Source organism: Chlorocebus sabaeus, chromosome 17 (genome assembly GCF_047675955.1).
Source record: "Chlorocebus sabaeus isolate Y175 chromosome 17, mChlSab1.0.hap1, whole genome shotgun sequence".
Classification (NCBI taxonomy): Eukaryota; Metazoa; Chordata; class Mammalia; order Primates; family Cercopithecidae; genus Chlorocebus; species Chlorocebus sabaeus.
In genome coordinates, this window is record NC_132920.1 from 32,370,309 (window position 1) to 32,514,487 (window position 144,179).

Sequence of the window (144,179 nt, forward strand, 5' to 3'; positions counted from 1 at the left end):
CGATCCTCCCATCTCAGCCTCCCAAGCAGCTGAGACCACAGGCTATACCACTATGTCCAGCTAATTTTTGTATGTTTTTGTAGAGATAGGGTCTTGCCATGTTGCCCAGGCTGGTCTTGAGCTCTTGGGCTCAAGTAATCCTCCTGCCTTGACCTCTCTAAGTGCTGGGATTACAGGCATGAGCCACCATGCACAGCTTCCTGGCCATCTTAACTGAACTTTTACTCATAACATTTTTCCTTGGTTTAAGTAAAGTATGAACTTTCTATTTCATTTCACCTAAAAATTGTTCCTTTAGAAATACAGATTTGGAATGGCATAGTTGACAGTTATTTAGGGCAGGGAACAGGTAGTCAAGAGAATGTCCAAAATGAGGAAGAGAAACTTTAAAAACTGGCACATGAAGACTCTTACAAATCTAGAATATCTGCTTCTCTGTGTGTGTATGTCTGTGTGTTTATACTAGGTGACATGTGTTTGTGATATTTTACTTCCAAAATATATGAAAAAGCTGTAATTAATGACTTTTAGAAAAATAAGCACTTAAACATTTTATCAGAGAAATAGTTTTGTTGTTTTTTTTTAAATACAGAGTCTCGCTCTGTCATCAGGCTGGAGTGCAGTGATGTGATCTCAACTCACCGCAACCTCCACCTCCTGGGTTCAAACGATTCTCCTGCCTCAGCCTCCTGAGTAGCTGAGACTACAGAGGCACGCCACCATGCCCAGCTAATTTTTGTATTTTTAGTAGAGCCGGGGTTTCACCACGTTGGCCAGGATGGTCTTGATCTCTTGACCTTGTGATCCGCCTACCTCGGCCTCCCAAAGTGCTGGGATTATAGGTGTAAGGCACTGTGCCAGGCTGATAAATTGAAATTTTAAGGCCTTTTAGTTCATGTGACTTCAGTGATCTTTGGTAAATAAAGATGGTTTTAAAGATTATTAATAAAATCAAATAACATCTTCAAAATGTATGCATTTGGTCTAAATTAGTCAAAGGTTTTGCAAGGCTAGACATCAAGGATGCAGTTATATTATTGGGCCTAAGCCATGGGGTGAAATATATGGCCCAGGTAGAGGGTGAGAGTGGAAAGACGATAGGTCAGAACCTTGGGGACGTCATCACTTAAGGAAGACGAGGTTCCCAGGGACAATGAGGACCACTACACAGAGAGGCAGGAGGCTTCAAGACACACAATAGTTTGAATCATAAAAGGCTTCTTACCTCCGGGAAAAGGCAAGAGCAGTGTAGTTAATATTTAGATTTACTTTGCACTGCATTTAATGGAAAATAAGGGAATCTTTATTTTCCTTTATTTTCCATTTAATGGAAAAGATACAAAATTGTATCTTGTTAGTCCTGTATCATCTGTGCTGTGGTTAGAAAGATTAAAATAAAAATGTCTTTTCAAGAAGTGGGGGGATAGTCCTAATTTCGGCAGGCCATAAGACATGTAGCGTCTTCTAGAACCAGGGAAAGAATTAAGGCCAACCAGAATCAAGAAAAATAAGCACCTTGTTTACTGGGTTTAGTACCCAAGTCATTTTGATGTTTTAGTTGGAATAGAAATCAAACTGCAAAATGCAATGGATGGTGAGGAAGTAAAGAGTATGGACATGATTCCTCTGAAAAGCTTGGTTATAAAGAAAAGGTACAGGCTGGGTGTGGTGGCTCACGTCTGTAATCCCAGCACTTTGGGAGGCCGACGCGGGTGGATTAATGAGGTCAGGAGTTCGAGACCAGCTTGACCAACATGGCGAAATCCTGTATCTACTAAAAATACAAAAAATTAGCCAGGCGTGGTAGCATGTGCCTATAATCCCAGCTACTCAGTAGGCTGAGGCAGGAGAATTGCTTGAATCCAAGAGGTGGAGGTTGCAGTGAGCTGAGCTGAGATCATGCCACTGCACTCTAGCCTGGGTGACAGAGTGAGACTGTCTCAAACAAAAAAAAGGTGGGAATAATATATTCTGGAAGGGTTTTTTTTTTTCTTTTTCTTTTTTTAAGATTGGAGAGTCTTGACTGCGTTCATATGTATTTGAGGAGTAAGGTATGGGCATGGAAAATAGGAAAGAGGTTGAAGATGAAGCAAGGGCTTCTGGGAGACAGGAGGTGATGGAATCTAGAGCAGGATACTCAAAGGATGGTCCACAAATGGATGGCACTGTCATTACCTGAAAGCTTGTCAGTAATACAAAATTGTTAGACTTCATCCCAGATACAGTGAATTAAAATCTGTGGGAGTGGGGCTTTAGCAATCACCAGGTGATTTGCATGCATGCTCAAGTTTGAAAAAAACTTGGCCAGAGCACAGGTGAAGGGAGAAACTTTGTATGGAAGCAGGAATGCCACTTCCACTGAGATATGAGAGAAGGATGTGAGGATAGATCTCTGGGGCAACTAATAGAGTTGTGAGTTGATTAGTTTAATTTTCTGTGTGCGTGTGAGAAATATTCAAAATAATAATGTCTTTTCAAGAGGTGGGGGGGATGGCCCTAATTTCAGCAGGTCATAAGACATGTAGTGTCTTCTAGAACTAGGGAAAGAATTAAGGCCAATAGCATCAAGAAAAATAAGCACCTTGTTTGCTGGGTTTAGCACTTGAGTCATAATACAAAATTGTTAGACTTTATCCCAGAGACAGTGAATCAGTATCTGTGAGAGTGGGGCTTTAGGAATGTACCGGGTGATTTTGATGCATGCTCAAGTTTAGAATCGCTTGGCTACAGCACAGAGAGAGAAAATTTGTATGGAAAATTTGTATGGAAGCAGGACTGCCACTTACACTGAGATATGAGATAAGGATGTAAGGCATGATCCTCTGCTGAAGGTCTGCAAAAGCTGCCTTGGTCAACAGAAGAAGGACATGCTTAAGTAAGCATGTTAGAGGCTCAGAGGAACATGGAGATGAAGAATTGGGAGTCCAACATGAAGACATTTTAATCTTCTGACAACTGAGAGGGCAGAGTTAATTTGATCCAGTAAGGGAATGTTTGACTTGTGGGTGCAACTGAATTGATTGATCATGGTTTAGGCCAGAAAGTTTCAGGTAATGCAGTCAGTAAGTGAAGGAAGCTGACTGACTGGAAACAAAAGGGTGAAGTGCCCGAAGGTACTAGGGAGGTCAAAGAAGAAAGGCAGTGGGAACTCTAGAGCACTACAGCTGCAAAGATGTTGGGTTTTGGTTGGAGAGTGAGATGCTGGTGTGTAAGGTTTCAGAAGGGACCTCTGAGTCTGATTAAAATGCAAAGAAAGTATCCAATAACAAAGGCAGAGTTCAAAACAAGGAGGAACTTGGAAGAACAGAGACAATTCAGAAAAGACTTTAAAACACAACTATAATCAATGTCTTCAAAGAAATAAAAGCAGGTGTCACATCTATGAAAGAACAAGATACTTAAATAAGGGAAGGATTAAAAAATAAGTAAACAGCTCCTGAAAACTTAAAATATGAGAACTCAGAATAAATATTTAATAAAGGTTTGGGAAGGTAAAGGAGAAGAAATATCCCAGCAAGTATAAAAAGATAAAAACATAGGCAATAGGAAAAGAAAAGATGTGAAAATAGAGGACTGAGTTTATATCAGTTACTTCATTAAACTGTCCTATTATTTATAGTAATTTGTCTTTAGATTCATTTGTCTTTAGATTCTATGGTGTAATCATGGCCTCTGTAAATGTTGACAGTTTTATGTCTTCCTTTCCAATCTTTCGGTTTCTTTTTCTTATCTCATTATGCTGGTAATGACCAAAATACAATGTTGAACAAAAGTGATGACAGTAGTCTCCTTGTCTTCATAATTTTAATGAGAATGCATCCCAGCTTTCTCTTTTTGGCAGATGTGTTTTCGAATAAAAAAGTAGATATGCTTTATCAGGTTAAATAAGTTCCATTCTATTCCTGGTTTGTTTGTTTGTTTGTTTATTTATTTATTTATTTATTTATTTTTTGAGATGGAGTTTTTGCCCAGGCTGGAGTGCAATGGCATGATCTCGGCTCACTGCAACCTCCGCCTCCCAGGTTCAAGAGAACCTGGCCTCGCAAATAGCTGGGATTACAGGTGGGCATCACCACACCCAGCTAATTTTCTATTTTTAGTAGAGATGGGGTTTCACCATGTCAGGCTAATCTCGAACTCCTGACCTCAGGTGATCTGCCCACCCCAGCCTCTCAAAGTGCTGGGATTGCAGGTGTGAGCCACCATGCCCGGCCTTATTCCTGGTTTATTAATTGTTTTTTTCTTTAAGCCAGGGATGGGCAAACTACCACCCAATGAGCCAAATCCAGTCTGCCACTTTTTTTTTTCCTATGGCTCATGATCAAAGAATGATTTTTACATTTCATGTAAAATGTCACATAATATTTTGTGACATGTGAAAATTATATGAAATTCAAATTTAAGTGTCCATAAATCAAGCTTTATTGGGACACAGCCATATTCTTCATTTCTTTATGTGTTGTCTCTGACTGCTTTTGTGCTATAAAGGCAGAGCTGAGTAGTTGTGATGAAGCCCATAGGGACCTACAAAGTCAAAGTAAGTATTTGGCCCTTTATAGAAAAAGTTTACTGATTCTCGTTTTAATTCAAGAATGGCATTGGGGGGACATTAGGTTCATGGATGTGCAGACCAAGAATAAGGGAAAGATCTCAGCCCTAACTCCTTCTTTCGTTTTTTTTTTTAAGATGGAGTTTTGCTCTTGTTGCCCAGGCTGGAGTGCAATGGCGCGATCTCTGCTCACCACAACCTCCGCCTCCTGGGTTCAAGCCGTTCTCCTGCCTCAGCCTCCTGAGTAGCTGGGATTACAGGCATGAGCCACTATGCCCGGCTAATGTTGTATTTTTAGTAGAGACAGGATTTCTCCATGTTGGTCAGGCTGGTCTCGAACTCCCCCCTCAAGTGATCTGCCTGTTTCGGCCTCCCAAAGTGCTGGGATTACAGGCGTGAGCCACCGCGCCTGGCCACCTAACTCCTTCTTATACAGATTTTCAATAGGTCCACCTTTTTCAGGTTTAACCTCTTACCCTAGACTTTTTTAGTTTTTAGCTTTCCATTTCTAGAGATTTAGGGCTCTGTCTCAACAGTGGTTTTCCTTCTCTGGGTGCACAATAGGTTCCACTTTCATCAGCTCTGCTTTTCACCAATTTGCCAGAAAAGCATTACAGTCTATTGCTGTTCCCTGTTCCCCTTGTCTGGCTGATTATTTCTTTTTAGAGTCATTTTAGCAGTGTTTGGGGCGGGAGTCATACCTTTTATTCCTCGGGTATAACCACTCTTCTCCCAGAGCACAGTGAAAGGGAGGAGACCGAGGGCAGGGAGAGGGAGGGGGGTGTGACGGGGTGGGGAAGTGAGGGGGAAGAGGGGGAAGAGCTACTGGGGAGGTGGAAGATGGGGGAGGAAGAGGACGATGGGGTGGGGTGGTTCAGGGAGTGAATAGGCCGGGATGGGTGAGATGAGGCTGGGTTGTATGTGCTTGAGAAGTCGGGGAGTGCAGAGGGGCAGAAAGGTAGACGGTGCGTGCGGGAAGAGGGGATGAGGGGTCGGGGCGCGGGGCGGTCAGTGGGTTGGGGGAGTGGGGAGGATTTAGGGTGAGAGAGGTGCCATCGTGCTGGGGAAGGCGGGACTAGGAGAGGTAGAAGAATGGGGAGAGAAATGGGAGGGAGAGAAGGAACCTGGGGGAGATCTGAGGGGAGAAGGCGCTTGAGGGGGAACCAGGAGGGTAGAAGGCTTGTGAGAGGGAAATGTGAGAGGAGAAGGGGAGCGAGGGGGAAAGACGAGGGGAGAAGTGGCGCGAGGGGGAACCGCGAGGAGAGAAGAGGTCCCGCCTCCCGGCCGCGCTGGCCTCGGTGTCGCCGCCTGGCGGTTACAAGGAGGCCGCCTCCTGGTTGCCGGCCTGGCGGTCCTACTCGCCACCGAAAGATTTCAAAAGGGAAATTAAATTCCTCCAGGGCTGAGTCACAAGGAAGAAAGCGATTTCCTCCGCCTCTTCCAAAGCGGTAGGTTTCCTTCCTCCGCCCGCCTCTTAAATAACGTGGTATCTCGCAGTTTGGCTGAAACCTGAGCTAAATGCAATGCTGTTTTGACTTTACTTTCTCCCAGAGCAACAGGTGTGATATAATCTGTTTTGAGGCCCTTCCTGTGCTCCTCCCTGGACCAGAGTATGGAAAGCTCGTGGGTCTCTGTGTGTGCCAGAGCAGCTGCTCTGCTTGGGTCTGTGTGTCGGACCCAAGGCCTTGGTGGCATGGGCTCATGAGGGATTCTCCTGATCCACCAGTCGCAAAGATCCATGGGAGAAGCATGGTTTCCTGAGGTCGCACAATCACTCACTGCTTCCCTTGGCTGGAACTCTGTGTCGCTCCTAGGGGGCTATCGCCCCATCCTGCTTTTCTTTGTTCTCTGTGGGTCGAGTTGTTTTCCTGATCAGTCCCAATGCAAGTACTTGGATATTTCAGTTGAAGGTGCTATATTCACTTGCCTCTTTTCCTCTCTGCGAGCGCTGTGGACTACAGCTGTTTCTAATCAGCCATCTTGGCCTGGCAATCTACAGTTGTAAATCTTAACATTGGGTAGTGTGATTCTTCCTACTTTACTATTCTTTTTTAATATTGTTTTAGCAATGTTTGTTCTTTTGACTTTCCATATAGATTTTAGGACCAGTTTGTCTGTATCTACAAAAGGAAGCTTTTGATAGGAAATATGTTAAACCTGTAGACAGATTTGAAGAGAATTGACATCTTTGTTGTCTTCCAGTTAACTGACACTGCATGTCTCTCCGTCTGTTTAGATCTATTTTTATTTTTTCATCAGCATTTTGTAGTTTTCAGCCTGCTGATGCTGTACATTTAGATTTAGATTTATACTTAAGTATTTAATTTTCTTTGGAGTGATTGTAAATAGTATTGTGCTTCAATTTTGACTTCCTATTTTTTATTGCTAGCATAGAGGAATACAATTGATTACTATTCTGTAATATTGCTAAAAATGTTTTTGAAGATTCCTTCGATTATTATCTCTGGATATAAGCTTCTGGGCTGACAGGTCTTATCTTTTAGCACTTGAAAAATGTTGTGCTACTTTCTTCCCGTTTTGTGTTTTTTGGTGAGAAATCCACTGTAATTCTAATTGTTGTTCTCCTATAAATAATGCTTTTTCTTTCTGAATGTTTTCAAGATTTTTTTAAGTTTTCAGAAATTTGATTATGATGTATCTGAGCATGGATTTCTTTGGGTTTATTATATTAGAAGTTGTTTTAGCTTTTTGAATTACACATTTATGTCTTTCATTAAGTTTGAGAAGTCTTCAATCATTATTTTGTTAAGAAGTTTTTTCAGACCAGCCTGGGCAACATGACAAAACACTGCCTCTATAAAAAAATAAAAAAAGTTAGCTGGATATGGTGGCACGTGTCAGTGGTCCCAGCCAGTTGGGAGGCTAAGGCAGGAGGATCGCCTAAGCCTGGGAGTTTGAGGCTGCAGTGAGCTGTGATCATTCCACCACACTCCAGCCTGTGTAACAGAGTGAGAGTCTGTCTCTTTTTTTTTGTTTTTTTAGCATCCTATGCCCTCTCCTTCTATAATTCCAGTCATAGGAATGTTAGAGACTTTGTTATTGTACCACAGATATTTGTTGCTCTGTTCATTTTTTCTTTTCTTTCTTTTTTTTTTTTTTAAGTATACTTTAAGTTCTGAGTTACATGTGCTGAACGTGCAGTTTTGTTACATAGGTATACATGTGCCCTGGTGGTTATCAACCTGTCACCTACATTAGGTATTTCTCCTAATGTTATCCCTCCCCTAACCCCCCACCCTCCGACAGGCCCCATGTTCCCCTCCCTGTGTCCATGTGTTCTTATTGTTCAACTCCCACTTATGAGCAAGAACATGTGGTGTTTGGTTTTCTGAACTTGTGATAGTTTGCTGAGAATGATGGTTTCCAGGTTTATCCATGTCCCTGCGAAGGACATGAACTCATCCTTTTTAATGGCTGCATAGTATTCCATGATATATATGTGCCACATTTTCTTAATCCAGTCTATCATTGATGGACATTTGGGTTAGTTCCAAGACTTTGCTACTGTAAATAGTGCTGCAATAAACATATGTGTGCCTGTGTCTTTATCATAGCATGATTTATAATCCTTTGGGTATATGCCCAGTAATGGGATTCCTGGGCCAAATGGTATTTCCAGTTCTAGATCCTTGAGGAATCACCACACTGTCTTCCACAATGGTTGAACTAATTTACACTCCCACCAACAGTGTAAAAGCATTCCTATTTTTCCACAACCTCTCCAGCATCTGTTGTTTCCTGACTTTTTAATGATTGCCATTGTAACTGGTGTGAGATGGAATCTCACTGTGGTTTTGATTTGCATTTCTCTAGTGACCAGTGATGATGAGCATTTTTTCATATGTCTGTTGGCTGCATAAATGTCTTCTTTTGAGAAGTATCTGTTCATATCCTTTGCCCACTTTTTGATGGGGTTGTTTTCTTCTTGTAAATTTGATTAAGTTCTTTGTAGATTCTGAATATTAGCCCTTTGTCAGAGGGATAGATTGCAAAAATTTTCTCCCATTCTGTAGGCTGCCTGTTAACTCTGATGATAGTTTCTTTTGCTGTGCAGAAGCTCTTTAATTAGATTCCGTTTGTCAATTTTGGCTTTTGTTGCCATTCCTTTTGGTGTTTTCGACATGAAGTCTTTGCCCATGCCTCTGTCCTGAATGGTCTTGCCCAGGCTTTTTTCTAGGAGTTTTATGGTCTAAAGTCTTACGTTTAAGTTTTTGATCCATTTTGAGTTGATTTTTTGTAAAAGGTGTAAGGAAGGGGTCCAGTTTCAGTTTTCTGCGTGTGGCTAGCTAGTTTTCCCAACACTATTTACTAAATCTGGAATCTTTTCCCCATTGCTTCTGTGTGTCATGTTTGTCAAAGATCAGATGGTTGTAGCTGTGTGGTGTTATTTCTGATGCCTCTGTTCTGTTCCATTGGTCTATATATCTTTTTTGGTACCAGTACCATGCTGTTTTGGGTACTGTAGCCTTGTAGTATAGTTTGAAATCAGGTAGCATGATACCTCCAACTTTGTTCTTCTTGCCCAAGATTGTCTTGGCTCTGCAGGCTCTTTTTTGGTTCCACATGAAGTTTAAAGTAGTTTTTTTCTAATTCTGTGAAGAAAGTCAGTGGTAGCTTCATGGGAATAGCATTGTATCTATAAATTACTTTGGGCCCTATGGCCATTTTCATGATATTGATTCTTCCTATCCATGAGCATGGAATGTTTTTCTATTTGTTTGTGTCCTCTCTGATTTCCTTGAGCAGTGGTTTGTAGTTCTCCTTGAGCAGGTCCTTCACATCCCTTGTAAGTTGTATTCCTAGGTATTTTATTATCTTAGTAGCAATTGTGAATGGGAGTTCACTCATGATTTGGCTCTCTATTATTGGTGTATAGGAATGCTTGTGATTTTTGCACATTGATTTTGTATCCTGAGACTTTGCTGAAGTTGCTTACCAGCTTAAGGAGGTTTTGGGCTGAGATGATGGGGTTTTCTAAATATACAGTCATGTCATCTGCAAACAGACAATTTGATTTTCTCTCTTCCTATTCGAATACTCTTTATTGCTTTCTCTTGCCTGATTGCCCTGGCCAGAACTTCCAATACTATGTTGAATAGGAGTGGTGAGAGAGGGTGTCTTTGTCTTGTGCTGGTTTTCAAAGGGAATGCTTCCAGTTTTTTTGCCCATTCATTATGATACTGGCTGTGGTTTTGCCATAAATAGCTCTTATTATTTTGAGATACATTCCATCAATACCTAGTTTATTGAGAGTTTTTAGCATGAAGGGGTGTTGAATTTTATCAAAGGCCTTTTCTGTATCTATTGAGATAATCATATGGTTTTTGTCATTGGTTCTGTTTATGGGATGGATTATGTTTATTAATTTGCATATGTTGATTCAGTCTTGCATCCCAAGGATGAAGCCAACTTGATCATGGTGGTTAAGCTTTTTTACGTGCTGCTGGATTCGGTTTGCCAGTATTTTATTGAGGATTTTCGCATTGATATTCATCAGGGATATTGGCCTGAAATGTTTTTGTGCGTGTCTCTGCCAGATTTTGGTATCAGGATGATGCTGGCCTCATAAAATGAGTTAGGGAGGAGTCCCTATTTTTCTATTGTTTGGAATAGTTTTAGAAGGAATGGTACCAGCTCCTCTTTGTACCTGTGGTAGAATTCGGCTGTGAATCTGTCTGGTCCTGAACTTTTTTGGTTGATAGGCTATTAATTCCTGCCTCAATTTCAGAAATTGTTATTGGTCTATTCAGGGATTCATCTTCTTCCTAGCTTAGACTTGGGAGGGTGTATGTGTCCACAAATTTATCCATTTCTTCAAGATTTTCTCTTTTATTTGTGTAGAGGTGTTTATAGTATTCTCTCATGGTGGTTTGTATTTCTGTGGGATCAGTGGTGATATCCCCTGTATTATTTTTTATTGCATCTATTTGAATCTTCTCTCTTTTCTTCTTTATTAGTCTGGCTAGTGGTCTATCTATTTTGTTGATTTTTTTCAAAAAACCAGCTCCTGGATTCATTAATTTTTTGAAGAGTTTTTTGTGTCTCTATCTCCTCCAGTTCTTCTCTTTAGTTATTTCATGTCTTCTGCTAGCTTTTGAATTTGTTTGCTGTTGCTTCTGTAGTTCTTTTAATTTTGATGTTAAGGTGTCAATTTTAGAACTTTCCTGCTTTCTCTTGTGGGCATTTAGTGCTATAAATTTCCCTCTAAACACTGCTTTAAATGTGTCCCAGAGATTCTGGTACGTTGTATCTTCATTCTCATTGATTTCAAAGAACATCTTTATTTCTGCCTTCATTCATTATTTACCTAGTAGTTATTCACAAGCAGGTTGTTCAGTTTCCATTTATTTGTGTGGTTTTGAGTGAGTTTGTTAATCCTGAATTCTAATTTGGTTGCACTATGTTCTGAGAGACTGTTTGTTATGATTTCCATTCTTTTGCATTTGCTGAGAAGTGTTTTACTTCTAATTATGTGATCAATTTTAGAATAAGTGCAGTGAGGTGCTGAGAAGAATGTATATTCTGTTGATTTGGGGTGGAGAGTTCTGTAGATGTCTATTAGGTCCGCCTGGTCCAGAGCTGAGTTCAAGTCCTGAATATCTTTGTTTATTTTCTGTCTCATTGATCTGTCTAACATTGACAGTGGGGTGTTGAAGTCTCCCACTATTGCTGTTTGGGAGTCTAGGTCTCTAAGAACTTGCTTTATGAATCTGGGTGCTCCTGTATTGGGTGCATATATATTTAGGATAATTAGCTCTTCCTGCTGCATTGTTCCCTTTACCATTATGTAAAGCCCTTCTTTGTCTCTTTTGATCTTTATTGATTTAAAGTCTGTTTTATCAGAAATTAGGATTGCAACTCCTGCTTTTTTTTTTTTTTTTTTTTGCTTTCCATTTGCTTGGTAAATATTCCTCCATCCCTTTATTTTGAGCCTATGTGTGTCTTTGCACATGAGATGGGTCTCCTGAATACAGCACACTGATGGGTCTTGACTCTTTATCCAATTTGCCAGTCTGTGTCTTTTAATTGGGGCATTTAGCCCATTTACATTTAAGGTTAATATTGTTATGTGTGAATTTGATCTTGTCATTATGATGCTAGCTGGTTGTTTTGCCCATCAGTTAATGCAGTTTCTTCATAGTGTCAGTGTTCTTTACAATTTCATATGTTTTTGCAGTGGCTGGTACTAGTTGTTCCTTTCCAAATTTAGTGCTTCCCTCAGGAGCTCTTGTACGGCAGGTCTGGTGGTGACAAAATCCAAGCATTTGCTTGTCTGTAAAGGATTTTATTTCTTCTTCCCTTATGAAGCTTAGTGTGGCTGGATATGAAATTCTGGGTTTAAAATTCTTTTCTTTCAGAATGTTGAATATTGGCCCCCACTCTGTTCTGGCTTGTAGGGTTTCTGCAGAGATCCCCTGTTAGTCTGATGGGCTTTCCTTTGTGGGTAACTTGACCTTTCTCTCTGGCTGCCCTTAATATTTTCTCCTTCATTTCAACCTTGGTGAATCTGACAATTATGTGTCTTGGGGTTGCTCTTCTTGAGGATTATCTTTGTGGTGTTCTCTGTATTTCCTGAATTTGAACGTTGGCCTGTGTTGCTAGGTTAGAGAAGTTTTCCTGGATAATATCCTGAAGAGTGTTTTCCAACTTGGTTCCATTCTCCCTGTCACTAGTTTCAGGTACACCAATCAAACATAGATTTGATCTTTTCACATAGTCCCATAGTTCTTGGAGGCTTTGTTCATTTCTTTTTATTCTTTTTTCTCTAATCTTGTCTTCTCTCTTTATTTCATTAAGTTGATCTTCAATAATTGATATCCTTTCTTCTGCTTCATCAATTTGGCTATTGATACTTGTGTATTCTTCATGAAGTTCTCGTGCTGTGTTTTTCAGCTCCATCAGGTCATTTGTGTTCTTCTCTACATTGGTTATTCTAGTTAACAATTTGACTAACCTTTTTTAAAGGTTTTTAGCTTCCTTGCATTGGGTTAGAACATACTTCTTGAGCTTGGAGTTGTTTGTTATTACCCACCTTCTGAAGCCTACTTCTGTCAGTTTGTCAAACTCATTCTCTGTCCAGTTTTGTTCCCTTGCTGGCAAGGAGTTGTGAACCTTTGGAGGAGGAGAGGCGTTCTGGTTTTTGGAATTTTCAGCCTTTTCGTACTAGTTTTTCCCCCATCTTTGTGGATTTATTTACCTTTGGTCTTTGATGTTGGTGACCTTTGGATGGGGTCTTTGAGTGGATGTGCTAATCCTTTCTGTTTGTTTCTTTTCCTTCTAACAGGTTCCTTTGGTGCTAGTCTGCTGGAGTTTGCTGGAGGTCCACTACCAACCCTATTTGCCTGGGTATCACCAGGGGAGGCTGCAGAGCAGCAAAGATTGCTGCCTGTTCTTTCCTCTGGAAACTTGACCCAGCGGGGCACCTGCCAGATGCCAGCCAGAGCTCTCCTGTATCAGGTGTCTGTCAGTCCCTACTAGGAGGTGTGTCCCAGTCAGTATACACAGGAGCCAGGGACTCATTTGAGGAGGCAGACTGATCCTTATCAGGGCTTGAATGCTGTTCTGGGAGGTCCACTGCTCCCTTCAGAGCTGTCAGGCAGGGACATTTAAGTCTGCTATAAGCCCCTGACTGGGGCTGCTGTTTTTTTTGCAGAGATGCCCTGTCCAGAGAGGAGCAATCTGGCAGTCTGGCCACAGCAGCCTTGCTGAGCTGCAGTGGGTTCTTCCCAGTTTGAACTTCCCAGCAAATTTATTTATACTCGGGCCATAAAACCGCCTACTCAAGCCTCAGCAATGGCAGACACCTCTTCCACCACCAAGCTCAACCGTCCCAGGCGGATCTCAGATTGCTGCTGTGCTGGCAGCGAGAATTTCAAGTCAGTGGATCTTAGTTTCCTGGGCTCCGTGGGGGTGGGACAGGCCAAGCCAGAACACTTGGCTCCCTGGCTTCAGCCCCACTTTCCAAGGGAGTGAACAGTTCTGTCGCGCTGGCATTCCAGGCACCACTGGGGTATGGAAAAATAAAGAAAAAAGTTCCTATAATGTAAATCTTAAACTATGAACTTTGGGTGATAATAACACATACACATAGATGAGACTATGAACAAATATTAGGAGAAGAAAATCAAACTTTTAGAAAGAATAAATATTAGTAATTGACTAAAACTCAATAGGCTACTCAGGACATTAGACACTGAAGAGAAAATCAGTGAATTGGAAGGTAGACCTGAGGAAGTTGTCTATATTGCATTGCAGAGAGACTTAAAAATACATAAAAACAAGGTTAACAGAAATAGGGACTAGAATGAGAAGATCCAAAATGCATTTGAATTCCAGAAAGAGAATATAGAAAGCATGGAGGAAAAGTAAAGTTCAAAGAAAGAATGCTTAAGAATTTTTCAAAATTAATGAAAGACATTACTCTAAAGATTTAAGATGCACACTTCTAAAGCAGGAATAATGAAAATGTACTGGACACGTAGTAGTGAAACTGTGCAACACTATGACAAAACAAAATTCTCAATGTTACCAGACAGAAAAAGACAAAATAACCTGCAAACTAGGTATTAAGTAGACTTCTTAAGAGCAAAAACAAAGGCCAAAAGGCAATGGATAACATCTTTAATTAGCTGAGAAAATACATTGAGTTCCTTATTCAGCAAAACTATTATTTTATAATTAAGGTGAAGCTAATTTTTCTGGCAAAAGTCCAAGAGTTTATTATTCACAGATCCTCATTTAAAAATGAAACCACAGGCGGGGTGCGGTGGCTTGTGCTGGTAATCTCAGCACTTTGGGAGGCCAAGGCAGGCAGATCACTTGAGGTCAGGAATTTGAGACCAGCCTGGCCAACATAGTGAAACGCTGTTTCTATTAAAAATACAAAAATTAGCTGGGCGTGGTGGCACATATCTGTAGTGCCAGATACTTGGGAGGCTGAGGTGGGAGAATTGCTTGAACTTGGGAGGTGGAGGTTGCAGTAAGCTGAGATCGCACTACTGCACTCTTATCTTGGGTGACAGAATGAGACCCTATCTCACACAAAAAAACTAAAAAACAAAAAACAAAAAACAAAAATCAAACCACAAAGCAAGGATTAAGACACAAAGAGAAATAGCAAGCAATATTGGTAAACACATGAATATATCTGAAAAACATAGACTGTAAAAATAATTTTATCATGACTAATTTTGGGGTGCATAAATGTAGCAGAATGAAAATATCAGACAACAATAGCAAAGACAGTGGAATAGTACTGTAAAAATTATGCACTATGGAAAGCACTAGGTAAGGTGTCATAAACAAAACTGAATAAATCAGTAATCGTCATAAATATAAATGGTTTAAATGTGCCACTTAAACGACCTATACTCTAAGACAGGGAAAAAGGATCCAGTTATTTTCTATTCACAAGACATATTGGAATCTGAAAAGTAAAACAATAGAGAAAGACAAAGCAGAGGAAAAATATTAACCAACGAAAGCTATTATTTAAAATAGAATTTAAATCAGAAATTATTATTTGAAATAAAGAATATCAGAGGTTCCTGGGAAATATGGCTGAATAGGAACAGCTCTGGTCTGCAGCTCCCAGTGAGACCAACGCAGAAGGCGGGTGATTTCTGCATTTCCAACTGAGGTACTGGGTTCATCTCATTGCGACTGGTTAGAAAGTATGCAGCTAGGCTGGGTGCGGTGGCTCAAACCTGTAATCCCAGCACTTTGGGAGGCCAAGACAGACGGATCACGAGGTCAGGAGATCGAGACCATCCTGGCTAACACGGTGAAACCCCATCTGTACTAAAAAATACAAAAAACTAGCCTGGCGAGGTGGCGGGCGCCTGTAGTCCCAGCTACTTGGGAGGCTGAGGCAGAAGTATGGCGTGAACCCGGGAGGCAGAGCTTGCAGTGAGCTGAGATCTGGCCACTGCACTCCAGCCTGGGCGACAGAGCGAGACTCCGTCTCAAAAAAAAAAAAAAAAAAGTAGGTGCAGCTCATGGAGGGTGAGCAGAAGCAGGGTGGGGTGCTTCACCTGGGAAGTGCGAGGGACCGGGGACTTCCCTTGCCTAGGCAAGGGAAGCTGTGAGGGACTGTGCTATCCGGACCAGGAACTATGCTATCTGGACCAGATACTATGCTTTTCCCATGGTTTTTGCAACCTACAGACCAGGAGATTCCCTTGTGTGCCTACACCACCAGGGCACTGGGTTTCAAGCACAAAACTGGGCAGTTGTTTGGGCAGACACCGAGCTAGCTGCAGGAGTTTTTTGTTTGTTTTGTTTTTTCATACGCCAGTGGCATCTGGAACCCCAGCAAGAACAATTCACTCTCCTGGAAAGGGGGCTGAAGCTAGGGAGCCAAGTGGTCTTTCTCAGCGGGTCCCACTCGCATGGCACCCAGCAAGCTAATAACCACTGGCTTGAAATTCTCGCTGCCAGCACAGCAGTCTGAAGTTGACCTGGGACGATCCAGCTTGGTGGGGGGGAGGAGCGCCCACCATTACTGAGGCTTGTGTAGGCAGTTTTCCCCTCACAGTGTTAAGGAAGCCACTGGGGAGTTCGGACTGTGTGGAATTCACTGTGGTGCAGCAAAGCAGCTGTGGCCAGACTGCCTCTCTAGATTCCTCCTCACTGGGCAGGGCATCTCCAAAAGAAAGGCAGCCCCAGTCAGGGGCTTATAGATAAAACTCCCATCTTCCTGGGATAGAACACCTGGGGGAAGGGGCAACTGTGGGAACAGCTTCAGCAGACTTAAACATTCCTGCCTGCCAGCTCTGAAGAGAGCAACAGATCTCCCAGTACAGTGCTCAAGCTCTGCTAAGGGACAGACTGCCTCCTCAGGTGGGTTCCTAACTCCCATGCCACCTGACTGGGAGACACCTCCCAGCAGTGGTCAACAGACACCTCATACAGGAGAGCTTTGGCTGGCATCAGACCGGTGCCCTCTGGGATGATGCTTCCAGAGGAAGGAGCAGGCAGCAATCTTTGCTGTTCTGCAGACTCCACTAGTGATATCCTGGCAAATAGGATGTGTAGTGGACCTCCAGCAAACTCCAGCAGATCTGCAGAAGAGGGGCCCAACTGTTAGAAGGAAAACCAACAAACAGAAAGCAATAACATCGGCTGGGCATGGTGGTTCATGCCTGTAATCCCAGAACTTTGGGAGGCTGAGGTGGGCAAATCACGAGGTCAGGAGTTTGAGATCAGCCTGGCTAATATGGTGAAACTCCGTTTCTACTAAAAATACAAAACATAGCTGGACATGGTGGTGTGCACCTGTAGTCCCAGCTACTTGGGAAGCTGAGGTGGGAAAATCACTTGAACCTGGAAGGTGGAGGTTGCAGTGAGCTGAGATCACGTGCCACTGCACTCCAGCCTGGGCAACAGAGCAAGACTGTCTCATAAAAAAAAAAAAAAAAAGAAAAGAAAACAATAACATCAACATCAACACAAAGGACGCCCACACAAAAACCGCATCCAAGGTCATCAACATCAAAGATCAAAGGTAGATAAATCCACAGAGATGAGGAAAAACCAGCAAAAAAATGCTGAAAATTCCAAAAACCAGAATGCCTCTGCTCCTCCAAATGATTGCAACTCCTCTCCAGCAAGGGCACAAAACTGGATAGAGAATGAGTTTGACGAATTGACAGAAGTAGACTTCAGAAAGTGGGTAATAACAAGCTGCTCTGAGCTAATGCAAGGAAACTAAGAACTTTGATAAAAGGTTACAGGAACTGCTAACTAGAATAACCAGTTCAGAGAAGAATATAAATGACCTGATGCAGCTGAAAAACACAGCACAAGAACTTTGTGAAGCGTACACAAGTATCAATAGCAAGATCAATCAAGCAGAAGAAAGGATATCAGAAATTGAAGATCAATTTAATGAAATAAAATGTGAAGACAAGATTAGAGAAAAAAGAATGAAAAGGAATGAACAAAGCCTCCAAGAAGTATGGGACTACGTGAAAAGACCAAACCTACGAGTGATTGGTGTACCTAAAAGTGACAGGAAGAATGGAACCAAGTTGGAAAACAAGCTTCAGGATATCCAGGAGAACTTCCCTAGCCTAGCAAGACAGGCCAGCATTCAAATTCAGGAAATACAGAGAACAACACAAAGGTATTCCCCAAGAAGTGCAACCCCAAGACACATAATCATCAGATTCTCCAAGGCTGAAATGAAGGAGAAAATGTTAAGGGCAACCAGAGAGAAAGGTCAGGTTACCTACGAAGGGAAGCCCATCAGACTTAACATTGGCTCTCTCTGCAGAAACCCCACAAGCCAGAAGAGAGTGGGGGCCAATACTTAACATTCTTAAAGAAAAGAATTTTCCACCCAGAATTTCATATCCAGCGACACTAAGCTTCATAAGGGAAAGAGAAATAAAATCCTTTACAGACAAGCAAATGCTGAGGGATTTTGTCACCACCAGGCCTACCTTAAAAGAGCTCCTGAAGGAAGCACTAAATATGGAAAGGAAAAACCAGTACCAGCCACTGCAAAAACACACCAAAATATAAAGACCAATGACACTATGAAGAAACTGCATCAACTAATGTGCAAAATAACTAGCATCATGGGGACAGGATCAAATTCACACATAACAATATATATTATTATTATTATTTTTATTATACTTTAAGTTCTTGGGTACATGTGCACAACATGCAGGTTTGTTACATATGTATACATATGCCATGTTGGTGTGCTGCACCCATTAATTGGTCATTTACTTTAGGTATTCCTCCTAAGGCTATCCCTCCCCGCTACCCCCACCCCACGACAGGCCTTAGTGTGTGATGTTCCCCACCCTGTGTCCAAGTGCACACATAACAATATTAACCTTAAATGTAAATGGGCTAAATGCCCCAATTAAAAGACACAGACTGGCAAATTGGATAAAGAGTCAAGACCCATCAGTGTGCTGTATTCAGGAGACCCATCTCACTTGCAAAGACATGCATAGGCTCAAAATAAAGGGATGGAAGAATATTTACCAAGCAAATGGAAAGAAAAAAAATGCACGGGTTGCAATCCTAGTCTCTGATAAAACAGATTTTAAACCAACAAAGATCAAAAGAGACAAAGAAGGGCATCACATAATGGTAAAGGGATCAATGCAACAAGAAGAGCTAACTATCCTAAATATATGTGCATCCAATACAAGAGCACCCAGATTAATAAAGCAGATTCTTAGAGACCTGTAAAGAGACTTAGACTCCACACAATAATAGTGGGAGATTTTAACACCCCACTGTCAATATTAGATAGATAAACGAGACAGAAAATTAACAAGGATATTCAAGGCTTGAACTCAGCTCTGGACCAAGCAGATCTAATAGACATCTACAGAACTCTCCACCTCAAATCAGCAAAATATACATTCTCCTCAGCACCACATAGCACTTATTCTAAAATGAACTACATAATTGGAAGTTAAACACTCCTCAGCAAATGCAAAAGAATGGAAATCATAACAAACAGTATCTCAGACCACAGTGCAATCAAATTAGAACTCAGGATTAAGAACTCCCTCAAAACCACACAGCTACATGGAAACTGAACAACTTGCTCCTGAATGACTACTGGGTAAATAATGAAATTAAGGCAGAAATAAGTTCTTTGAAACCAATCAGAACAAAGACCCAATGTACCACAATCTCTGAGACACCACTAAAGCAGTGTTTAGAGGGAAATTTATAGCACTAAATGCCCACATCAGAAAATGGGAAAGATCGAAAATAGACACCCTACCATCACAATGAAAAGAACTAGAGAAGCAAGAGCAAACACATTCAAAAGCCAGCAGAAGACGAGGAATAACTAAGATCAGAGCAGAACTGAAAGAGATACAGACACAAAAATCCCTTCAAAAGATCAATGAATACAGGAGCTGGATTTTTGAAAAGATTAATAGATAGACCTCTAGCCAGGCTAATGAAGAAAAGAGAGGAGAATCAAATAGACACAATAAAAAATGATATAGGGGATATCACCACTGATCCCACAGAAATACAAAATAACTAAGATCAGAGCAGAACTGAAATAGATACAGACACAAAAAACTCTTCAAAAGATCAATTAATCCAGGAGCTGGATTTTTGAAAAGATTGATAGATAGACCTCTAGCCAGGCTAATGAAGAAAAGAGAGAAGAATCAAATAGATGCAATAAAAAATGATATAGGGGATATCACCACTGATCCCACAGAAATACAAACTACCATCAGAGAATACTATAAACACCTCTATGCAAATAAACTAGAAAATCTAGAAGAAATGGATAAATTCCTGGACACATACACCCTCTCAAGACTAAATGAGGAAGAAGTTGAGTCCCTGAATAGACCAGTAACAAGTTCTGAAATTGAGGCAGTAATTAATAGCCTACCACCGCCCCCCCCCCCCCCCAACAACAACAACAAAAAGCCCAGGACCAGACGGATTCACAGCCGAATTCTACCAGAGGTACAAAGAGAAGCTGGTGCCATTCCTTCTGAAACTATTCCAAACAATAAAAAAAGAGGGACTCCTACCTAACTCATTTTATGAGGCCAGCATCATCCTGATATCAAAACCTGGCAGAGACACAACAAAAAAGAAAATTTCAGGCCAATATCTCTGATGAAGATTGATGCAAAAATCCTCAGTAAAATACATGCAAACTGAATCCAGCAGCACATCAGAAAGCTTATCCACCATGATCAAGTCGACTTCATCCCTGGGATGCAAGGCTGGTTCAATATATGCAACTCAATAAACGTAATCCATCACATGAACAGAACCAATGGCAAAAACCACATTATTATCTCAATAGATGCAGAAAAGGCCTTTGATACAATTTGATACCCCTTCATACTAAAAACACTCAATAAACTAGGTATTGTTGAAACATATCTCAAACTAATAAGAGCTATTTATGACAAACCCACAGCCAATTTCATACTGACTGGGCAAAAGCTGGAAACATTCCCTTTGAAAACTGGCACAAGACAAGGATGCTGTCTCTCACCACTCCTGTTCAACATAGTATTGGAAATTCTGGCCAGGGCAATCAGTCAAGAGAAAGCAATAAAGCATATTCAAATAGGAAGAGAGGAAGTCAAATTGTCTGTTTGCAGATGACATGATTGTATATTTAGAAAACCCCATTGTCTCAGCCCAAAACCTTCTTAAGCTGATAGGCAACTTCAGCAAAGTCTCCGGATACAAAATCAATGTGCAAAAATCACAAGCATTCTATACACCAATAATAGACAAACAGAGAGCCAAATCATGAATGAACTCCCAGTTGCTACAAAGAGAATAAAATACCTAGAAATACAACTTATAAGGGACATGAAGGAGCTGTTCAAGGAGAACTACACACCACTGTTCAAGGAATTAAGACAGGACACAAACAAATGGAAAAACATTCCATGCTCATGGATAGGAAGAATCAATATTGTGAAAATGGCCATACGGCCCAAAGTAATTTATAGATTCAATGTTATTCCCATCAGGCTACCATTGACTTTCTTCACAGAATTAGAAAAAACTACTTCAGATTTCATATGGAACAAAAAAGGGCCTGTATAGCCAAGACAATCCTAAGCAAAAAGAACAAAGCTGGAGGCATCATGCTGCCTGACTTCAAACTATACTACAAGGCTACAGTAACTAAAAGAGCATGGTACTGGTACCAAAAACTATATATAGACCAAGAGAACAGAACAGAGGCTTCAGAAATATCACCACACATCTACAACCATCTGATCTTTGACAAACCTGACAAAAACAAGCAATGGGGAAGGGATTTCCTATTTAATAAATGGTTTTGGGAAAACTGGCCTGCCATATGCAGAAAACTGAAACTAGACCCCTTCCTTACACCTTATACAAAAATTACCTGATTAAACAATTAAACAGAAAACCTAAAACCATAAAAATCCTAGAAAAAAACCTAGGCAATACCATTCAGGAAATAGGCATGGGCAAAAAAGACTTTATGACTAAAACACCAAAAGCAATGGCAACAAAAGCCAAAATTGATAAATGGGATCGAATTCAACTAAAGAGCTTCTGCTCAGCGAAATAAGCTATCATCAGAGTGAACAGGCAACCTACAGAATGGGAGAAAATTTTTGCAATCTATCCATCTGACAAAGGTCTAATATCCAGAACCTACAAGGAACTTAAACAAATGTATAAGAAAACTAAACAACCTCATCAAAACGTGGGTGAAGGATATGAACAGACAGACACTTCTCAAAAGAAGACATTTATGTGGCCAAGAAACATGAAAAAAGCTCATCATCACTGGTCATTAGAGAAATGCAAATCAAAACCACAATGAGATTCCATCTCATGCCAGTTACAATGGCAATCATTAAAAAGTCAGGAAGCAACAGATGTGGAGAGGCTATGGAGAAACAGGAACACTTTTACACTGTTGGTGGGAGTGTAAATTAGTTCAACCATTGTGGAAAACAGTGTGGTGATTCCTCAAGGATCTAGAACCAGCAATCCCATTACTGTGTATATCCCCAAAAGGATTATAAATCATCTTACCATAAAGACACATGCACATGTATGTTTATTGCAGCACTATTTACAATAGAAAAGACTTGGAACCAGCCCAAATGCCCATCAATGATAGACTGGATAAAGAAAATGTGGCACGTATATACCATGGAATACTATGCAGTCATAAAAAAGAATGAGTTCATGTTCTTTGCAGGGACATGGATGAAGCTGTAAACCATCATTCTTAGCAAACTAACACAGGAACAGAAAACTAAACACTGCATGTTCTTGCTCATAAGAGTGAGTTGAACAATGACAACACCTGGACACAGGAAGGGAGATATCACACACCGGAGCCTGTCAAGAGGAGAGAGAGCATTAGGACAAATACCTAATGCATGTGGGGCTTAAAACCTACATGACAGATTGATAGGTGCAGCAAACCACCACGGCACATGAATACCTATGTAACAAACCTGCACGTTCTGCACATGTATCCCAGAACTTAAAGTATAATAATAAAAAAAGAAAGAATATCATTAAAATTGATAAAAAATTATTCTCCTGGAAAAATCTGGATTCTATATACACAGAACACATACTAAGAATGTGTAAATGTAAATTGTATAAAGCAAAATTGTATCTCTTTCCACAGTATACTAAAAAGTCCAAGAAATGGCCAGAAAACTATTAGTAATAATATGAGAGTCTGAAAATATAAAAAATGAATTACTTTTCTCTATACTTGTTAAAATTAATTTAAAAAATGTAAAAATCCCACTTACAATGACAACAAAACATTACAGGTACGTAGGAGTAAATATAACAAGAACTAATATGAAGAAATCTAAACTTTTGAGAAAGCACTAACTGTAAAGTCTTGTGAAAGCACCAATATGAAGACCTAAACCAATGAAGACTCATACAACATTTCTGCGTGGAGTGACTTCAATAATAACAATAATGTCAAATAGCTCCAAATAGATAACTCATTTTCAGTCAGAATGCTATTTTTTTTTTTTGAGGGGAGTCAGGTAAAATTAAAGTTCATATGGCAGAACATATTCCAAAAGAGCCAAGAAAACAATGAAAAAAGAGTAGAATAAGACATGTTTAATAGATACTCAAACTTTTCATATACCCTGTATGATTGAAACAGTATGATATGACATTTTTATCCTAATTGCCTCACTTTACAAAACTGTAATATTACCAATATACTGTGTGTCTGCTTGTGTATTTTATTGTCTATATATGTGTTTATGTACTTTATACATAAGCTGATAAGCAACTTCAGCAAAGTCTCAGGTTACTGAACATCTGTGATTTATACCTAAAAGAATAAATCACAATAAATCACTGGATTTCTTGATCCACCTGGAACTCGTTTTTGACCCTTGGAGGGCAATGTTGCCCCTGTTGAGAATGCACAATTTAGTGGAAAAAGAATAGTTGATTCTACAAATGTTGCTGATATAATTTGGTATCTGTCAGGAAGGAAAAAAAGTGAAATCTCTGTTCATAACAAAATGGATTAAATATTTAATTGTAAAAAAGAAATAGAAAATAAAAATTGTAAAATAGAAAAAATTAAATGAATATAAATATGTGTACCACAGTAGTCAAGAAGACTATTTATTTATTTATTTATTTATTTATTTATTTATTCAACTTTTTTTAAGATTCAGCAAATACATGTGCGGGTTTGTTACCTGTGTATATTGTGTAATGCTGAGGTTTGGAATATGAATGATCCTGTCACCCAGGTAGTGAGCACAGTAGCCAATACGTAGATTTTCAGCCCTTGTCCTCCTCCCTTCTTCCCCTCTCTTCTTGTCTCCAGTATCTATTGTTCCCATCTTTATGTTCATGTGTACCCAATGTTTAGCTCCCACTTGTGAGAATATGCCATATTTGGTTTTGTTTCTGTGTTAATTAGCATAGGATAATGGCCTCCAGCTGCATCCGTGTGACTGTAAAGGACATTTCATTCTATTTAATGGCTGAGTAGTAGTAGTATTCCATGGTATATATGTACCACATTTCTTTATCCAGTCCACTACTGATGGGCACCTAAGTTGATTCCATGTCTTTGCTATAGTGAATAGCACTGCGATGAACATATGAATGCATGTGTCTTTTTGGTAGAATAATTTTTGAGTATACACGCATATGGTAATGGGATTCCTGGGCCAAATGGTAGTTCTACCTTTAGTTCTTTGAGAAATATCCAAACTGCTTTCCACAGTGGCTGGACTAACTTACATTCTCACTAATTGTGTATATGCATTCCAAAGAGACCCTTTAGAAAGCCCAGAAGTTACCGAGGATAAGGCAGACACATTTGACTAGATGAAATACATTTTTGTATAGTAAAATGTACCTTCATTTAATTTACTTCATTTCAGTTAACAAATCTTTGATGAGCATCTCCTATGTGTGAGGCACTTTTCTAAGCACTGGAGATTCTGCAGTGAACAAAGTCCCTTAAGAGTTTACATTCTTGTGGGGCAGAAAGTCAGTAAACAAAAATAAATATATGATGTCAGGTGATAAACGCTAGGAATAAAGATACACCAGGGCAAAGAGATAGAGAATGGGTGGTACTGTTTTAGTTAGGGTAGTCAAATTTAAGCATATTTCTTAAAATAATCGAGTAGTGCATATGTTTGAGGGGGAGTGTTCAGGCTGATTCTGAAGCAAGAACATGCTTGGCAGGCATGAGGAGAAATGAGGAGGCCAGTGTGGCTGCAGCAATGGAAGGGAGATGGAGAGTGGGTGATGAGGCTAGAGGAGAAGTCAGAAGCTAGATACTGTAAGGCCTTGAAGGCCATGATAAGAACTTTCATGAAGCTGGATGTGGTGACTCAGCCTAATCCCAGCACTTTGGGAGGCTGAGGCGGGAGGGTTGCTTGAACCCAGGAGTTTGAGATCAGCTTGGGCAACATAAGACCTCATCTCTACCAAACCTAAAAAATAAAAAATTAGTCGGGCATGGTGGCGTGCATTTGTAGTCCCAACTACTCAGGAGGCCAAATGGAAGGATTACTTGAGCCTGGGAGGTTGAGGTTGCAGTGAGCTGTGATCATGCCAGTGCACTTGAGCCTGGGCAACAGCTTGAGACCCTGTCTCAAACAAACAAACAAAAAACAATTTTCAACTTTTACACTGATGGGGGTTGGTCTTTGGAGAGTTTTGAGTACAGAAGTGACCTCATCTGATTTACATTTTGAAAGCACGATTCTGTTGGGACTGGGGAGTGAGATTGAGAAGCTCCGTTTGGAAGCAGGCACAGCAATGCAGGTGAGATATGGCAATGGTTTGGACTTCTTGATGAAGGAAATGAGTAGTAGTCAGATTCAAGATACAATTTTAGGGTACAGGTTGATGAATTGGATGTAGAGAAAGAATGAGTAGATTGGGAAAACATATTTTCAGCACAAATGGCAGATAAAAACTTAATATGCAAAAATGCATAAAACTGAGTAAGACAAAGGGCAAACCACCAGTTTGAAAAGCAATTAAATTACAGGAGAGAAAATTCAAAATACCATTAAACTTATGATACCATTAAACAAAATACCATTAAACTTATGACCACTAGTCTCACTAGTGGTCAGGAAAATACAATTAAAGGAACAGTTAGATACCACTTTTCTCAATAGACAAAGATTAAAAATAGCTACCACTTGCAGCACCAGTGCAAGTATGGGGAAGATAGGACTCTCATATATTCCTGTAGGAATGTGAATTATTACAAATTTTGGGAAAAGTAATTAGGTAATATCCATTAACGTTAAAATATACATTTCTTTTGATCTGGCAGTTCTACTTCTGGAAATCTATCCTAGAGAAATAAAATGCTGATCATATATAGAGATGTTTATTGCAGTATCATTTGGCAATGGCAGAATCATTTAGCCAAAGGCAAAAGGCTGGAAGCAAGCTAAATGTCTATCTTTAAGGAAATGGTTGAATAAGCAGCAATTCATACACACTACTGGATGCTATGCTATTCAAATGTTAGATTGATGTGTTGTTGTCCATGATGTATTGTTAGTTGAATAAAACAAGTTGCAGAATTATGTGTATAGTGTGACCCCATTTTTAGAAAAAAATTCCTACATATACTCATATTTGCATACATTTTTATATAAACATGGATTAAGATGTGGAGATATTTATAGAAAGTTAACACTGTGAGTTTTTAATTTTTGAAGAGAGAAACTTAATAAAGATTTAAATAGAAAATTTATTGAGACCTAGCTTACAATGTGTATAATCTGTAGTATGGCATCTCAAGTTTGACTTCCCGGTCTTGGCAAGTGCTCAAGCTTCTGGATGATGATAGATAAGAGTGTCTTTATTCCTGAAACACTAGAATTACAGGCTTGGATTTCTTCAAAACCACAATTGGAACTTCTCAAGTAGAGTGTAGGAACACTAATTGTGTTTTTTCTATTCCTGATTGTTTTTAAGGGGGAAAGTAAAGGAATCTCATCAAAATATAAAACTGAATATTTTGATCAGTTTTTCAGCTTATTCTTTTGTTCCTTTGGATCCTGTTTTTTCTTTCTATATCTTGTCCCCTTTCCCAGTTCCCTGTATTCACTTCCTTGATATGTCAGTTATAACCTAGGGTGAGAGATATTTAGGGGAAAATGGGAAATTGCATTTTTTAATTTTTTTTTTTTAAATTTATTTATTATTATTAAACTTCAAGTTGTAGGGTACATGTGCACAACGTGCAGGTTTGCTACATATGTATACTTGTGCCATGTTGGTGTGCTGCACCCATCAACTCGTCATTTACATCAGGTATAACTCCCAATACAATCCCTCCCCCCTCCCCCCTCCCCATGATAGGCCCCGGTGTGTGATGTTCCCCTTCCCGAGTCCAAGTGATCTCATTGTTCAGTTCCCTCCTACGAGTGAGAACATGCGGTGTTTGGTTTTCTGTTCTTGTGAGAGTTTGCTAAGAATGATGGTTTCCAGCTGCATCCATGTCCCTACAAAGGACACAAACTCATCCTTTTTTATGGCTGCATAGTATTCCATGGTGTATATGTGCCACATTTTCTTAATCCAATCTGTCACTGATGGACATTTGGGTTGATTCCAAGTCTTTGCTATTGTGAATAGTGCTGCAATAAACATACGTGTGCATGTGTCCTTATAGCAGCATAATTTATAATCCTTTGGGTATATACCCAGTAATGGGATGGCTGGGTCATATGGTACATCTAGTTCTAGATCCTTGAGGAATCGCCATACTGTTTTCCATAATGGTTGAACTAGTTTACAATCCCACCAACAGTGTAAAAGTGTTCCTATTTCTCCACATCCTCTCCAGCACCTGTTGTTTCCTGACTTTTTAATGATCGCCATTCTAACTGGTGTGAGATGGTATCTCATTGTGGTTTTGATTTGCATTTCTCTGATGGCCAGTGATGATGAGCATTTTTTCATGTGTCTGTTGGCTGTATGAATGTCTTCTTTTGAGAAATGTCTGTTCATATCCTTTGCCCACTTTTGGATGGGGTTGTTTGTTTTTTTCTTGTAAATTTGTTTGAGTTCTTTGTAGGTTCTGGATATTAGCCCTTTGTCAGATGAGTAGATTGCAAAAATTTTCTCCCATTCTGTAGGTTGCCTGCTCACTCTGATGGTAGTTTCTTTTGCTGTGCAGAAGCTCTTTAGTTTGATGAGATCCCATTTGTCAATTTTGGCTTTTGTTGCCGTTGCTTTTGGTGTTTTAGACATGAAGTCTTTGCCCATGCCTATGTCCTGAATGGTACTACCTAGGTTTTCCTCTAGGATTTTTATGGTATTAGGTCTAACATTTAAGTCTCTAATCCATCTTGAATTAATTTTCGTATAAGGAGTAAGGAAAGGATCCAGTTTCAGCTTTCTACTTATGGCTAGCCAGTTTTCCCAGCACCATTTATTAAATAGGGAATCCTTTCCCCATTTCTTGTTTCTCTCAGGTTTGTCAAAGATCAGATGGCTGTAGATGTGTGGTATTATTTCTGAGGACTCTGTTCTGTTCCATTGGTCTATATCTCTGTTTTGGTACCAGTACCATGCTGTTTTGGTTACTGTAGCCTTGTAGTATAGTTTGAAGTCAGGTAGCGTGATGCCTCCAGCTTTGTTCTTTTGACTTAGGATTGTCTTGGAGATGCGGGCTCTTTTTTGGTTCCATATGAACTTTAAAGCAGTTTTTTCCAATTCTGTGAAGAAGCTCATTGGTAGCTTGATGGGGATGGCATTGAATCTATAAATTACCTTGGGCAGAATACTATAAACACCTCTACGCAAATAAACTGGAAAATCTAGAAGAAATGGATAATTTCCTGGACACTTACACTCTTCCAAGACTAAACCAGGAAGAAGTTGAATCCCTGAATAGACCAATAGTAGGCTCTGAAATTGAGGCAATAATTAATAGCCTACCAACCAAAAAAAGTCCAGGACCAGATGGATTCACAGCTGAATTCTACCAGAGGTACAAGGAGGAGCTGGTACCATTCCTTCTGAAACTATTCCAATCAATAGAAAAAGAGGGAATCCTCCCTAACTCATTTTATGAGGCCAACATCATCCTGATACCAAAGCCTGGCAGAGACACAACAAAAAAAGAGAATTTTAGACCAATATCCCTGATGAACATCGATGCAAAAATCCTCAATAAAATACTGGCAAACCGGATTCAGCAGCACATCAAAAAGCTTATCCACCATGATCAAGTGGGCTTCATCCCTGGGATGCAAGGCTGGTTCAACATTCGCAAATCAATAAACATAATCCAGCATATAAACAGAACCAAAGACAAGAACCACATCATTATCTCAATAGATGCAGAAAAGGCTTTTGACAAAATTCAACAGCCCTTCATGCTAAAAACGCTCAATAAATTCGGTATTGATGGAACGTACCTCAAAATCATAAGAGCTATTTATGACAAACCCACAGCCAATATCATACTGAATGGGCAAAAACTGGAAAAATTCCCTTTGAAAACTGGCACAAGACAGGGATGCCCTCTCTCACCACTCCTATTCAACATAGTGTTGGAAGTTCTGGCTAGGGCAATCAGGCAAGAGAAAGAAATCAAGGGGATTCAGTTAGGAAAAGAAGAAGTCAAATTGTCCCTGTTTGCAGACGACATGATTGTATATTTAGAAAACCCCATTGTCTCAGCCCAAAATCTCCTTAAGCTGATCAGCAACTTCAGCAAAGTCTCAGGATACAAAATTAATGTGCAAAAATCACAAGCATTCTTATACACCAGTGACAGTCAAACAGAGAGCCAAATCAGGAATGAACTTCCATTCACAATTGCTTCAAAGAGAATAAAATACCTAGGAATCCAACTTACAAGGGATGTAAAGGACCTCTTCAAGGAGAACTACAAACCACTGCTCAGTGAAATCAAAGAGGACACAAACAAATGGAAGAACATACCATGCTCATGGATAGGAAGAATCAATATCGTTAATTTTTATTTTTTGAGATGGAGTCTCACTCTGTTGACCAGGCTGGAGTGCAGTGGCACAATCTCGGCTCACTGTAACCTCTGCCTCCCGGGTTCAAGCAATTCTCCTGCCTCAGCCTTCTGAGTAGCTGGGACTACAGGTGTGCGCCACCACGCCTGGCTAATTTTTGTATTTTTAGTAGAGACAGGGTTTCTCCATGTTGGCCAGGCTGGTCTTGAACTCCTGACCTCATGATCCATCTGCTTCGGCCTCTCAAAGTGCTGGGATTACAGGCATGAGCCACCACGCCTGGCCAGAAAATTGCATTTTTAATGCAATACTAACTCAGGGAGTGTTTAATTGGGATAGGAGCTGCATTAACTGATTTTACATAAATTGTTTGTTTCCTAATATTTTGTGTTTCTCATTCAGTTTCATTATCTCTAAACTCACCTTTCTGCTTTTCTTTCCTATGTTCTGCTCCTAAATGAAAAAGGACTAATTGAATTGACTTCCATTCCATTCTTGTGAACAGGACATTTGACATTTGTATTAGTTTATTTGCAAAACAAAATTTATTATTGATTTCTTAAGGTAAGTTTCACATTCCTACTTTTATGTTGCCACTATCTTAGAAGTACATATTTATGTATTTTCTTAAAATTTTCATCATTTTGTTAAACATGGTGTCATTTTGATAGCTTGTCCTTTTTCCTTTCTTTTTTTGGGGTCCTTTAAGATTTCCACATCTGTATCTTTACAGGAGGGCTAACAATTGCTTTAAATTTGTCAGTTTTTCAGTGGCCTTTAGAAAATGGCCCACGAGATTTTTTTTTTTTTTGAGACGGAGTCTCGCTCTGTCGCCCAGGCCGGAGCGCAGTGGCCGGATCTCAGCTCACTGCAAGCTCCGCCTCCCAGGTTTACGCCATTCTCCTGCCTCAGCCTCCCGAGTAGCTGGGACTACAGGCGCCCGGCACCACGCCCGGCTAGTTTTTTTGTATTTTTCAGTAGAGACGGGGTTTCACCGTGTTAGCCAGGATGGTCTCGATCTCCTGACCTCGTGATCCGCCCGTCTCGGCCTCCCAAAGTGCTGGGATTATAGGCTTGAGCCACCGCGCCTGGCCACAAAATTTTTATAGTTGGAGTATTCTATTGTATGATTTACTTGCCTTCAAAGACCTAGTGGGAGTGCAAATGTTTTGACCCCAAGTTAGAAGTTAGGGAGAAGATACAGGAAGGTTTCTATAGATCTATCTCTCTGAATTCTTGCTTCAGTGGGACATACACACAGATATGGAGTCAGCTGAGCTGGATTGCTGAAGCCTATCTATTGCTTTTTAGTAATTGCCTTGACAGGGTCCCTGCTTCTTACCAGAAATCTGAGAGAAGTTGCATTAGTCATACCCTTCTAAAACCTAGTAGTGGCCGGGCACAGTGGCTCACGCCTGTAATCCCAGCACTTTGGGAGGCTGAGGCGGTGGATCACCTGAGGTCAGGAGTTTGAGACCAGCCTAGCCAACATGGTGAAACCCCGTCTCTACTAAAAATACACAAATTAGCTGGGCTTGGTGATGCACCCCTGTGATCCCAGGTACTCAGGAGGCTGAGGCACGAGAATCGCTTGAACCCAGGAGGAGGAGGTTGCAGTGAGCCAAGATCATAGCACTGCACTCCAGCCTGGGTAAAGAGTGAGGAAAAACAAACAAACAAACAAACAAACAAACAAAACAACCTACTAGTTAGCTGTCAGATGGACCACAGAGGCTGAAAAAAATGACATGAGTATGATGAAAATCTAATACTTTTAACTATGTGAAAATCTTTCTGGTCAAAAATTTTCCCTGATAACAGCATAATGTGTGTAAAAGATATGTTGGCTAAGGCTGGTAAAATCTCTAAATGTGTATTTTCCGCAGATGACAAAAGCAATTTACAATATTAAAATCCATGTTCAATATCTGTCTTCCATCCTCTTCTCTCTCACTCCCTCTCTCTGGCAACTTGGTTTTGCTAAACCTATGCAGTTCATGAAAGACCTGAGGATTCTGTGACTTTTAAAATTAACATAGGCTTCCATACCTGTGGCAGGGCTGTGAGAACACAGTAGACAGCCATACAGTGGATTAGATTGTGCTAGAAATTGTGGAGATACTCTTTTAAGGTTGTGGTTGGGTAGCCTGAAATATTTATGAAACATTTTACACTTTGGGTAGAGACTAATGTCTGGTTTCTCTCCTTTTTTCATCAAACATCTCTAAAGAATAGCATATCAGTATGGAAAGATTCCTTGGAAGACATATAGTTAGTCCAAAGAATTCGATAACTAGAATTATAGACTCTCAGGAAGTCTATTTGGAAGGGACCATAAAGATAATTTACTCCAATTACTCAGCTGTTCCCTGCGTCTCCTCCGTGGCATTCCTACTGAATGAGCCTTAAACTCTTGCTTAAACTCTTTGGGCCTCTGCTTCTCCTTATTACAAAGATAAAATTTGTTACTTTGTACCTTCCATTCACTGATCTCATTTCTTTGGGGCTATACAAAATATTCTAATCCCTTATGAACTTTCACCTATTTGAACGTAATTCTCATTGTTTCCTCATATTTGACTTCCCAGGGGAATTCTGCAACTTCCTGCTCACTTGAGTCTCTCCTGAAGGCATTTAGTTTATCCACATCCCATGATTGAGCTGAATGTAATATTCAGGGTGTGGGCTAACCAGCACAGAATCGAACAGTATAACAGTAAAATTTCTAAAAATGATTATTTTAAAATAGACTAAAATAAATTAACTCTTTTGGATGTTTGAAAGGCACATCCCACAGCTACTTACTTGTATCTCTATATTCTTCCTGCTTACCTTCCTTCTCCTAGCTACCTTCTTTGGAAAGTGCTCTTGAGAAGTTCATTAGTCATCTCCAAATACCAACTGCAGTGTTCTTTCAGGCCTTATTTTCCTTGAAGTTTCAGCTATCCTTTAATCACTCATTTTTTCTCAAAACTCTAATCTTCCTTAATTATTGGAACATTCCACTATACAGGTTTTCCTTATATCTTCCTATCCCTTAGTTAAATTTCTTCAATATGTTACATATAACAAACTCAGTCCTTGGACTTCTGCTTTTGTTAGTCCTGTACTTTCTCTTTTGAAGAACTCACTCTTATTGCTTCAGTTGTTACCTGTACTCATCTAATTCCAGATATCTCCTGAATGACAAACGTTATTGCTTTTCCCCTTAAAACAACAATTTGTTATTCCCTCCCTGTCCCCCAAACTATTTCCTAGTTTGTTTGTTACCTAGTTTCAAAAGTTTGAAACTATTGGTTTTTTTTTTTGTTTTGTTTTTTTGTTTTTTTTTTTTTTTACTTTTCCTTACTCCTATGCAGTCATCATGAAGTAGTGATTCTTTGAATTTTCTTCTATTTATTCTCTTTCCATTACTTACTCCAAGTACTTCTTAATTAGATTTACTACCTGTAATGTTTCTTTTTTTAATCTTATTTTTCACAATCACAAGAGTAACTATTTTTAAAATGATACAACCTTATTCATTTCACTCTGTGTCTCAAACATTGTGGAATGCTTCCAGCTGCCTGAAGAGGAAAATATAAATTCCTGGCTTGTTTTTCAAATCTATTTATATTCTCCTTTTCAAACTGCCATAACAGCAAAATTGCCTACTGCACCTGGAGCATGGCATGACAGCCTTTAACCCTTTGACTTTCTTTTACTTGTAATTCACTCAGCATATCAACATCTTATCCATCTGCTGTGACATATCATATACCACTACTCCCTTCCCCATGAAGTTATCACCTCTACTTTCTCATCCCACGATGGATTATGCTGTCCATCTAAACTATTTTTTGTAACTTAGATTTTACTTAAAAAATTGCCATGTATACATATATCACTATATATATTGTAAGCTACTTGACTGCAGGAGCTCTGACTTGTGTTTTTCTGTACACCCCTTATTGCTAGACCAGCGCCTTGCAAACATTAGGCCTGCCATGAGGAGTTACTGGTTGATTGGTTGGAGAGGTTATCATAGACATACTTGTCAAAGGATATTACCATATATTTCTTTAATTAAAATGTTTTACTTCAGAAAGTATCCAATCTTTCTTGACGGAATCATATACATATTAACTTATAAAACAAATATTTGGAAACTGAGGTTTGTGACTGAGAGATTAAAAAGGGTGACACTCCTGAAGAGCAGAATCTGGGATATGAAGATGAAAGGGATTTTATAATTATTATCCTTTTAGGCAATGGCTGGGATGTGTTTTGTATCTGGAGGATGGGAATCATAATAATCACTTGTCTTATGGGCCTTTAAAAAACATATCCTTACTCTTCCACTTTTTTGTTGTACTTCTTTCCTTTACTTGCCTTTGCCCTTTTTGAGCCTTTTGGTTTTTCACCACTGATTTCTGATTCTCGCTTTCCTTTAACTTTGTCCTTTCCTTTGCCACCTTTTGTGTTTTTATCACCTTTTTCTTCTTTACCTGGATCTTTCCCTGCATCTCTCTCCTTTTCTTTATCATTATTTCCTTTATCCTCAGAACTCTCCTTCTTTTCTTGGGCTTCCTGTCCTTTTAGTATGCCTGACTCACTCTTCTTTAGTTGGGATTCCGGTGTTTCTGGTACGCTCACTTCAGTGTTCTTTACTTGGGATTCTGGTCCTTTCAGTACACCTGCCTCACTCTTCTTTTCTTGGACCTCCTGTTCCTTTGGCACATCTGCCTTACTGTTCTCTATTTGGCCTTCTTGTCCTTTTGGTACCTTCAACTCACTCTTCTCTACCTGGGCTTCCTGTCCTTTCAGTACAGCTGACTCACTCTTCTTTACCTGGACTTCTTGTCCCTTTGGGACACCCGACTCACTCTTCTTTACTTGGGATTCCTGTCTTCTTGGCACGCCCATCTCACTCTTCTCTACCTGGGCTTCCTGTCCTTTCAGTACAACCAGCCCACCCTTAGTTACCTGGGACTCCTGTCCTCTTGGTACACCTGACTCACTCTTCTTTACTTGGGACTCCTGTCCTCTTGGTACACCTGACAGACTCTTCTTTATTTGGGCTCCCTGTCCTTTTGGTACACTCATCTCACTGATTTTTAGTTGGGTTTCCTGTCTTTTTGGTATTCCAGCGTCACTGTCTATCTTGACCTCCATTCTTATCTTGTCTTTCTCTAAATCAGTGCCTTTTCCTTCTCTTTCTGGCTCCTTTATGTGTGTTGACTTCAAGGATTCAACAGAATTTGTAAATATGATATCATTCTTTAGTGCTTCCTTGTTTTCTTCTCGGCTATTCTGAGACCTTGCAGTGCCTCCACTTTTTAGAATCTGGATTTTGGAACAAGATTTTTTTGCAAGTTCTTCATCCATGTAACCTGTTAATATAACTGAGCATACAACAAAAGGGCATGATTTAGATAGCAAGTATTTTCTCTTTATTTCTATTTTTTTCCCCTTGATACTGGTTCCTTTTTTTGTCTTAAAACTGACAAACTGAAATTTTTCTGAATCTCAAGTTAGCTAAAACGATGGCTCTCTATACGTAAAATAATAAAAGTATCGATACAATTCTGGATGATTTTCTTTTCTTTTTTTTTTGAGACGGAGTCTTGCTCCATTGCCCAGGCGGGAGTGCAGTGTCCGGATCCCAGCTCACTGCAAGCTCCTCCTCCCGGGTTCACACCATTCTCCTGCCTCAGCCTCCCCAGTAGCTGGGACTACAGGCGCCCGCCACCACACCTGGCTAATTTTTTTTTTTTTCTATTTTTAGTAGAGACCGGGTTTCACCATGTTTGCCAGGATGGTCTCAATTTCCTGACCTCATGATCTGCCCACCTTGGCCTCCCAAAGTGCTGGTATTACAGGTGTGAGCCACTGCGCCCAGTCAAATTCTGGACTATTTTCAATAATTTGGAAGACTAATGAGAGAAAAGGAAATGTATTGTAAATGAACTGACATTTGTTCAGTGGATTATGGCTAATGAATAATGCTTAGTGGCTAACAGAGGATGTATTCTGAAAAGAAATAGAATTTATTTAAGGAAAAATTGTGGGAGGAAGCAATAATTATAATTTCTCAAGATAGAAAAAGGAAACTCAAATATGCTTTCCATATTGAATAAAAGCATATCTTATTATGCAGTACTAGCTGATAATTACTAAGTGCTTATCACACACCAAGTACTCACTGTTCTAAGCACTTTATGTATTAAATCATTTGATACTTACAACAACCAGGTAGGGTATTATTAACCTCATTTTACAGATGAAGAAACTGAGACACAGAATGCTTAAAGGAATGTGAATAAGGTTATGTAATCAGTAGGTGGTGAAGCTGGGATTTGAACCTGAGTGGTCAGACTCCAGAGTTCGGTTTTGGTCATTACCATAGACTGCTTCTTGCAATATCTGCAAACTCTGCAAAAATTTCAGGTCCTTTGATTGTGTTCGGGTAAATTAGCTGTTATGTCTCAATTCCTGTGTGATTTAACAAACTTGAATTTATTAGCTTCTGCTAGGTATTTTTTATTTGCTTTTTTTTTTTTTTTTAAAGTAAAATGGTTCCTTAAATTAGATAAAATAAATATCTGAGCCACCAAGGAGTTGTGTGAGTTCTTGCCATGGAGCAGAGGCATGTCTTGTTTTGAGGAAATGTAATATTTAATATTTAGTATGGTAGAAATAATACTTATTATAAAAGCTGAATCAGAAGACTTGGGCTGGGAGCGGTGGCTCACACCTGTAATCCCAGTACCTCGGAAGGCCAAAGTGGGCGGATCACTTGAGGTCAGGAGTGTTGGAGACTGGCCAGGCCAACATGGTGAAACCCTATCTCTACTAAAAATACAAAAATTAGCCAGGCATGGTGGCGCACACCTGTAACCCCAGCTACTCGGGAGGCTGAGGCAGGAGAATCACTTGAACCCGGAAGGCGCAGATTGCAGTGAGCTGGGATTGCACCACTGCACTCCAGTCTTGGTGACAGAGCGAGACTTCATCTCAAAAAGAAAAAAAAAAAGAAAAGAAAAGAAAAGAAGAAGACCTAGGTTTACTATTTCTGCTATCTGGGTTTAATGGGTTTATTAAGGTAAATCGGTTAATCCTCAAAGACTCACTGTTTTTATATTTAGTTTGATCTGCTCACTTTGTAGAGTTTTTAAATATTATAGACAAATGTTAAAGGAACATAGCCTTTGGAGACAGACTGGTTCAAATCCTGCCTCCCACACCTGCCTAGCTGGGTGACCTTTGGCAAACTTTACTTTCTGTCTGTAAAATGGGGGCAATAGTAGTAGCTATCTCAAAGAGGTGTTATGAGATTAAATAATGTTATCTAAATAAAAGCACTCAGTACAGTGCATGGGACATAATAAGCAGTCAATAAATATTGGCCATTACTACTTCCCAATGAGATAGTACAGGAAAAAACTCTCTAATTCAATCAAGACAAGGCATTCTTAGTTTCCAACAAATAATTTACAGGAGTGGTTGATTGTATTACAGGAAAATTTCTTTTTTTTCTTTCTTTTTTTGTTTTGAGACGGAGTTTCGCTCTTATTACCCACACTGGAGTGCAATGGCACGATCTTGGCTCACCACAACCTCCGCCTCCTGAATTCAAGCGATTCTCCTGCCTCAGCCTCCCCAGTAGCTGGGATTACAGGCATGCGCCACCACACCCGGCTAATTTTGTATTTTTAGTAGAGATGGGGTTTCTTCATGTTGGGCAGGCTGGTCTTGAACTCCTGACCTCAGGTGATCCACCTGCCTTGGCCTCCCAAAGTGCTGGGATTACAGGCGTGAGCCACCACCCCCGGCCAATTACAGGAAAATTTTCTTGCTTAAAAATGAATTATGGAACTTTTTCGTTTTTTACATTTAGGGTTTGACATTTGAAAAATTGGCATACACATAACTTCAGAATTTTATCAATTATAAAAATGAGGCACATCTGTATTAGGTAAGAAACTATAAATCAAAAGGGTTGTAGTAGTTCAGTGTTTTATTATTTTCAGCTGTTGACATCTAAATAAAAATAACATTAGGAAAATTGCTGTAATGTTTTCTGAACCTTTTTGTATATTTCCCCCCTTACAGTCCTTCATTAAGATATGGTACTGACATTTTATTCTAGACAATCAATTTTCAATTTCCTAATGAAAATCAGTGGTAATATATTTCAAGCATTGCTAAACTGAGAAAAAGAGTTCAGAATATTTTGATCTTCGACAGCGCTACCAGTGGACACTGTTTTGTTTTGTTTAGGGGTATGCTGGTGTGGAATGGTAAGATCATGCTTTTCCACTGAAGCTTCTAACCTTAAGAATTTCATGGAATGTAATCCTCACATAAGCTGATTTTTCTTAAGTTTTGAATATTTTTAGTTTTAGTATCTCTTGGGGGTGATTATTTGCTATTGTGTGTAATACTTCATGACTCATTTTAACCTAAATTTACCTTCTAAATTATATAGGTTTTGTAAACCAAAATTAAGTATTATAGGATTCACTGAAGCACCCAGTGTTTATTCTAGCTACACGTTTCCTAATTTCACAGAATTAAAAAAAATTATTCTTTTTCCCACTACACTGAAAAATACCTCTAGTTACTTCTAATAGAATCTTCATACCCTTATTTTAATATATTTGCTGTCATCTTTTAAATCTTGTATTTAATTAACATAGATTAGATTTACAGGATTTATTTTTGAGGAATCCAGCTATCCCATAAAGTGAGGTTCACTTTTATTTCAAGTTTGCATTGCAAAAGTAAGCCACAAATCATTATTCCACCACATTCTAAGTTCTTTTCTTCCTTCTCCCAGATTTCAAGATAGTTCATACATGTTTTCCTTCCCTTGGACCTCATAATCATCCTACACTTACAGTGTAAATCTTCATGATATAAAGACTTGGAAGCCCTGGCTGCAAGTACATTTATTGCAGGCAGTAGCCCATACTACAAAATTTTAATACAATCAAAAGATTTAAGCAAGACTTTGGGGATCATCATAATACATTCAACCTGATTAAAAAGTAATTATTACAATTTTTAAATTGGATTAATTTTTGTTAAAGCTAAAAAATATCATGAAATAGCTATCACATTAACAATTCTATCTAAATGATACTTAATGTAGAAAATAGAATGTGGGCTTTATTAGGAAACTGATCTTAGGTTCTTAATCCAGTGGTTGGCAGGGAAAGCATAATTGGATCTAGACCGTAAAAGATCTCTTCAGTATCAGAGGGATGAATCATTATAGTTCTCAGGCTATGAATTACATTTTAAAATATCATATACTTATTAGTTGAATGAGGAAGTGAGAAATAAGAGACTCAGTTTGCTGGGATGATGATGTTTGTTGGTTTAATCTGTCTTAAACCTTTCTTTGAACACTGAATTAAACCTTAACCTCTTTTTTCTAAAAATATCAATTGGGACCAGATGCAGTGGCTCACACCTGTAATCCCAGCACTTTGGGAGGCTGAAATGGGAGGATCACTTGAGGCCAGGAGTTCGAGGCCAGCCTGGGCAACATAGTGAGACCCCCATCTCTATTTTTAAAAAGAAATAGAAAAAAAAATCAATTGGGAAGAATGTGTTTGAAAGATTATATCGATAAGAATATATCTTTTACAAAAAATTTTTAAAAAAGATTAAATGGATTTTTCTCTGGCAACTTAAAAAATTAGTATTCATTAAAAATTTATTACCTCTGGGAAGAGACTTGGCCTGTGATCCCTTCTCAGAGCCCTTGTATTAGTCAGGGTTCTTCTGAGTCAAGTTGACATATAACATCAATCGTCAGAGCCCACCTTTTCCTTTTTTTTTTTTTCTTTTTTTTGGTAAAAGAAACTCACAAGATCACAGTCCTATCACTTTTTCTATGTGAGGAGAGCATTTGAGGGATGTTGACACATTATGATTATTCTGAATGCCTACTGTTTCTTGTACCATGAATCAAAAGAAATTAATTTCCCTGGCTGGGCACGGTGGCTTGCGCCTGTAATCCCAGCACTTTGGGAGGCTGAGGCGGGTGGATCACCTGAGGTCAGGAGTTCGAGACCAGCCTGACCAACACGGTGAAACCCTGTCTCTATTAAAAATACAAAATTAGCCAGGCATAGTGGCACACGCCTGTAAACCCAGCTACTTGGGAGACTGAGGCAGTGGAATCACTTGAACCCATGAGGCGGAGGTTGCAGTGAGCCAAGATCGCGCCATTGCACTCCAGCTTGGGCGACAAGAATGAAATTTGTAAAAAAAAAAAAAAAAAAAAGACATTAATTGCCCCTTTCAACTTCACCTCTCTGCCTTCCTCTCCCTCCAAACCCACTCTCTTTCTAGTGTGAACTGAGAAAGAATGAGGCTTAAACATGATTAAATATAAGGACGTATTTTGTGTTCGTGTCAGTGTTTGGAATGTTTGAAATGCTTGAAACGTGTCTCACTAGGTTTAAGTCTTATTTGCTTCTTTTGATCATATATTTACAGAATTAAAAGTTATTATTCTGCTTTGTTTTGTATGGTTTCCTTGCTTGAAGAGCTGAGCCATATATTAAGTAATCCCAATAGAGAGAAATCTGAATCCAGAAAACAGTTAAAAAAGTCAAACATTGATTTAAATGTGGTCTTCTATTTTTAAAAGGATCCTTTTGTGTACATTTAATTATCCAGCTTTTCTGTAGATGTATATTTGTATTTACAAACATTCCGTCAAGTTTCATGACTAATCACAAAAAATGCATTTATGATTCAGTGTAGGAGGCAATGTGTTAATATGGGAAGGGTGTATATTTTGGAGATAGGACATCCTGGGTTTAAATCCTGACACCAATGTTTACCAAGTCTTTAACCTTGGGTAAATATCTGAGTTAGTTTTCTAATCTGTAAAATGGGGAATAATAATAGCTACCAGGCAGGGATATGGTAAGAATAAGAGATGCTACTTTTGTAAGTGCCTAGCACAGTGTACAATACATAGTCAATACTCAATACCTACTGTCTTTCAAAGGTAAAGTTATTTAGAAGGCAACAGAAAGTAGATGGGATTTTGTTTTTAACTAGTTTTTTTTTCCCCCTATTAATATGATTCAGAGGGACTTCACCTATAACTAAAAAAGAGTTCAAAATTCCCAGCAAAGAACTAATGGAATTCAGAAACCAATCTTCCTTTCATTATGTTTTGCTGAGAATCAGGGAGGAGATTCTTTTTCAGAGCCTAGAAGACGGCCAGAGATTGTGGCACCCTTTCATATGAACTTCACCTCTTCTACAGCAATCTCTTAAAAAGTAGTTCTTTAAAAACTTGGGGCCTGGCATAGTTGCTCACACCTGCAATCCCAGCACTTTGGGAGGCCGAGGCAGGAGGATCACTTGAGCCCAGGAGTTCAAGATCAACCTGGGCAACATAGAGAGATCCTGTCTCAAAAAGAAATGGGGAGAGAAAAACCTTGGAAGTTTCTGGAAGATAGGAACATTCAAATTAGCCTTAGAAGCACAGGTCTCTATTTTGGGAGTAGAAACAGATAGGTCACAAAAGAATTATAATAAGCAATGTAAAGTATCAGAGTTGAGAAGAGATATGGAACTTACCCACAGGAGTCAGTGCTAAAAACAAAACACAAAAGAAAGATCAGTGGGGATTTCTAACTCAAGAAGAACCCACCTTCCAATAGTATCCTTCCTAGGTGAATTTAGAAACAGGACTTGGAGGGAGCATAAAACTCTCTGTTCCATCCTCAGGAGTGTTGCTGGCCAATGCTCCACATCCCACTCCACACAGAGGATTGTCTTTAGGATACCATTTAGTTAATACAGGGATTTGAAATCTTGGGTAGGTAATATCAATTCTACTGAAATTTAAACTATTGCATTTCCTTCCTTTCTTTGTTCTTTCATAAGTCTTTCACATGTCTTCTGCAAAACATTTTTTTGCTCACTGTTCTGGTCAGTTTGAAAAATGTGTATTGGTCAATTACCAAAATCACCTCTCATCCTGACACATACTCTTTTTGTCAATCTTAGAGGATTTTATTTTTTATTAAAAATTATTTGTTGCCAGATTATAGCACAGAGGAACTGGGCTCTGTTGTGATAGATTAGCTGGGAATATATACTACCAAAATCTTTGGTAGTAAATAACTAGAATCAAACACAAGGCCATTATACTTTGTTACAAAAGGAAAATAGATGAGAAGAATTAAAACTGAAATATGAAGAAATCACTCATTGAAGAAATTTTGACTGCTCTAAGGTAGAAGAATTTGTAATACAAGAGCATTTGGGAAAAAGAATGTACAGGTCCTAGGCACAGAAATAGGTAAGGCAAGGAAATGATCCAAACTTACTGATTTTTCCAGAACTGTCCACTGAAAGAGACAAAGGCAAACACATCAGTAGGTACTGGGCTTTCCTGTCTTCCCAGTCCCTAAGCTTCTGCATTGAGTGGGTTCATCTGTGTCATTAACAACTAAATTTCATTTATTTAAATGTGAAGAAACTTCATTTCCCCTCCCCCTTCTCTTTGCCTAGTGTAGTTTACAAAGACCTTGTGATAAGCTACTTTAAATCACCTTTACTTATCATTGACCATTAGCAATTTTGTCTAGAATGTCAAGATTACAATTTATAAAATATAGGACATATAATGGTCTTGCTTAGAAGATGTGTGCTAACATTATTTTTTGACATTGTTTGATACGAGTTTTTTTTTAAATATATTTTTTTGAGACAGGGTCTCAGTCTTCCAGGCTACAGTGCAATGGCACGAACATGGCTCACTGCAGCTTCCACTTCCAGGACTCAAGCGATCCTCCAGTTTCAGCCTCCTGAGTAGCTGGGACTACAGGTGAATGCTACCACACCCAGCTAATTTTTAAATAATTTTTTTGTAGAGACAGAGTTTCACCATGTTGCCCAGGCTGGTCTGGAACCCTGCGCTCAAGTGATCCACCTACCTTGGCTTCCCAAAGTACTGGGATTATAGGTGTAAGCCACCATGCCTGGCCTGGTGTGAAATATTTAAGGTAAAGTTGTTACCAAGTACTGAAATATAGGTATATCTTTTTTGTTGATGTTATTTGATAAACCTACATAGAAAGCACAAAATAGGCTGGCACAGTGGCTCATGCCTGTAATCCCAGCACTTTGGAAGGCTGTGAGGCAAGCAGACGGCTTGAGCCTAGGAGTTCAAGACCAGCCTGGGCAACATAGTGAGACCCCCGTCTCTGCAAAAAAATAGAAAATAATTAGCTGGGTGTGGTGGCATGTGCCTGTAGTCCCAGCTGCTCAGAAAGCTGAGGTGGGAGGATTGCTTAGGAAGTCAAGGCTGCAGTGGGCCATGATCACACCAGGGCACTCTAACCTGGGTGAGTGAAACTCTGTCTTTTAAAAAAAAAGCACAAAATAATAAGAAAGCATGACATTGTAAGAAGCATAATACCAGGATTGTTTACCAGAGATAAATATGTGGAGTTAGGGTATTTAAACCATAGAGTGGGAGTTGGCAAAATATAGCCCATGGAATAAATCTAGTATGTTGGCTATTTTTGCATGTCCTGTGAGGTAAGAATGGATTTTACATATTTAAATAGTTGAAATAATAATAATAATAATAATAATATTTTGTGGCACATGAAAATTGTATGAAATCAAATCTCAGTGTCTAAAATAGTATTTTATTGGGACATATCCATGCTCATTCTTTTATATATTGTCTATGACTGTTTTTGTGCTACAACAGCAGAGTTGAGTAGTTGTGACAGAGACTTTATGGCTTATAAAATTTAAAATATTTGGCTGGGCATGGTGGCTTATGCCTATAATCCCAGCACTTTAGGAGGCTAAGGCAGGAGGATTGTTTGAGGCCAGGACTTTGAGACCAGCCTAGGCAACACAGCAAGACTCAGTTTCTACAAAAAGTAAAAAAAAGTTAGCCAAGCATGGTGGTACACATCTGTAGTCCCAGCTACTCAGGAGGCTGAGGCAGGACAATTGCTTGAGCCCAGGAGAGGAGGTTGTAGTGAGCTATGATCACACTACCGCACTCCAGGGTAGGTGACAGAGCAAGACCCTGTCTCAAAACAAAACAAAGTCAAAAACAACAAACAAACCAAAAAACCACAAAAACCCAACAAACAAAAACAAACACAAAACATTAAAAATATTTATAGAAAAGATTTGCTCACCCCAGCCCTACAAGAAACTAATGTATTAAAAATACATTAGAACTTACTAGTGTGAACTTGAGGTATTCCTGAAAATCAAAACAAGAAAATAGGTTAATGGTAACATTTTTGAACAGAAATACGGTTCTTTCCCACTCCCAATTTCCTAGTTCTTTTTTCTAGAGTACCATAATGACTTCTAGCAGAATACAATGAAATATGATGAGACAACAGATCCCTTAGTGTGTTATAAGAACCTGACACTTTTTACCACCTTTATGACTCTCACTGTGGTCCAACTTATTGTTGTCTCTCTAATTGAGCTCTCTGCTTTCACCCTTGCCTCCCAGTCAATTCCTAGTAGAGCAGTTAGCGGGACCCTTTTAAAGTGTCAGCAAGACTCTGGCTTAAGATCCACCAATGGTTCCCCATCTTGATTTAACAAAAGTCAAAATCACAACACTGGCTTTCAAAGGTGGCCCTGGAAGATCTGTCCCTCCAAATCTCTCTTATAGCTTCTTTTATGTCACTTTTCATTCTGTTCCAGCTATATGGTTCTTGCTTTCTTGCTTTTCCTCAAATAGTCTGGAAATGTTCCTACCCTAGGGTGGTTTACTTGTTGTCTTCTCTGATTGAAATAGTCCCCCCTCAGATATTGCCTGGCTAATTCTCTCACCTATTTCATGTTCCATCTAGTAGTTCTAGCAATTGCTGAGAATGAGGCATTAAACTTTCCAACTGTAGTTGTGGGGTTTTCTGTTTCTCTTCAGTTCTAGTAGGTGTTTTTTTTTCCAGTGTGTTTCGAAGCACTGTTGTTTGGTGCATACATATATGGGATTTCTATGTCTTCTTGATGCATTGATATTTTTATCATGATATAATGTCCCTCTTTCATCCCTGGTAAATTTCTTTGCATTCAGGTCCACTTTACCTGATATTAATGTAGCCACTTCTGCCATTTTTCTTTGAAAAAATTAATGTTTCATGGCATTTATTTTTCACTTTTTTTTAACTTTTATTGTTAAATTTGAAGTGACTTTCTTGTAGATAGGATATAGTTAGGTCATGTTTTTAATGTACTTTGGTAATCTTTTAAAAAAATTGGTGTATTTAGACCTACACAAAATAAATTCATGTGATTTGCCTGATTGTTATGAGAGGCAAGTCCCAATTCTTTCAAGGAGGGGAAGTCAGAAAAGGCTTAATCTCTGCAGCAGTAGTGGTCCAAGTTTAGATATAATAAACTTTATGGAGGAAAAGACGAAGATCAATCTTTCCTTTTTATCTTGAATTCTATTTTAGTGTTTTCTTTGTTTGCATTTTGCAGTCTATCCCTTCTTTGGCTCCCATTTGCTACATCTTCTCATTTTTATTATTTCTACCTTTTATCTTTTGGAGTTTTGTGACCCCTGTGACTTCAGATTGTGATATAAACTTCATAGTGTATTTTCCCGTGGACTTCCCAGCATATTTTGCCAGCATGATTTCTTCTTGCTTCTCTTTTGCAACTTAACTCTTTAACCAGAAGAACAACTTGTTTTTGGTCCTTTCTATGTGGTTTCTTGTTTCTGTGGGCCTTTTATTTATTTAAAAGACAGAAAGACAGAAAGAAAGGAAGAAGAAAGAACGAGTGAATGAACAAAAGAAAGAAAGACCTAAACTAAACCAAAATAGAAACCAGAAACAAAAAAGTGTCAGTACAAATAAAGGAATCGAGATGCTACCAAAGACCAGAGGAAACTGAGAAAGACAGTAGGAGCTTACTGGTTGCTATTGGACCATTTGCTAAAAATAAAATATACTTTTAAAAAAATTACGTACTGAGTTCCTATTGAAAATCCACTTGGAACACCAGAAAATAGACCTTTGGGAAACATTAAATCTTCTACGAATATGCTCTCTCTTATTAAGTCAATTTTAACTCCACTTTAATAACTTAAATATCCAGGCCATTTTGAATGGCCCGTATGATGGGTTATATGAGTGAAGGCCACTTTTTCCTAATGAAATAAAATATTTTTTTAAACATTCTTAATCTAGGTCACATTCTTTCAGGAGACTGGTTAATAGTTAAAGGTTACTAATTTACGTTATCTCTTCATCGTCTTTTTTTTTTATATATATTTTCTCTTCCTTTCACATCTCTACCATTATACCAGCTCTCACTGTATTTTTTTTTATAGTACAGAAAGTTTATTTGTAATTATGTTTTAAAATGTTTGTAATGATAATTTTTCTGTATTTTTTCTTTCTGATAATCTCAAATTTAATCAGAATTTTAAAGCTGGCTTGGGAAATAACATATGTTAGAAGAAACCCTTCAGATATTTTAGGATACTGAAGAGCAGTAGAATTAAGAGAAAAGGAATTTATATGTTAGGCTTACATCTTGCTACGACTGAATGTTTATGTCCCTCTCAAATCCGTATGGTGAAGCCCTAATCTCTAATGTGATGGCATTTGAGGTGGCGCTTTTGGGAGGTAATTAGGTTATGAAGGTAGCGTCCTCATGATTGGGAGTAGCGCCCTTATAAGAAGAGACATGAGAGAGGTTGTTTCTGACATGTGAGGACACAAGGCAGCTGTCTGTAGGCCAGGAAAACCTCCCTCACCAGGAACAAAATCAGCTAGCACTTTGATCTTAGAATTCCCAGCCTCTAGACAGCGAGAAATAAATGTTTGTTGTTTATCAGTTTATTGTATTCTGTTATAGCAGCCTGAACGGACTAAGACACACCCTTTGCTAAAATACCAACAAAAAATAATGTGATTTTCTTTGGACATGGAGACAAAGGTTCTTACTAGCACATTTCCCAGAGGTATTAGAATAGGGCGAGCAAGGATGTTATAATGACAAACAAGAAATCCTAAGAGCTTACATTTTCCGATCCTCTTCTATAGTCCTACATCTTTCATGGTGAATATCTTTAGAGTGCAAAAAATGTAGCTGAGTTTAGCACCTTTTCTTTTTCTTTTCAGTTTTTATGAGAATTTAAAACTCTTCAAGAGTTAGTAATACTTATTTTAAGTTTTGCCTCTTTTACTTTTTTTCCTATTTCAGTCTCTAGTCTCAAAATATCTGTTCTATTCTTCACGGTTCATTATATTCTTCTTCTAGATTTCCATTACTAAGTTTACTTATTCCTTGCCTTACTGTGGCAGGGCAGGTCTCACTAACACAGGCCTCCATAACAACAGTTTCAGCACTGACTGAGGGGTTAAGTTAAATACTAAAAGCTGATAGAGCCAGGCTGGAATGTAACAAGCCCACCAAGAGTTTGCCTAGGCCTTTCCTGGGCCTTGAAGCATGACAAGATTACGAAGGAATTCTTAACAGGACCCGTTTAGGATTAAAACAAGTTTATTGGGGGATTTGAAGAAAATCCCCAGGCCTCCACAAACAAGTTTATTGGGGGTCTGAAGGAACTCCATAAACCTCCATGATTTAGCAGGAGACAAGATAAGGGTAATCACCCCAGCACCTGGACCCATTTAGATTAAGTAAATTTACTGAAGCTCCAGAGGAAGGTCTTCAGGACTCACTTCTTAGTCATAGATTAGAAGAAGTTAATCACTTATGTCTTTAGACGAATGCACACTTACACGTAGACATATAGCTTAGAAGGTATATCGGCTCTGGAAAACTTTGTAATTTTGAGTTGGTCTGGCAAAAATTTCTAGGCCTTCTCTCTGTACCCAGTTACATAAATAAAAACTATCTTCTTTCCCAGTTCATCTGCATCTCGTTATTGGGCCATGAAGAAAAGCAGCCCGATTCTCCTACCTCAGCCTCCCAAGTAGCTGGGATTACAGGTGTGTGCCATCCAGCTAATTTTTGTATTTTTAGTAGAGACAGGATTTTGCCATGTTGGCCAGGCTGGTCTCAAACTCCTGACCTCAGGTGATCTGCCTGCCTCGGCCTCCCAAAGTGCTGGGTAAATTACAGGCATGAGCCACGGCACCTGGCCAGGTCATATGTTTTTTTTAAAGATCTGTATTGTCAATAAAAACTGGAGGCAAATTGGAACTGAGAAACATTTTTTTCTTTTTTAAGTTGCAGTGCTTGCAAGCAAGTCCTGTCTTCAGAAGAACTGGCTCACTTAATCAGAGACATAGCAGGAGTTTAAAGGGCATAATCTATAAAGTTAGTTAGTTTGCTGATTATTCTCATTGGTGGAAAAATAATTCTCCATCATGATTATATATTGGCAAGGGTCACAACACATTTTTATGACAGTAAAACAGCAAAATAACTAAACATGAACTCTTTTTTTGTTTAAGGGACCTTTACCCATTTCTGCATGTAGGCTGGGACAATTTTAGAACACTGAGATAAAATGCAGAAACAGCAATCATGTAATTTTTGAAACTAACTGTGCGACTAAGGGGGAATTATGTAAACACTAATTATGTTTTGTTAAAGATTTATGGGAGCATTGTGACCTGACCAAGGACAAAGACATTCCCAACCTCCTGTGACTCTTGCTGGCACCCAGATCTCTGTGTTCCTTAGTCATCTCTCGATTCTAACTCCTGCGCATAGTTTCCCCATATCCCGCCTCCCATAGAAACCCTCCAGCCAGCCTGAAAGACATTAGAAGGATGGTACTTTAGAATGCTGGTTCTCCATCTTCTCTGTTTGCTGACTTTCCAATTCAATCTGCTTTTCATCCCAACAACCCTTGTTTCTCATGTCTGACTTTTCAGCCGCAAGCAGTCAAACCTGGGTTTGGTTACTTAGATTTATATGTATCAATATTGTAAAAATCGGCACTAAAATTGTTTCCATTAGGAAGCCAGCAATGTAAAGCATATGAACTTAAGCCTTTATTTTAGGTTCCAGTGCTAAATGGAGCTATTATTAAATTTAAGAACATATAAGCTTGTTGTCTGTCCCTCCCTCCTCCTCTCCCTCCTTCTCTCTCTGCCTTCCTTCTGGTTTTCTTTCCTTCTTTTTTCACCTGCTGCCATTCTCAGTTTATCTCATGATACAAAGTTTTTCTGATTGTCATGAGTAGTGTCAAATGCTCAGGCAAAATGGATGATTTGGCTAGGCTCACAAAGTGTTCATTTTGTAGTATTTGCATTTTCTTAGTGCATTTTCTTAGTGCATTTTCTTATGATTTTGAGGAAATTTTGCTGTCTCCCTACATTTCTGTTTTGTTCCTTGTACTGTTAGTGCCTTTCCTTTTCTTTATTTTTGTTTCAAAAAATCAAAATTGTTTTGTTGATTATTTTTAAATACTTTTAATTTCATTAATTTTTGCCTAATAAAAGTAGGACATTTTTATTATTGTTTCCTACTTTTGAGATTTTTCCTTTTTTTAATAATCTTGAGCTCATGTTTAGTTCATCTATCTTTATTAATGAATATTTTCTATTAAAACCATTTACCCTAATAATTTCTCTCTAAATGATATTTTGGCTATATCCTAAGTGCTTTAAGTAATGATTTTATACTCACTTATTTCTATATATTTGGTAATTTCTCTCACAATTTTGTTTGTAACCTGTGGATTACTTGGATGTATGCTTTTTTGTTTCTAAATATATATATGTTAATATTTTTTGTTATTTATTTCTCTTTTGTTGCCTTGCGCTCAGAAAATGTGATTTCTGTTATGTTGAAGTGTACTTTGAAATTACTTGAGGCTTGCTCTAGTTGAAGGAATTGGTGGTCAAGTTAATAACTTTTCCATCTGTGCTTGCTTGGTGGAATGTTCAGTGTACATTACTAGATAAAGCTTTCTAAAATATGTCAAAGCCTCTCTAGCCTTACTAATTTTTGTCTGTTTTATTTATTTATTTTATGAGAGAAATATTATTGAAATATCTTTCTTTAGTTACAGATATCTTTGTTATTTTGTCAGTTTTTGTTTTATGTATTTAGAAAGCTATGCTATAAGCTCACAGCTTTCAATTATATTTTATCTGATATTTGCACAATTATATCAAGTTTTGTTTTGTTGTTAATTACCTTTTTTTTTTTTTTTTTTGAGACAGAATTTCGCTCTTGTCACTCAGGCTGGAGTGCAATGGTGCAATCTCGGCTCACTGCAACCTCTGCCTCCTAGGTTCAAGTGACTCTTCGGCTTCAGCCTCCCAAGTAGCTGGGATGACAGGCATGTGCCACCACGCCTGGCTAATTTTGTATTTTTAGTAGAGAGGGGTTTCACCATGTTGGCCAGGCTGGTCTTGACCTTCTGACCTCAAGTGATCTACCTGCATTGGTCTCCCAAAGTGCTGGAATTACAGGTGTGAGCCACTGCACCCGGCCAATTGCCTGGTATGTTTTAAAATTCCTTCATTAAATTTTTCTGTGTGTCACCTTATTTTAGGTATATTTCTTAATAGAGTTTAGCTATTTTTCTTATTTTTTTTACAGGAAAATAAAAAAATTAAAAAAGTTTAACTCTTTTAATTACATCTGAGAGTTTCTAGCTTTTAATCTATGAGTTTAATCTACTATTGTGTAATACTGTGTTAAGCGACATATTTAGACTTTTTTGACCCTCATTTAAAAAAAATTTGCATTTGCTTTCTCTTTTTCTTTTTTCTTGCTTTCTTGTGGATTAATATAGTATTCTTTCTTATTTTTATTTTCCCTATGGGTTCAGAAGGTGTATGTCACATTTCTATTATATTAATAGTTGTCTTTTATTTTTGCCCTAAATATTCAAATGTATATATTTAATAAGATGAAAAGTTAATCAGTACATCTGACCTTTTGTCAAATAATCTTAGTTCATAATCATTAGCCTTGTCTCTAAGGTTTTTTTTTTTCTAATGCTTTAGGTCTACTCATTTTAAAGCACACTAATATATTTCTCCTTCACTCTCTCCTTCCCTTTCTTTTCTTCCTGCATTTTTTTTTTTTTTTTTTTTCCAGACAGGGTCTTGCCCCTAGACTGGAGTGCAGTGGCATGATCACGGCTCACTGCCGCTTTGACCTCCCAGGCTCGAGCAATCCTCCCACCTCAGCCTACTGAGTAGCTGGGACTACAGGCATGCACCACCACACTCAGCTGATGTTTGTATTTTTTGTAGAGACAGGATTTCACCATGGTGCCCAGCTTGGTCTCCGACTCCCGTGCTCAAGCAATCCACCTGCCTTGGCCTCCCAAAGTGCAGGGCTTGTAGGCGTGAGCCACTGTGCTCAGCCTCTTTCTGCTTCTTTTGCTTCTCCTTCTCTTCCTTCTCCTTTTCTTCTTTATAGTCAACATTTTAGATTTACTATCAGGTTTTGTTGATTTGTTTTCTTACATATGTTTCTTGGTTCTAACTTCTTTTTGAGTTTTTACTCAAAAGTAATCTCCCTGAAGTATGTCCCTTTGATAATTCTTTCACTGGGGACTTGTATTTAATGAGTTTCTATGCTCTTGAATATATGAAAATGACTTCATTTCATTCTTACTCATAAATGATAATTTGGCTGATTGTTATTATATGGGTTTATAGTAATTTTCGTTTGGTCTTCTGATGATATTGTTCTGTTGAATTATTTAAAATTTTTTTTATTTTTAATTTTTATGGGTACATAGTAGGTGCAAGTAGGTACATGAAATATTTTGGTACACTCATACAGTGTATAATTGTAGTAATCACATCAGGGTTAATTGAATTTCGCCTTAAGCATTTATCATTTCTTTCTTGTGTTACAAACATTGCAATTATATTCTTTTAGTTGTTTTAAAATGTACAATAAATTTCTTTTGACTATAATCACCCTGTTGTGCTATCAAATATTAGATCTTATCCATTCTATCTAACTATTTTTGTATCTATTAACCATTCTCAATTTTCCTCTCTCTTGACTACCCTCCCCAGGCTCTGTTAACCATCATTCTACTCTCTAGCTCCATGAGTTCAGTGTTTTAATTTTTAGTTCCCACAGATGAGTATGGACATGTGAAGTTTGTCTTTCTATGCCTGGCTTATTTCACTTAACATAATGACCTTCATTTCCATCCAGGTTGTTGCAAACGATAGGGTCTCATTCTTGTTTGGATCTCATTCTTGGTCTGTTGTATTCTGGCACATATTATTACTAATGAGATGTCTAGTGTTAACGTGATTTTTTGCAGGTGATCTGCTTCTCTGGTTGTCTTTATGATTTGCTTTTTAATGTCTGTTTGTCAGTTCACTACATTGAGTTTTGGCACATGTAAGTGTGTGTTTGCGTGTGTGTATCTGTCTGTGTGTTTTAAAGTTATCTAATTTCAGCTTTCAGTGGACCATTTTGATCTGAGGACTTATGTCTCTTTTCTTCTGGAATATTATTAATTATTATGTTTAAAAATATTATCTGACATTTATTCTTTTAATTATCTCTTATCAAATTCCTATTACACTTGATCTTATTCTATTTACACCTTTTTTTCATATTTTTAATATCTTCTGTGTACTATTTTGAACTGAGATTTTCAGTATCTTCCATGTACTATTTTCAACTGAGATTTCTTTAGTTCTGTTTTCCAGTTTACTTTTTAAAACTGTGATTAATAATATATTAGTATTTATATATTATCTAACAATTGTTTCAATTTTAATAGCTTTTTTATTTTCAAGATTTCAGCTTGGTTCTTTTTAAAATCTGCCTGTTCTTTCTTCAAACTATCTCTCAAATACATATATATTTTATATATATATATAAAATATATATATATACATTTCTTTCTTTTATCTTTTTAGAAAGGGTAGTATTTCTTTTATCCCCCAATAGGTAAATCACAACTTATCAGAACTCCAGCCATTCATGGCCTTTTCATGCTATACTAGCTGCCATATGCCCTATCAGCTGCCTTACCGTTTAAAATTTTACTATCTCCTTCACCTCCTCCATTTAGGCATTTCTTCCCTCCTATGTTATCAAGGTTACTCATGACGTTCACTTTGCAAAATTCCTTGTCAGTTCTTACTCCACAAATTTATTGCTTAGCTGTTTTTGATACTGTTCATTCTTTCCATATTGAAATACTATCTTCTCTTGAGTGCTGTGAGACTCCCCCTCCTTTGCTGGTTCTCCTTCTGTCTCCCTGCTCACAACTTCTCTATATGCTCAGTGAGATTTTTCTCTTATTCTAAACTTCTAAAACTGATTAATCCTTACCCCTTCATTTTCACATATACTTTTGGTTATCTGATTTAGTCCAATGGTCTTAAATGTTATCTATATGCTGATTACTGTCTAATTTATTTCCCACCCAATCTCTCCCTAAATCTTCAGACTCAAATATTTAATTGCCTTTTAATATGGAGTATATGCTTGGATGGGGAACAGAATGTTTAGTGGGATTTTTCTTGTTACCCCCAAATTGACAAGTAGGGTCACAAAGCTGAGGAAGAAGAGGCTATAACTTCCCATTCCCCTCCTCAGCAAACTGGGGTGAGACAAGCCCTCAGGAGGGATTGCAGCATTGCCAACTCCATAATTGAAAGGGAAAGGATTCCTGAGGCTGTATACTGCAGAGGTGCTGCTCGCCGGCTTTGACAGATGATGGCCAAATTAGCTCTCCTATCTCAAGTGTCACCCTTTTTCCAAGCCAACGTAAGCAAACAACTGTAAAGGGTAGGAGATTTAAGAGTCTTTGGAGTTGTGAGTAGTTAACACAGGAATAATGTTGTAGGGGAGGAAGGAATTGTGCTTTCTTTTTCTGAAGGCAAATGGGAAGCACTTTGAGATTTGCTTACAGTGATTGGGGGTATCTGTGAGAAAGGATGTGTAGCAGCCCATCTCCTGGTGGAACAGTGGATTTGTTGATTTGTTTTGTGCCTATCTGAATAGAAGGAAAATAAAATTGGAGAGAGACAGTAGTGCAGAGTGTCCTTGTTCTGTGACAAGGATGCTTGAGCTTCCTGAGGGTTCATTGAGCAGTGCAAAATACATCCTGGCTTGAGCCTTCTTGCTAGTATGTCACTCAAGTGGGTGGCCTACTTGGTAAGGACATCTCTGCAGTACAGGCTATGAAGTATATTGCTGGAGAGGGAGCTGAGTGGCTCTGGAATAGGCAAGACTAGAGTCAGTACTCCCATATCAGGACTATGTAGTGGAACCTCAGAGCTGGTCGAGTTCTTGTAGGTTCCTCCAGAGAACTCAAATATGTATTCTGCAAGACATTTGGGTGTCTGCTGTAGATGACATCAAAGGACAGTCAGTCTCAGGTTCTCAGAGGAAAGAACCTACAACTAACAGAGGAAGGAGATTGCATGCCCCAAATCCATCCTATCAGCCTCAACAGTGGTAATTATAAGAACAGTGGGAATTACAGCAACAAGGAGAGTGGGCAGGAAGGGGAAGAACGTTGTATTTCTCCTCCCTATTCTGAGTCAGTGTGCCTGAGACTGACCATTAGGAGAGGAGAGGGTTTTAAAGGGGGTGACTTGAGCATTTTAAATAATTTAGCGTAACTAGAAAATTATGGGTTCTAACACATCAGTAAGTGACAGGAAGGAGATATATAGCAGAGAACATGCTTGAAGCCTGCTAAGGTCAGATTATTTAATTAATTAGTCCTAAATGTCCCAGGCATCTAGAACCTAACATATGCGAAGCTGAACTCACAATAGCATGCTATAAATCTGCTCTTCTTCCACGCTACTGAAATCAATAAATAGTCTCATTCGTCAAGTTACTTAGACCCCAAATCTAGGAGTAACCCTTGGTGTCTTCTTTTTCCCTTAAAATCACATTCAGTCGAACAGCAGGCCCTGTTTCCTTTTCCCGCCAAATAAATAAAATCTGAAGACTTTCCTCCCATTTCCACTCTGGTCACTCTTCTCCTTGCCACACTCACCTTTAGTTTCAGGCCTCTTAACTGGTCTTCCTGCTTCCTCTCTTGAGCCCTCACTCTCACCCCAGTTAATCCTCCACAATAACAGAGTGATCTTTTAAAATTATAAAGTAGACCCTATCATTACCCTGTTCTAGCCCTTCAGTTGCTTCTCATGATACCTAGAATGAAACCTGCAATTTTGATTACGGACTGCAGGGCCTGACATAATCTGGCTCTTGTCACTCTGGCCCTACCTCTGCCTCCTTCTTTCTAGCCTGGCTGGCTGTTTTGCATCCCCACAGCAGGCCTGTGCATGTTGTACTTGTTCCTTTTGCCTGAAGCACAGTCCCCCTTCTGTACCATCTTTCTTTAGTCTGTTACTCTTCTTATTTTTCTCCATGAATTTATCTGCCTGACATTTACTGTATGTTTACTTGCTGTTATTTGCCTGTTTTATCTCAACATATAAACTCCTTAAGTGCAAGGACTTTGTCTTGCTCATGGCTATAGGATAATAGTGCTTAGGATAATGCCTAGCCTAGAATAGGCCAATATATATTTGTTGAATACATATATTTATTAAATGCATTAATATCTTTGAAGACTTTTTCTTTTTTTTCTTTTAGTGTTCGACTTGTTCAATGCTGTTAGGTTTCCTATTTTAGTCTTCTTCAGATTGCTCTAGTTCTATTTCTCTGGGCTGGAATTCTCTAATTTGTTGGGGGCTTGTGAGGTATCACTCACATGGTGCTGGATTTCCTCATAGATTTCATAACTTTTAGTAGTTACTTATTCCTTGGGGGCTAGCTTTCATGGATATTCTATGATATAAATACCCTGGATTGTGGATCTCTTCTTGCTGGCTATCATCCTAACTTCCTGGGTACACTGTCACTGAACCAGATCTCAGTTGTATTGACTTGGAATATTATGCACACTGCATGGGTAGCACACCTCCAGCAGGGCTCTGCACCCTGGACAGATCTAACTCTGGACCTGTGTGGGTGGCTCTGTTTTCATGCTTGGGGCAGATGGGTGAAGATATTTTGGCTTCTCTGCATGGGGAGGCAGTATATTTTCTGCTACTGGCTTTACTCAGAGGGGCCTAATTTCAGTTTTCCGCATGCTGGATCTTGAGGCTTTTGCTGTCATTTGGGAGCAGATGTTGAAACCCTACCTTTGCTCCTGAGGCAAAGCTGCCACCTCTATTTTTTCATCCCCTCACCATTCCCATCAAGAGCTTAACTTTAGCTTCTTCTTACAATGTGTTCCTATATTCAATTTCTGCTCCTTGGAAATCATTCTTACCCACCTTTCTTATGCTTAAGCTTGGCTGTATATTTTTCATTTAAAGATATTGCCAGGTAACACTTTTTAAATGTTCATTTTAAATTCACGACTACCTGTGCAGGTTTGTTATTTACGTAAACTTGTGTCGTGGGGGTTTGTTGTACAGATTATTTTGCTACCCAGATATTAAATCTAGTTATTTTTTCCTGATCCTCTCCCGCTCCCACCCTCCACCCTCTGACAGGCCCCAGTGTCTATTTTTCCCCTCTGTGTGTCCATGTGTTCTCAAAATTTAGCTCCCATTTATAAATAAGAACACGCGGTATCTGGTTTTCTGTCCCTGCATTAGTTTGCTAAGGGCAATGGCCTCTAGCTCCATCCATGTTCCGGCAAAGGACATGATCTCATTCTTTTTTTGGCTGCATAGTATTCCATGGTGTATATGTATCACATTTTCTTTATTCAGTCTACCATTGATGGGCATTTAGGTTGATTCCATGTATTTGCTATTGTGAATAGTTCTGTGTTTAACATAACCATGCATGTGTCTTTATGATAGAATGGTTTATATTCCTTTGAGTCTATACCCAGTAATGGGATTGGCCAGCCAACACTTAGCTATCCAAAAAGCAGGTGGTATAATCCCTAGTTACTTTGGCATGCTTTTTTTCATTCTCTCTACTAGGATGATATATAGGATCCAAGACCCTATATATCTATTGGGTCTTGGATTTTTACATCTTTTTCCTGCTCATACTCTCTGATGACTCCTCTGAAAAGGACACTGTGCATTCTATTTGGATTCTGGCTTGTAATTTCTAGCTGTGAAACCAATAATCCCTCTCCTGACCTTAGGTGGGCCTTGGTCCCTGTACCCAATTATAGGGTCTATGCCCAAACATGGGCATATGGATTTTGCAGCCTCATCCCTGGGTCGGAGCCACTGTCTCTGTATTTTCATCTGTGCAGTGAGAATACTTAGCCAGTCAGCCTCTTTGCTCAGACTTCAGAAAAATGTGTGGATGAGGACTTTGGAGAGACACTGGCTACTTCCGTGTGAATAGCTCCGATTCTCCTCTCTCAAATACCAATGCCTTTGTCCTAACATTATTGAAATGAGTAAAATGTTATTATGAAAACTATATCCAGAATGTGTTTAGATGGAACTAGAGGGGAGTATATAAGTATGTTTGCAATCTGTTAGAGTAACCCAGATGTCTGTCATGTTTAAAGCTTGGAAAATTTTACCTACTCTCTGGATTAAGTGAGATGCTTTGACAACTCTGGATGGGAATTCTTGCATGAAGAGGTTGGCTGGAGCAGGGCAACAGCTACCTTCTTCAGACACTATGTGTCCTCCCAGTTTTACACAGTTCCCAGGAGACGCACCTCATCTCGCTCATTTACTGACCTGCCTGGGCTCTTTTGGCATCTGCATGTTTAACCTTGACAGGAACTTTGGGTTTTAATATTAATGTGATATAATTTCAGGTTGAGGAATCCGAGCGATGTTGGGTTTGCTTAAATCATTTGTAACTGAGATATGAGAACCAGATTTGCATTTTGGAAAACTAAGACATAGTGTGAAAGGTGGTTTCATGAATTCTATATTAAATATCATCATTGTCAGTGCTTGATCTGGTTTAAATATTGAGTCACTGTTCATATGTGTTACCTTGGAAGCTGAGTTTATAATGGGAAATACTACAGTTACGAATCAAAAAGGCTGACTTGCAGTCCTAATCTTGAAGATTTTGGGTTATGTAGAAGCAAATGAATATGAGAAATATGAGGCATTTAGAAATAGAAACATCTAAGATAAGTCTCCACATATGACCAGCTGAGAGGTAAAGGTACCTACTTGCGGTTCTCTGCGAAATTACTGAAAAATAAGCAAACAAAAATCCACTTAATTTTTCTCAAATAGAAAACACATAGTATTATCTAATATATTTTGCTGGAGTCTGTGAGGGGAGGATTTGGGTGAGTAATGAAGGAGGTATTCCAAACCACCCTATAGATCATTTGGTTTTAGATTAGTTTTATAATGCAAAACTAGATGTAAGATTTAACAGTGATGATGTAATGATGAAATCAAAGGTAGAGTTTCCTTAAAGGCCCTCTGCGTTTATTGGACCTGAATAGCTTTGGACATAGTGTTGGGAAAAGACCACTGGATCCTTGCACTATAATGTTTGAAGGAACACTGAAGGTTTCTCTCCATTTAGACATCATTTTGGATTTCATCTCTCTTTCTCTCTCCACCCCCCTGAAAATTCCTCCTACTTGTTATTTCATAGTATTGTTCAGTTTATTGTTGATGAATGCTAGCTTACTCCCGCTTTTAATTAGTGTTTTAAAAAAATTATAGGGCAAGCAGGGTAATAAGGAAGCAAGAGAAGAATGGGAAACTCAAATCACTTTGACAGAAGTGAAATGAAGGGGACCATAGAGAACCAAAGAAGAAAAAGAGATGTTATACTTACTTATGGGTGCCACGGGTGGACCTAAAAACCAAATTAGGTATCAGTGAATATTTCTTTGAAAGAAACAAGGTTCCCTCTGGGGAGGTATATTTGTGTAGGGGAGAATCTTGGACACCATTCTGTGTCCGAATTGTGATTCTATGACTAAGTATTCTTGAGTAAGTATTTGGCTCAGTTTCTTATCTCTTACAAAGGGGTTAGTGGAATTATTCTGAGGATTAAATGAGATAATGTAATTAAAGCACTTAAATAGTTCTAGAGGAGATACAAAGTAAATATATGTTTGAAACTATGTAAATATAACTTCCTTCTCAGGGAGAAGCTGGATGAGCAGAAGGCAGAGGAAACTGGAAGCTTTGAGTCAGGCAGCTGCACACACAGTTAGAAATGAGCAGGGTAGAGACAGGTCTCTAAGCCTTGCAGGGAACAACAAGAACAACAACAGAAAACAGTAGAAAAAGAAAGTGAACTTACCGCAGGGTGCTGAAGGTGGACCAGCTGAAAAACAGAGAGGTATCTTAGCAACTGTTTTTCCTCCATGATATTTTCCTTTCTATGTAGAGAGTTTCTTCTTGCTAGGTCATTATAACAATAGGGAAAACTTTCCCTTTGGTATTCATTTACTTTTAATATGAATCAGCACAATGTGAACTTTCAGAAAATCATCAGTAACTTCATGGAATGTTGATGATGGGAAGGTAAATGGTTAAAGTAGTATGCACCCCAAACCCAGAAATCTTAGCCGTACCAGGGAAAGGAGAGATTCTAGAATCCTGCAGTGCTGAAAACATGGCCTTACTGATAGCAAGTGAAATGAATCCAGCTTTAAATAGACCAGAGAAAATTATCTCCTTTTGCTTTCCCCTTTGCTCAAGTTGTCTTTCAATTTGTTAAGTCCCTTGTAATATATCATTTTGACCTGCTGATAAACTTTCTCCCCTGCTCTTTATTTTTTAATAAAATAGTAAGTTTGATTTTTTCCATAGAGTTATTTAAAAGGTGAGAGAATGATGTGTCACGTGAAAGCAAAACATGGAGGAAATGCCCTATAATTTTTTAAAGTTGTTATTTAACATTTAGGCTTAAATCCTCTAAAGTCTGTAAAAGATGATACAAAATTTTCTTAGATGTTTTGGAATTTAAGTGTGGAAAAAGAGACCAGATTCAGCAGGAGGGTCAAATGAAAAAGGGTTATAGAAACTTCTTATCTACTCCTTTCTCTCCTACCATTTTTTCCCTTTTTAAGATCGTCTCTCTCTCTCTCTCTCTCTCTCTCTTTTTTAAATTATACTTTAAGTTCTAGGGTACATGTGCACAACGTGCAGGTTTGTTACATATGTATACATGTGCCATGTTGGTGTGCTGCACCCATTAACTCATCATTTACATTAGGTGTATCTCCTAATGCTATCCCTCCCCTCTTCCACTTCCCCACAATAGGCCCCAGAGTGTGATGTTCCCCTTCCTGTGTCCAAGTGATCTCATTGTTCAGTTCCCACCTATGAGTGAGAACATGTGGTGTTTGGTAAGATAGTCTCTTGTTGATGGGCTTTGAAATTTTGTAAAATTTTTTTCTCTGCTCTGACTTATCTCTTCCCTTTTTGCAGTGACTGATAACTGCTTGAAATCCTGCAGGGGATTGTAGATTGGTAGTCTTAAAACTTTCCAGTACATCATTAATAATCTAGAGAGGTTTTGATAATGAGACAGCAAGGGGCCAAGATGTATCTCAAGGCCTTTGTATCCCAATATGGTCAGATAAAGACTCTTGGGCTCCCCTAGAGACCAACTGAGTCCTAAAGGGGAGAATTAAATGAACACATAGACTTACTGATTGTGTGAGGATGCGATCTGACTGAAAAACAAGCAAAGATATTTTTTGTTACCCCCTTCTTGTTTCTTTTCTTTTCCTACTCATTTTTTTTTTTCTATTGGCAAATTTACTAGTGATATACTTGCTTGAACTGTTTTTGTTTTTGTTTTTTTAAATCAAAGGCACTAGAAATTTCCAGAAAACTAATTATCAGCTGGTTGAATTCTGGACAATGGGAAAACAAAAAGCTGAGAAAATAGAACTTCAAGTTCCATGTTGCATCTCAAGTTCCAATAGGCATCAGTGGACTTTGATAAGTGCACCACAGAGAAACAAATAACTGACTAATTGCCTGTATAGATGACTTATCTAGAAAGCAGAAATGGATCTATATCATTTTACTCTCATTTTTTTTTTCCTTCTGCATGGAAAGTTCCTAATTAACATTCTTTAGAGTCATGTAGAAACATTTTTCTCTGTTTATTTTTTATGCAAGTCAGTGAATGTTCTAGAAACTTATTAATAATGTATTTATGCCTTTCTGCCCATGGACGCTATGGAAGAAGCATCGTTAAAGTCTCTCTTCTCCCGGCCGTCTTGTCTAAGTCAGAGTCTCCTAAAGAGCCGGAACAGCTGAGGAAGCTCTTCATTGGAGGATTGAGCTTTGAAACAACTGATGAGAGCCTGAGGAGCCATTTTGAGCCATGAGGAATGCTCCCGGACTGTGTGGTCCTGAGAGATCCAAACACCAATCGCTCCAGGGACTTTGGGTTTGTCACATATGCCACTGTGGAGGAGGTAGATGCAGCCATGAATGCAAGGCCATACAAGGTGGATGGAAGAGTTGTGGAACCAAAGAGAACTGTCACAAGAGAAGATTCTCAAAGACCAGGTGCCCACTTAACTGTGATAAAGATGTTGGTGGCATTAAAGAAGACACTGAAGAGCATCAACTAAGAGATGATTTTGAACAGTTTGGAAAAATTGAAGTGATTGAAATCATGACTGACCGAGGTGGTGGCAAGAAAAGGGGCTTTGCCTTTGTAACCTTTGATGACTATGACTCCATGGATAAGACTGTCATTCAGAAATACCATACTATGAATAGCCACAACTGTGAAGTTAGAAAAGCCCTGTCAAAGCGAGAGATGGCTAGTGCTCCATCCAGCCAAAGAGGTCGAAGTGGTTCTGGAAACTTTGGTGGTGGTTGTGGAGGTGGTTTTGGTGGGAATGACAACTTTGGTCATGGAGGAAATTTTAGTGGTTGTGGTGGATTTGATGGCAGCCATGGTGGTGGTGGATATGGTGGCAGTGGGGATGGATATAATGGATTTGGTAATGATGGAAGCAATTTTGGAGGTGGTGGAAGCTACAATGATTTTGGCAATTACAACAATCAGCCTTCAAATTTTGGACCCGCAAAGGGAGGAAACTTTGGAGGCAGAAGCTCTGGCCCCTATGGTGATGGATGCCAATACTTTGCAAAACCATGAAGCCAAAGTGGTTATGGTGGTTCCAGTAGCAGCAGTAGCTATGGCAGTGGCAGAAGATTTCAATTAGGAAACAAAGCTTAGTAGGAGAGGAGAGCCAGAGAAGTGACAGGGAAGCTATAGGTTACAACAGATTTGTGAACTCAGCCAAGCACAATGGTGGCAGGGTCTAGCTGGTACAAAGAAGACATGTTTTAGACAAATACTCATGTGTATGGGCAAAAAACTCAAGGACCGTATTTGTGATTAATTGTATAACAGGTTATTTTAGTTTCCGTTCTGTGGAAAGTGTAAAGCAATCCAACAAAGGGTTTTGATGTAGATTTTTTTTTTTTGCACCCATGTTGATTGCTAAATGCAATAGTCTGATTGTGATGCTGAAAACAAAAAATAATGTATTTGTGTTCTGAGTAATGGAAAAATAAGGGACCAAGGAAATTGGAAGTTTATCATATCGCAATGTGAATGCATACATTTTGACTTAAGATATGTTAGACACTACTGGAGACAATTGAGTTTCAATCATGAAGGGAAATAGTCAAACTCACAAGAAGATCCAATAGCTGAAAAACAAAGAGATAAATCAATGTGTACAGGCTGCTGAAAGAGGAGCTAGTTTTTGTACTACTTTCCTGAAAGGAAATATCAGAAATGGCAATGGAAGAAACATCCTTCTTAGGGCAGGGGCATAGAGCTCTGTGCTGGGGAATCTACCTGCCATCATGCCTTGTGGGGATTCTGCCTTCTGCTTAGTATAGAAGGCTGTAGGAAAGGGAGATGATTTATCTCTTCCCTTTTTGCAGTGAGTGGTTACTGCTGGAAATCCTGCAGGGGATTGGTAATTTCTTTAAACTGTGCTGCCTTTACCTTTCTTCTCCCTATTTCTGCCATTCTGTGAAAGCTTTCATTTATTCATACAAATATCCTTCCCTTCCCTTGTTGACAAGTCACTATAAACTTAGGGTAGTTTCTGAAGTATATCTCTCTATTTTGGGTTGATCAGTGGGTTTGGTATTCTCCTTTATTCATTCCTTCAGCTAAATTGTGGAATAAGCAAAAGAGATGAAGGAATATGAGTTTCTACACACACAAGACAGAAATGAACAGAGAGGAAAAGTATGCTAGGCCCTATAATAGGCATGGGACTTAACCAGTCATTACTGAAGTTTCATCTGGTGGTAAGAAACAGAAGGAACACACAATGGAGAAATCAACATATGTAGAACCAAGTGAATTCAGTTCTCCCTTGATAGGCTTAAAAAGGATAACTGCAGAGAGGATATGGGGGGCACTAAAATCTGACAGCTCAGTGCATGTCCAGTCTTACGTGCCTTACTTTGTGCTTTGTAGCCTCAGACCTGTTTCTGCTGGTCAGAGGCAGGAGATTAGTTATAAAGTGATAAAGTGAGGCTTTATTCTTCCTTCTTATTTCACTCAGCGACAGTAAACGCTTGAAACATTTCTAGAGGTTCATAATGTCTTAAACTTGTACTTATATGTACTTTTGTCAGTCTCCTTTTCTTTTTCATTTATTTTCTTTCTTTCTTTTTTTTTTCTTTTTGAGGCAGAATCTTGCTCTGTTACCCAGGCTGGAGTGCAGTGGCATGGCCTTGGCTCACTGCAACCTCTGCCTTCCGGGTTCAAGCGATTACAGGTGCCTGCCGCCAAGTCTGGCTAATTTTTGTAGTTTGTTTTTTTTTTTTTTGAGACAGAGTCTTGCTCCGTCACCCAGGCTGGAGTGCAGTGGCATGATCTCGGCTCACTGCAAGCTCTGCCTCCTGGGTTCATGCCATTCTCCTGCCTCAGGCTCCCAAGTAGCTAGGACTACAGGCACCCGCCACCACAACTGGCTAATTTTTTTTTTTGTATTTTTAGTAGAGATGGAGTTTCACCATGTTAGCCAGGATGGTCTCGATCTCCTGACCTCGTGATCTGCCCGCCTTGGCTTCCCAAACTGCTGGTATTACAGGCGTGAGCCACTGCGCCCGGCCTAAGTTTTATATTTTTAATAGAGACACAGTTTCATCATGTTGGCTAGGCTGGTCTTGTAAGTGATCTGGCCCATGGGGCCTCCCAAAGTGCTGGGATTACAGGCGTGAGCCACTGTGCCCAGCATCTTTTTTTTTTGAGACGGAGTCTTACTCTGTTGCCCAGGCTGGAGTTCAGTGACACTATCTCGGCCTACTGTAACCTCCACCTCCCGAGTTCAAGCGATTCTCCTGCCTCAGCCTCCTGAGTAGCTGGGATTACAGGCGTGCGACACCACTCCCGGCCAATTTTTGTGTTTTTGGTAGAGACGAAATTTCATCATGTTGGCCAGGCTGGTCTTGAACTTCTGACCCCAAGTGATCCACCTTCCTCGGCCTCCCAAAGTGCTAGGATTACAGGGGTGAGTCACTGTGCCTGGCCAAATTTTTGTATTTTTAGTAGAGACAGGGTTTCACCATGTTGGTCAGGCGGGTCTCAAACTCCTGACCTCATGATACACTTGCCTCGGGCTCCCAAAGCACTGGGATTACAGGCATGAGCCACTGTGCCTGGCCCCGACCTCATTTTCTTTAGTCACTCTTTTTTACCTAACCTTTTAATTAATTAATTATATTTAAGAGGTACAACTACAGATTTCTTATGTGCATATATGGCAAAGTGGTGAAGTCTGGGCTTTTAGTGTACCCATTACCCAAATAGTGAATATTCTACCCAGAATTAACCTTTCAATTGACTTGAAAAGTTTTCTTTCTACTCTCTTTACTAGGGCTGTTGGGAACCACTAATTTTTGTTAAAGTCATTTAAATTTTAATCAATTCATTTTGCACTTTCTCCAAATCACTTATAACTTAGGGAAAAGCTAGGAAGGAATAAAATAGCAATATAATTTTCATTTATACACTATCATATTTTTAAAGTGTTTACACATAGGAGAGAGGGAGTCAAGCAGGGGAGAAAAGGGAAAGAGAATTCATGTATCCATGTAGATTATCTGGCACATGGTGGCTATTAGGGAACTTTGGACCACATGTGACCCTTCCTTTAGCCCCAGTGAGATCCTCTGAGGTGGGCTGGCTTATGTTTATCCTCTGAGTAATAATTATGAGAACTTCCAAGGCTATAAGTCTTGGCAATATCTGTGAGTACTGAGAAAATCAGTCTTGATTCAGGGGAATAGTCAATAACAAATGGCTCTTATTCATGCACAAAAAGGATAGTTAGAACCAGAATTTAGGGCAGTAAATATCCAGTTTTAATGGTCATAGTATGATTGTGTGGGATGCTGCCTGCCCTCTACACATTTTGGGTTTGTTTTCCCAAGTGATCTTATAGGACTGTAAACTCCATGGCACCAGAGACCAACCACATCTCTCTCTTCCTTATTCATGACTTTATCCTCAGTGCTCAGCTTAGTATCTGATACATGCTAGGAGATCAGCTAGATGAAGGAATGTTTGTTTGAATATATGTGACTTGCCTTCTGATAATCCTTCCTGCTTGACTTAAACTTTCTAATGCTACCCCTTTATTTCTAGACTCAGAATTCCCCATGTCCTGGGGTTGGTTTGATTCCCTATATTTTAACACCGGTTCCTCCCTAGTTCGTCACAATATGGACTTTCACTTTATTCTTTTCCATATGTGATGCTTCTGCCAGTTCCTATAATTACAGCCCAATTACTGTCATTTCGTGTTCCATGAGGTGATCTGTCCTTTCTTTCCCTCTCTGTCGTGTGTGTGTGTGTGTGTGTGTGTGTGTGTGTTTGCGCATGCGCGCATGTGTGTTGGGGATGAAAGGTGTTTGGAGATAGAGAACAGGATAGGACATGAGGAAAGAGAAAGGCCTTTGGAGAGAAGACTGGAGAACTCAGGTTACACTAGACCCAGAATAGTATTTCCTGCAAATTTTTATTGTCTTTTCTCCCTTTTGTATTTATTCTTAAAATTTGATTTTCTTTTCTCATATCCTCCTCATTGTCTCCATTATCTTTGAGTAGGCCCTTTAGAAACTACAAAGCACTTCAGAACTGGAAAGCTGCCCTTATTATTCTCTCTCTGCTACTTTAGAAAATTCTTCTGTATTGTTATAGAAGACATTATGACTATTTCTGGGGAAATTTTCTTACTCTTTTTCTTTAAAAAAAAATAGCCCTGGAGAATTATCAGCAGGTTGCAACCAGGAAGCATAAAAACATGCGTAAAACAACTGCTCTTATGGCAGTAAGACACATCTAGGGCATTTCAGACAGGGAACAGGCCCTCTAGACACTGTAGAAGATCAAGGAAACTGGAGGGAGAAGGATAGATAAGGTACTTACCATTGGGTCCAGGATATTGTACTAAAAAATAGAAACAAACAAATTAAACACACACACACACACACACACACACACACACACTCTTATATTTTTTGAGACAGAGTCTCACTCTGTCGCCCAGGCTGGAGTGTGGTGGGGTGATCTTGGCTCACTACAACCTCTACCTTCTGGGTTTAAGTGATTCTCGTGCCTCAGCCTCCTGAGTAGCAGGGATGACAGGTGCCCACCACCGTGCCTGGCTATTTTTTGTATTTTTAATAGAGATGGGGTTTCGCCATGTTGGCCAGGCTGGTCTTGAACTCCTGACCTGAGGTGATCCACCCACCTTGGCCTCCCAAAGTGCTGGGATTACAGGTGTGACCCACTGCGCCTGGCCCAAAAATACCTCTATTAGTGCTGTTTTCCAAAGGCAAGCAGTGAAAATGATTTTCTCAGGAATTACTAAATCTCATTATTCAGGATTAAATATTTTTTCATTGCACTACTGCTGTACTGTAGCCTCTCCATAAGAACCAGATCTTCTTCTAGGAGATTATTAAACCTGTTTTAGTTAGCATAATCACTTCATTCTTGCTTTTCATTATAGGTGTTGGAGGTGAGATCCTTAATTGTATTCCTTTCCCCATATTCCCCCAGTCTTTTTTCCTCACATCACTGTTTCACTCTCAGCTATCTTTCTTTTATATTCTTGTTCATTTCTTATATTCTTTTCCAGATTCGATTACACCTTTGCCTTAGGAAGCTATTCTAATGATTATTGACAAGCCACTATAATCGTTATTAGAGCAATGCCTGTCTGTTATGAATTTTAAGGTAATGGAATTTCCATTTGCTAAAATATAATTGGTTGCCCAGAGAGATGTTAGTGTTAATCCAAACTGCACCATTTTGTAAGCCTCCAGCTATTTTGAAGACCTTGGTCAAAGTGAAACATTCCAGAGGGGTTCAGGCTGTGAGAAACATTCTGCCTAACCACCTGACTACAAGGTGGACAAAGGGCCACCTAAAGAAACCTCCCTATCATATTCTGCTGGGAGAAAGTGCAAGGAACACCACATTCTGCAGGAACAAGGGCCAGAACCCCCTTATCATGGGAACATCTTATCAATATCCTGCCGGGCAGCAAGCCATACCACCCAGACCCCTCCCACCCATACCTATAAGTATCCCCAGCCTGTAAACAGCGGTGGACACTGGCATTAGGCTAGTTCCCCGCTTCTGTAGGTCTTATGCTGGACACAAAGCCTGCATTTGTTGTAGAACCACCACTCTCTCTGTGTCTTTCTTTAACCCTTGCCTTCCCTCCAAAACCTAACAGTTAGGATATGGGGAAATGAAAGTCTAAGATATATGATTTTTAGATTCTTTAACCCAGATACTTAAACAGTTGGAGCCAGTCTCCTTCAGACATAGTAAGAAACCAATAGAGATGAGTTGATATATGCAGGCAGCTTACCAATAGGTCCTGGAGTTTGCACTAAAAAGAAGTTCAAATTGGCATATTAGTATGGTTATTTGACTGGGCAGTATATTTTTCACTAATTTTATCCTAGAAGTGAGGCTTTGAGAGGTAGAGCAGGGGAGAAGAAGTGATATCAGTTATGAGATCATTAGGGAGAATTAATCCAACTATGTTAACTATAGAAAAAAGGAAAAAGGATATTTAGCATTTACTGCAGTATGTCAGCCCAAGGTGAAGGTTTTTGTAGGATTCTTGCCAACCTAAGAGATACTAGGGAAAGGTGAAACTTCGTTATTAGGTATTAACATTACTGATAGTAGGGAAAGGTGAAACACTTCCTGTCAGTAGGAGTAGAAAATATTTCTTTCCCAAGGGACTGTTCTTTCGCTAAAATCTTTATTTCTGATCAACTAATATGTTCCAGAGGTAGACATTAGAATAGGAGGTAAGAATCCAGTTTCCTCTTCGCACAGCTTCCAGCTTATTGGAGAGTGATAGAGCAGTGACTGCTGCTTTGATTAGCTTTAGAGTCTGTGAGCAAAGAGTCAACAAAACCTTCTGTTTTTTTTTTTTTTTTTTTTTTTTTTGAGACAAGATCTCACTGTGTCACCCAGGCTGGAGTGCAGTGGTGCAATTATAGCTTACTATAGTCTCCACCTCCTGGGCTTAAGTGATCTTCCCACCTCAGCCTCCTGAGTAGCTAGGACTACAGCTGCATGCCACTATGCCTGGCTAATTAAAAATAATTTTTTTGTAGAGATGGGATCTTGCTCTGTTGTTGCTCAGGCTGGTCTTGAACTCCTGGTCTCAAGTGATCCTCCTGCCTTAGCCTCCCAAAGTGCAGGGATTACAGGTGTGAGCCCATGCCTGGCCAAAACCTTCAGTTTTTAATGAGAATTTGGCCTTCAGTTGGTTTTCTAGCTCTGATCACCTGATACCTGATAAATATCGAAAGCCTGTTATATTTATTTATTTATTTTTTTGAGACGGAGTCTCACTCTGTTGCCCAGGCTGGAGTGCAGTGGCATGATCTTGGCTCCCTACAACCGCTACCCCCTGGGTTCAAGCGATTCTCCTACCTCAGCCTCCTGAGTAGCTGGGACTGTAGGCGCACACCCAGCTAATTTTTGTGTATTTTTTAAGTAGAGATGGGATTTCACCATATTGGCCAGGCTGGTCTTAAACTTCTGACTGACCTTGTGATTCACTGGTCTTGGCCTCCCAAAGTGCTGGGATTACCGCGCCCGGCCGAAAGCCTGTTATGTTATTTAGCAACACTGCTTGCATAAGAATGATCCTTGATGTCAGACTGCATCTGAACTGGGAGAACTGTAAATATGTATTAAGAAGCCATAACTTTGGGCTTCCTTGAGTGCAGCGACCCATGTATTTGGTCATATTCCTTACGGGATCCCTGCAGGTCATGTGTATGGGGTTCTTATAGGAGATTTTAGTTCCTGGTAGACCTGTGGGGTTTCTAAGCCAGGTCAGCTCCCAACTCATCTAACAGAAGGCCAAGCAGAATAAGTCCTAGGTGGCTATGTGGACACCTGCATAGATCATGGCGAGTACTGCTCCCACAGCAGAGGGATAGCTGATAACGCCCTTGCTGGCAAGCTGTGCGTCCTGCCTTAGGTCCTACTGAGTAGACTGGTGCCAGATGAGAGCTATGGTAATCTTGTAAGTCTGCAAGGTTAGTAGAATCTGAAAGGACCATATCCTGCTAAAGACCCAGTGGGCATAGCAGTTAATAATCCTTCTCTTCAGTGTCACTCAGGATGAGAAACATCCAAGTTTTGATCAATAATCCCCGAACTTTTAACTCTGAATTTTTTTTTTTCTGTGTAAAACACCTAGAAGGTGGCTTTCCAGATCTGGATACCCTTGGCTATGAGCAGTAGACCAGTTATACGTTTAGGTATTATGCTAATAGTTGCTTTGTCTGTATCTGCAAATATGTATCTTTGATTCTGAAGCAGAACTCTTAGGAAACCTGCCCTCTTGACATAAGTTACTAAATCCTTGGATAGGTGATCACTTCAAAATGTATTTTGTTTCTTCGGTTTTTCTATATTTTCTTCCCGTTTCCAGTTTCAATTTGTGACTTCTTGTACCTTTATTTTTATTCTCTTTCTCAACATATTCATTTCTCTTCTTTATTCTCTTATATGCCAATTCACTTACTCTTTCTCCTTCCAATTTTCTTCCTACTTTTGTTCTTTTTAAATTTTCTCCTATTTATCTCTCTCTAACCTGCATCTTCATTCTTTATCTGTTACTATTTGTGTTACTCATTCTCTCACTTTATCTCCTCTAGGCCTTTACTACCTTTTAATCTCAACGTTAGAAGTTCATTTTATTCACTGTTAATAACCTGTTATAACACCCAAAAATGGAAAGATAGTGGAAAGAATGAAGAGTTAGTAAAACTTTAGTCTTAATTTTATTAACTAAGCCATCCTCTTATTTTTTTGAGAAATGACTCCTGGCCCTCAGTTTCCTCATTTCTAAATATGAGGATAATAACTGCCTTACCCATTGCCATGTGATGTTGTTTAGATGCAACAAAGTAATGTACACGAGTGTTAGAAAAACAGTAGTAAGACATTATAGGGATCACTCAAAGAATGTGACTACGTTGCTAAAAGTTGCTGAAAATAGAGCCTAACTCTTCTGGAGAGAACTTTTCAGGGCAATTAGAAAGGAAAGAAAGGCCAGGCGCGGTGGCTCAAGCCTGTAATCCCAACACTTTGGGAGGCCGAGGCGGGCGGATCACGAGGTCAGGAGATTGAGATCATCCTGGCTAACACAGTGAAACCCCATCTCTGCTAAAAATACAAAAAAATTAGCCGGGCTTGGTGACGGGCACCTGTAGTCCCAGCTACTCAGGAGGCTGAGACAGGAGAATGACCTGAACACGGGAGGCAGAGCTTGCAGTGAGCGGAGATCACGCCACTGCACTCCAGCCTGGGCCACAGGGCTAGACTCTGTCCCCGCCCCCCCCAAAAAAGAAAGAAAACTTAAAATTTGCATTATTTTACAAAGTGAAGATTAATAATGGAAAAATCATTTGCATGGAAAGCAAAGCAGGAAGTTTAGGTACTGGGTTCTAAATCTTTATTACATATTGGCTCTACAGAGCTAGATGATATGCTGAAGTGGAAACAGCTTAGGACCATCTCTAGCGGGGTATTTTTCACTTTGCATTTCAGCTTCATAGTTAATATATGTTTATTGCAAACCCTGGATGAGTCCAACCTGAAGGAACACTGGGTGAAATTATGAGGTGGCAGAAGGACTTGATCCTTGAGTCCTTGGGCATGAATAATTGAATTAAAAATAGATTGATGTTCTAAGTAAAGTACCAAAAGGTATTATAATTGAGAATCAGATGACTTACCAATGGTTTTGTGAGACAGCTCTAAAGAAAAAAGAGAAAAGAAATCAGTAGCTATATATATATTTTATATATACTTTTTATTTATGTACTTTCATTTATATACTTTCCCCAGTAGGAATCTGAATCACTAATGTCAAGTTCAGTTGCAGCTGAGTAGTAGAAATGGTGACTTTCTTGCTATGGCAAACTAGTACATATAAGGGCCTCCTCATCTAAAAATCCCTTGTGTGATGGTGAGGAGCCATTGAAAATCTGCAAGGGTTCGTCCTCCACTTTGTAGTTTGTTTTTATTGGTGAAGTGTACGTTTACAGAGCTAATCATGACTTACTGAAATGCTAGGTCGAAGAAAAATAAGAGGTTGAAGAAAATGTAAACTCCAAACCCTTGAAATCCCAACATGGAAACCAGGTAGCGATCCCTAAGATACTGCAGGAAAGTAAAATGCTCACTGTGGAGAATCAGACAGCAAACTTACTGATAGGTCCTGTAGCTCCAGCTGCGACAGAGAGAGAGAGGGAGAAAGAAAAAGATATCCGTATGCTTCACCACTGTGAAGGAAATTCCCATTGCCTAACCCTCGCTCTAGGGAGTATCATAAACAGAAACAACGGGAAGATCAAGAGTTGCTTGTATGGCGAGCCTCAGGCAGGCTCCCTGTTGCACAATATAAGGGACCTACAGGGATGGAGGCCTCCTCCTGCTTTCAGTGATGGTTGGAAATCTTCAGAGGGTTGGGAAAGACTCGCTCCATATTCATCTGTTATGCCTCTATTTTTCTTCTTACATTTTCTTGCCCCTTGCCCCCAGTTTCCTTAGAGACATAGTTTATTTGAAAGATGTACCTTCCCTTGCTGATGGATCATTATGACTATTACTAAGAGGGCTGTTTTGGTTTATATTTTTAAATGTTAGCCTGTGAGATTTCTTAACACTTCATGGATGGCCTCTTTGGAAACTATGTAACAGGAATGCGAGGGGAACTGAGAAAGACAGTGTTAAGAAAGCATGTCACCCCTAAACCTCAGCATCACACAATATACCCATTAGCAAACCTGCATATGCACCACCTGAATCTAAAATAAAAGTTGAAATTATTTTGAAAAATGCAGAGCAGATCAGGCCCCAAGACCTCATAGGTCAGATATCAAAGGGACCAGAGTGGAACAAACTTGATACTTACGAATAGGGGCTGTGAATTGCACTGAAATACAAAAAGGAGGAAAATGTGGTTTGACATTAACAGAATTTTCATTTTACCGGTATTGTTTCTAAATAAACTATGAAACAATTCAACCAGAGGAGAACAACTACTGTGGGACTGCAGATAATCTTAGCCTGGAAGCTGCATAACCCTCCTACCAGTTTAAATCATTCAGCATCCATCTTAAATGAGAAATTTAGGTAACTAAAAAATAATAAATATAAATAATTAAAATAAAATACAATTTTAAACATGAATTATGTGGCTTTCCCTTATCCTAAATTTAGTAACACTTCAGGATATTGTGTCTGATGGCTTGGGCATCAGAAGGTGCCAGAAGATTTGAATACAATGAAGAAGTATGAGTGAGAAATCCTGTAGGGGTAGAAATGGTAACAGTTAGGATGTAGAGAGGACCCCATATCCCACAGAAGGCCAAAGAACGTTAGAGGAAACAGAAAAGGAACTCACTTATAGGTCTAATAGTTCCAGCTAAAATACGGAAAAAACAAAATAGAACTAATGAGAAAATACTGTTTGCATTAAAATTCTTTCTGGGAAAACATCACAAATGTAGATACCAGGAGCAAAATTTCCACTTCCATGGAGGAACAAATAAAGTTTATAAATGCTTCCTTCTTCATCTTGGAGGACCCTGGTTACTGCTGGGATCTGCCAGCTGGAACTGTAGGGATGCACATTTGGTCAGGCAGGGTTCCTTCCCCTTTCCCGACGGGTGTCCTGCTTGTATCTCAGTAGATTACACAGGCCATTGCCTGTCTTCCAGCTGGCTAATTTGAACTTGCTTAGCTAGAATCTATAGCCTCATCTTCTGAAGGAGACAGTGGGAATTTCTGTCTCTGTAGTGATTTTGGCCCGTATTCAACAGAGTAACTTGGCCTGCCATATAAGAGGGAATAGAAACTGCTAGGTTGACTTAAGACATTTATAGGTATGAATAGTGGGCAAAGGAATTGAGACACTAGACCCACATACTTGTTAATAATGCAGTAGCAGTCTTCTTATTTATGACCACACACACACACACACACACACACCCCACCACACCTCTCCACACCTCATACACTTCACAGGCTATAAGTGATCCTCTCACCTTGGCCTCCCAAAGTGCTGGGATTACGTGTATGAGCCACTGTGCTTGGCCTAATATGTGCTTTTTTGATACCTACCCAGTATTTGCTCTCAAAGTTTGACTTGATTATTTTAATAATGTTTCATTTGTATAAATACTGCAAGAGGAGTAGACACAGGATGTGATATACCATGAGCTTTAATTCTCAAATCACTTTTTTTCTCTTTCCTTCAGAGTTAGTGCTGCCTCAGGGGCTCAAGCTCTGAACATCCTCAAAAATGAAGGATAGAAATGTGTTAGAAAGTGAATTAAACCCTGATGAGTTTCATCTTTCTTGTCTTTGACTTTAAGGTCACTCTTGGTGTGGGGAATTGGCAGGGCTGGAAAAGCTGGTTAAATTTGGACCAAGTGCATTCATCTTTTTATTTCCTCTCTCAGGGCAGAGAATTAAAATCCTGTAGAGCAATGGTTCTTAAACTTTGGTATGCACGCAAATCACCTGGGCATCTTATTAAAATGCAAAGTCTGACTTAGTAGGTCGGGGGTGGGCAACAGGCTCAGACTCTGCATCTCTAAAACTCCAAGGTGATGTGGATGCAGGTCCTTGGATTCACTTTAAGCATCAAGGCCATAAAGGGCTGGTAAAATCTCAGGTCATATAAAAGTCATTGTTTCCATTTACCATTATTTTTTTCCTTTTTAAATCAACTTCCTCTCACTTATCCCTTATTCTCTGTTCCCAACCAATGCTTCTTCCGGAGATGTACGCTACAGTTTCATTTAAAATTCTATCTGGATACTTCTTTCAGATTTATTCTTTGTTCATAGCAGGGGATATACATCCCACACAAACATCAGTGACAGTCTGGGATCCTCGGTCAGTGAGCTGGGACTCACTGCATGTCACTGAAATTTTCTTGGTGGGTCTTAAGTAGAATGGCCACCATCAAGCCTCTTTCCTTTGAGTGTTACTGGGTTTTCTCACAGGGGAATCTTTCTTCCTTTCACTTGACCATTTTTTGTTCTTCACTCTTTTCCTTTTGCTGTTGAATCTCAAGAGTTTGGAAAAGTTAAAGGTAATAGTACTTTCTTACAGAGGCACCACAGTTTATTAAGATAAGAATAGGGAATAAAGAACGGGAAAAGAATGGACAATTTGTGAAAGAAACAAAAACACCTAGAAATATGAATGTCTTACATATTCTAACAGTTTAGTAGAGCAAAGCACATGAGAATTAAAGGGTAGAAAAATAACTTACTAATGGCTCCTGCAGTTCTGGCTAAAATACAAACAAAAAAGATGAGTTTAGAGACAGCATGACTCAAGGGTGTTTATCTCAGGGAGTTTCAGATCCAGCATTTACTACATATTTGATTTACATGAAAAGGCAGCAAGAACGTAAGTAGGCATTTTCCTTTTTTCCTTAGGAGACTGTGAAAATCATACTCCCTGCAGTTATTATTCTCAATTTTCATTATCTTCCTGCTGTCAAATCCTTCTAAAGATTATAGATAATTTTCCCTGGCCCCAGAATCTTTTTCACAATTTCATTAATTAATCTAGTTTTTATTATAAGAATTTCCCCTTTGCTAAATGAAAAAATTAACCAGTCACTTATAGGATCTTGAAATCAGCCTCAAATTCCTCATACTGGTAAAAGAAAGAACAGTAAAACTGCAAGTTTTTCTCCTTTCCTCCACCTTTATGTGCCTTCTCACCACCCTCCCCATTCCTCTGGTAGCAGGCACATTGTAGAACATCAAATCATTACACTTGGTATGCATGTATCAGAATATCACATATATCCCATAAATTTGTACAATTATTAGGAGTCAGTAAAAAAAGGACTGAGTTGTGTATATGGGAAACTTACAGAGAGGTTCTTCAATTGTTTTTAAACATTTTATACTACCTATAATAAAAATTGAAAAGTATAATATTAGATATGATTTAGATTAGACTTTAGACTAAATTAGATTCAGACTTTCAGAAGGCATGGAGATAGATAATCCCATTCCCTCCTCCTCCTCCCCAGGTGTGGTACAAACAGTCTTGAGGTTAAAGACCTGAGTCCCAGTTTTGCTATTCTTTAGCTCTGTGATTTTGGGCAAGTCGCTAAATGTTTTGAACATTAATTTTCTCATCTCTAAAACAGAAGTGGTGTCCCCCATCTTACTTATATTGTGAAGTTGCAGTGAAAAATCAGGAGTAATAACAGAAAGGAAAGCTGAAAAGTTGTATTAGAAATGTTATGGAAAGAAATATTCAGTAACTATAAACGAATGAAATACTTTGGCAAAGTAGTAAGCTACTTTATTTTACTTTTTTTCTGCTTTATTTTTTCCTTTTATTTCTGACTGTCATTTGAAAAGTTCTGAGTCCTGACAGCAGAGCATTATAATGTGCACTTAATTGTGTTTTTATTTTTGATTTATTAATTTGTGTTATTTTAATCTTTAAAATAACCCTATCTTCTTTTGTACCTTAGTACCTTAATTATGTCATTTTAATCTCTCTTGTTTCTGTCTTGAGAAATAACCAATCATATTTTAAGATGTTGAAAATTTTGCAATTTTTTATCTTAAAATAATTGAATAATGTGTTTCCTTCTTTGTGTATAATTATTTTTCGCTTATTTGTTACATTGCTGTTTTGGGAGTGAAATGGTAGCTTTCCCCAGAAACAACAGGATCTACCCTCAGCATTTGGAAAGAGATGTCTGTTTTTCTATGTGGTATTTTAGGCCATTAATCACTGAACTGTCAGTTTCTTGAGAAGGTGAAGCCACTTCCACTATCAAATAAGGATAATTTTAAAAGGACAGTTTTCTATACTTAAGATTTTTAAGATTTAAGATATTAACCTATGTTAGGAGTGACAATTATACTTGAGTTATGCATATTTAATTTTGATCAATTAGTAATGACTATCTGGAGATGAGAAGAATTTTAGGATATGTGTGGGCTGAGCAGGTAAGAGAATCATGATCCATTATTGATGTCTGCCATAGGCAAAGGCATGAGCAGAAATGTAACACAGGTCATATATATTCCATTCCTGACCTAAAGTAATATGGAATAATGAGGAGAAATTAATTTTTCTTTTCTTTTCTTTTCTTTTCTTTTTTTTTTTTTTTGAGACAGTCTTTGTCACCCAGGCTGGAGTGCAGTGGCACAATCTCGGCTCACTGCAACCTTCGCCTCCTGAGTTCAAGGCATTCTTGTGCCTCAGCCTCCTGATTAGCTGGAATTACAGGCATGCACCACCACGCCCAGCTAATTTTTGTATTTTTATTGGAGATGAGTTTTCGCCATGTTGACCAGGCTGGTCTGAAACTCCTGGCCTCAAGTGATCACCCCACCTCGGCCTCCCAAAGTGCTGGGATTACAGGCATGAGCCTCCGTACTGGGCCAAGAAGGGAAATTCTTGAACTGAGTATTTTGTGGCGTTTCCCAGCTGAAGACAAATAAGTGGGGCAGTGAAAGGCATTTACTTGTTGCCTTACAGAGCAAAGAAGCAGATAAAAAAACTTAGGATGTACATATCCTGCCAAAATACTGAATATTATGTGTTTTGGATTAAGGACACTGTCTCTGTGGATATTCTTCCTAATGGGAACATCCAAGTTAGTTCGTTGAGAGAGTACCACATTTTCCATACCAGACAGAATTCCTCATTATCTTTGTGGGGATCACAAACTCACTTGCATTAAGGGGTCCAGCAGGTCTCATGACTGTGAATCTGCTAGAGTTATAAGGGATAGAGATGGTGAAAAGTCCATGCCCTACTCAGAGGCATTCAAATTCAAAGTTTAATATAATGCCGTGCTGGCCAAACAAAACACATCTACAGGTGGCACTGGGCTACTGTTGGCTAATTTGGGAGCTGTATTTTCAGATAAGAAGAGATGATTTAAGTGAGCACCATCTATACTTCAGCAACAGTGCAGTTTGAGATCAGCATCATATGGGTTGTGGCCTGAGTCGGGATAGGGCAAGTGAATCCCTTTCTTTTCATTATTTTAAGGATAGGTATTGGTTGGGTCACATTTAATTAAAACCTGTGAGTAATAAACTTGTTCAGACTCTGAAGCATCTGGAAGTTTTGATGCCTTTTAGAAAAAAATAATGAAATATGATATATTTAATTCCATCTTTGAACAAGAAACAACTTTGCTAGTAGGAAATGTGACCCTAATATGCAACCACAAAAGTAAAAGTCAATATGAAAAATTTTGTAGGAAAAGCACATAGATCAGAAAAAAAATCTGTCCAGCCGGGGTTATCTGTTTTGGATTTTTTGCCGATTTCCTCACTTCTCTCTTCCTCATTCCTGTCACAATCTTCCCTTCATTTAGAAAATGTGTTCATTTTTTTTTCTGACAATCAATTGAAATCAGTTCCAGAAGGTTTATTTAAATTTTACCTCTTTGGTTTTCCTCTCTTCTCCATTCATTTTTTTCAGCTTCCCTCACTTCTCTGTTCTTTTATTTTGAGATGGAGTCTCACTCTGTCACCCAGGCTGGAGTGCAGTGGTGCGATCCCAGCTCACTGCAACCTCCCCTTCCAGGGTTCAAGTGATTCTCCTGCCTCAGCCTCCCTAGTAGCTGGGATTATAGGCACATACCACCATGCCCAACTAATTTTGTATTTTTGGTAGAGACGAGGTTTTACCATGTTAGCCAGGCTGGTCTCGAACTCCTCACCTCAGGTGATCCACCCGCCTCAGCCTCCTAAAGTGTCATGATTACAGGCGTGAGCCTCTTCTCTGTTCTTTTATTTGATTAATTTTCAACTAGTTGTTGAAATTAGTTATATAACTGACTTGACATTTTAATGAGAGATTAAATAACTTGCGTATGTTCAAACAAATAGTAAACAGGGAACTGGGATACAACTCTAGTTAGCCTGGCTCTAGGGTCTGCATGCTTAACTTCTAGGCAATAGTCCTCTGTAAATTGAAAATAATTAACAAGCAAATTTATTTTAAAAGTGATTTTTAGTAGGTCTTATATTACTTTCAATTCATGGAGAAATAGTGTATAGTTCAGATAAGAAGTGAGCAATAACTTTTTTCTAAGCCCACAGTCAGAGTGTACAGCATAATTTCCTCCCTTGAAGGTAGGCTGCCATTAGAGAGGGACGTAGTTAGGATCTGTTTAAGATGGAAGAAAATCAAACCTGTTCTATACCTTAAGGAGAAGCAGTTAAAGGAAGGAAAATATTTAAAGGTGTAGAAGAGAGAACCAATGACTTCTGAAGAAATAAGGGAGTGAGAGGATGTGGTCAAAGGCAAGAATGAAGGAATTTGCTTAAGCAAGTGGGAGGTCTCATTGTCTTAGAGAGGGGGAAAGGTGATAAAGGTGGGCATGATCCAGTTAAGATGGCTAATGAAGGACAAAGTGGAGAATCATGAGTCTTAAGCCCTGTTACACTGACATAGCAGGAAACAGAAAATAGTTAAGACAGGGAGAAGTCCTCTGCCTTGTGTAGGAGCCCAACAACATTAGATTTTGAAACAAAAAGATAAACTTACTCATGGATCCTTGAGTTGAAGCTAAAGAACAATAACAATTATTCAAGTCAGTCAAAAGTTTCAATAATCCATCAATTTCCCAAGAGTCTTCCTGGAAATAAGTCCTCCCTTAGGTTATTAGACTTTCCATTCCCCTGTAGGTAGGCTCATAAAGTGGTCACACTTGCAGGTGGTCCCATGTCTTTTCCCCCTTAGACACTATGCAGGGGTGAAAGTTACAGGGGAATATTCAGATTTACTATATTTCCAATATTCTGATTTCATTCACCACCTTTCTCCTGTCTTTTCCGTTTCTCCCTCCCTTTTTCTTTCATCTTTTCAGTTTGGAGAGTCTTCTTTCCCTAATGTGATAGCCTCAAGAACCAAAGAAAGGCAATATTACAAAGGTTCTAGTTTTATAAGAAAAGAACACCGAGATTGAGAAAGAGAAGGGCTGTGCCTGAGTATGCAAAAAATTAAAGGCAGTTTTAGCCTCCAGTTTTTTTCACTTTAAGTTCAGCATGTTTTCCTTCATATTCTTTACAATTTTCTCTTCTTTCTGGAACATTCCTTTAAAATTTTTTTTCTTTAACATACTGACCATCTTCCCTCCCCAACAGTTTTTTTTCTGTTGTTTTTGTTCATCTCTAAAATGTTCCTCTTGTAAAATAACCTAAATTCTAGGGCAAGGCTTGTAGAAGGTTTAATGATATTAACTTTGATAGTAATTTGTACAAGCTACCATAGAATGAACCCTCACTATATTCAGTGGAGAAAGTCTGGATATTAGTCTTATTTGTCTTACATTGACTGTTAAATGACTATGCAAAGTTTGATAATTCTCACCATCTTTTGGAACTGCATTTAACTCATCTACGACAGGGTTTAATAATTTTTCTTCTGCTCAACTTTTATGATTCAATGAGGCTACATTCACAAACTAAAGCCCTGTGTTCTTGGGCCTTTTAGCCTTAGGGTACATTTTGGTAGGAGAAGCAAAAAAGGCTGACTTTCTAGAAATAGGGCCTGCCTAGAAAGAGGCAAATAAGGAGGACGAGGTCCCTAGACAAACAAGGGTTTATGGTACTGAAACCACCAAGAACTTGCTCAATTCCCTTGTAAACTGTGTTAAATACCCACATCTCTAAGGGCACATCAATTGCTTAAAAGCATCAGCATTAATCCCCCTTTGAAAAGAAGATCAGAAAAAACATCCCTCACACTACCTTCCCCAGGGCACATCAGATCCTCTATGCCAGCTGTAGTGTGATTTTTTTCATGGATTGTTTAGGCATCTTGTACTCTGGTAGTGTGGCCAAGGCCCAGAATGACATGTAGGACTGACGATGAGCAGAGAAGGTGATTCCCTTTTCCTTTTCTTCTCAGCCTTTGTAAAGGTTGAAACTCTTAAGAAAACTTGGAAGACCTTAGTCTTTTTTTTTTTTTCTGGGACAGGGTTTCACTCTGTTGCCCAGGTTAAATTTCAGTGATTCTGTCATAGCTCACCGTAACCTCTCACTACTGGGCTCAAGTGATCTTCCCATCTCAGCCTCCTGTGTAGCTAGGACTACAGGCATGCCACCATGCCCTACTAATTCTTTTAATTGTTTTGAAGAGACAGAGCCTCACTATGTTGTCCAGGCAGGTCTTGAGTTCCTGGCCTCCAGGATCCTCCTACTTCAGCCTCCCAAAATGCTGGGATTACAGGTGTAAGCCACCATGCTTGGTCCTTAGTTTTTTTTTCCTTTTTCTTTTTCCTCTACTTGCTTTGAGGAGGTGGAGGACCTTAGTCTTGATTAAACTTTCCTTAGTTTCCCTATGTACTTCCTTCTTATTATCTGCTTGCTCTCATTTCTCTTTCCTAAATTAGAAATAGAAAATAAACTGAAATATGATTCCTGGAGTTGGCACTGAGGAATAATAATAAAAATCCACATCAGTCTGAGTTAATTGGTTTACAAAGTATACAATTCTCACCGAAATCATTTTAGAAAGGGGACCCTTGATTAGGTCTCGTTAAGTACAATGGGCCATCAACTACTAGAATGCTTGGATTTGAATCCTGGTTTCCCTACTTACTAGCTGTGTTACTCTGCCTATTTTTTTTTTATGCCTAAGTTTATTCATTTTAAAAATAGAATTTATAATAATATCTACTTCCTAGGATTATTATGAAGAAGTGTTTAGGACAGAGACTGGAGCATAATGCTCAACACATATTATTATATCATCATTTCAGATTGCAGTCCTTATCTGTTTATACATGTACGGGTAATGGACCGCAGCCTCCTCTATCTTGGGCACTGTGCTAGTTCAAGATTTTCAAAGAAATAATAGGATCAAGTCCTTTGAGGTCCTGGTTTGAGAGGCCCTTTCTCAAGTTACCACAGTCCAGTGAATTGCCTATGAGAATTATCTCTCAAGAGGGCCTCATCCATTCTTTAGGACCATATATCATCTTGAGCTTCAGGGATGAATAGCTTCCTGGTGGCCCTATGCAACTTTCAGCTAAATACTCTATGTAACTAATTACTCATCATCCTTTGAGATTAATCCCCAAATGGATCACATCCTCATTTAATTTACTCACCATCTGAAGATAATCCTCATCTTAAGGATGCTTATTATCATAATGCTTTTTAAAATTCCTAATTGGACATTCCTTCCACCTCTCCTTACTCTCTAAAACACACCATGCTGTCAGAAATTCATATCAGCAAATTTTCCTATATCTTGAACTTCTCCAAACGTTTTCTTCACCATCTTGCTTTAATATGCCTGACTGTCCTTTAAAATACTGTCAAGTATTTTAAATATTTGAGGTGTTTAAAATATTTTTAATTTAAAATATTTAAATTTTAATATATTAAAATTTAAAGACTGGGTGCAGTGTCTCATGCCTGTAACCCCAGCAATTTGGGAAGCCGGGGAGGGCAAATCACTTGAGGCCAGGAGTTCAAGACCAGCCTGGGCAAGATGGCAAAACCCTGTCTCTACTAAAAATACAAAAATTAGCCGGACATGGTGGCGCACGCCTGTAATCCCAGCTACTTGGGTGGCTGAGGCACAAGAATTGCTTGAACCCGGGAGGTGGAGTTGCAGGGAGCCGAGATTGCGCCCTGCATTCCAGTCTGGGCAACAGAGTGAGATTCTATCTCAAAAAAAAAAAAAAAAAAAAAAAAAAAAAAAACTGTATCTCAGATGTTGCTCAAAGGACACAAAGTTTCAGTTAGATAGGAGCAATACATTCAGGAGATCTTTTGTACAACATGGTGATTATAATTAATAATGTGTTATACTTGACATTTGCTAAGAGTGTGGATTTTAAGAGTTCTCTCCACAAAAAGTATGTGAGGAAATGGATATGTTAACAGCTTGATTTAGTCATTCTACAGTGTATACATATATCAACACATTATGTTGTATACCATAAATATATATATTTTTGTCAATTAAAAATGATAACATTTTTAAAAAACCATGTCTCTTACAGCCCTCTTAGTGATTTTTTTTTTTTTTTTTGAGACAGGATCTCACTCTGTCACCCAGGCTGGAGTGCAGTGGTGCAATCACAGCTCACTGTAGCCTTGACCTCTTGGGCTCAAACGATCCTCCCACTTCAGCCTTCCAAGTAGCTGGGACCACAGGTGCACGCCACCGTGCTGGCTAATTTTTTATTCATTGTAGAGACAGGGTCTCACTCTGTTGTTGAGGCTGTGACGTCTGGTTTTTTGTTTGTTTGTTTGTTTGTTTGTTTAGAAAAAGTCCATACCCATATACATGCCTGAACGTAGGTAAATGTCATTTTTGCTCCCCATTGCTGTTTCCAAACAATATCTTCTCCAGTAGAAACCCCTGTTGTCTTTGAAGCAATATGAGACTCTACTCTGTACCTCTCTCCTTGTTGCTATCGTAAATAAATATGATGGTCATTCTCTCCCATTTCATTCTCTACCAGAAGACAGGGTTGCCTTTTTACAGCATAAATGTGGTTTTATCCCTTCCCTGATGAAAACAATGGCTTATTGTGGTGCTCAGAAGTGTTCTCCATATTTTATTCTAAAAGACTTTTTGTGATCTGGCCTCTCCCTACCTTTCAGACTCCTCCACCATCATTCACAACTGGCTTTCAGCAATCTCTCATACAAGCTACTCTTCTTCCCCTTTCAGGAACTTGGTGTTCTTTCTGCCTGAGATACTCTTCCCTAAGATCCTCATGTGGCTGCCACCTTTTCACCATTCAGTGTCAGTTCAAATATCTCCTCAGGGAAATTTCTTTCCATCTCCTAGCTAAAGGCCCCCACTTCTTGGTCTTGCTGTATCATATTATCTTAATTTGTTTTCTCCGTAGAATGTGCTATGATAGTCTAATAATCATAGTAGGAATTAATCTAGAAAGGGAAATTATTGTATTTGTTTGCTTACGTGTTTATTTTCTGTCTTACCTCACTAGAATCTATGCTGTCTATGAAATACTTATATTGTTATATTGACAATACTTCTATTGTCTTAGGCATAGCAGCTGCAATGCTCGAAATTTCCCCTTTGGAGGGTTTTTATGGCAAGCCTGTCTCACTTGGGTCCTCTGCAGATTTTGCTGGATAAATTGAAGATTTGAGTTTATTGTTTAGCATGTTTCAACCCCCAAATATTTTACCCTTTCTGTAAGTTAGATGAAAACAAAGCAAAACTAGATAAAACATGTTTTAATCATAAAAGTAATAAAATATTGAGCTTAATAGCTTTCTAAGGGCACTTGTTAACAGTTATATATACAACAAAACAGCCTTATTCATGGAATAAGATTATGGCACAGTATTGGATTAGCACACTAATTCTGATATTTTATATTAATTTACATTTTAAGATTTTCAAATTACATTTTAAAAATTGAAGTAATATATTTTTAACATATGCATAATTTTCTAAATTCCTTGGAACAAACATTTTGTTTCCAAAGAATACTTTGGATTGGAAGAGTAAACATATTTAATGATGTCCTGGGGGTAGCTGGACAAGCTCAGGACTTGAAGTCCAAAGGCCAGTGTTTAGAACCTCAGTTTTACTCTTTTACTAGCTATATGCCTTTGGTCAAGTTAAATAATATCTTTAAGCTTCATTTTTTCTTCATGTGTAATATCTGTAAATAGTCAAGGAACACGACCCACTTTAATTACAACCCTCTCCTTGTCCCCTACTCCCATTCCCTGGTCTCTTCACAAACCTCTTCTTCCCTGCTATTCCTAAGTTAATGAAGCTATTACTGTTTTGCTGAAACTATGATTGCCAGCTAAAACCATTTTAATCCTCTCTTTATTCTTTAATCAGTGGACTTCTCATTCTTTGAAGGTCTCATTAATTTTAGACAAAACGCTCAATGATGGGGAAGGAAAAGGAGGTGAGGAACAAGAGCTCAGCAGGGTTAGGGAATGTTCTTTAGTTCTGTGACACACCAAAGTGACTTAGAATTTGGAAATATGAAAATTTCCCCCTTGCTCTCCTAAAAATAAATACAAACAAAAAATTCATATGGTTGTCTGGCTCAAAAACTATCCATTTCTTTCTTTTTTTTTGGCAGGGGACAGGGCAGGGATGAGTATCAGAACCAAGAACACCTGGGAGTACCAAACCCTTAGTGTCAGTTGCAGCTCAGGGAGATAGGGAATTAGCCATCTCTTCCATTGCTGCCAGCCTGACTTGGGAATGCCTCAGGGAAGGCTGCTCTTTCCGGCTAGCCATGCAAAGCTTTGAAATTCTGAGGACACAGCTAATATCATTTATCCCTCATTCTATATTATCTTCATCCTCACCTTATTTTTCTTACTAACTTCTTGCTCTCATCCTTCTTTATTTACTTTGTTTTTCCAACACTTCAGGTTTGGAAATTGCTCTCTTCGTGTCATCATAATAAACCACTAGAAACTTGCATTTACTTTTGACTGATTATTGAGGTGTCTAGTTATGGAGAACAAAGAAATTGGATAGATGTGAATCTCAAGCTTCTGCTGTGCTTCAGTGAAGAAGTCTGGGAAGTTTAGGAAGATATCCTCTTGATTAAATGGGGCTAAATGTCAGCAGAATTGAAGAAAAGTAAAGGAACTTACCAATACTTGATCGAGACAGTGCTAAAATAAAACACATCAAAACAAGAATGAGTTCTATTTGTCCCAGGGAGAACTTAGATGCCATAGACACTATATTGCAGAAAAGTTGTAGGGAAGAGGATAGAAATGAGTCACAACTCATTTCCTGTTATCAATTGCAATGCAATGTGGTGAGCAGCTGGATATCTACATATGGACTGCAATTACTTTTGTGGTAAGGTGGGACTACAAGATCTATGCAACCTGTCTTTCAATTTCGGTGAGTAACAGAATAAAAATATTTTTGGAGATTGCTAGCTTCTCAGTCAATGGACATTTTTCTGTCCCTATAAGTCTTCTTTCATTGGTGATTCTGCTGCTTTGTTCTTTCCTTCTCTACCTTTCTTCTACCTCTCCCTCTCTCCCTTAATTTTCTTTTTTTCCCCTTTGTTCAAAAATATTTTTTGTTACACCAAACAATTACCACCTAACTGCTTCAACAGGGGTTTCCACTTTCCAAAATTCACTTGTGCCCTATGGAGATGAAGAATAGCAAGAGACCAAATCAGGAAGTTTTTGAATAATATTAGAAGCTAAAGAGTCAAAGTAGTGAAAGTATTTAGAACCTCAGGGCTTAATGAAAGGGTGCTTGCTATGGAGGGGGATATTTCATCCTCTCCTTTAAGTGACTACTCTGAACATGGTAGTTTTTAAAGTTTATAAAGTAGAGCTGAACTTGAAAACTAAAAAGAGAAGTAATATATTCAAGAAAAATATATCAAGAAGGAACCCATATTCTTGGTAATGAATGAGAAGTTTCACCACCCATGTGATATCTTATTGGAGGACTGAGTCTTAAACACCTGATTACCAGCAGAAATCAAGGCCACAGGCCTCATGCATTGTAAGAACCTGGGATTATCTTCCTGTTTAATGTGTTAGGTTACATGGAAAAAGGGAATTAATATTGCAGATGAAGTTAAAGTTGCTAATCAGCTCACCTTAAAGTAGGGTGATGATCTTAGTATATCTGAGTGGGCCTAATATAATCACAAAGATTTTTAAGAGTGGAAGCAGGAGACAGAAGAGAGAAAGATAGAAAGAGAAAGAGGTATTACAGTGGAAGAAGGGCAGAATGATGTGATGTGAGTACTTGATTTATTTTTGTTCACTTTGAAGACAGAAGAAGGGAGCCATGAACCAAGGAATGTGGTCAGCCTCTAGAAGCTGAAAAAGCAGGGAAACAGATTTGTTCCTAGAACATCCAGAAAGAATACAGTCTATCTGACAACCTAATTGTTGTCCAGTGAGACATATATGACAGATTTATAAACTATGGAATTGATAGATAATAAATTTGTGTTGTTTTAAGCCATTAAGTTTGTGGTAATTTGTTAGAGCAGCTATAGAAAACTAATACAACATGGTTAGACTACTTCCCCAAAATTCCCTTGTAGTTAGGTGTGGCTATATGATTGAGTTCTAGTCAATCTAATGTTGTTAGAAGTGATATGAAAGTCATCCAGGCTTGTTTGTAAAGGAAATCTAATATACCAGCAGAAGGTAGGAAAGAAGATTTAAAAATGAAAGAACAAAGCATAGTACTGTCAGTGGAAAATACAATATAAATTGGAGATATTGGCCAGGCGCGGTGGCTCACACCTGTAATCCCAGCACTTTGGGAGGCCGAGGCAGGGGGATCACAAGGTCAGGAGTTCGACACCAGCCTGGTCAATATGGTGAAACCCCGTCTCTACTAAAAATACAAAAAATAGCTGGGCATGGTGGTGGGCGCCTATAGTCCCAGGTGCTCGGGAGGCTGAGGCAGAAGAATTGCTTGAACCCGGGAGGCGGAGGTTGCAGTGAGCTGAGATTGCGCCACTGCACACCAGCCTGGGTGACAGAGTGAGACTCCGTCTCAAAAAAAAAAAAAAAAAAAAAAAGGAAACATTTAGATAAACATATAAAAATTTTCACAATATAAAATGAGTTAAATTAATCTATTAGGGAATGGAAAATTTTACATTGTTAATATGAACAAAGTCAAGCAATATGCCATTTAAAAAAGACACAAGACAAAAACAAACTCTTAAGGTTCAAAATAAAAGGATGAAAAATATGTATAATAGGAAAATACTAATTAAAACAAAGTTGTTAGAACAATGTTTATATCAGACAGTGTAGAATTTAAGTCAAAAAATAGTCATGAGGATATGAGTGGATATGAAGACATGAGTTTCAGCAGCATTTAGAAGTTACTTAGATATTTATATTAGAAAATAAGAACGTCTGCTTTGGCAGCACATATCCTAAAATCGGAATGATGCAGAGAAGGTTAGTGTGGCCCGTGTGTAAGGATGGCACGCAAATTTGTGAAGTGTCCCATATAAAAATAAAATAAAATAAGAAGATAAGAAAGTCTGGAAATTAATTAAGAGTTTCATATAGCAAGCTAGAAAAAGGAACAAAAATAAAGCGGAAATAAAGAGAAGGAATTTTACCCATAGATATACATAGCCCAAGCTATGACAAGAAAATGGTTTTAAGAATTGGAAAAGGAAACTCAAGATTATCAGATTTTGCAGTTGACATAATGTTTTACATATAGAATTCAAGAGAATCTAAAAGTTATTAGAACTCTAAGAGCACAGCAGGGTGGCTAGATACAAAATCCACTTTCAGATATATAGCATATAATTTATATTCCAACAATAATTATTTGTAAAATCCACATAGAGAGATAGTATTCACATCAGAAACAAAAAACAAGTATTTATATAAGAATTAATCCAACAAAAGATATGCAAAACCTTTCTGAAGAAAATTATATTACATTATTGAAGGGTATATGAGAAAATTTGAATAGCAGGCAACCATGTTAATGTATGGGAAGAACTGATTTTACAAATTAATCTACAGACTCAATGAAATTTCAGTGAAATCCTAATATGACTGTTATGGATCTTGAGAAATTATAAAATTCTTGTGTAAGAGAAAAGGTCGAAGAATAGCCAACACATTTCTGAAAAAGAACAAAGATAATGTGCTATTTTTCAATAATAAATGTTATACAGTTTTAGTAGTGAAAGCAATGTAGTATTGGTTCAGTAAAAGACAAAAGATCACTGGAACAGAAAATAAAATCCATGGAAAAACCAAATATATAAGATGAAGACGGCATTACAATCAGCAGAGAAAGAACACACCAGCCAATAAATCTAGTTGGAACAAGATGAGAAGAAATCCATCTAGTTGGTTTTCCAGATGAGCAGAAAATTAGATCTCACCTGTATTATTTCTGAAATCACTCACCAAAACCAAAAAACAATTAACAAAACCCCATTTAGATTAAAGGCCTATGTGCAGAAAGGGAAATTTAAAAACTATTAAGAGAAAGTATTAGACAAAATCTTTGTGATACCGAGGTAAGGCCAAGCAAACAAAAAAGCAGAAACTCTAAAAGAAAACAAGAGATTGACAAATTTTATTACAATAAATTGTGTGGTGTTGGGGGAGAGTGAGTGGAGGCCTTCTAAAAGGCAAGAGACACCATAAAAATTTAAAGCTAAGAGATAGAATTGGAGGAGATAATTGCAAATATTTAACGTAACATATAAAAGTTGATCTTTAATAATAATAAAGAATTACTACAGAACAATAACTGATAGATAAATGAGTAACATAAATGAACAAGCAATTTATATAGGGTGAAACCTAACTAGCTAGTAAGCCTATGAGAAGGTACTCAATTTCAGGAGTGAGCAGGGAATGTAGATTTTAAAAATTGTACATGTATTCAAGTGCCAATAATAGAAAAATATGACAAAATCTAGGATTGTTACTAATGCAGAGAAATTGGAAACTTTTATTTATTTCTGTATGCCTCTATGTAACTACCAAGGAGCTTAATTCATTAATAGCTAGTAAAATTTAAACTATGCATAAATTACATAAATGCTCATATACAATGTGATCACTAATCCTACTTCAGGGTATGTACCCTGGATAAACTCTTTTCCATCTACTTAAGGACTATCTTTGCAGCATTATTTGTGATAGCAGAAACTGGAAACATTGAGAATGCATCGGTAGGAGAAAATAATAGAAAAATATTGTATATTCATAGGGTGGAATATTGTTCAACAAAGTGTATAACCTGGATTTCAAAATTACATTTTGAGAGAAAAATGCAAACCACAATGGTACTATCAGACAGATGCCATTTTTTGTAAAATTAAACATCTAAAAAATAATACTACATTTTGTTCAGTAATAGGTAGAGACTATAAATATATGTAAATAGACTTAAATATTTAAAGTATATTAATAAGCCTTTGGGAAGAAGGGAGTGGAATATGTCTATAAGTTGAGAAATATGACAAGAATATTATCAATTTGTCACATGTAAGGTGTGGATATACAAGTGTTAATTATTTTTATACTTAATTTTAAAATCTTTCTTAAAAGAGAAAAAATGCAGAAACAATATGGCTTGCAAACCAGATGACAGTAGAATTGAAAGAAAACCACAAAGCACTTACCTAGGGAGTTGGTTGATGGTGCTAAAATACACACACAGAAAACATGAGGTGAATCATGAGAATTTGGATCCCTCATCTTTGCATATCAGCTTCAGTGGCTGTTACCCCCCTTCTCAGGAGTTAAAGCCTAGGCCCTGGGAGTCATCACTGATCTGGTGATGGGTACTGATGGCCACTCCCACCAGCTACTGCATATGCTTTCCATCTCTACAAATGGGTTTAATTTTTAGTAGGCAGATGCCATTCCTACTGCCCTAATTCCTCCCTCCCTTTTTTCCCTCTCTATTTTCTTCTCTCTCTCCCTTTTATCTTTATTACTTTCCTTTTCTCTTGCTCATCACTTCTTCTATTGTTTTCCTTTTCTCCCAGGCAGATCATTCTAAACCAGCACTAGGAAACTTTATCTATTGCTTAGTATTCACATGACTTGACATATGACAGGATTTCTCTTTCCTCCAAAGCGTTTACAATCTAGGGAAATGTTACTAATGGGAAGCACATTTTTGTTGAGAAACAAGATAATACTTACTGTAGTCTCTTTTGGATCCCTCTGAAAACACAAACGAAGGAAAGAAAAATCAATTTGGATATTCTATTCCTGTAGTTTTGGTATCACTACAGAGAATTACCCAATCAACACCCTCAAATACCCAGTTAGGCAGGAAACTGGAGACAAAATCTCCTCATGGCTGAATTTGTAAGTTTAATGACATGAAAAACCAGGCAAAGATTAATTAAGGTAAATACATGTAGTGAGAAGAAATAACAAACTATGCATGCAAACATTAAAACAAAGGAATATAGTTATAAGGTAAGTTGAGGTCAAATAAAAGAAGGAATGGTAAAATATTTACTCAGCTGATTGAGAATTCAAGTTCAACGACAATATGGCAAATTATAATGAATACAAATGTGTATATTGATTGCGACTGAATGTGCATCCTATGATCTAAGACTTGTTTCTTAGTGATGTCATGGAAACAGACTTTCTAAGAAATCTAGAGACAAAGCAAATTACATGAAAAACTAGTCATGTTATCACTGTTGTTTTCATGAAAGTGTAAAAGCAAATAGTAATATTGATACTTTGTAATTGATTTAAATTATGTTGAATCATAATATCATTTGATATTTCACTAAAGTATAAAGATCTACTTAGAAATGTAAAGACAACGGTATTTTTTTCAGCTTCTTTTCTGAAAATGAGTGCTCTCCTTCCATACTTGGTAGTCATTCTGGTGGGAATCAAGTACAAAACACATTCTCTGTTTTAAAATAATGTTACTTGTTTCTCATGGTTCTATGGGGATTTTAAAAACGGTGTCTCATGCCTGTAATCCCGGCACTTTGGGAGGCCAAAGTGGGTGGATTACCTGAGGTAATTCCCTCTTTCTCTCTCTCTGACCAGTCCTATCTCCAGAACTCAACAAGTACCACTAGAGCTACCTCTCATTCTTATTGGAAGCCACTAAAGTTGTCCACACTACGCCCACCAGCTACACCAGAACTATAAGGTCATGAGATTGTGGATGTGGAAATAATCACACACACACACACACACGCGCACACACACACACACACACACACCCCAAGTATATAGATCCCGGAGAGTTGAGGAAAGAAAAGAGAAAGTAACTGAGTCACTTTGCTTGCTGTCAACTCTGTCAACCACACAAAAATGAACTACCCCAAAATCCCTCCCTCCCTGGCTGTCCAAGGCCTCCAGTAGCCTACAGGTTGCTTTGGTGCATATTAGGAAAAGGTGTTCCTTCCTCCAGGTGAATGCAGCCCCATCCCAGAGACACTGCTGGGGATTTCAATTCCCTTAGCCCTTTGTGCAGTGAACCAACCTGTATTTAGGTCCTTAGTCCATTTAAAATCAGTTTGTTTGAGCTGTATTTTGAGTTGTATCTTGCTTTTGAGTTGTATGAGTTCCCTATATATTTTGGATATTGCTGTGGTTTGAATGTCCCCTCCAAAACTCATGTTGAAACTTAATCCTCAATGTGACAGCATTGAGAAGTGAGGCCTTAAAGAGGTGATTATATCATGAGGGTTGTACCCACATAAATGGATTAATCCACTAATGGATTAATGCGTTGTCATGCAAGTGGAACTGGTGGCTTCATAAGAAGAGGAAAGACCTAATCATAGCATGTTAGCCACCTTGCCATGTTATGCCCTGTACCACTTCAGGAATCTGCAGACAGTCCCCACCAGCAAGAAGGCTCTCACCACATGCGCCCCCTCAGCCTTGGACTTTCCATCCTCCATAACTGTAAGAAATAATCATACATTTCTTTTCTTTTTTTTTTTTTGTTTTGTTTTGAGACGGAGTCTTGCTCTGTTGCCCAGGCTGGAGTGTAGTGGCGCAATCTCGGCTCACCGCAAGCTCCGTCTCCCGGGTTCAGGCCATTCTCCTGCCTCAGCCTCCCGAGTAGCTGGGACTACAGGCACCCTCCACCATGCCCGGCTAATTTTTTGAATGTTTAGTAGACACGGGGTTTCACCGTGTTAGCCAGGATGGTCTCGATCTCCTGACCTTGTGATCCGCCCGCCTTGGCCTCCCAAAGTGCTGGGATTACAGGCAGGAGCCACTGCGCCCGGCCTAATTTCTTTTCTTTATAAATACCCAGTTTCAGATATTGCTGTAAGCAACTGAAACAGATTAAGACAAATATTAATCACTTACTCAGATATATGGTTTGCAAATATTTCCTCCCATTCTGTGAGTTGGATTTCATTTTGTTGATTGTTTCCTTTGTTGTTCAGAAACAATTTTGTTTGATGAGATATCACTTAGTTTTGCTTTTGTTACTGTGTTTTTGGTGTCATATAAAAAAACTTGCAAAGACCAATGTCATGGAGCTTTTCCCTGTTTCATTATAGGAGTTTTACGGTGTCAAGTCTTACATTAAAGTCTTTAATCCATTTTGAATTGATCTTTGTGTATAGTATGTGATAAGGACCAATTTCTTTCTTTTTTTGCATATGGATATCCAGTTTTCCCAATAACATTTATCCTTTCCCTACTGTGTATTCTTGGTAACTTTATTTTCTCTCTTATTAATTTTCTGTGTGGATGATCTATTCATTGTTGATAATGGGTTACTGAAGTCCACTACTATTATTATATTGCTGTCTATTTCTCCCTTCAGTTATGTTAATATTTGCTTTATATATTTAGGTGCTCTGACATTATGTGCATATGTACTTATAATTTTTATATCCTCTTGATGAATTAGCCCCTTTATAATTATGTAATGGCCTTCTTGTCTCTTGTTATAATTTTTGACTAAAAGTCTATTTTGCCTGATATAAGTATAGCCACCCCTACCCTCTTTTGTTTTCCATTTGCATGGGGCATCTTTTTTTCATCCCTTTACTTTCATTCTATGTGTATCCTTAGAGCTGGAGTGTGTCTGCTAGAGGCAGCATAAATAGTTGCAGCTTGTTTTTAAATACCTTTAGCTACTCTATGTCTTTTCATTAGGAAATTTAATCCATTTACGTTCAAGTAATTATTGATAGTTAAGGACTTAATATAGCTATTTGCTTGGTTGTTTTCTGGCTGTTTTGTATATCCTTTCTTCCTTTCTTTCTTTGTGATTTGCTGATTTTCTGTCGTGGTATGCTTTAATATCTTTCTGTTTTGTGTATCTAGTATAGGTTTTTGGTTTGTGGTTACCATAGGCTTACATAAAACATGGTTTCAACAGTCTATTTTAAGCTATTATTAGCTTACAAAAACTCTACATATTATTCTCCCTACTTTTTACATTTTTAGTGTCAAAATTTACATTTAAAATAATTATACATCCATTAACAAATTATATATTTTTAATATTTTTGTCTTTTAACTTTTGTATTAGCATTAAAAGTGATTTATACACCATCATTACAGTATTAGAATATTCTGAATTGACTGTATATTTACCTTAGCAGTTAATTTTATACTTAGGTATGTTTTCATTTTACTAATTTATTGGCCTTTCATTTCAGCTTGAAGAACATTCTCTAGCATTTCTTGTAAGGCAGATCTATGGGTGATAAACTCCCTCAGCTTTTGTTTGTCTGATAAGGACTATCTCTTTCTCATATCTGAAAAACAGCTTTACAGGTAAAGAGTTACTGGTTGGCAGTTTTTTTCTTTCAGCAAATTGAATATATCATCCCACTATGTACTGGCCTAGAAAATGTCTGTGTAGAAGTGCTAATATCCTTTTGATGTACCTTTAAATGTGATATGCTTTTTTCAAGATTCTCTCTTTAACTTTAATTATTGACAATTTGACATAATGTCTTGGAGAAGACTTCTTTGGGTTAAATACGATTGGAGAGTTTTGAGTTTCATGTATCGAGATGTCTATATCTCTTTACAGATTTAGAAAGTTTCTAGCAATTATGCCTTAAATAAGCATTTGTTCTATTTTATTTCTCTTTTCCTCTGAGACTCCAATAATGAAAAAGTTAGCTTCCTTGATGGTGTCCCATAAATCTTATACATATTTCTTCATTTCTTTGTGTTTCTTTTTTGTACTCTGACTGGATAATTTTAAATGATTGGTCTTTGACTTCTCTTATTCTTTCTTGTACTTGATCCATTATCTTGGAAGCTCTCTATTCTCTCTTTTTTTTTAAGTTTAGTCATTGCACTCTTCAGCTTCAAAATTTTCCCTGCTTGAAAGAATTGGGACTTGGCCGGGTGCGGTGGCTCACGCCTGTAATCCCAGCACTTTGGGGGGCTGAGGCGGGCGGATCACGAGGTCAGGAGATGGAGACCATCCTCACTAACACAGTGAAACCCCGTCTCTACTAAAAATACAAAAGTTTTAGCCGGGCACGGTGGCGGGCACCTGTAGTCTCAGCGACCCGGGAGGCGGAGGCAGGAGAATAGCGTGAACCCGGGAGGTGGAGCTTGCAGTGAGCCGAGATCGTAGGCGACAGTGTGAGACTCCGTCTCAAACAAAAACAGTTTATCATTAGTCTCAATCCAACTACTAAAAGATTTGCTAGTTTCCCAGATATTCCCATTTTCTTTAGGTTCCATTTCAGAAAATAAACAGGGAATGCCATGGCACTTTGCTCCTCACTCTTGTTCATGATAGATGAATCATAGAGGTAAGAAGGATAGACCAAGAGTCCAAGTGTGGGGCATGGACAGCAAGCGAAGTAACTGAGTTACTTTCTCTTTTCTTTCCTCAACTCTCCGGGATCTATATGCTTGTAGTGTGTGTGTGTGTGTGTGTGTGTGTGTGTGTGTGTGTGAGATTATTTCCACATCCACAATCTCATGACCTTATAGTTCTAGTGTAGCTGGTGGGCCTGGTGTGGACAACTTTAGTGGCTTCCAACAAGAATGAGAGGTAGCTCTAGTGGTTCTTGTTGAGTTCTGGAGATAGGACTAGTCAGAGAGAGAGAAAGAGGGAAGGAAAGAGAGAGAGAAAGAGAGAGAGAGAGAAAGAGAGAGAGAGAGAGAGAAAGAAAGCTGAGGGAACATCTATAGGCAACCCTAGAGAGTGGATATTGAAAGAGAACATTGAGTGTTGGGGCATGAGGGTTAGGGATAGCCATCGTACATTGAAATTAGTGGTACTGGTGTGTTCCCTCAAAAAAGTAGACAGGACATTGCTGTCTTCTCATAACTATCACATTTCAAAACCTGAATTTGATATCCAGCTCCTTCCTCAGCTAGGTGAACTTGAGTAAGTCTCAATCTTTTGAGCATAAATTTCATCTTCTTAAATGGCGATAAGCTTTTTATTTTACGTCTTACACTGAATGGCTTTCAAAGTGTATTTTCACATATACTATTCCATTTCATATTCATTTTATCCACATTTTAAACATCCAGGAAATTGTTTCGGAGAGGTTCCTTAACCTTTCTAACATGTTGGGGGTAAAGAGAAGATAGAAATGAATTCTTCTGATGGTCTTAAGAAGGAGAATTATTTATCTTTTCTGAGAAAAATGCTCAATTTTTCTTGAGAGAGAGAGAGAGGAGTGATAAGCATTTGGATATTATAACAACGAAAGATATGCTAACTCAACAAATCATGCTCAAAGGGAGATGAATTGATTCACTCTCTAAAGAGTGTATTCCTTCATTAACGCTCTAGTAGTTCCTAATCTATTTACCTCTACCATCCTCATAGTCCAGAAGTCTAGCACCTAGAAAAAAAGAGAGAGCACATGATTTTGCTTCTTATTAATGAGGATTTAAGACTCTGAGAACTAATGTAAACATGAACTCCTAATGGTGAATAATGATGTGAATTAATTTACTTTGCTGGAACTAGGAATTGTGCATAAGTTGCAGGAACTGATGATGATAAGTGACTGTGCCAATCATCAGTTTTATAATATTAGCCAAGCTAAATGATAGTCAGAAGGAATTTCAAAGTTTCTTTTACCTCTTGATACTTCAGAAGCTAGTCTCCTATTTTTTGCCTTATACCAATCCTGTGCTATCTTTCTTAGCAACTTTGGCATCTCTCCAGACCTTTCCATGGAAAGTCTTCACATCCTGAAGTTGGTACTCTTCTCTATCATAATTACCTTAACTGTGTTCACTCTCGTTATTCTAGGATACATTAGATTTTTCTGTCCAGCCATCTTACTAAGACCCTCTTCATGAATAGATTTAGGCTTTTTACTGAACCATCTGCTTCAGTGCCTGAGGAGTTTGCTATTTCCATGGGTTAATATCTCTATTGTTGCTCTCAGACCAGGAAACATCTGAAGAGGGCCTCAGAATTATGCGGGCCTACCCAGTATTAATTAATTCTCCCCAACTCCAGTTTGGCATTCAGTACTACTCAGAAACCTCGGGTAGATTTCTCCCAGTCACTTAGAAGCAGTTCAGTTCATGCAATGGTGCACTATGCAAGGTTCTGAAAACACAACTGTAAATAAGACAGATTTCATTCTTGACTTGTGAAAATTCTTTTTTTTTTGAGACGGAGTCTTGCTCTGTCACCCAGACTGGAGTGCAGTGGCTGGATCTCAGCTCACTGCAAGCTCCTCCTCTTGGGTTCACGCCATTCTCCTGCCTCAGCCTCCTGAGTAGCTGGGACTACAAGCACCCGCCACTTCGCCTGGCTAGTTTTTTGTATTTTTTAGTAGAGACAGGGTTTCACCGTGTTAGCCAGGATGGTCTCGATCTCCTGACCTCGTGATTCGCCCGTCTTGGCCTCCCAAAGTGCTGGGATTACAGGCTTGAGCCACCGCACCCAGCTGACTTGTGAAAATTCTATAAATACTTACTGTATTTCTTTTTCTCGTGAGTATAAGTACTTACTTTGTTCTGAACTGTATCTGCAGACATACATTTCTGTGGAAGAATTAGGCAAAATGTTTTTATTAGTTACTTGTGAGAAGTGTTCTTCCTCTGATCCAACTCTCATTACTCTAAGCTGTGCTTCTTGTCTCCCAAGGTGGTCCTCCTGATATAATGCATTATTGCTCTCACCCATTTTCCACATCTCCCATCAGCCCTGTTTTTATCTGTCTTTTCACAATACTTATGCTTTGAGGGCTCACAGGCATTGAGGGTGGGAAACAGGGAGGGAATATAGCTAATTAGAAAGTTGTGGGAGAGAAACAGAAAAATCCAGGAAAGAGGGACCTTGTGGCATAGAAATAGGTCTTAGCTTTTATGAGCTCCATCTCTGTTTCATTGACAAGTACTACTCTGTATTTGTCTCTTCTTATCATCTCCCCAAATTAAGTCACTGAAAGTCTCCAATTCTTATTATATAATACTAGATATTGGTGTTTACCAACTTACTGTCTTCTCACTTTTATTTATTTATTTATTTTTTAAACTCAGGTAATTTCCCTTGGAGCTCAGGTAATTTTCTTTTAAAGTATTCTTATTACTTTTGCTAAACTCTGATTTTTTTTTTTTTTTTTTTTTTTTTTTTGAGACGAAGTCTTGCCCTGTCACCCAGGCTGGAGTGCAGTGGTGTGATCTCAGCTCACTGCAACCTCCGCCTCCTGGGTTCAGACAATTCTCCTGCCTCAGTCTCCCAAGCAACTGGGATTACAGTTGGCTCCCACCACGCCCAGCTGATTTTTGTATTTTTAGTTGTGACGGGATACCACCACGTTGGTCAGGCTGGTCTCGAACTCCTGACCTTGTGATCCACCTGCCTCAGCCTCCCAAAGTGCTGGGATTACAGGCCTGAGCCACCATGCCCAGCCTATCTGTGATTTTTTGTTTGATATTATTGATAATGTAAACTTTGGGAGTTAAAAGTGCAGGGAGAATCACTAATAGGTCAGAGATTCTTTGACTCAAGTATTGAAACAGATTCCCAGAATATTGGCAAAGTCTTTAGCTGTTTGATAAGTAGAGATGAACTCAGACTGAATCCTGGCATCCCTTTCTCTGTGGTTTTCACAGGAAATCTTCGTTTTGACTCATTATTACTCACCACTTTGCTTATGTCGTGCCCATCTTGTTAACAAAATAGCCAGGATGGCAAGTCCCAGGAGAGTCAGGATGACAGCCAAAATTATTTCTGAAAACAAAAACTCACCTGTAAACATGCTTATTTAGACCAGGAAATTACCAGAAACAACTTCTGATCACCTCTTACTATCCACCAGATAGACTTTTTTTTCCTTCCCCTTTCTGCTGCTTCAACTCCTTTATTCATTTATTTGCCTGGTATTGCTGTCCTCACATTCCTGCCCCTGCCCATTTTTAGCTCTTACATTGGTTCTTTGGTCACATGCTAAGAACCTCAGATGCTGTGTACCCTTGGTGTAGAGTCAACAAGCTGACAGATTTCCTCCTCAATTGAACCCTTTACTCCCCAGGCAGGAAGAATGTTAAAGGGAATCAGTGGTCTACGAAGCTATCCACTGCGGTATGGAGAAAATACTAGAACTTCTATTTTCTGTGTAATTTTAACTCATACCTTTAAAGTTGCAAGATTTTCTGTATATATATATAGCTATATATGTGTATATAGTGTATAGTATATATAGTGTATATAGTATATAGTGTATACTATATAGTATATAGTGTATAGTGTATATGTATATAGTGTATAGTGTATATATAGTGTATATAGTATAGCTATATATGTGTATATATATAGCTATATATGTGTGTATATATATAGCTAGATATGTATATATGTGTATATATAGCTATATATACATATAGCTGTGAATTCATAACATTTATAAATATACTTGCATAGGAAATGTATACTCAAAACGTTTTTATGAGTGAGTGATAAAAAACTTTCAGCACCCTGACTAAAGGATGCTGACTCAAAATGGTTTTATTAATGAAAGCCACAGCAAAGGACAGAAATTTCTTATCACAGAAAAACCTTTCAGTCATCTCTCGCCAACCTCCTCATGATAAGATGGATATTTGTGAGGTTTGTTGTTGTGGTTGGTAGGATAAAACATGCAGGGATTGCTTAACTTGTGTTTGTTTATCTGTCATTGATTTGCATTCAATTACTGTAAGATAGAGTCTTGCAGTTGTAGGAAAGAAAAATCTTAGTATCATATGGTTATAAAGGGCAGTGGCTATGAAGGATCTGGGGGGAGAAAAAAAGAAGAGAGACAGAGAAAGAGAGAGAGAGAGAGAGAGAAAGGAAAGAAGAAAAAACCAACCATAAATCTCCCTGTGAAAGTAAAAACTGAAGAATATTGAACTCTGAAAGACTAAGAAAGTAGATTATACGCACATTAAGACTACTTCAAACAAACAATAGGTGAATCCATCTCAAGATGTAATAACACACCTCCAATCAGGGCAGATTAGGCATTTCTCTACTAAGTCTTCTAAGTATTTGGTCCTGTGAGAAAATTCTCCTGCCAAATCAACTTTTGGAGATTTTCTTCTAATGTACCACTAAAATGAACAGCAAGTAATCAATATGGCCTCTATTATGTGAACTTCTTTTTTCCTAGTTTTAAATAACTCATCGAGGAGGGAAGGATAACTAGGTGATGTACTCAGTAATACTGTATACTCCCTTTCTTCCTTTAGTGTCTGAAATGCCCCGTCTATAGGGCAGTTAGAGATGGTCCCCCCCATTAATAGAGAAAATGAGAGGAAATCATTATTTCTGAGTTGAGGTAGATAAGAGAATGACCATACTACAAGAAGTGAGATAATGGGCTAAGGAATTTTCCTAGTGCTATGGAGGATGGTTATTTTCTTTGTTCAGTTTAAACTCTAGAAACCAAGGAGAAACAAGCACGATCAGCCTACAGCTTAGTTAACTGTGGGTTGTTTCTCCCAGGCTTCCAGAGGAATCAATAAGACTGAAAGAAAAAATATTGAATTTGAAAAGGAAGCAGGCAAGGAAGATAAAGCAGTTGTGTTAAAGTCCCTGAGTCCCTAAGAGGAAACTCCTGAACCATTAGAGTCAAGAAAGCCTCAAAGAGGGAGTTAGTCCATACCCAAGACTGTCATTTTCCATGTATTGTCTTCAGCAGGTCTCGCATCATTTGGATTTCTTTGTCAGAGAGAGATCAAGATAAAACGAAAAACTCAAGTTCACTGTTTCTGAGCAATATGAACTTGGGTGTCAGGGAGGCCCTTGTAGGCAGAGATGCAGAGGATCACTGAGAAATTGTGTGGAGCAGATTGATCAGACCTAAGCAAATGATGGGAGTGTGGCCTGTGAAGGTTCTGGAATCTGTGTCATAACAGAGACTTAGAACATCAGCGAGGCAGGAGAAAAGGCAGAGGAGGATCAAAAGGCTAGGAAGATTGAAAAATACTTTGAACTTGTATAGAATACTGGAAGGGAACTCACTCTATGTGGGCTTTAGAATTATTTCTAGTTTTTCAGAGATTTTTAAGGCCAGAGATTCTATATCATTAATCTTTGTAACTTTTTTTTTCTTTTGAGACAGAGCTTCACTCTTGTTGCCCAGGCTGGGGTGCAGTGGTGCCGTCTCAGCTCACTGCAAGCTCTGCTTGCTGGGTTTAATAGATTCTCCTGCCTCAGCCTCCCAAGTAGCTGGGATTACAGGCATGTGTCACCACGCCCGGCTAATTTTGTATTTTTAGTAGAGATGGGGTTTCTCACTGTTGGTCAGGCTGGTGTCGAACTCCAGACCTCAGGTGATCCACCCGCCTCAGCCTCCTAAAGTGCTGAGATTACAAGTGTGAGCCACTCCCCCCGGCCTAATCTTTGTAACTCTTGAGGCAGAGAACCTTCCACAGAATAGTCACTTTATAAATGTTTGATAATTAAAAATGAGAAGAATGTCTATATTTAAAAAGAGGCAGACCAGATAAAGAAAAAGTGGTACATATACACCATGGAATACTACAGAACCATAAAAAAGAATGAGATCATGTCCTCTGCAGCAACATGGATGGAGCTGGAGACCACTATTCTAAGCAAACTAAAGCAGGAACAGAAGATCAAATACCATATGTTCTCGCTTATAAGTGGGAGCTAAACAACAAGAATACATGGGCACTAAGAGGGGAACAGACACTGGGGCCCACTTGAGGATGGAGGCTAGGAGGAGGGAGAAAAAATATCTCTTAGGTACTATGCTTATTACCCAGGTGACTAAAGAATCTGTACACCAAACCCCCACAACACACAATTTACCCATATAACAACAATTACATGTACCCTTAGAACTAAAAGTTAAAAAAAGAACCTTGAAACAAATGAAGATGAACAAAAGAAGCCAAGTTGTTGGAGTTAGATAGCAAGAAGAAATCCAGTCCAGAGGTCTGTGGTGCTAGGAAGAGTAAGCCAGTAAATGGGATGTCATAAGCCACTGTGGAGAACAAGGAGAGTAATAAACACCTTATATATATACTCATATCTATTGACTACAAAGTTCTATAGTGAGTACCTTATAAGCACAAATTGTTTAATCCCTAATAAACTGTACAATGAAATTCTTTGAGATGGAGAGAGACACTAGAAGTTACCCAGCCAACAAATGGCAGAGTTTCTGACTCCAAAGCCCACACTGTATTCACAAAGCCACATTTTGTTTCAGTCTTATATGCATCCTGTGGTGGTGATTTCTAGGTTAAGAAGTCAGTCACTTGAAGAGGAAAGTGATGCCTTCTAGTTTTAGGTTGCTCCACTCAAAAATTTTGAGATTATTTTTCCATAAGTGTTTTATGCATACTTATGGAACACTATCAAACATACAAATATATGAATTATGGAAGTACCAGAAGAAGAGAAAGAGGAAGGGGCAGTAAGCTTAATCAATGGAATATTATCTGAAAATTTTCCAAATCTTGAGAGGGATATGGGTATCCAGATTGAAGATGATCAAAGCACCCCAAGCAAGTTCAATTCAAAAAAGACATACTCCAAGATATACTATAATCAAATTGTCAAAGGTCAAACACAAAGAGAGAATTCTGAAAGAAACATCACATATAAGAGATCTCCAATAAGTCCCTTACCAGAGTTCTCAACGGAAACCTTTCAAGTCAGGAGGGAGTGGGGTTACAGATTTAAAGTACTAAAAGAAAAAGAAATACCAACCATGAATACTATACCTGACAAAGCTATCTATGACAAATGAAGGAGAGATAGACATGTGAGGACAAAAGTTGAGGGATTTCATCGCCATGAGACCAGCTTTGCAAGAAATGCTAAAGGGAGTTCTTGGAGTTGAAGCAGAAGGACAATAAGTAACAACATAAAAATAGAAAAAGTGAAGCTGAGGCGGGCGGATCATGAGGTCAGGAGATCAAGACCATCCTGGCTAACATGGTGAAACCCTGTCTCTACTAAAAATACAAAAAAAATTAGCTGGGCCTGTAGTCCCAGCTACTTGGGAGGCTGAGGCAGGAGAATGGTGTGAACCCGGGAGGCAGAGCTTGCAGTGAGCCAAGATCTTACCAATGCACTCCAGCCTGGGCAACAGAGTGAGACTACGTCTCAAAAAAAAAAAAAAAACAAAAAAAAAAAGAAAAAATATAAAACCCAATGGTAAATGTACATATATAACCACATTCAGAATACTCTAATATTGTAAAGGTGGTGTATAATCACTCTTACAAAAGTTAAAAAAACAAATGTATTTAAAATAACTATGGCTATAGTAATTGGTTTGCAGATACATCATATAAAGATATCAATATCATAAACTGTGTATGTGTGTGAGAAGCAAAAGTGTAGAGTCTTTGTACTGTATTGTAGTTAAGGCTTTAGTTAACTACAGCCTATAGTTAATACCTTTAAATTAGGGTATTATAACTATAAAATAATTTTTGTAAGCCTCATGGTAACCACAAAGAAAAAATTTCCAGCAGATGCACAAAAGATAAAGAAAGAAATGAAAGCAAACCACTAACAAATACTACTAATTACAAAGGAAGACACAAGATTATAAGAAAGGAACAAAAGAACTACAAAACAGTAAAAAACTTAACAATATGTCAATAAGTTCTTATATATAAATAATTACTTTAAGTATAAATAGATTTAATTCTCCAATTAAAAGACACAGAGTGGCTGAATGATTTTGAAAAAAAGAAAAAACAAGATCCAACAATATGTTGTCTACAGTAGACCCACTTGAGCCTTCAGGACACACATAGGCTTGAGAGTGAAGGAATGGAAAAAGATATTCCATGAAAAGTATAACTAAAAGAGAGCAAATGTGGCTATATTTATGTCAGGAAAAAATAGATTTTTAAAGACTATAAAAAGAGAAAAAGAAGATCATCATATAAGGATAAAGGGGTGAGCTAATAAAGAGCAAATATTAATTGTAAATATATATGTACCCAACGTCAGAATACCTAAATATATAAAGTAAATATTAATAAAAAAAGTGAGATAGATTGCAATATGATAATATTGGTGGACTTCAATTCTCCGTTTTCAACAATGTAGAGATCATCCAGACATAAAATAAGTAAGGAAACCCTCGATTTGACATACATTAGACTAAGTGAACCTTAGACATATACAGAGCATTTCATCCAATAGCTGCATTGTTCTCAAAGCACATGAAACATTCTCTATGATAAATAATATGTTAGGCCACAAAACAAGTCTTTAACAAATTTAAGAAAATTGAAATTATATCAAATATTTTTCTGAACATAATGGAATGAAACTGAAAATAACAGAAGGAATTTTGGAAAAATCACAAATATGTGAAAATTAAATAAGATGCTCTGAATAATGAATGGGTCAAAATGAAATTAAAAGAGAAATAAAAATCATTTTGAGCCAAATGAAAATGGAAACACTGCATACCAAAAATTATGGAATGCAATAAAAGCAGCTCTAAAGAAGTTTATAGCAGAAGCAACTTACATCCAGAAAAGAGAAAGATCTGAAATAAACAACCTAACATTACACCTCAAGGAACTAGAAAAAGAAGAACAGGCCAGGCATGGTGACTTAAGCCTATAATCTCAGTACTTTGGGAGGCCGAGGCGGGCAGATCACGTGGTCAGAAGTTTGAGACCAGCCTGACCAACATGGTGAAACCCCGTTTCTACTAAAAATAGAAAAATTGCCAGGCATGGTGATGTGCGCCTGTAATCCCAGCTACTTGGGAGGCTGAGGCAGAAGAATTGCTTGAACCTGGGAGGTGGAGGTTGCAGTGAGCCGACACAGTGCCACCGTACTCCAGCCTGGGCGACAGAGTGTGACTGTGTCTCAAAAAAAAAAAAAAAAAAAAAAAAGAGAAAAGAACAAACAGTCCAAAGTCATCCTTGGTTATGTTTATTCATAAATGTTTTATTATTTTGGTGGTAGTGTAAATGGAACATTTTCCTTACTTCACTTTTACGTTCATTTTTCAATGCTAGTGTGTAGACATGTACCTAACTTTTGTGTCTTGATCTTATATTCTGCAACTTTGTTGAACTTATTAGCTTTAAGTGTGTGTGTGTGCATGTATGTCTGTGTGTGCGTGCGTGTGGGTGTGTGTTCTTTAGGATTTTCTATATTTAACATGATATCATCTGCAGATCAAAATAGTTGTACTTCCTAGATGGAGGTATTTTATTAATTTTGTTGCCTAATTTTTCTGAGAATAACCTCCAGTAAAATGTTGACTATAAGTGATGAGAATTAACACTTTTTTTTTTTTTTTTTTTTGAGACGGAGTCTTGCTCTTGGCACCCAGGCTGGAGTGCAATGGCGAGATCTTGGCTCACTGCAACTTCTGCCTCCCAGGTTCAAGTGATTTTCTGGCCTCAGCCTCCCTAGTAGCTGGGATTACAGGCATACACTTGGCTAATTTTTGTATGTTTAGTGGAGACAGGGTTTCACATGTTGGCCAGGCTGGCCTAGAACACCTGACCTCAGGTGATCCTCCCGCCTCAGCCTCCCAAAGTGCTGAAATTATAGGCGTGAGCCACTGTGCTTGGCTGAGAATGAACATGTTTTTTGTTCCTGAACTTAGAAAGATTTAAGACTTTCAATATTAAATACAATATTAAATTCACAACTTGAGTATGCCTTCTCCCATTCCTAGTGTGTTCATTGTTTTGCAAAACAGGAAAAAATGTTGGATTTTGTCAGATATTTCTCACATCAATTGAGATAATTGGTATGTATTTTTCCTATATTTTATTTTATCTGTGTATTACATTAATTGATTTTTATATGTTGAACCAATGTTGCATTTCTGATAAATCCAACTTGGCCACTGTGTATAATCCTTTTAACATACTGTTGGATTTAGTTTGCTAGCATTTTGTTAAAGATTTTTGTATCTATATTCATAAGGGATATTACTTCGTAGTTCCTTTCTCAAGTTATTGTTCTCTGGCTTTGATATCAGAGTAGCACTGGCCTCATAGAATGAATTAGGAAGTGTTTCCTCCTTTTGAGTTTAGAGAGTATGGTATTAATTTTTCTGTAATTGTTTGGTGGAATTCACCAGTGAACCATCTGGGTCAGAATTTTCTTTGTTGCAGTTTTTTTTGGTTTTTGTTTTTGTTTTTTTAAATTCCCTAAAACAAACTCTTTATTATAGATCTATTCAGATTTTCTATTTCTTCTTGAGTCCGTTTGGTGGTTTGTTTTTAGGAATTTGTCTATTTCATTGAGTTTGTCTAATTTTTCAGCATATAATTGTTCTTAGTATTTCTCATATTCCTTTTTATTTCTATCAAGTCTTTAGTAATGTCTCTTCTTTCTTTCCTGATTTTAGTATTTTGAGCCTTCTCTCTCATTTTAGCTAAATGTCATTCTTGCTGATATTTTCAGAAATCTAGCTTCTGGTTTAATTGATATCCTCTATTGCTTTTCTACTCTCAGTTTTATTAATTTTTACTCCAATCTATTTTTATCTTTATGCTTATTTTATGTTTGATCTTTTAATTCTCAGTATCTTAAGGTGTAAGGTATGGTACATTTTTTTCTTTTAAAATGTAGATGTTTACAGCTGTAAATAGCCCTCTCAGCTCTGCTTTCACTGTATCCAGTAAGTTTTCGTATTTTCTATTTTCATTTTATTTATCTCAAAGTATTTTATAATTTCCTTTGTGATTCCTTCTTTGACCCAGGGATTATTCAAGAGTGTGTTTTCTAATTTCCACATATATGTTATTATTACAAATTTCCCCTGGTATTGATTTCTAATTCATTTTATTGTGGTTGGAGAATATAATGTGTATGGTTTTAGTTTTTAGTGTATGGTTTTAGTAAGAATTATTCTGTGTCCTGACATTTGACTCATTCTTCAAAGTGTTCCATGGGCACTTGTGAAGAATGTGCATTTTGCTGTTGTTGAGTGTTCTATAGATAATTGTTATGTCCAACTGGTTTATCCTGTTGTCTAAGTCTTCTATTTCTTTGTCAATATTATGTCTAGTTGTTCTATGCAATATAGACAGTAGGTATTGAAATCTCCAATTATTATTCTTGAACGGTTTATTTTTCCATTCAAGTCTGTCAGTTTCTCCTTTATGTATCTTGGGGGGGGGTAAATAGAGAGATAAATCTTATATATTCTTGATAAATTGAAACTTTTTCACTATACAATGCCCTTCCTCATCTCTGCTAACATTTTTTGTCTTAAAGTATATTTTGTGTGATATTATTTTGTGTCTGTGAATCTAAAGTGAGTCTCATTGAAAGTACGTAATTGGATCATGCTTTCTTTTAATTCTTTCTGCCAATTTCTGTCTTTTAATAGAGATTTTACTCTCTCTACATTTAATGTAATTACCGATAAACAAGAATTTACTCTGTCATTTTACTTTTTAAAATTCATCTTATTTTTCCCCTCAGTTCTTTCACTTATGCCTTCATTGTGTAAAACTGATATTTCCTAGTGTGTGTGTGTGTGTGTGTGTGTGTGTGTGTGTGTGTGTGTGTTTTGGACAGAGTTTCATTCTTGTTGCCCAGGCTAGAGTGCAATGGCACAATCTCGGCTCACTGCAACCTCTGCCTCCTGGATTCAAGTGATTCTCCTGCCTCAGCCTCCCGAGTAGCTGGGATTACGGGTGCCCGCCACCACGTCCAGCTAATTTTTTGTATTTTTTTTAGTAGAGACTGGGTTTCACTATGTTGGCCGGGCTGGCCGTGAATTCCTGACCTCAGGTGATCCACCCGCCTTGGCCTCCCAAAGTGCTGGGATTACAAACATGAGCCACCATGCCTGGCCTAGTGTGCCATTTTGATTCTTTTCTGTTCATAGTACTATATAATTTTTAGTTACATTCTTACTAATTTCACTGGGGATTACAATTAACATCTTAATATATAATCATATAGATTGGATTAATACCAATATAATCTCAATAATATATACAATTTTGCTCCTATGTATCCTCAGTCCTCCTTTATGTAGTTATTATGTCAAATTATATCTTCATGTATTATATGCCTATTAATGTATTTATTAGGTATATAATAACTCTGCTTTCTTAGATTTGTAATTATTACTTTATGTAGTTGCTTTTTAAATCAGATATGAAAAAACGAACCACAAACAAGAATACGTACATACTTTTTTTTTTTTTTGAGACAGAGTCTCACTCTGTCACCCAGGCTGGAGTGCAGTGGCATGATCTCGGCTCACTGTAACCTATGCCTCTCGGGTTCAAGCAATTCTCCTGCTTCAGTCCCCTGAATATCTGGGATTACAGGCATGAGCCACCATGCCCAGCTAATTTTTGTATTTTTAGTAGAGACAAGGTTTCACCATGTTGACCAGACTGGTCTAGAACTGCTGGCCTCGTGTGATCCACCTGCCTCGGCCTCCGAAAGTACTGGGATTACAGGTGTGAGTCACCAGGCCCAGCTACATTCATACGTATGTCTTATATTTACTTATGTGATTACTTTTATCAGTGTTTTTTATTTCTTCATATGAATGTAAGTTACTGTTGCGTGTCCTTTCAGTTCAGCCTGAAAGAGACCCGGTTGCGTGTATTACAGGTCAAGTCTACTAGCATCTATCTCTCTTAGTTGTTCTTTATTTGGATATATCTTAATTTGTCTTTCATTTTTGAAGGAATATTTTGATGGGTACAGAATTATTCGTTGATATCTCTTTTTGCTTTTAGCTTTTTAAATATGTCATTCGACTGCTTTGTGGCCTCCACAGTTCTTGATGATAAATAAGCTCTTAATTTTATTGAGGATCCCCTGCCCGTGTTAAAACTCTTCTCTCTTGCTACTGTCAAGATTTTCTCTTTGTCTTTGAATTTTAGCAGTTTGATGATGGTGTGTCTCAGTGTGGATCTCCTTTCTTTCCTACTTGGAATTCGTTCAGCATGCTGGATGTCTCATTAATATTTTTCATCAAGTTTTGAATGGTTTGACCATTACTTTTTCAGATATTCCTTCTGCTCCCTTCTCTTCTTTTTTTTCTTCTGTGAATCTCATTATGTTTATGTTGGGATGTTTGATGATGTCAGATTGGTCTCATATGCTCTGTTCATTAAAAGAAATTTGTTCGGCCGGGCACGGTGGCTCAAGCCTGTAATCCCAGCAGTTTGGGAGGCCGAGACGGGCAGATCACGAGGTCAGGAGATCGAGACCATCCTCCTTGGAAGTTGAGGGTGGGGCTGAAAGTCCCACTCCTCTAATCCTTCCTTGGGCTTTCCAGCAATGAGTGGCCATCCAGAAGCTACGTAGGGGCTACCAGCTACCAGTCAACTCATTAACATAGAAAAAGACATCACTTTGGAGTTTCTAAGGATTTTAGGAGTTTTATCCCAGGAAATGAGGCCAAAGATCAAATAGATAGTCCACAATATCCTGCATACCTATGTCTGTTTGGGAGATGAAAACCCAAATTTTTTTTTTTTTAATTTATTTATTATTATTATACTTTAAGTTGTAGGGTACATGTGCATAACGTGCAGGTTTGTTACATATGTATACTTGTGCCATGTTGGTGTGCTGCACCCATCAACTCGTCATTTACATCAGGTATAACTCCCAATGCAATCCCTCCCCCCTCCCCCCTCCCCATGATAGGCCCCGGTGTGTGATGTTCCCCTTCCCGAGTCCAAGTGATCTCATTGTTCAGTTCCCACCTATGAGTGAGAACATGCGGTGTTTGGAAAACCCAAATTTTAATGAGGTTATTAGACACGTAAGTTTCAAAGGAAGACTGTGTCAACTTGAAGAAGCCGAGGCACAAATATAATTTTATTTTGAGCCAAAATAAAATTATCTTGAGCCAAAATGAGGACAGCTACTTGGAAGACTCAGACCTAAGTAACCTTGAATATAAACTTCGGTCTTTGTCACAAGCTGATTTTTAAAGGCAAAAAGGGGATAAGGAGTGGGCTGGGACAAAATTGTTAGGAATTCTCGTTGGTTTACATAAATAACATTGATTAGTGATTGGCTGCACATTGCTGAACTACCAGGTATGAGTAATGGTGTCCATTGTATGGCATTGTTAGGTTAATGTATAGCTACTTTTCGTAGCAGTCAGTCAAGTGTCCACACAGCAAGCAGCTTCAGGAGACGGTTACTTAGCTCAAGGGGGAAATGGTACATGACTCTCTGGCCCTGATCATTTTTTGATTACTCTGATAAAAAGTTTCTTTTTTTCCTCACTGGAATAAACTTATATGTGGGTGTTAAATTCAATATGCAGACCTAGGAAAGGCTTAACACTCCAAACATTGTAAGAGTGCTTGTATATAAGAGGCCTGTATAAGATGCATACAGGTCTAGCTTCCCGCATTACTTGAAAATGACTATTACAGATACTCCTTTCCATAGGTAAAATATATTTCTTGAATCATAAAGGTGCAATAAGATAGATTGGAAAATATATCCAGCAACCTGGAGCTTCTTTGCCTCTTTTCCAACTAAAAAGACTGAGTTTACAAACTCAAAAGGTTCAGGGAACCTTTCCAGATCTCAGCAGCTGCTCTGTAGTCCTACATGGATAAGGGACAGGTGTACCTATCACTGTAAAAGAATATTTTTGAATATATTCAACTTAAGATGGATATTCAACTTCAAGTTAAAGAATTCTTATATTGAATACATAAGTTGGATTACCTAGACTTCCACAGTTTTTATGAAGTCTCAACTGGTGACCATTGATATTTTTCACGTTTTTTAAAAAATGACAGTGCTTCAGCATTTGGTTGTGGAATTAACTTGAATTCTGATCCTCTTACTGAAGTATTTCTTGCCCGTCAATGATCCTCTCTTTGTGCTATTCCCTAAGGAGGAATTCTCTGTCTGCTTTCCAATTTCTTCCAAACAAGAGTCCCTTATTCTTCATTTTTATACTTCTTTCCCTGTCATGGCCCCAGACAGACCTGTATAGTCCCTTTCCATGAGATATTCCCTTCCCATGCCCACCAGCTTCGGGCCTCCCTCCTCCCTGCTGCTGCTTCCTCATGCATGGTAACACCTGTTTTACTGGTAAGTTTAAACAGCGCATTTATTTTAAATTTATACATTCATATAAGATAGCCTCGCATGACTCTAACAGTTGGTTCTTTCTTAGCATCTCTCAACAGGTTAAATAAAACACACTGGAAACACATTTTTATGTGCTTAGCTAATACTCTTAGGCTTATGTACTTGCAATACACTCTGCAAACACCAGAGGGCAATCGCCTATAGAAATCATATCAGCATTGCTGGGACTTACACATTCTATGTGGATATTCGCTTCAGACATTCCTCCATTTTCCTCCTTCACCCCTACAAAAGCATCTGTCCACTCTTCACTAGTTACACCAGTTACACTTTTACTTCTATATTGTTATGGATATTAGTGTTGATATTCTTTCCTGAAAGGACAAGAGTCTTATTACTTTTTGCTCATTGGTCATCTGTAAAATCTGAATACTGACAGAAAAGATATATGATTATATCAAAATTTCTTCTGAAGGAGAATTTTCCTAGTATTAGACCAAATGAGTTATCTGTTCTTATACTTTAGCAATTGCATAAAATCATGCCCCATACTTCTTTAAAACACTTATCTACCTCATAGTATTTTCTCTTCCCACTCTGCGTGTAGTTTATCCAGGATAGTTTTTTTCTCTGAATCTTCTATACTCACACCATAGACAGTTGTCATTGGTGGGCTCCCACCCTCTTTGAACACGCTGCCTGCTTATTGTTATTTTTCCACATTACGAGCTCTCCTCTCCAAGCTGATTGCAAACAGTGACAGGGCAGGAGTATCTTCACTAAAGAACTCTCACGATGCTTAGGAGTATTACTACTGCCTGAGTGTGTCAGTGTCTAGCTTTCTGCTTACCAAATAGTTGGTATGCCATGTGATGTCCTTTAATACAAATCTTTTCAGCTAAAACTTAACAGAAATAGATCCTTGAGTTTCCACTTTACAATTTTAATGGAGTCACACCTTCTGCAACCTTGAATACTTTACGAATCTCCTGCCATTTGTTACTTTGAAATTCTTACCACTATTCAACTAGATTGGATACAGTCTCTTGGCTTAGGTCTTCATTCCTCTGGAGTATTATCTTCAATATTTTCCCAACAGATTATATAGTAGGTAAGATTTCTGAGACCATGCGTAACTAAAAACATTCTTTCTCCCAAAATATTATTTATATTCTAGCTAAATATTAAACTCTTGATCACCTCAGAAATTAGAAGGCATTGCTGTACTGGTTTCTATTATGTAATAATGCTGATGGAAAATGGGATGCCTGTTTGATTCATCCTCTTTTATAGATGGCTTTTTCATGGAGATGAATTTGGTGAGGATTTCTACCCTGACCCTATTACTCTGACCATTCTGAGTCTTTTCAATTTGTAGATGTCTAACTTTCCTTATCTCTGGAAGATTCTCTTCTATTGGTTTTTGAATACTTCTTCATGTAAATATACACATATTTTTCTTTTTATTGTCCCCATTTTTCAATCAATTCTTAATTTTTAAATAAATATGTAACAAGTAGATGTTAGTTGATTTTAAGAATTGAGGACTACACTACATGTATGTCTATTTACATGTATTTTGAAGTCAGATTTTATTTTAGAATAGTTTTAGATTTAAAGAAAAGTTGCAAAGATGGTACAGGAGTTCCCATGTACCCACGCCCTGTTTCGCCCATTGTTAACATTTTATATTTGTGTGGTTCAATAGTTACAATTAATGGACTAATTCTGCTGCATCGTGACTAACTAAAGCCTGTACTCTACTCAATTTTTCTTTCTTTTACCTAATGTTCTTTCTTCATTTCGGGATCCCATCCAGAATGCCTCGTTATATTTAGTTGTCATGTCAGCCTAGGCTCCTCTCGTCGGTGACAGTTTCTCAGGCTTTCCTTGTTTTTGATGACCTTGACAGTTTTGAGGAAGGTACTTTATAGCATGTTCTCATTTTGGGTTTTGTTGATTTTTTAAAAGGTTAGACAGGAACAATTTGTTTGGGGGATAAAACCACAGATGCGTAGGACAATTCTCATCACAAAATATCAGGGATACCTATAATCAATGTGACTTATGACAATGTTAACCCTGATCACCTGGCTGAGGAAATGTTTGTCAGGTTTCTTCACTGTAAAATGACCTCTTCCCCTACCCCTTCTCATACTGTACTTTTTGGTAGAAAATCACTATGTATAATCCACACTTAAGAAGTGGAAAGTTACATTCCACCTTTTTGAGAGGACGGTTTCTACATAAATTATTTGGAATTCTTCCCACACAGAAGATGTGTCTAATCTCTCTCAATTTATTAAATTATGTAATCATTTTTATTTCAGTGTAAATATCACAGATATTTATTTTATACTTGGGCTGTAATTCAATAATAACTTTTCTTTTATTTTTGCTTTAAATTTTCCAGTGTGGTCCATTGGGAGGTCTTTCAACTGACCCCTGTGCTTTTGTGACATATTCCTATCATTGTGTTTACTTTTATTATTGTTGTTTTCATTCTTCTTGTTGTGGTTGTTTTGAGCATTTTCTTACTTTCTGGTATTACACGCTGCAGCCTAGAACCAGCCATTTCTCCAAGGAGCCCTGGTTCCTTTTATTGGAGAATGGTGTTAAAAACCAAAATCTCGGCTCTAGGTGTGTGAGTTGCTACTGGGATGTCATTTGCTCCAGGTGCTTTTGGCTGGCAGAGCAAGGAAATAAATGTATCTGTGTATATTAACTGATGAATATATACATATCCATAAATATTTATTTATATAACCATAAGCTCAGTATGAGTTCATACTGTTTCCAAATCCAGTCTGGTAACACCCTGGTCATTCTAGCTTTTCTCTTTGCTTATCTGTAACCTATCTTATCTGTGTCTTGCTTGTCTATCACTCCCACCCATCACCATCCACCTACTTAATTGTTTAATTCCAGTATACATGTATCATCCTTTCAGAGTTATAGATTCATATCCTTGTGGGAAACAATTTATCCACCTAAGGTACAATGATCTGTGATTCCTTTTGTCTTTATTCTTATAGATCGTCCTTATTTCCAAAGTTGTGTTATATAAATGAGCCAAAAATGTGTCTTATATATTGGCCCTTAGGCTGTTTACTTTTCCACAGCAGACTAAGACTTTTAGTTTAAAAGCCTACCAGTGTGGAACTAAAAATGTTACATATTGAATTGTTTTAAATATAACCCAAATGAACAGAATTTTAGCCATTTAAAGTTTGCCTGCTTTGCATACCCCTTGAAACTGTACCTGACATGTGCTAGCCAGGATAAGATAAACTCTAGGACAAAAACAAAACAAACAAACAAAAACCCAAGTCACTGCTGTCCTTCAGAGTGCTCTAAGTTAGAACCTCCCATTGTGTTATTGAGTGATATCACCGATAAGGTGAGCTTCCTTTCATCTCCTGCTCTGTCCCTGAATTCTCATGTCTTCTTCTCCTTCTAGATGGTATCTCTGTAGCCCCTGGACAGTTTCATGCTATGAGAGACTTCTCACATGTGCAAACTTGTCAAAATTTTGCCAAAATAAAGCTCATGTGGGCTACTGTCACCTCATTGACATAACTTTTTGCTGGATCAGCCACCAAATCCCTAAATTCACTTCCTACAAACTGGCACCATTTTCTCTTGTCGGTGAAGTTATTTTATGCATTCCTGATGCAGTTAGACTCTTTGGTGATAGTCTAGATTCCAGACAGGGATTCCCAAACTTCCTAAGTGAATTTTACATCTTGCATACATCAGGATTCACTTTTTTGTGCTTGTAGTGTAAATTAGATCACATTGTATAATAGTGTTGTTCTACACACACACACACACACACACACACACACACACACAGAGTCATGCACCACTTAATGATGGGGATATGTTCTGAGAAATGCATTAGGTGATTTCATCATTGTGGAAACATCATAGTGTGTACTTACACGAACCTAGATGGTATAACCTACCAGACACCTAGGCTATATGGATAGCCTATTGCTCCTATGCTACAGACCTGTACGACATGTTACTGTATTGAACACTATGGGCAATTGTGACACAATGGTAAGTGTATGTGTATTCTAAACATAGAAAAGGTACAGCAATAAATATGATTTTATATATATATATATATTTTTATCTTTTATTTTATTATTTGATACAGAGTCTCAGTCTGTCACCAGGGCTGGAGTGCAGTGGCACGATCTCGGCCCACTGCAAACTTCCCCTACTGGGTTCAAGGATTCTCTTGCCTCAGCCTCCGAAGTAGCTGGGTTTACAGCTCCTGACACTACGCCCAGCTAATTTTTTGTATTTTTAGTAGAGACGGGGTTTCACCATGTTGGCCAGGCTGGTCTCGAACTCCTGACCTCGTGATTTGCCTGCCTCAGCCTCCCAAAGTACTGGGATTACAGGTGTGAACCACTGTGCCCAGCCATAAAATACATATTTTAAATGTTATACTTGTATAGGGCACTAACCATGAATGGAGCTTGCAGGACTGGAAGTTGCTCTGGGTGAGTCAGTGAGCGAGTGGTGAGCAAATGTGAAGCCTAGGGCATTACTGTACACTACTGTAGACTTTGTAAGTACATATTCATGGAACCCAGAACCCAAGAGAAAAAAATTACCTACAACTCCAGCTACAAACAAGAGAGTGAAAAGCACAATGAGCTGTGCAGGTGCCCAGTTGCCTGGTGTTCCTGAGGTCACTGGAGTCTGACGTTGGGTCTTGCTTTTGATACCAATCTGTAAAAAGAAAAATGTTAGGCATATTAAATTCAACAGAGTTAAGCAGAGTATAATGACTCATGTCTGTAATTCCAGAATTTTGGGAGGCAGATGCAGGAGGATGACTTGAGGCTAGGAGTTCAATACTAGTTGGGGCAAAATAGCAAGACCCTCATCTCTAAAAAATAATATATATATATATATAACCTGGGCATGCCAGTGCAACAATGTATCCTAGCTATTCAGGAGGCTGAGGTGGGGGATCACTTGAGCCCAGGAGGTCAAGGGTGCAGTGAACCATGATTGGGCAACTGCATTCCAGCCTGGGCAACAGAGCAAGACACTGTCTCTAAAAAAATAAAATAGGCCAGGTGTGGTGGCTCACACCTATAATCCCAGCACTTTGGGAGGCTGAGGTGGTGGATCTCTTGAGGTCAGGAATTTGAGACCAGCCTGGCCAACATGGTGAAACCTTGTCTCTACTAAAATACAAAAGAAAAAAAAAATTAGCTGGGTGCAGTGGTGGGTGCCTGTAGTCCCAGCTACTCGGGAGGCTGGTGCAGGAGAATCACTGAACCCGGGAGGCGGAGCTTGCAGTGACATGTATCTTCATTCCCATAGCAGGTGGTCAAAAACAGGTCAGAGCCCCAGGGTGTGCTGATCAAAGACAGAACTGTGGGAGAGCCAGAGAGTGTGGAGGCGGCTGCAGCTCCCCCAGGACTTTGGGTGAAGGAGGATTTAAGCTGTCTCACCCAAGCTGAAGACAGGGCCAAATCCCGGAGGCCCTCTGAAAATGAGATTGCATTCTGAAAATCAGAATAGCACATTCACCTCCTACCAGCTATAATCCTCTCAAAAGTGAAACTCAGGGGACAAGTGGCCTGGCTGGGTTAAGTTGTGAATTCTGCAGACTTGCAGACAAAATCATGACACCAGCAATTCTCACCTTCCCCAGAAAGCCAAGGCATTTATGGAAGCCTCATCTGCAACTCCCCAGTTAGGTCCTCACGCAGACCCCACTGACCCACAGCACTTCGTGGGGGTGCTGTCCACCCTTCCCTTGCCACACATCAAAGATTCCCGACTAGTGCCAAGTCTCCACCAGAGCATGGCACTCATAGGGCTGGAGTTGGAAGCAAAACGGAATATCAAATGTGCCATCCCTCATTCCACTGATGAGAAAACAGAGGCCCAGAGAAAGGAACTGCCCTCTCCAGGATCACAGCACCGGGCCAAGGTCCCTTATGGGCTACTTTATTGCTCTTTTTACTCAGGTACTTTATCACCCTTTGCTGAGTAATAAAAGGTTTAATTGCTCTCAGATATTTACCAAAGAAATGTAACAAGCTTCTCAGCATAGTGTCTGGGCATGAAGAGTATAATGATAGGCACATTTTGTGTGTGTTTTTGTTTCTGCCAGATTTTCCTTTACATTCCCCTTAAGTCTGTGTTCCTTGAGCTAGAGGGGGTCTCAGATATAGTCTCAGCATTTCAAGAGTTCTCCAGAACAATTTTTAATTTAATTGCAGATTTTCATGTCAATGTAATAATAAAAGCATATGCAGTATTATGATGTTACAAGGTTTGAGCCGATTTTTTCCTGAAGTTTCTTTCCCCTCCCGTTATGAGCAGCCCATAATTGGGTCCCCTGACTTATGGTTACTATTCTTAATGTAAGCGTTTCCCCCTCCATCCTTCAGTCTCGACAAAGACCCTCTCTTCACTGTAGAGGATGAGAGGTTTGGAGAGAAGAGAAACATAATTAAACATGGGTGAGGATAGGAGGGTCTCTTTACCCTGGTTCTCTCTCAATTAGAGTAGAGGGGAATGAACCCCACTTCACCTCTGGTTCCCAGAATGGTATTGATGCCCATAGACGTCCCTCTCAGAGTAGCAGCAAAGGAAAAGTTCCCCAAGGCAAGATGTGGCAGACTCTGGAAGGCTCCAATAGTGAGATGAAAGTTTGCTGCCTAAAATGCTGGCATGGAATGTTCCAGCAAGAGGAGAGTGGCATCAAGGACATAACAATGATCATCACCACTGTGGGAAGGACAGTGATGACCAGGAAACATGACGGGATAGTGACATATTATGGAAGCTGATGATGTAAATATGAGGAGAGACTTTTACACCAGCCCTGCACCACCTCCCACCTCAGAACTTAGAAATCACACGGTGGATGAAGGAGAGGCTGCTATTAAACTAATTGTGTGAAAGCCACCGAATTTATCTGGAAATTACCAGATGAACTCCTCTGTCAGAAGATGTAATAGTGCTTGGCATGCAAATTAAAATCCGTAATAGGAAAACATAGAAATTAATTTATACACCTGAATGTGTGAAAAGATGCCGCTCATTGCATGCATTCTGTAGTATCATCTCTATGGCACCAAATGCTGGAATTATTTGAATTTTTGTTTATGGTCAGTCACGTCAGCGCCAACTCACCGCGTCAAGAAGCTCTGTTTACACTCGTGTGCGTGTTTTCTCACAACTCATCTGCATACACTTTCTCGGAGGTCTGCCTGTGCTGAGATAAGAACTGTGTCCTAAATTATGCTACATATTATGGGAGGCCATTTTGTGCCGGAAGATGTTGGTGTGCGGGAGAGAAGAAAAAGAGTCACAATCTCTGCCATTCTGACTAGAGTCCATTCCCAGGAGAAGCGGGAAAACAAGGCACCAGCTGCTAGAACTGAGGAGAGGGAAAAACAAGCACCCGGCGAGGGCAGGAGGAACAGGAGAGGGGAGTTATGGATCGGCCTGGCCACCAGAGGGCAGCAGAGACGGGCTCACTGTCGGCTTCATGGATTCACTTACAGACCCTTCCTTCTTCAAATGCGGCGGTCCCCTGTGACCCACATTCATAACTCCCTCAGCCCCTAGACGACAAAAGAAGCCCTGAGTTTAGGCTGACTGATATTTTCATTCTAGCTTTGCTATACATTTGGGCAAGCTTTACTTTGGATAAGTCTGTTCTTTTCAGGGGTCTCAATTTTCTTAGTTTTTACACAGGGATGGTATGTGGATGGCTCACATTAAAGTACCGTTGTAAGGATAGAGTAAGAATATAATCATGATACAAAATCCCCATATAGCTATAAGGTGTCATTACTGGGAGTAGAAGGCCTTGGAAAGAAGGTGGATAGAAAAATAGAGGAGGTTAGAACTGAAGATAAGAAAACAAGATCAATCCAAGCAATGTTAGGAGTGTTGCTATGAATATGGAGAAGTTCAGGCGACGTCATCAGCTGTTTCTTGCGGACCTGGTTGAAAGACGTTTTGAGAGCTCTCAGATCAACTCACCGGAAAGATGATTACTTTGTGGAGTCTCCCCGCAGTGAGACTTATACAGATATCGTTTCCTCAGGGAAAGGAAAGAAAAAGCAGCAGCTCTCATCACCTGGAGGCACAGTGGCTTGTCCTCCACAGTCCCCCTCGGTTTGCTGCCTGACTGGAGGAGAGAGAGCACCTGCAGAAGCCCTACGCCTCCTCCCCCAGATGTGAGTGGGGGCCTGGGATTCCTGAGGCCAGTGAGGGGAGGCTGGTGCTCGCGGGACGGAGGCCTTTCCTCACAGCATGACCACGGTTCAATCTGCACATCTGGTCATTTTTCTTGATTGGCAAAAAAAGAAGGAAAGAAGAAAGGGAGGAAGGGAGGGAGTGGGGAGGGAGGAGGAAGGGAGGGAAAAGAAAGGAAAATAAAAAAGAAGAAAGAAAAGAAAAGAGAAGAAGGGAGGAAGGGCAAGCAGTAGAACTTCTGAATAGTAAAATGCTCAAACATTTAGGGATGGAGGACTGAGGTATTCTTAGTTTTGGCTGACCTATAGTCTAAGTTGAGCTCTTTACATACATGGCTGTCATATACTTTACAAAAAGTGTCTGACAAACCAGTTCCTCTAAAACTTTTAATTTTAAAAAATTTAGGTCAGGTGCGATGGCTAATACCTGTAATCTCAGCACTTTGGGAGGCCGAGGCATGTGGATCACCTGAGGTCAGGAGTTTGAGACCAGTCTGGGCAACATAGTGAAACCCCATTTTCACTAAAAATACAAAAATTAGCTGGGCATGGTGGTGCACGCCTGTAATCCCAGCTACTCCGGAGGCTCAGGTAGGAGAATCACTTGAACCTGGGAGGCAGAGGTTTCAGTGAGCTGAGATTGCGCCATTGCACTCCAGCCTGGGAGACAGATTGAGACTCTATCTCAAAAAATAAATAAAATAAAATTTTACTTTTAAATTTACTTTTATGAAAGAGTTACAGAAGTTTAAGACAATCACAATGATCATCTATTATTTTTTGAAAAGGATGAAATTACCTAAAATTAATTTTACTGAAGGTGGGAGCCTGTAAGACTAAAGTTCCCAGGAAGAGATGTAAGCTTGGGTGAAGCCCACCTCAGTTGACTCCTAAACTAACGCAGATGCCCGCCTTGGGGAACTGCGGGGAGAGGGTGTATAGAATGTGTTAATACCATCTCACTCCTCCCAGGACCCCAAAGAAGCTGTACTCACTGAGATATCCGGGCATGTCTCACACTGGAAATAGGGGACCCTTCCAAATATTGGGAGAAAGAAGGCTAAAGAAAAGCACACCGATCTACTAAGCCTCCTGCATTTGCAGCCATCAACCTGCCATTCATCCTGGGTTCTTTTACTTGGTCCTCTTTGTGCCTCTGACAGGATCTCCATCTCTGCGAAGTGCATTCCCATTGGGCTGTTGCAGTTCCTCATATGGCCAGTAGACGGCAGGTTTGTTCAAGAACCGCCTCCAAGATTTTACCACCGCACAGAGATTTCAGAGTGGCGGGAAGGCCTGAGAGTCCCATTCAGAAACGTCTCAAATCTTAACTGTCGATCTCTTTCTTTCTAAAATTGTGTTTTTATATTTCGTGGTAAACGCAGTTCAAAGCCGCGGATGGGGGCAGGAATAGGAAAACTGCCGCTGCTGCTGCTGAATATGCGTCTCTCTCTTAAAGGCCCCAACAGAATTCTGCCCCTGAACCACCATGGGAGAATGCAGGGGAGAGGGAGGAGGGGAGAAAGAGAGACAGAGAGAGGGCTAGAGAGGAAATGAGGGAGATGGGGAGAGAGGACTGACTGCTTCATTGTCTTAAATTCGTTGTGATCGCGTCGCAATACCAGGCACTCTTAAGGTAGCAAAGCAGAAAATATTATAAATTCAATTCTTAATGTCATTTGCACTTTTGAGAGTAGAGAACGTAGGCACTAATATTATAATAATTCAGTAACTATGAAGGAATCAAGACAGTCTTCAGGGAGGATGTGGTGCAAGGGATGGAACGTAAGGAATCGTTCATACTTCGTGTAGGTTTAGCATTTATTGATTACAAGCTAAAAAAGGGGTGGGTTACTCACGAGTTTTCGGAAAGGTGGTGGGCAACTCCTGGACTAAGGGTTTCTCCCCTTTTTAGACCACATAGGGTAATTTTGGATGTTGCCATGGCATCTGTAAACTGTCATGGCGCGGGTGGGAGTGTCTTTTAGCACGCTAATACATTATAATTAGCGTATAATGAGCAGTGAGGACGACCAGAGGTCACTCTTGTGGTCATGCTGGTTTCGGTGGGTTTTGGCCCATTTCTTAACTGCAACCTGTTTTATCAGCAAGGTCTTCATGACCTGTATCCTGTGCAGACCTCCTGTCTCATCCTGTGACTGAAAATGACTTAACCTCCTGGGAATGCAGCCCAGTAGCTCTCAGCCTTATTGTACCCAGCCCCTGTTCAAGATGGAGTTGCTCTGGTTCAAACACCTCTGACATTTGTGGACACACAGAAAAGGATACTTAATGAATTAGCAGGATGAAAGGAGAACTATACCCCAAAGGATAGCCTAGCCATTGAAATTGATATAAACTGAAATATGAAAATAATTGGGAACAATTTAGTTTCATGACCATATATAAAACATTTAACTAACTATGGTTGTATTTTAGCATAAAATTGGGCATGGGAAACTATTTTGAAAATATTCTTTATTTTTTAAATTGACCTGGCTTTTAATTCCAAACTGATTTTTTTTTTTTTTTTTTGAGACGGAGTCTCGCTCTGTCGCCCAGGCTGGAGTGCAGTGGCAGGATCTCAGCTCACTGCAAGCTCCGCCTCCCGGGTTCATGCCATTCTCCTGCCTCAGCCTCCCGAGTAGCTGGGACTACAGGCGCCCGCCACCTCGCCCGGCTAGTTTTTTTGTAGTTTCAGTTTTGCTCTTGTTGCTGGGGCTGGAGTGCAGTGGCACAATCTCGGCTCCCTGCAACCTCCACCTCCTGGGTTCAAGTGTTTCTCCTGCCTCAGCCTCCCGAGTAGTTGGGATTACAGGCACCCGCCACCACGCCTGGCTAATTTTTTATTTTTAGTAGAGACGGGGTTTCACTATCTTGGCCAAGCTGGTCTCAAACTCCTGACCTTGCGATCCACCCACCTCGGCCTCCCAAAGTGCTGAGATTACAGGCATGAGCCACCGCACCCAGCCTCACACTGATATTATTTTAAAAATTAGTTTAAACCAAGCAGATTTCACATAATTTCAGACTCCTTTTGGCAAAGAGTAAACATTGTAGCCTGGAAAACTTGATTGGTTATATAAAAAACCCCAAGAGAGCTATTGAAAATGTCCAGAATGTGTGAATTTAACAACGTTAAAATACAAAAACAAATTGTAATTCTATACACCACAGCAGAATATCACATAAAAAACATAAAATCACTTCATTATGATACCAATAAAAACAAAATACTTAGACAGAAATTGAACCAAAAGATGTGTGATGTGAAACTATAAAATATTGATGAGAGAACTGATAAAATATTGATGAGAGAAACTGATAAAATTCTAAATCTATAAAGAGATAAAATATGTTTTGATTTGGGAACAATTAATATTTTTGAAATACCAATTCTCAACACAATCTTGATAAATATTCCCACTGGGTATTTTTTAGCAATAGACAATTCTAATATTTATATGAAAATGCAAAGAATCTACAATAGCCAAAATGTATTTGAAAAAGAACAGAAGAAATATACAAAGCTTGGTTTCAAGTCATGCTTCAAAGCTACAGGCAACATGTCAAGGCTAGAATGTAAGTTAGAGCAACTTCAACAAAGAATTGTGCTTAGTTATGGGAACGCATGAGAGCTTCTGGAATGAAGATGCATAGGAAACAAATGCAAGAGATGAGTCTTAGGCCCTCAGTCATTTAGAGGTTGGGAAGATGGAGGACTTGGCAAGGCACGCTGAAACCTGGCTGTTATTCTTGTGTGATCAGAATCCCAGGACAGTAAGGTTTAGTAACAAGTCAAGAAAACACATCAATGATGCAGTAGCTGTTAACTATATAAAATGCTTCCGATATGATGAATAAAATGACATCCTAGAGATGACCATTGGATTTGGCAACATTGAGCTAACACATATCGATGACAAGGAGCTCAGTTAAAGATGTGAACTGTAGCCTGATCTGTGAAGAGTGAAAGAAGAATGGGGAGGAATGGAAATAACAGGTGCAGCCCAGTATTTTTAAGGGTTTCCTTCAGATTAGAAGTAAACATTCATTAGCAGAGTTGGATTTAGGGAAAAGGAAATGCGGTGGCGTGTTTATATAATGATTGGAATCACTCACTAGAGAGAGGAAATTTTTTTGGTAAACTAGGTAAAGATACTTGCAACATATTAAGCCATGAAAAGGATTAGTACCTAGAACACAGAAAGGCCTCCTACAAATCAATTAGTAAAGGACTATATTTATCTGAGAAAAAAATGGTAAAGGCAAGAAGAAACATTTTATAGCAACATGTATAAATGATATGTGAATATGTGAAAAAATTTCAAACTCTTCATTGTAAGTCAGAGAAATGTAAATAAATGCCACACTGAAAAAATAATAAAAATACCAAAACCTAGCAAGGATATGGGTCAATGTTTCTACCAACAGACCTCTGAAGGAAATATAAATTGTTAGGATCATTTTGGAAAACAAGTCAACATAACATAGTAATATTGAAAATATATATACATTATCATACTACATTACTACTCTTGAACATACATCAAGAGGAACTATTACATGTTCATGACTTTATTCCTAATAGCAAAACGTCAAAACAACTTAAGCATCCATTAACAACTGAATAACTTTATATATTTTCATATCAATTATAGTTTAATTCATAAACAGAAATAGCTTTTTTAGGGCTGGTAAAATGGCCTTCATCTGGATTTTCTTGTGCTTATTTGTGAATTGGCTCCCCTCTCGGTGAGCTGGTGCACTATCATTATGAGTTTTGTACAGCACTGAGTTCTTGCTTGGCAAGTTTTGTAGAATTTCTTTCCTGGGTTTTGCATGCCGGAAACATGGCTTCATTGGGCATTGGTAAATCAAACGGGGAGGAGGCAGTGCGGCAGGTACAAAGACCATAGTTATAATACTTTTTTAAAATTTTTAAATTTTTATTTATTTATTTATTTATTTATTTATTTGAGATGTAATCTCACTCTGTCGCCCAGGCTGGAGTGCAGTGGCGCAATCTCCGCTCACTGCAAACTCCGCCTCCCGGATTCACGCCATTCTCCTGCCTCAGCCTCCTGAGTAGCTGGGACTACAGACGCCTGCCACCACAACCGGCTAATTTTTTTGTATTTTTTAAGTAGAGACGGGGTTTCACCATTTTAGCCAGGATGGTCTCGATCTCCTGACCTCGTGATCTGTCCGCCTCGGTCTCCCAAAGGGCTGGGATTACAGGTGTGAGCCACTGCACCCGGCCCATATTTACAATACTTTAAACCAAAAAGTATCTGAGACAGATCTCAATCAATTTAGAAGTTTATTTTGCTAGGGTTTAGGACGATGCCCAGAAGACAGGTCTGTGGCTTTCTCCAAAGATGATTTAGAAGGCTTCAATATTTAAAGGAGAAAAGCAGGCTGGAGAGGGAATGGGGAGGGTAAGGTCACATTGCTGAATCCACAAGATGCAAGAGAAAAGCAGCGGGTAGGGGAAGAGTCTATTGTGTATTTGTCTGGCACTCAGTAAATCGGTACTTTACATAAGATAAGGTGAACATAGAGTAGCTACCTGTAGGGATATTTAATCTTTTAAATGTAGCTATCCGCTTAGGAACAAAAGGAAAGGCAGCTTCTTGCATGACTCTGCTTTCAGCTTCATGTTTTTTCGTTTTGGCAGAGTGAATTGGAGTCCCAAGTTTTATTTTCCTTTCACAATATAAAAGTCAAGTGGATTGGTTTGTTTGGAATGGTTAGAACTGTGTCAGCACTGAGGCTGCTGAAAGGTCAATAGGGCCACGCTCCCACAGTAACCAGTCACTTCCTGACCACGTTCTGTGCTGACCACGCTGTGTAAGCAGCACATAAGCCACCTTAGGGAGGTCACTATCTCCCAGAAGGCCTCCATAGTCCCACAGCCCTCACTCTTTGCCCAAATAATATCAGTTTATTTGAAGTAATTCTCTGTACAATGAGTGGTGTGTAGTTGACACAATCAGAAAGCAGAGAAACAGGAAGCATTTCACCAGGACGGAGCACGCCCACACAGGGAGACTATTATCTGTGACTGCAGTGATGGCCAGAGTTTTCTCTGGTTCAGAAAAATAAGGGTTGGAAAATAATCCTGAGTTTGTTTATTATGGAGAAATACCTAAATGAGCAGAGGATAACGGCCAGGAAATCCAGGAACGGTTGGTAAAGCTAGGCACCTCTCCATGGTGAGTTACGCTTTTTGCTCCAGTGTTCAGTTGTGGGAAAGAGAGTTTCTGGGGTGCCAGATGAGTTGGTCTCCCCTGTGTGAGACACCCATGGGGAGCCATGGGCGGCCTCTGAGGAGAAAAGTCTCCTTGTTGCCTTCATGTCTTTACGTCCCGAGAGCGTAACCGCTCAGCGACATGCCACAGTTGCTCAGGGAGGTAACACTCCCTTGAAGCAGCGGAGTATAATCAAACAACTTGGCTCCTCCTGAAACCCACTCCTACCCGTTTCAGTCCCAGTAAGTTAAAGATCTTAAGTAGTTTAGACACACACCTTTGCTCAAGGAAATTCACAGAAACCGCCACTGCTGTACATCTTACTGAATGACTCACGAGTTCTCCTTCACGGATTAATCCCTTTCCTCATCCCTTTCTCCTGCTCCCATCTGCCCTAAGAACAAAGAGCTTGTAAACCAAGCTCTTGTAAACCAGCTTGTAAACCCGAGAGCTCTGGAAAGCTCTGGGCCGTGAGCAAGCCTCGGATGCTCTGGTACCCTGGACCCACCTTTTAAACTCTGATTCTGTCTCTTTCTAACTCCTCTGTCTCTGCCGGACTCGGGGTACCTGCCAGGCGCTGTGGGGCTGGTTTCCCCAACATTCAGTCACATGATTGCTTTCCAGAACCAATTCCAGCTTCTACCTTCAGCTGCAGTTTCTGCTAACACAGCTACTATTTGCTACAAAACCTAAGCCTCAAGCACTTTTCTCTAGGGCCTCTCTGCCCCGGTCTTCCCTGGTTGTTACTTTTTAACAGCTGCACTGCACTGCATTGTGTGACCTTACTATATTTACTCAACAGTCACTGGTTAATGAACATGTGGACTATTTCTAGTCTTTTCGGATGAGCATAATTCTGCAATGAATAGCTCCGCATTTCCTTGGGTAACTTTCACTGTGGCAGGACTGGGGAACAATGAAAATGAAATGGGAAGAGTGACGGCAGAGGTCTGGCAGGCAACTTTGTTCAGCAAAGTACTGGAGCTCCCTCCAGCCCTGGCATGCCACCTGTGCATTGTGACTGAAATGCCAGGGCTTAGGGGCTGTTGCTCACCACAGAGAAAACCAGTTACGAAGACAACAAAAATTGCCAGAAAAAAAGCCTTTTTATTTGGGTGATGTCAGCTGAGGAGAATGACGTGCAGGAAAACAGGAATTGGGGGGCACAAGGAACGATCATGGCAGATGAGGGGTCTGGCATCTCATTGTCTGGATGTGGTGAGCTGATGAGTTTCAGTTCCTTGTCTGAGGGTCAGTTCCTTGTCTGAGGGTCAGAAGGTAACTCAGATAAGACAAACGTAAATTTCAACTTTTAAGACCAGGGAGGGTCCATTTTTATGTTTATGCAACCCCCGCCAAACATTCATTCTATGGGACAATTAGGCAGATTTCAGGGTCAGAACCAATCTTAGAACCAGTTCTTTCACTGATTATGGGCCCTAACTTTCTGTACCTTTGTTGTTCCAATTTGCCACAGACGTTCACCTTGGCATCTGCTGAGCAGGTGGGTAGTGCCACCTTCTTCCTCAGATTTTCAAGGGTCAGGGATGCATTCAGAATTTGAATGCTGTCCAGGGAACGAGGATCTCTTCTCAGGGACACATGACAAGGTGCCAAACCCTTCACAAAAGTTTACAGCTAGCTCAGGGCAACAGGTACCAAGAGTATAAATAATCAGTGTTTCCCGCAATCTGCATATATTGAAAACATAAACCATCCCTTCAAGTAGAAGCTAAGCAATTCATAAAGAAAAATGATAAAATTTCTTGATTCCAAAAGCAGGACTGAGAGTTAAGTGGAGTGACTTTATGTAGAAAATAAATATATGAGCCTAAAGAGTGGGAAGAGTGCCTCAAGTATATTCAAATACCTGGTTTTAAATACTGATAGGCTTTTTTGTGTCTTTGTGTGATGAGGGTTGGAGCAAATCTAGAGAAATATAAATGTTAAATGTCACATGGAAATTAAGCTCATTGATCATTAGACTTAATCATGAACCTATGGGGGTGCTACTCCCCAACTTCCTGCCACTTTGGTGAATTGCAAAATGATGGCTATAGGAACTTGGTGTGGGCTATGGTCTTGCAGTAGGAAAAGCGAGATAAGAGGAATCAAAGCAAGATGGAAAGTTGGTGAAGCCCTTAGCTGGGGGAGTGTAGAAGCAGACACTTCAGTGGGCCTTTCAGTAACACTGATGACCTAGACGATGAGATGAGAGGTCATTTAAAATTGATAACAGAGCCAAGATCATGCAGAGGGAGCACTGGGGGTTGGGGGGCGGGTTCAGAGTGGGGACACAGGCTCGGTTGTCTTCAGGTCTGCATGTCCTGGCACTTGTAACCCCTCCCTAAAGGGCAGCCAGGGACTTTCTCATGCCACCGGCCTCAGGTGTTACACATTTTCCTTTTCTAGTGCTTTCAGAGGGGCACATGTCAGTTGGTTGAAACTGTCAGAGGATGGCAGGATGAGAATTTACAGGCAGAACAAAAGTTAATTCCCTGTCCAGTCAGAGTCCCATCCTTTTAGCTGACAGGAGCATGGCAGCTCTAGGCCCTCAGGGCTGCTGGCTACAAGTTACTACATTTTAGATGCTGAGTGTGTAGCTCCCTCACCACATTGATTTCCTGAGAGGTTTCTGGAGCTGAGAATTGCCTGGTAAGTGTCTCCTGATGCCTCAGCCTTGAAACAAATGCTGACAGGGAAAACCTTCTGCCAGGAGTGGAAGGGGGCGTAGAACTGATGCAGACTGTTCGCTGGGGCAGTAAATGGATTTTGGAACAGCCCTAAAATAAACCAGGGATTTTTACTCTAGAATGTGAGAATAACATTGTAGTTTCTGAGCTCTGCTTCATCTCTTCTTCAATCAAAAAGCCTAAAACTTCTCTAAGATCAACTTTTCTTTTTATTTTCCACTTAGTTAAATTTTTCCATTTTTTTCTACACACTACTGATTCTCTCTACAATGATTCCTCCTGCTGCAATGCACTTTGATTCTAAGGCAAGTTCAGGACTGTTCTCTCTCCCTTTGGTCCAAGCCCTGCTTCTCACTCTGCCCTACGTGCTGTTTGGCCATTTCCATTCTCAGGTGGCCTGGATGAGGATGGGGGACGTGAGCTTGGGAGATCTCCAGGTGTGAGCCTGATGTGACCTGATTCTGGTCCCACAGTTGTTCCAGTGGTGTCTGGCCTGTGGTTGGTGCCATCCCCAGGCTGCTATGTGTGAGCTCCTGGGAGGACTCACTCCTGCTGGATCTGAGCCCTGCCTGTATTAAACTCTCCTTTAGGAGGAAAAAGGAAAGTCTCATCCTGTAGTGTTTTCCACATTATGTTTCTTCTAATACTTATTCACAGATAATTAAAGGGAGAGATGGAGGTTTTAGGGAAAGCAGACCATGGACTGGGGCTCTTTGCTTTTTTGTAGAGGCCTTTGTCCTCTAGACAGGAATATTCAATTTTTCTAGCAAGTTATTCCTAATTTAAGCTGGATGCTTCCCTTTCTGATACTGAGCTTAGAAACCATAGTTCAGTGATCTCAATCTTGAGATTGAGTTCGCTGGCTGGTTTCTACCTGTCACTTAGTGTAACACCAGCTTCTGAGATGCTCACCTGAACATGATCTTTAATGCAAAAAATTAAGCAAGAATAGAAAAGGATGTATAAAAGAAAGAAAGGAAGAATGGGAGGGAGGAAGGAAAAAAGGAAGGAAGGAAGGAAAAAAATGGGAGCGAGGGGACAGAGGGAGGAAAGAAGGAGTCAAAAGGAGGGAAAAAGGAATGGGGAATAAAATAATTCTCATGTTTAATGATTTCCAAAAAATTCTCATAATGATCCTTATTTTTGTACACAATGCATAATTTTACCAATTCTTTCCATTCTTTGATGGGGACAGACTACCCCCACCCCTAAAGATAGCGTGAGGACCTCCACCAGCTACCTAGGAAAAGGCCTCCCCACAGTGTCATTTCATTTCACAGGTAGCTGGTGGAGGTCCCCACGCCATCTTTGAAGATGGCGTCCTTACAGGTGGTTCACGCTTTGCCCTTCTCAGCCCAAGTATCATTCTGTGCTGTGCCCCAGTCTTAGGTGGACCTTCAGTGGGTGTTTCTGCTCACATCATCTGATTCCTTGATTTCCTTCCCAGGAATTTCTGCCCTCTCGGGTGCCATCACAGTTACTCATTCACTTCAAAAAAATGGTCATTTTAGAGAAATTTATCTTTCCTACTGTTATGTTTCTGAAGTAACAAGATGCTCATACCATTTTCCCCAACATTACAAATTTCAGCCCTTTGTGGATGAAGGAGGCATAAAAAGATGTATCTCCCACATCAGTACATGGATTCTCAGTCTTTCTCACACTCCAGACTATGTCCACAACCATTTGATTACTGTATGTGAGAATTAATGAAGCCACTGTCATTCCTCCAGAGCTGCTTTATTTACTGTCATTTGTAACCAAAAGTTTTGGTTAGCATATTTCATTTTTCTGCTTGAGGTAGTCTCAGGAATAATTTTTCACGAGAGCTCTATCACAGAGCATGACCGCAAGGGACATGTAGGGTGACGCGACATATCACTAGATTCAAGTTATTCTTCTCCCCATATTTTGTAACAATGACAAATGTGGGTGCCCCTGGTAATCAGCATAAACAGCCTGGGAGTTGGGAAGCAGCCAGACAGAAAGGCAGAGGTGTATCCCATCCATTGAAGATGCTATAAAAACCAATTTTTATAAAGCATAAACAAGGAATAAAGTGTATAAAAACAGAAAAACGAAGCTCAGTGTCATCAAGATATATTTTTGTAGCTCTATTTAAAGGGGAGAAGCTTTGGTAAAGGTTGGAAATCTCAATGCGTTTACCTGCCTGATGATGCCTGTGTGGCACAGGCGCCATATAGCTACAGCCCATACCACAAGAATAAGATATGCAGCATTGTAAAGGAAGAACCCAACTATGCCCATCTTTCGAAGCAAAGAAAGCAGACCAATAGCTCCAATAGTGTACTTTCCTTAGTAATTTTCACTGTTCCTTGGACTGTCACATAGGTTGAAACTCTGATACGTGTCAAGGTTGTAAACCAAAAAGTATCTGAGACAGGTCTTAAGCAATTTAGAAGTTTATTTTCCCAAGATTAGGGACATGTTGGAAAGAAAAAAAAAAAAATCATCGAATGACACAGGCAATCTGGTCTGTGTCTTTCTCCAAAGATGATTTTGAAGGCATCAATATGTAAAGGGGAAAAGTGGGCTGACAGGGAAAGAGAGAAGGTTTGGCAACCGACGTGTTGCAAGGAAAAACGGGCAGGTAGGGGAAGAGGCCGTTATGTATTCATCTTGCACTCAGTAAATTGTCATTTTGCTTATGACTAAGTGAACGTAGCATAGCTACCGGTGGGGATATTTTTAACCTTTTATCTATAGCTATCTGCTTGGAAACCAAAGGAAAGGCAATTTCTTGCATGACTCAGCTTTCAGCTTAATTTTTTCCTTTTGGCATGGGAATTGGGGTTCCCAGTTTTTATTTTTCTTTCACAATTTATACAAAACACGACTGAACAGACATCCTCATGTCCCAGTGTATGTGGCATCTCTGGATTCTACACTTGCTCACCTGGACCTGTTTGATCTGATACAGGGAGCCTGGAAACTACTCAGTAGATGGTGGAGAGGGAAACGTCCCAGCTAACCATGTGCAAGTAAAATACAACTTCACATCCATCATTATCCAGCCCCAAATCATCCAACATCTAGATATTTCCTTGGAGTAAGGGAACACGACCAAGTAGGAAAGAATCACATATACAGAAGATTTTCTTTCCCTGTCAAAGATCAGAAGATGTAAAGGCAAAGAGAAAAGGTGCTTCCTATGATGCCAGCTCCAGCTGGATAAGAATATATGCTATTATTTGAGGGGGAAACATGTTCAATACAGCTAGCTGCTTCAGCTTCCATGTGGTGTTTGATACCTGTGTTCCTTTTCATTTAGCTCAACTTCCATTAAGCACAAAAACCTCACAAAATGTTCAAAGGGCTAGAGGGACAAATTTGGATTTCATGCCTCACAAATAAAGGAAGGGCCCCATAAGATAAAAATACACTTTCCATAGAAACCTTGGAAGTCTAATATGTGGAATAAGGTGAAATAGAAACCAATCATCCTTCATAGGAACTGAATCCTGAGTTCTATCTAACCGATCCTAGACTAGATTTGCGTGATTTGAGATATTAATGCCATTAGTCTCATTGCCTGACACAAGCTAAACTAAATAACCTCTAGAGAAATATAATATTTCTTGGAGCCTCAAATTATCACTTATATTTTCTTCTGCATGGCATCAATTAAAAAAAATATAAGAAAACAAAAAATAATAAAAGCCAGGAAAAACATAACAGAAAATAAATATAAGACATTGACTTCTCTGTGGGATATCGCTAGATTAACTCAATACTCCCAGTACAACAGCTAGAAAAGTTAAAAATTTAAAACACAAAATTCATACTTTAAAGGAAAAGGAGGGCTGTGGAAGCAACGTGCACTAGATGAAATACAATTGCAGAGAACAGGTGATCCTTTTGAGCTGAGTTGACAGTCACAGCTCTTCCCCTGCCACCCATGGGGCATTTGCCAACTCATTGTTCATGCAGAAGAGGTGTCATGGGCTCAGGAGGGAATCTGCTGGAGAAAGGGGAACCAAGTAAGGGACACAGAGACTGAATAAGAAATTAGGTATGTGAGGTTCTGAAATTCTCAAATTCATGGCCAGATTTCCCCACAAGATATTTCTTGAGCTTTGGTGCAGCACTGAGCTATGAGCCAGGCCCCAAACTCCAAAGGCAGAATGAGGCCTCCTCCATGTTGCTTGTGTTCAGGACACAGAGAACTGCCTTCAGCCTGGGTCTGTCGAGCACAAGGTGGGTCTCCCCCTTTTCACATGTGTCAGCTCCTGAGCTACCTAAGAAGGAGGCCAGGGAGCTGGGCCAGCAAGAACTGAAGTTCAGGGTTGAATCTCTCACTGACATTTGCAGGAACAGAGACCTACCTGAGTCTTAATTAAAAGCTCTGGAAGGAGAGCTATGGCCTCTGGTATTGGTGGAGTAGTTTGTATTGAAATAACCCTCTTGCTGGTAACAATGATAAATTCTGGATCACCTTCATTTTCCAGTTTATTTCATTGTATTATTGTGATAAGAACACATTACATGAAATATACCCTCTTTATAAGTTTTTAACTATAACACAGTATTGTTAACTATAGGCACAATGTTGTATAGTCTATCTCTAGAACTTATTCATCTTGCATAACTAAAATGTTATATTTGTTGAACAGTAACTCCCCCATTTACCTTGCCCCCAGTCTCTGGCAACCACCAACCTACTCTCTGTTTCTATGAGACTGGCTACCTAGACACCTCATATAAGTGGGATTGAAGCAGCCTGGTTTGTCTGGGGTGACCTGAGGTTCGTTGTCTCATGGCCATGGAGATCGAGGATGCAGACACACAAAAAGTGAGGCTAAGAGTGGAAATTTAAAGAACGTCTTTATTCCTGTCTTCATTTTGTTATTTACCCGGTAGTCATTCTGGACCAGGTTGTTCAGTTTGCATGCAGTTGTGCAGTTTTGAGTGAGTTTCATAATCCTGAGTTCTAATTTGATTGCACTGTGGTCTGAGAAACTATTTGTTATGATTTCCATTCTTTTTCATTTGCTGAGGAGTGTTTTACTTCCAATTCTGTGGTCAATTTTAGAATAAGTGCAATGTGGTGCTGAGAAGAATGTATATTCTGTTGATTTGGGGTGGAGAGTTCTGTAGATGTCTATTAGGTCTGCTTGGTCCAAAGCTAAGTCAAGTCCTGGATATCCTTGTTAATTTTCTGTCTTATTGATCTGTCTAATATTGACAGTGGAGTATTAAAGTCTCCCACTATTATTAGGTAGGAGTCTAAGTCTCTTTGTAGGTCTCTAAGAACTTGCTTTATGAATCTGGGTGCTCCTGTATTGGGTGCATATATATTTAGGATAGTTAGCTCTTTTTGTTGAATTGATCCCTTCACCATTATGTAATGCCCTCCTTTGTCTCTTTTGATCTTTGCTGATTTAAAGTCTGTTTTATCAGAGGTGTTTATAATATTCTCTGATGGTAGTTTGTATTTCTGTGGGGTCGGTGGTGATATCCCCTTTATCATGTTTTATTGTATCTATTTGATTCTTCTCTCTTTTCTTCTTTATTAGTCTGGTCAGCAGTCTATCTATTGATCTTTTTTTTTAAAAAAAACCAGCTTCTGGATTCACTGATTTTTTTTAAGGGTTTTTCGTGTCTCTATCTCCTTCAGTTCTTCTCTGATCTTAGTTATTTCTTACCTTCTGTTAGCTTTTGAATTTGTTTGCCCTTACTTCTCTAGTTCTTTTAATTGTGATGTTAGGGTGTTGATTTTAGATCTGTCCTGCTTTCTCTTATGGGCATTTACTGTTATAAATTTCCCTTTACACACTGCTTTAAATGTGTCCCAGAGATTCTGGTAAGTTGTGTCTTTGTTCTCATTGCCTGAAAGGAATTTAATCCACAAGGAGGCCGAGTCAATGCTAGCTTTCAAGGCTTTTAAGTACAGATAATAGTCTTGCTTGAGGGCAATGTTGCAGGCTATGAATTAAAGCCCTTTGTGATCTGGCATGGTGAAAACCCCAGGACCTTCCTTTAAGAATATAAAAAGAGACCTGACACAGTGGCTCACGCTTGTAATCCCAGCACTTTAGGAGGCCGTGGCAGGTGGATCATGAGGTCAGGAGATTGAGACCGTGCTGGCTAACACAGTGAAACCCTGTCTCTACTAAAAACACAAAAAATTAGCCAGGTGTGGTGGCGGGCACCTGTAGTCTCAGTTACTCGGGAGGCTGAGGCAGGAGAATGGCGTGAATCTGGGGTGGAGCTTGCAGTGAGCCGAGATCGTGCCACTGCAGTCCAGCCTGGACGACAGAGTGAGAATCCGTCTAAATATACATATATGTGTGTGTGTATATATATTTATATATGTGTATATATATATGTATATATACAGCATACCCTGCCGGTACACTACAGGTGCAATAAAACATCATGGATGACCCATCTCCTCTTCCATGATTACATCCTAAATTTCTATGCCAGAGAAATAGAGAGGCATTGTTTGAAGAATACCATCACTTTCAAGATTTTGTTTATGGTTATTAGTTCTTCTGCACATCCTCCTGTTATTAATGATCTTTATCCCAATATTGAAGTGGTGTTTCTCCCTCCAAACACTATCTCTTTAATCCAACCAATGGATCAAGGAATTATAGCAGCTTTTAAGGTTTACTATCTGAGGAGGGCCTTTGCCCAGGTTATTACGGCAACTCAGGAAGACATTGAGAAGACACTGATGCAATTCTGGAAGGATAAGAACAGCTATGGCTACATTGAGAACCTTGCTTGGGAGGGATGATGTCACCAAGGATTGTGTGAATGGCATCTGGAAGAAGACACTCAGGAGGTTGTCTGTGAGTTCAAAGGGTTTGCCAGGGATGAGGAGATTGCAAAAATCTACAAGCCTTTGGTTGAGACGGCAAACAACTTTAAATTGAGTATAGACAGGGATGGCATTAGGAGCTCCTAGAGGTAGTTCCTTGGAATTGACTAATGAGGAGTTGTTGGAACTGAGACAGGAATGCATAGCTGAATTAGTGGTGAGAAAAAAAGGAAACTGAAGGAGAAGAAGAAGAACCCCAAATAAAATTCATGCAGGGTTTAGCAGGAGCTTTTGCAGACCTCAACAAACTCCTTAAACAGTTTGAAAGCATGAACCCCAGCACAAAAAGGTTTTCATTAATAAAGAGGAATGTTCATGGTGAATTATCTGCTTATAAGCAAATCTATGATGAAAAAAAGAAACCAAACAAACCATCATGGACCTGTTTCTGAAGAGTGACACCTCCTCAAAAAGAGCCTCAAGCAGGTCCTTCAGGAGGAATTCGAGAATAAAGTGTAGTTATCATAGGAGAGGGCATCTCCATGTGTGCTATGGCCCCTGAAGACATTTTGGTAGGACAAGATGTGGAAGTGGAAAACAGCGATATTGATGATCCTGACCCCGAGTAGGCCTAAGCTAATGTGTGTGTCTCTTAGATTTTTTTTTTAAGTTTAAAAAGTAAAAAAAAAAAAAAAAAAAATTAAATAGAAAAAATCTCATAGTATAAGGATATAAAGAAAATATTTTTGTATAGTGTATTTGTGTTTTAAACTGTGCTATTACAAAACAGTCAAAAAGTTAAAAAATTAAGTTTATAAAGTTTAAAAAATTACAGTAAGCTAAGGTTAATTCATTACTGTAGAAAATTTTTTTTCATAAGTTTACTGTAGTCTTAGTTACAGTATTTATAAAGTCTACAGTAGTGTAGAGTAATGCCCTAGGCTCTCACATTCACTCACCACTCACTCACTGACTCACCCAGGGCAACTTCCAATCCTGCAAGCTCCATTCATGGTAAGTGTCCTAGATAGATGTACCACTTAAAAATCTTTCATATGGTATTTCCACTACACCTTTTCTATGTTTAGATACACAAACAGTTAGCATTATGTTAAAATTGCCAATAGTATTCAGTACAGTCACGTGCTGTACAGGTTTGTCGCCTAGGGGTAATAGGCTGTACCAGGTAGCCTAAATGTATAGTAGGCTATAATATCTAGTTTGCGTAAGGACACTCTGTGATGTTCACACAAAGGTGAAATCACCTAATGACACATTTCTCAGAGCCAGTCCCTTTAGCTAAGTGAAGCATGACTTAAGTTTTGCCCCATTTCTAGAGCATGGTCCTCCACGACTGTCAGTGAAAAACCCAATAGTTTTCATCTTCTCAATCCTGAAGGGCTGAAGGAGATTTAAGCTGAACTTAAAGAAATTTTCAGTTTAGCTCATTAGTCTTTTACTCCATACATCTTCAACATTTAACAAGTGTTTTGAAAAGGACACCTACAAAGCGCTTGAGGTCATCAACTCTCAAATCTTGTCATTTCAGCACCATGTCAAATGACACAACACTTGCTAATTTCTTAGTCCACTGGAGGAACCTATTGTCAGAGGCCAAACGTGGATTATTAGCTCCACACAAGCACTCAGATCAGTAAGTGTCCTCAGGTGATAAGTGGTTGTTGCTACTTGGCATCAATTCACCAGTTCTTCTGAAACTTACGTCTGTTTTGTTTTAGGCCCCTTATGAATGGTAGGTCTTTGTTTCCTCAACACCACTGGACAGTGAAAGATTTTGCACTACCTTTCAGAAGTTGACACTCTAGTTTTTTTGTTTCACCTTTTACCATAGCATCAGAAGTTAACTAATGTGTTTTGAGGAAGCCAGAGTGTTTGAGATGCCTCGGTTTTCTAGTTACATCAATCTGATCCCATAATTGCTGCTGGTTTCTTTCCTACAACAGAAAACTAGGAAAATTGTAGCAGAAAATTTTCCTACAGCAGAAAATTGTAGCAGAAAAATGACACTAAAATGCAGCACACACTTACAAACAGCAAATGCTACCAAGAGAAAATGTGATGTCCAAACATCAGCTTACATTTGCATGTTTCTTTTTTGGAATTTTAGTTCATCTAGTCCTATTTACTTTCTTAGCTAAACAATTGTCCTACTGTGACCCTAATGCATCTTATACTGTGGTGGAGAAAAGAATAAGATTTTAAATTGTGCTCACTGAAAAACTGGATATAGAAAGAGGCAATGGCCAGACCATATATAAAAATAGGACTGGCTGGGCATGGTGGCTCATGCCTCTAATCCCAGCACTTTGGGAGGCCAAGACAGATGGATCATGAGGTCAAGAGATTGAGACCATCCTGGCCAACATGGTGAAACCCTCGCCTCTACTAAAACTACAAATTTAGCTGGGCATGGTGGCGTGCAGCTGTAGTCCCAGCTACTTGGGAGGCTGAGGCAGGAAAATCACTTGAGCCCAGGAGGCAGAGGTTGCAGTGAGCCGAGATTGCGCCACTGCACTCCAGCCTGTTGCTCTGAAAGACCTTTGACCCACAGCCTACAGCAACCTGCCCGGGGAACCAATCCCCTTATCTACAATAAACAATCCAGCAAGATAGTCTGCTGTAAGTCAGAGGTGCGGGAAGTCAGATTGCTGTCTCTAGTGATAATCCAGGAAGCTAAATAATAACTTTTATAACAATTGTTCTAAAATGGCCAGGACTTGATTAATAACTGACAGTTTCCCCAATATTTGTGCCTGCTTCCAACTTAGGACCAACCAGGGAGAGCTAAATATGCACCCTAACCAATTACATAGGATATTCCACTTCTAGTTTTCCGTTAAATGTTCCCCAGGCCAACAGCCTCCAGTCAGGTCCCTTTTTACCACTATAAAGTTTCCTACTTCTCTGCCTGCCTTGGAGTCTCTGCCAAAATGCAAATAATGGTGGCTGACTCCTTTGTTAAAGCCATTTGTGAATAATCTTTGCTCTTTTCATTTGGTTGATCTTCATGTATTTTCACATAACTAAGCTTTATATAAATTAAAACCCAAGAGGCTAACATTTAATTAATGGCATTAAGATCTTCTGTATCTGATAATGTCATACATTATATTAGGTTTGATATTTCTATTGAATATAGATTTAGTAAATTACTGAAAATGCTAAAAATTCATTAAATATATATGTAAACACAAATAAGGAAAATGTAAACAGAGATACTAGAAAAGGGTAATATATTCAGGAATAAATATTCCAGATATTTTAAGTTGGAGATACTGTCTGTTGGTACTAAATCAATTTTCCCCTGTTTTGTGCTTTTTTCCATATCACTTGGGGTTGAAGCCTGGACACCACTTCTTCTAGGGTCCCTTTCTTAGGAAGGCACTCACTTGCAATTAGAAGAGAGTGGAAAATTGCTGTCATTCTGCTTCTGACAGCAAGTAGCAGCAGCTGCTAGGAGTGTGGGTCTGTTTAGTACTTTTAGTATTAAAACATTAGTATTTAATGCCAGTGGTAGTTTCCTGTAGTTCCTGAGCTTTGGAAGCACAATTTTGCTTTTTCTGTCTGCTGGGACAATTCAGACTCACCAATTAACCTAACATGCATGTCTTTGGGATGTGGGACAAAACTAAAGTACACAAAGAAAACCCATGCGGTGTTCTCACTCGTAGGTGGGAACTGAACAATGAGATCACTTGGACTCGGGAAGGGGAACATCACACACCGGGGCCTATCATGGGGAGGGGGGAGGGGGGAGGGATTGCATTGGGAGTTATACCTGATGTAAATGACGAGTTGATGGGTGCAGCACACCAACATGGCACAAGTATACATATGTAGCAAACCTGCACATTGTGCACATGTACCCTACAACTTGAAGTTTAATAATAATAAATAAATTTAAAAAAAAAAAAAAAAAAAAAAAAAAAAGAAAACCCATGCGGACGTAGGGAGAACACACAAACTCCACATGGACAGTGGCCCTGGCCAGGAATCTTTATTTTCTCACCAACATTGTAACAAAATAACGTTGAACAAAGCAATGCTATCGGAGGACCCTCTGTGTTTCTCACGGTCCTGGAGGCTGGGAAGTCAAAGATCAAGGTGGGGACAGGTTCGATTCCTGGTTAACTTAGAACTGAAGGCTCTCTGGCAGAGGTGCCTTGTGGCTGTAGGCTGGGTGTAGGAATTCAGGCTCCCCACTAGGCCTCCATTTACAGAATCCTGACTGGGAGGGAGAGGGTCTCATCAGTGCTCCAACGTGGCCTCTACTGACCCCAGGAGGGTAGGTGTGCCTCCTTACACCTGGGCAGTGGTGAAAGCCCCAGCTTTCTGCTTGGCCTCCACTGACAGCACCCTGGCAAATTGGGTGAGAAGCGCTTCCTTCCAACAGGGCAGGTGGAAGTCCAGGCTGTTCGCATGGGCTTCACTATGCCCACAATGTGGGCAACACCACAATGCGGAGGTGGCTGATTACTGATGGGCAGTGGTGAAAGTCCTAAATCCCCAGGTGGCTTCCTCTGACATAAGCCTGATGGGTCTAGGAAGTATCTCATTATCGCCAGGCAATGGGATAAGACAAAGCTCTTCACTCAGCATTTGCTGACTGAGGCAGGTTGGGAGCCACTGATTTTTCTGTATTTGACTGAAGTAGTGCGGTTACTATCAGTTATCTGCCTGGCAGGCTGCTCTTTCTCATTCCCTTGGATAGAGAAACATGCTTTCCTTAGGATATTTTTGTCTGTGACTACTGATGTTTCCTGTTCTCCAGTTTCTCCAGCACTCATTCCTGGATATATTAGGCAGAAAGAAAACCCATGGAACTCACCACTCCGTCATTCCCCAATCCCGTGGTCTGAGGCCAACCTGCTTCTCCTCTCTGTCATTTAAGGGCTTCTTACGTCTGTCTATAGCTGTACTTAGTAGGAGGAATAGGAAGAATTGCACCTACTCCTTCTTGTCTTGGAACCAGAAATTTCTCAACATATTTTTAAAAATATGTCTTTGGCATATATTAAAATGTTGTACATCTATCCTTAGATCCTTAAATAAACATATCATCTATCCTTAGATGATATGTGTATTTAACGTAAGTTAATTTGCTTACAAAAATAAAAGACTAAAACTATTAATTATGTTAAGCCATAAAAATTACGCAGATTTTTTTCCCCCAAAATATGGGAAATGTTTGTGTGTATGTGTATCTCCTATGTATACACATATATCATGTGACATATACACATGTAAAAAAACACATAAAATGAAAATTGCCTGTGTATCAATACCCAGGGGCAGGGAGTATTCTCAGGTTTAACTAAATACTCATATTCAAATTTTTACCATAGGCCACACCTGGCCCTCAGATTCACTTAGAAGGACATTAGACAGAAGTTAAAGTATGCCAAAGTGCTGAATCAGGTTTTTTTCTTCAGTGGGAGAAGTTCTTGAAACAGTCTATAACTTATTCCAGGTGCTAGTTTCATCCTCTGCCCCCATCCCCCAAGTGACAGCTCAGGTACAAGGAGCTGAATTTACACCTGTGGAAGTCGTGTCCACCCTGGCTTAGAATCCCCATGCCATCTAGGAGCTACTACCTCTTATAACAAACCGAAGGGCACAGCTTGCAGAGTCCCTGTAAAGGGCATGCTTAGTTACAAGGGTCGTTGCGTTCAGAGATACCCAAACTATGGGTCCCCGTCATTTGTTATGGTTCATCAAATATTCTTCCCGGTAAAGATACAACACGCCAACGAGAAGCCATTTGTGCCACAAGCAATGTTGTCTAAAGATCCAGCTGATGTTCTTCCTCCTTCAGGTTTCCAGAAAACAACTAGAAAATTAGCGTAAGATTAAACATATCATGGAGAAGTAGAAAGGATGTTATAAAACATTTATCCACAAGATTCAAAATGAAATAGAGTTAATTTTGTCCGTTTTAAGAGATTATTTCAACGTTCAACTTATTTAAAAGTATATCCGATATTTCGTGTGCTTATTCAAAAATGGCATGGTAATACTTATAAAAAGACTTTAAATATTTTAAAATTACAAACTGCTTAAGTGACCTAATTAAATCAAGCACACTTTGAGTACGCACATAAGAAAAAAATTAGTTGAAGCATCCTGACTTAAGAAATCCTTGATCTTTCCTAAGGTGTCTGAATATTCAATGTCAAAAACACTTATGAAGAATTAAACACTGTTGACCACAAGAGGGAAACCTAGTCCCACTTATACTACACCTTAGAAAATCAAGGGAAAAAGATGTGTCCTGAGAACCTTTGAAATAGTCAGATATAAACATTGTATACAAGAAAAAAACCAACTGTCATCCCTACCCAAGGATATGTTTGTGGTTTGAGTGGTTTTAGTGTTTTGAGTGGACTGGTTCTTGGACTCCACATATTATTGGCTACAGAGCTAGAGACTTGATTTAGAAAACCACAATTGCCACTTTCTAAGTAAGCCCTTGACCAAAAGATTAGATTTCTTTAAACCCAAATTTTCTCAGGTAAAATGGAAATACAACTATTATCTAATACATGTAAGTAAACTTTAGTGTCTTAGTCATAATAGTAGTATTTTTAATTGGTAAAAAGAAACGGTACCCCAAAAGAGAATTTCAGTGAAAGCAGTAACAATCTTCTGGCATATTTCTCACTTTTATTTCTACCTTAAAGGTTCAAAGTTCATAAGTAATCTCAGAAACCTAAAATAGTTTATTCTCTATCCTCACTATTGGTTTTTAAAAAACATTTTGCAGCATGGACCACTGCTCGTGTACAGATGCTCTTCAACTTAACAATAGGGTTATGTCCCAATAAACCCACTGTAACTTGAAAATATCTCAAGCTAAAAATGCATTTAATATGCCAATAAACCCATCATAAAGTTGAACAATCATAAGCCAAATTATCGTAAGTCAGAGACCATCTGTATTAGCTTAAGTCTTGGGATGGTTTTTTTTTTAGGTGCCATTTAGCCACTCATATTCTCTTCTATTTTATTGTGAGAACTAATTCCCCTCTTACATTCTGTGCTTGACCCATGCTATACTCAGGGTGAACAAGAGCTACCTTCTTTTCATGACTTCTATTTTTTTGTGAAAATTGCCTTCATTCATTCACGACATTTGGATTTGAAATCTTACCTACTTAAGTACTTTAAAAATCATTTTCTACTACCTTTCTTATCAGGAGGCTCTAGTGATTCATTCTTCACACTTCTAACTTCTCATCTTCACACTCCTTGTCTTCTTCCTAACTTCGCTACAGTGTTTTACATGTTTAGAACTCAGCTCCTTTACTATGATTGCTGACCGCGTACATGAAATAAACCATCTTCTAGTTTTTTGTTTCTTACTCTCAATTATACCTTTTAGAAAAGAATTAAAAGTAGAAAAAGACTGCTACACAGACATTCTTATGATATTCAGAAATGAGCAGAGATCAGGCTTAATGAAAAAGGATTTCCAAATAATGCTGCATATGTCCGGATAAAAGGTGGCAGAAATGACTGTCGTCTGGGGGCACTATTGTCTGGACATGGCCAGTTCTCAGAACTCCAGTCCCTAAATTCCCTTCTAACTAAAGAAAAAGTCTCTTAAGGTTCTTACAGGAATCCTGCCACTTTCACCTGAAAGAATAGTCTTCAGTTGTGTGGCACATGGCCAAGAGTAAACGTCTTTAGTCACTTGGAGGTACATAGGCACTGTAATGCTAAATAATTGGACAGAACATGGAACTTACTGAGGCCTCAAACATCAATTTTCCTTTGGGAAAAAGAGCAGGATCCTTAAAAGTGGTTGAGAGTAACTCAGATTTATTCCTTAACAGAGTGATGCTTAATCTAACAAAAAGCATGTTATATGCATACTCTTCTCCGTTATCTTGTAAGAAAACTGGACTAGGAAACACAGCTTAAATGGCCAGTTCTGCCTCCATTTCCTAAACTGTGTTATAATTATGTCTATGTGACCAGTAACAGACAATGACCATGATTTATACTTTTTCATATGTTTGTTGTTTTGTTTTGAATGTTTGTGGTCTTTCCTCAGTATCAGCTAAGAGGCCATTAACACAGATGTCTATTTATGGACATGTGAGACTGTTCTTCACCTCTTTTGCAGAATTCATAAAGAAATGATGGGGAAAACACTTCAATGATAGAGTGGATAAAGAAATGTGGCACATATACACCATGGAATACTATGCAGCCATGAAAAAGAACGAGTTCATGTCCTTTGCAGGGACATGGATGAAGCTGGAAACCATCATTCTCAGCAAAATAACACAGGAACAGAAAACCAAATGCTGAATTTTCTCACTCATAAGTGGGAGTTGAACAATGAGAACACATGGACACAGGGGACTGTTGGGGGGGGAGGTGCAAAGGGAGGGGGAGCATTAAGACAAATTCCTAGTGCTTGAGGAGCTTAAAACCTAGATGACGGGTTAATGGGAGCAGCAAACCACCACGGCACATGTACACCTATGTAACAAACCTGCATGTTCTGCACATGTATCCCAGAAACTTAAAGTATAATAAAACAAATAAATAAATAAATAAGGAATGATGGGAAAAACAGGTTTCTGCTATTGTCTCTCTACTGACCAAAGGGTGGTCAGAGAGTGTAGGATGAAGCAGATTTGTGATATCCTTGAATAGATCTGCTCTTTACTGTGAATTCTATCATCTACTCCCAATGTATATGGGAAAGGGACCAACTTACCTGCCTGGAATTTAGTGAAACTGTTTTCTAGGGGGACCAAGAGTTTCCTCTATTTGATATGAAGTTGGGTGGTTGAAGATGATGGAATTGGCTTCTGCTCCCATCAGAATCCTAAAGAGCGGGGTATGTGGGCTAGTCGGTATTGGATCTTGAAACAGTGATGCATTGGGAATGGTCACACTCCCGGAGTTTGTGGACACAAAGGATGTTTTAGTGTTCCCTACACACCAGACATGGGCCGTGAGAGAATCTGAGGAGCCTACCAAACCTTGCACAAGAGAAAAGCTTTACTTGGAACGTCACCCAGGCTCAGAGAACACAAATATTTCATTTTCAGTAAGACATTTCCGGTCTTTTTCTCTTCCTCTCCTTCCCTGAGCCTGCCCTAGATGGGCTATGGCCTCAAAGTGCCAGTAGAATGTTAGAAGGAAGGAGAACCACAGTCATTCCTGACTGTAACAATTTACACAGAGATAGAACAAGATTTATCTTAAATCAAGTTGAGACTTTCAATTATTATATAATACCAAACAATCTAATTGCTGAAACTAAGATATACCTGCGCAATTTAAGGGAATTGTAGAATAGCATATTAATTAGAATCGAGCAAATCATTCATGAAGTGTGCTATAATTCCTACCCAAGCACAGGGGAGTAGCATCTCTAATGAAATTATCTAAAGGGGCAATAGCAGATACAATGAGTTTTTGTTTGATTTAAGGATTCCATTTAGTGCTTTTCCAACCTAGCAATTACATTTGTATGCTTCAGATGTTTTAAAAAATAAACAAAAGAAAGTACCTTAAATAAAGAGTATGATCACATAGTATTTAAAGAATTAATCAGTAAATTAAAAAAGTTATATGAGTTAGATTGATTGAAATTGATACTTTCCCAATTCTCCTCCTTTAACACACACACACACACACACACACACACACGTATGCATACAAACACATCTGAATTCTATAAAATCATTCTGACCTTGATGAGATTCTATAGTTTACTTATGAAACAGAACATAATGTTTAAATGAAGTTTCTGGACTGTGTTTTATATGGATGGTTGAATACAATCATTCCCTATTCCTGGAAGAATAGCTAAAAAAGGATTCATAGGTGAGGGGATGCATTTTTTTCAGAAGATGAGAAGATGAGAGCGTCAGAATGTCCTATATCCTAATTCTGTGTGCTGGCTTTGGAGTGGCCAAGATGATAGAAATGGAAGGAACTCTGAAAACAAATTGCCAGAATTTCTAAGGAACAGGAGGTGCTGAGTGAGTGAATCAAGCCACGGACTGGCCATATGCGGGCAGCTATTAGAGACAACCACCCTGAGGCTTCTTTGGTGATTGGTCAAGCTAATCTTTTCCTTCAGAGT

At 39.0% G+C, this 144,179-nt stretch overlaps 1 protein-coding gene, 1 non-coding gene and 1 pseudogene across 2 annotated transcripts; 2 read left to right on the top strand and 1 right to left on the bottom strand.

Annotated features, from left to right (window-relative positions):
- Window positions 1-33,831: 33,831 nt before the first annotated feature.
- Window positions 33,832-94,868, bottom strand: TSBP1 (testis expressed basic protein 1). The gene is made up of 16 exons (XM_073006210.1): window positions 94,550-94,868; window positions 84,687-84,831; window positions 74,942-74,980; window positions 74,327-74,347; window positions 71,954-71,974; window positions 71,249-71,269; window positions 70,773-70,793; window positions 67,367-67,387; window positions 65,911-65,931; window positions 58,774-58,797; window positions 58,300-58,320; window positions 57,675-57,695; window positions 43,820-43,840; window positions 41,934-41,954; window positions 41,179-41,193; window positions 33,832-34,967 (listed from the first exon to the last, which is right to left on the bottom strand). The coding sequence occupies exons 1-16, from the start codon at window positions 94,778-94,780 to the stop codon at window positions 33,913-33,915; spliced, it is 1,719 nt and encodes a 572-aa protein (XP_072862311.1). The 5' UTR covers window positions 94,781-94,868; the 3' UTR covers window positions 33,832-33,912.
- LOC103221705 (heterogeneous nuclear ribonucleoprotein A1-like) lies at window positions 60,512-61,783 on the top strand (annotated as a pseudogene).
- On the top strand, window positions 86,953-87,057 carry LOC119626924 (U6 spliceosomal RNA). The gene has a single exon (XR_005243099.2). It is a non-coding gene; the product is annotated as a U6 spliceosomal RNA (small nuclear RNA).
- Window positions 94,869-144,179: the final 49,311 nt, after the last annotated feature.

Coding starts and splice junctions, on each gene's coding strand:
- TSBP1 (XM_073006210.1), bottom strand. CDS start 94,780: ATGGCTATCCCTAACCCTCATGCCCCAACACTCAATGTTCTCTTTCAA. Junction 71,975..74,326: donor CAGAACTGCAGGAGCCATTA/GTAAGTTATTTT, acceptor TTTGTATTTCAG/TGCAATTCACAGCCCCTATT. Junction 58,321..58,773: donor TCCACCTTCAGCACCCTGCG/GTAAGTTCACTT, acceptor TTTGGTTTTTAG/GTCCACCCGTGGCACCCATA.